We start from the raw sequence: 133,433 nt of genomic DNA, 5'->3' as shown, positions 1-133,433 counted from the left end.
CTATGTGAAGGGAATGTGTCACACTGCATTAGCCAAATGGTGGTCACATCAGATACTGACTGGTTTTCTGAACCACGCCCTTACCTTGCTTTAAAGGTATATGTGCCTAATGAATGTATTTCATTTGACAGATTTGAACTAACTCTGTAAAATATTTTAAAATGTTGCATTCATATTTTTCTTCAGTGTAGCATGGCATTCTATTTGCACATTTCTAAAGATTTGGTTGTCCAACCAGACACTGACATGCACAGCTCTCTGGGTGAGGCTCTGTCTTCAAGTCTCCAGTGGTTGTTGAAGTCCCTTCCATCTATGTAATGTATTACAGGTTATGGACACGTGAAGTCAGGTGACAGGAGGGGTGGAGTGCATGACAATCCATCCTGGATATGACAGAGTTTGCCTCAACCCATGGGTCCAGCAGGCAGAGTTCAATAACTACAGCCAGATGAGAGATGCAGGAGGATGGCACTCTTCTCATGCCAGGGTTTCTAAACACTTGTGATGTAGTGTTATTATATAGTAATCACCTTGTGTCCCTTCGGAGGTGTTTGCCAACGCCTGATGGGCATGGCAGCATTGATCAGGCACAGGCCCCTCTCGTCCCAGATACTGTCCACCAACTTACAGATCTGACCAAGCTCCTATAACAGAGACCGGGGGGAGGGAGGGAGAGAAAGACTGCCGCCATACAGTCATGGAAGCCAACAGTAAATACACGGTTGAGCATAGCTAATCAGAGATTATGATTCACAAGGGACATGTGCCAGTATGGCACTGATTGGTTGACATTACTCACTCAGGCCCAGGATAGACCATCGGCACTGTGGAAGGAGGCACCTCCATACAACATACAAGACACAATATCAACAATGGAGGTTATGATAGGTGAATTCCAGGACAGAGAAGTGATAGTATTTTCACCTTTGACCAGATCAAATATGACCAACCTGATTCAAGTGTCCTCCATTACTCTGAAACAGGACTGGTGTCTGGCCACTGCATCCTTGTCTAGTGATAGGCCATCATTATTTTTGCCCTAGAAAATACACTAATGTTGTTGGAATGTTGTTTTGGGTTAGCTAAAGACCTCAAATGCTAGGTAGCTAGCTACCACCTAGCTTCCTAAGTAGCTAGCTTGAAACATTATTGAAAACAACTTGGCTACATTGAACTTCTTGTCAGGTTTGCTTGAATATTTGAGATAGTTAGCTAAGCAGGGATCTTACCTAGCCAGTTCGAGTTTAAACATTATTGGAAACAAGCTGGCTACATGAATCAAACATGTCATCAGGTTTGCTTGATTATTTAAGCTAGCGAGCCAGTTCGAGTTTAAACCTTATCGATAGCAAGCTGGCTAACATTGCATCCTATCAAACCTGGCATCAGGTATAACATTAGCTATGCAAGTCTTCTTCTCTCTGACATATCACATTACACATTAGTGAGAGGCTATATATTTAGCTAGTTACATCACAGTATCATAGCTTGCCTGTCTCACTAGCATTATCAAATAATGTAGCTAACTAGCTAGCTATAACCAAAACGTACTCATTAACACACCAGTCTCAACTTTGCTGCTTGACAGCCCGCAGAAGTAGTAGCTAGAGTCAGATGTAGACTAATCTGTATCTGGCCTTCTGCCAAAGATTATTGAACAACTTCATGAATGGCTATTTTTACTCGTATTTACAGAGTGGAATGTGCATTGCACCCAATACTGCTGCTGTAGACTTTACAACATGGCTCTGAGCAAGGGGGCATTAATACACAGTGTTGTCTGTGGGCAATTGACCATCATAGGTAAAAGTAGGCACGTAAGTAATCCATACCCAACCCCCACAAACTGTGGCGTATCCTTCATTCCGTGACATACAGTGTTGCCAACTCCTCAGTAAGGAAAGTAGCTATTGGCTGTCCCTAAAAGTCGCTAAATGACATCATCACCTAATTTGCGTAATTGGCCAGGTGCATGTAATTGTGATGGACCCTGTAGGAGAGAGGAATAACATCGTGGGAGAGACAAAAAGTGAGTAAAAAACACCCTAAATATGTTTAGAACTACAAATGAACTTTCTTCTGTTCATTCTTGTTATGTCACAATTCCAACCCTCCTCCTTTATCTGGGCTTGGGACTGGCAAAAGTGACCCAAAAGAGGCAGAATTACTTAGTTTCTAATTTAATTTTAGCGTTTTTTACATTTACATCCTGCCCTGAATGTAAGCTTACGGGATCAGCCCGCGACTGCTTCCCGCATGCGTGATTCATTCGCAGTCTGGACGAGGGGTGAACATCTCCTGCGCGAGGACTGGGACACCTGTGAGTGCTTTGGGACACCTGTGAGTGCTTTGGGACACCTGTGAGTGCTTTGGGACACCTGTGAGTGCTTTGGGACACCTGTGAGTGCTTTGGGACGGGGTGGGGCCCACGGCAGCACTCGCTGCTCGCTGAGAAGAGTTAGAACATACGTGTTTTCACGTCGGTCTTAAAGTCTCCAATAACACCAGAAAAAGGTGTTAGATTTGTTGCTCGTCGTTTAAAAAAAGTGTCGCTAGGAGGGTCTGAATACTCGCTAAATATAGCGACAAAGGCACTAAGTTGGCAACACTGGACATACCCATATTTCTAATTATCTCAGGATGAAAATGACTGACTCAAATTATCCTATTTACACCATGTAGTCAATTCTGACACTAGAATAAATGTTTCTGACTCATATTGATGCCACAAATATTTATGTTCTGCATTTCAAGAACAGTGGGAAAGTGGAGGGGGTGGAAGCAGAAAGAAGGCAACAGACAGGAAACTGGCACAGGCAGGGCTCAAACTGCCAAGGGTGTAGCCTATACTGGATGTGGTTCAGTCTGCAGTGCTGCCACTATACCAGACTCTTGTAAAACATACACCTATATCTGACATAACTACAGACTCAAGAAAGTAAAGCCCTTAAAATAAACCAAATTATCTTAACTCTTGTGAACAAATAGATATAAGTGATTGTTTTCTCAAAATAGCTGTCATTGTAGGTTGATAAAGTGGGCAGAAGAGTGCCTTGAGTTGCATGATTTGGCCTTTTGCCCTTATCTTAGTCATACTCACAAGAACTGACTGGGCAGAAAGTGTGTTAAATGCAGGGTCACTTATAGTAAGGATTTTCACATTCTCTCTTAATCATTCAACAGCGGTGCCCTGCTTTGCAGAATTGACAACGATTCAAGTTAAAAACAAGTTTTTGACCATGGTCCTTGTATGTCATTTATATTGTATATCAGTTAAAGTGCTAGATCTCAGTTTGAAGTGCTATGTATCATTATTACCAGCCTGTTCTGCAGGAATACGGTAAAGCACATAACCATAGAATGCACAATTCCCTTACACCAAGCAAACTGTTACTTGAGTCATTATGGTTACATATAGAACCACGACCCTTCCCTAAAAAAAACCTATTTTCTTAGTGTATATCTGCAACGCTCACTCTGCTGGCACATTCCTGAGTAACCTGTTTTCAGCTGACTGCAAACCATTCTCGGGGAACCTTTTTATTCCCCTAGTGACGATAAATCATTGGTCTGTTAATGACTGAAGCCCCTGAAGTGCTCTGACATTTATCTCAATTTCCTTGTCCCATTAGCCTACACAGAATTGGGCTACTACATCATCAATAAGCTCCATCATGTGGACGATTCTGTCGGAAACAAGACCAGGCGGGCGTTCCTCTACTTGGCAGTGTTCCCGCTACTCGATGCCATGGTGAGTTGTGGCCCGCTGGATTCTAGTTCCCTTATTAGCTTGGGAAATGCGCGACAGAGGCGGTGTTCTGACATTATGACCTATTACTCAGAATGCTCTGGGGTTTCCCCGAAGTACAGATCTAGGAACACCTTTCCTTCTCCCAATCCTAATCTTAATCATTAGTGGGTGAAATGCTAAACTGACCCAAGATCAGCGCCCAGGGGCAACTTCAGCCTACTCGTTTAGTCTCTGGCTTGGGAAGTGCTTGACAGAGGTGGTGTTTTTGTTTTGACATTCCGACCTATCGCTGAGAACGTGCGACCTAGATAAAATATGCATTATATATACACAATATATCTTAAAACCACTTCTGCTTTTAATTAGCATATCTGTGTTACACTATACAATGTATCTAAAAGCAGTGTAGGTGTAGGTCTGTGTACTGTTATCTCCTTTTTCCATGTAGTATTAGTTATTTACTAATATATATATTTCTGTTTTTCTTTAACCCTGGATGAAGTGTTCTGGTTTGTGTGCTACTGTAAAAAAATATATATATATTGTAAATGTCAGAGTATTACTGTTTAATCAAAAGTACATACTGTATAAACTGAATACAGTAGAGTACATAAATTATATTGCATTGTGGGAAAAAATGCTACGTGAAACAGTAACAGTTTACTTACTGTATTTGTGAATATTCAAAATGGAATGCCACACTTAAAGAACAACAAAGTTGAGGCAACAAAATCAAAAAGAATGTTTTTTGCAAATTGGTTAATTTGTTTGTGTTTTGTTATTTATATGCATTGCTTTGTTTGTGGCTGTGCTGTTTTATATTATAGAAAAAAATAGTCAGAAAGGCAAATAATGTTCCATTGTTAAAGACCCACTCAGTGTTTTATATACACTGAGTGTACAGAACATTAGGAACACCTTTTAGTGTAAGAGCTGTTTGGAAAAAAACGCCTGAAATTTCAGCCTGTTTTTGTGGGATGGAGTTTTGGCCTGACTGGTGACATTACCGCTCCCAGACAGTCCTAATTCCTTGAGAAATTGCTCATTTTAATGGAAAACAATCACAGTAAGGTACTTAATTGTTAACCAGAAATTATTTGATATTGCGATAAAAACAGCTGCATTGGACCATTGAAGGTAAACCAAGCACACACACAAAATAGGAACTACATGTAAAACGCAGGCCCTTTGTGGAAATGACTTACCCTCACTTAGCCTAAATTCAAACAACAGCCCCTATGTTTTGAGTGTTTTTAGCTAGAAATTTAGTAATTCTTGAAGCAAGCAAGCACATTATGATGAGTCTAGTTTGAAAGGAGTCTAGTTGTCTTGCATTGTTAGTGGACAAGTTAGTGAATATCGGCTCCTACAGCTATTCGTTGACTACTTGTTGCAAATAATACAATGTTTGTCATTGTTGTTACAGTATATAATAATGCATCAAATTAATTGTAGCTGTCCCTATTGAAATAGATAACTGGGCTGTTTGTCCTCTGTTTCAGGCCTGGACACATGCCGGTATTCTACTGAAGCACAAACACAGCCTATTAGTGGGCTGTGCCTCCGTCTCTGATGTCATAGCTCAGGTAAGAATCAGTTATCAATGGGTCTATTCATGAATTGCATTTGATATACATATTGTCATAGTGATTCAGGAGGGTGCAAAGCAGACTATAGGGAGAAGTATGGGCATTAGTTAATTTTGTACTGCATTGTGCAATCTAGTAGTATTTTTGTTTTTACGATTTGCATTTGCTTGACTGTGTGCCTCAAGTATAAAAAATCCTTATTTTATCATTGCAACTTAAAATTAAGGACTTATATTAGCAGATCATTCTACTTGAGATGGCTTAGAGAAGTTGTACAGTGATCAAAAGTGAATGTGTCATTCTGATTCTCTGGTTAGGACATGTCAACATGTCTGCCTTCCTCTTAAAACCACACCAACATTTGATCTGCCTCTTCTTTCTTCATTCACTTCCTGCCATCCTCCCTCTCTCTCTATCCATCTTTCCCTCCAGATTGTCTTTGTGGCCATCTTGCTTCACAGTCATTTGGAGTGTCTGGAGCCTATGTTGATCCCCATCTTGTCCCTCTACATGGGGGCCCTGGTGCGCTTCACTATTGTAGGACTGGGTTACTACCGCAACATCCACGACAACATCCCAGAGTCCAGCGGGCCTGAAGTGGGGGTAGGTTATCTCAGGTCAGATGGGGTCAGGAGATTAACTTTATATTTCTACAGTGGTCTGTTTGGATGTTAGAAATGCTTTGTGTAGAACAACATCCCAGAGTCCAGCGGGCCTGGAGTGGGTGTAGGTTATCTCAGGTCAGATGGGGGTCAGGATATTATTATTATTTCTACAGTGGTCTGTTTGGATGTTAGAAATGCTTTGTGTAGAACATATGATTATCCTTTATGTAGAATTGTGAATTGTGTCAACTCTGTGTTACATTTCAATCTAAAACATTCTGAACATTTCACCTCACTGAACACACCCCAGGTGTCAAAGTTAACAGTGTAGAGCTTCCATATAAATTAACTACCTGAGGATGCATGATCTGTTAAAAATCTTTACAGTAAGTCACATTGCATGTCGATGCTCTATGGGTGTGATTGAAGGCAGTTGATACGCTCATCTGATGAAGAGGACCAAAGCGCAGCGTCGTACATGTTCAAATAACAAAGTGGAACAAAACAACTACCCACAAAACTACCCACAAAACTACCCACGGACTGTTGAGAAACTGGACTCACCAGGCTGGAGGGACTGGAGGCCCTGTCCTTGGCAGAGGCACCGGATACACAGGGCCTTGGAGGCACACTGGGGGTCTCGAGCTAAGAGCCGGCGCAGGATACCCTGAGACGTACTGGAGGTCTGGAGAGCAGGGCAGGCACAATCCCTCCTGGCTGGATGCTCAACCTAGCCCGGCAGATGCGGGGAGCTGGGATGTAGCGCACCTGGCTAAGAACGCGTATAACCCGGTGCACCGCATAACCCGGAGCCTGACCAGTATGACGCCTGCCATGGTAAGCACGGGGAGTTGGCTCAGGTCTCCAACTTGGTTCAGCCAATCTCCCTGTGTGCCTCCTTCCTCCAAAAATTTGGGAGTGGCCTCCCGGTCTTTAGTGCCAGCCTTGTCCTGGTGTAATCCTTGGCCCAGCTGCCTCTGCCTTCCTTGCTGCTTCGAGCTGCTCCCATTGCAGGTGATCTTTTCCGGCCAGGATCTCCTCCCAGGTGTAGGATCCTTTGCCGTCCAGGATGTCCTCCCATGTCCAGTCCCCCTTACCATGCTGCTTGGTCCTATGATGGTGGGTAGTTCTGTAATGCTCGTCTGAAGAAGAGGACCAAAGAACAGCGTTGTACGTGTTCATGATTATTTATTCAAACTGAACACTGAAACAAAATAACAAAGTGGAACAAAACAGTCTGGTGAAACAAAACTACCCACAAAACACAGGTGGGAAAAAGCTGCCTAAGTATGATTCTCAATCAGAGACAACGATAGACTTTGAGAATTTGAGACTTTGAGAACCACACCCGGCCAAACACACAGAAATAGAAAACATAGAAATAAAGAAACTAGAATGCCCACCCTAGTCACACCCTGGCCTAACCAAAATAGAGAATAAAAGCCTCTATGGCCAGGGTGTGACAGCAGTGACACATTATAAACAGCGGGTCATTCAGTTCATTGACTGTTGGTTCATCAGTGATATAATTAGTAGAATATCCAATTAATTTTAATATGACTTTTATAATCCCCAAGGTAAATTAAAATGGAAGGATAGAATAGAATAGTAAAAAATGCCGTCCTGCTCCTCTCCTCACTACTTAACTTCTCCTCACAGTCCCTTAAGTCTCGTTAGTTTGGCTGCTCATCCTACCTTAATTATCCCTCACCTATCATCGCCCTGCCATTCCCAACCAATCAGAGCGCTTGGAAATGCGCATCTGGACTCTGCACCCACTCAGGTCAGAGGGTTATCATCGTCCGAAGGGAGAATACGCATGTTTCTGAGGACTTTTTATTGTCGACAGTAACACGAATGTCTGAATGATGTGTGTGTATCTAAAAAAACACAACAATAAGATTCCAAGTCATTCCGATTACCAAAATCATATCAACATCTTCAAAGGAAACAGCTCCGAGGGCCCTCATCTCCTTCCTTTAGGTCGTCTTGTTGTTGGTAATCAAGCCTACTACTGTTGTGTTGTCTGCAAACTTGATGATTGAGTTGAAGGCGTGCATGGCCAGGCAGTCATGGGTGAACATGGTGTACACGAGGGAGCTGAGCACCCATCCTTGTGGGGCCCCAGTGTTGAGAATCAGCGAAGTTTGGGGCGGCCCGTCAAGAAGTCCTGGACCCAATTGCACAGGGCGGGGTTGAGACCCAGAGCATCGAGCTTGATGATGAGCTTGGAGGGTACTATGGTGTTGTATGCTGAGCTATAGTCATTGAACAGCATTCTTTTATATAGGTATTCCTCTTGTCCAGATGGGATAGAGCAGTGTGCAGTGTTATGGCGATTGCATCGTCTGTGGACCTATTGGGGCAGTAAGCATGTTGAAGTGGGTCTAGGGTGACAGGTAAGGTGGAGGTGATATGATCCTTGACTAGTCTCTCAAAGCACTTCATGATGACAGATAATCATTTAGTTCAGTTACCTTTGCTTTCTTGGGTACTGGGATAGGGAGCAATTAAATATGTTTGTTATATAACCCTGTTATTAGCAGAACAATATATACTGGTCATATTGTGGTCCTTCTGTAGCTCAGTTGGTAGAGCATGGCGCTTGTAACGCCAGGGTAGTGGGTTCGATCCCCGGGACCACCCATACGTAGAATGTATGCACACATGACTGTAAGTCGCTTTGGATAAAAGCGTCTGCTAAATGGCATATATTATATTGTTCATGGCTCACAATGAGATTGCCTTGCAGTTGTCCAGCTGTATCCACTGGAGCACGCAAGGTTCAAGGCATGAGGGCAGGGGGCACGGGATGGGCCGCAGAGCTGTGCACAGAAGACCGACCTAAGACCATGTGGAAGGGAGGGAGGGGAGGGGGCGGATTCCCTCCCCGCCACACTGGCAACACTTTAAGGGGCATCGCACTAATAATGGAGCTGACTAGGGAAACGTTCCCACTGTTCTGTTCTTAGTGCCAGTCTGCCTGTTCAAACTAAAACAATGTAACTAATAATGGAGCTGACTAGGGAAACGTTCCCACTGTTCTTAGTGCCAGTCTGCACGTTCAAACTAAACCAATGTAACTAATAATGGAGCTGACTAGGGAAACGTTCCCACTGTTCTTAGTGCCAGTCTGCACGTTCAAACTAAACCAATGTAACTAATAATGGAGCTGACTAGGGAAACGTTCCCACTGTTCTTAGTGCCAGTCTGCACGTTCAAAATAAACCAATGTAACTAATAATGGAGCTGACTAGGGAAACATTCCTGCTGTTCTGTTCTTAGTGCCAGTCTGCCTGTTCAATCTAAACCAATGTAACTAACAATGGCATCTTTATGCTTTCATTAATAAAATACTGATAAAAATACTCAATGTTTATTTAGTTATGGATCCATAACGAATTACTATGGGAATAAATATCACTGAATTACAGAAATATCCTCCATATGTAATTATTGGCGGAGAGTCACGTCATATTTTTCGATATACTGTAGGCGACATGAGTCTCACTAGTGTAATGTGATGTTAAAAGTGGTGTAGGTTTTATCAATGAGATTCACTGAATTTCCATTTGGGTATCGATTAGACTAGAATTAGAAAATTGGGGTGTAGAAATGTTATGCTCTTAGTGTAACCTTTATTTAACTAGGCAAGTCATGTATGAACATATTCTTCTTTACAAGGACAGCCTAACCCAGCGTGTTTTGTTTTTCTTGGAATAGAAACCCCATAATCTTAAGCAACATTTCTTTAAATCAGACCCATATACTTACAAAAACAGGTTTTAAATTCTCTAGTATTGCCACTATAGAAGGCTATCAAATGCTTCTCAAAGATGCCCTGTGGTGGTCAAACTAGCACTAACTAGCATTAATGGTACCAGTGGTTCACACTTAAATAATGTGCCATAGAATTCTGCGGCACCATGCAAGCTGCGCCGCAGTACGCTGCAACTTTTAAAGGATGAACCACTGTACTTCTCTTGTCTAAGCTGTTGAATTGCGACTCCACTTTGTCTCTACACTGACATTTCGCTTGTTTGATTGCCTTGCGGAGAGAATAACTACACAGTTTGTATTCTGACATATTCCCAGTCACCTTTCCATGGTTAAATGTGGTGGTCCGTGCTTTCAGTTTTGCGCAAATGTCGCCATCTATCCACGGTTTCTGGTTAGGGTAGGTTTTAATAGTCACAGTAGGTACAACATCTCCTATGGTCAGATTTGCCATAAGGGCGCGGGAGGGCCTTGTATGCATCGCGGAAGTTAGAGTAGTAGTGATCCAGAGTTTTTCCAGAGCGAGTACTACAGCCAGTATGCTGATTGAATTTAGGTAGCTTGTTCTCTAATTTGCTTTGTTAAAATCCCCAGCGACAATAAACACAGACTCAGGATATATGGTTTCCAGTTTGCATAATGTCCAGTGAAGTTCCTTGAGGGCCGTTGCGGTATCTGCTTGTGGGGTGATATACATGGCTGTGACTATAAGGAGAATTCCCTTGGGAGATAATACAGTCGGCATTTGATTTTGAGGAATTCTAGGTCAGGTGAACAAAAGGACTTGAGTTCCTGTATGTTGTTACAAATACACCATGAGTCATTAATAATGAAACATACAGCCCTGACCTTCTTCTTCCCGGAGAGATATTTTTTCCTGTCATCGCGACTCACAAAGAATCCAGGTGGCTGTACCGACTCTGACAGCATATCCAGAGACAGCCATGTGGTGTGCCCACCTCCGAAGTCTAACCAGAAGACCGCTCTGTCTACCTCTTCTCTGGTGGTGTTGTTTTTTGGTCAGCCTCTGGAATGAGTTCAAATGCCCTGGGTGGTTCTGACAAAGGATCCGCATCAAGAAAGTCATAACCTGGTCGTAGTGCTGGTCAGTTGATGCCGCTCTGATATCCAATAGTTCTTCCCGGCTGTGTGTAATATCACTTAAGATTTTCTGGGCTAACAGTGTAAGAAATAATACATACACAAACTAATTGCTGCAAAGTTTCCTAAGGACTAGAAGTGAGGCATCGCTCTCTGTCGGCACTATCTTAACCTCTAGCGACGAGAAATCCCGTATCCGGGAGCGTAATCACAGCCTCAAGCACATTACCATAACGCAACGTTTCCTATTCATGAAAAGCGCAAATGAAATGAAATAAATATATTCAAACACAAGCTTTAGCCTTTTGTTAACAACACTGTCATCTCAGATTTTCAAAATATGCTTTTCAGCTAGACAAGCATTTGTGTAAGTTTAGCATTGCATAATGATATGCTAGGCTGTGCTGGCAGCAGGCAACATTTTCACAAAAATAAGAAAAGCAACCAAATTAAATCATTTACCTTTGAAGAACTTCAGATGCTTTCACTCAGGAGACTCCCAGTTAGATAGCAAATGTTCCTTGACGAAAAACGTCACGTTTGTTCATCCTGCTTGGCTAAGAAATCGACAGAAAAATACTTTAACTATAACGCAACTTTTTCTATTCATGAAAATCGCAAATGAAATGAAATAAATATTGAAACACAAGCTTAGCCTTTTGTTAACCTCTTGCTCCTACCTGACACGCAGGCGTCCCATCTAGACATCTGGAAATGCAAATGCGCTACGCTAAATGCTAATAGTACTAGTTAAAACTCAAACGGTCATTAAAATACACATTCATGGTAGTGAATTAAAGCTACACTCGTTGTGAATCTATCCACCAAGTCAGATTCGTAAAATGCTTTTCGGCGAAAGCATGAGAAGCTATTATCTGATAGCAAGTAACACCCCAAAAGACCCGCAGGGGACGTAAACAAAATAATTAGCATAGTCGTCGCTACACAAACCGCAAAAATAAAATATAAAACATTCATTACCTTTGACCATCTTTTTTGTTGGCACTCCTAGATGTCCCATAATCACTATTGGGTCTTTTTTTCGATTAAATCGGTCCATATATAGCCTAGATATCGATCTATGAAGACTGCGTGATAAACGGAAAAAATAGCATCTTATAACGTAACGTCATTTTTTTAAATTAAAAAAGTCGACGATAAACTTTCACAAAACACTTCGAAATACTTTTGTAATGCAACTTTAGGTATTAGTACACGTTAATAAGCGACCAAATTGATCACGAGGCGATGTATATTCTTTAGCTGTCCGTCTGGAAATAATGTCCGGGTAAATCTCAACCAAAATATCCGGTCGGAGACTTGAACAAATGGCTTGTCTCTTCTTCGTTTGACCAAGAAACAAAGCCTAGGCAAATGACAAGACTGTTGACATCGTGTGGAAGCTGTAGGTATTGCATCCTCAGCCCCATTTATTGTGGTTTGCCTTTATCAATGGGTTGAAGTGGCGGATGGATATATATTTCCATTTTCAGTGATCAGATTTTCCTGCGCTTTTCGATGAAACGCACGTTCTGTTATAGTCACAGCCGTGATTTAACCAGTTTTATAAACGTCTGAGTGTTTTCTATCCACACATACTAATCATATGCATATACAATATTCCTGGCATGAGCAGCAGGGCGCTGAAATGTTGCGCGATTTTTAACAGAATGTTTGAAAAAGTATGGGGTAGGAGTAACAGGTTAACAACACTGTCATCTCAGATTTGCAAAATATGCTTTTCAACCAAAGCTACACAAACATTTGTATAAGAGTATTGATAGCCTAGCATAGCATTAAGCCTAGCATTCAGCAGGCAACATTTTCACAAAAACAAGAAAAGCATTCAAATAAAATCATTTACCTTTGAAGAACTTCGGATATTTTCAATGAGGAGACTCTCAGTTAGATGGCAAATGTTCATTTTTTTCCAAAAATATTATTTGTGTAGGAGAAATCGCTCCGTTTTGTTCATCACTTTTGGCTAAGAAAAAAAAAAAAAATTAATTCACTACAACGCCAAACTTTTTTCCAAATTAACTCCATAATATCGACAAACATGGCAAACGTTGTTTAGAATCATCCTCAAGGTGTTTTTCACATGTCTATTCGATGATAAATCCTTCGTGGCAGTTGGGTTTCTCCTCAGTAGCAAACGGAAAAGTACTTGCAGCTGGAGATTACGCAATAATTGCAACGGAGGACACCAAGCGACCACCTGGTAAATGTAGTCTCTTAGGGTCAATCTTCCAATGATATGCCTACAAATACTTCACAATGCTGCAGACACCTTGGGGAAAACGTGGAAAAGGTAAGCTGACTCCTAGATCCTCCACAGCCAAATAAGGAGTCATTGCCATGAGGCGGTTTCAAAAAATGGGGCACTTCCTGATTTGTATTTTTATCTGGGTTTTTTCTGTAACATCAGTTCTGTGGCACTCGCAGACAATATCTTTGCAGTTTTGGAAACTTCAGAGTTTTCTTTCCAACGCTGTCAATTATATGCATAGTCGAGCATCTTTTCGTGAGAAAATATCTTGTTTAAAACGGGAATGTTTTTCATCCAAAAATTAAAAGAGCGCCCCCTATATCGAAGAAGTTAAACTACAATAGATACTGTATACTTGTTAGATAGTACTGCACTGTTGGAGCTAGAAACACAAGCATTTCGTTACACCTGCAATAAAATCAGCTTAACACAGGTATGTGACAAATAAAATTGAGTGATTTGATTTGAGGGTACCAGTAACGTGGCAATATGCACAGGGTTCCCTGAGATAGAACTTTAGTTACAATATAATATGACTTAATATTCCACCATATGATGGAACTTTAGTTACAATGGAATTACTTTATTGCACAGTTGCATTTGGGAATGCTCATCACTTTCTCCCATGCCTCCCTCCCTCTTTCTCCATCGCCCGCAGGGTGACGCTACCATCAAGAAGATGCTGAGTTTCTGGTGGCCCCTGGCCCTGATCCTGGCCATGCAGAGAATCAGCAGGCCTATCGTCAACCTCTTTGTTTCCCGGGACCTCAAGGGAAGCTCGGCTGCCACCGAGGCAAGTGTCCTACCGACCTCATATGAGGATTTTAAGCACACAACACACTTTTCCAGTCTAGGTGATATTCTGAACAATGTAGTAGTGTCCCCCCACCCCAGAATGCTTTTGGTTTTGATATGGTCCAGTACATAATCCATATACAAATATCATAGCGAATTCATGATGTGAATTTTCATACTTTGTCATATTTCTATATATCAGTTTTATGACAATTTACCCAAAATATTTCAACTACTTTATTACTTTACCCAAAATATTATGACATTAGTGATCGTCGAAATGCGTGAAATTTGCAAACGTCTAAAATCAACATTATGTCCATTTCAAATTGTATTGGTCAGATGTTGCGCCTTCTCGACCACACTGTGTTTGTGGGTGGACCATTTTGATTTGTCCGTGATGTGCACACTTGAGGAACTAAACTCTCCACCTTCTCCACTGCTGTCCCATCGATGTGGATAGAGGCGTGCTCCCTCTCCTGTTTCCTGAAGACCACCATCATCTCCTTTGTTTTGTTGACGTTGATTGAGAGGTTTTTTAATCTCCAATTTGGTCTTCAGACCAAAGGACAAATTTCCACTGGTCTAATGTAAATTGCTTGTTTCTTGGCCCCAGCAAGTCTCTTCTTCTTATTGGTGTTCTTTAGTAATGGTTTTTGTTGCAGCAATTCAACCCTGAAGCCCTGATTCACACAGTCTCCTGTGAACAGTTGATGTTGAGATGTGTCTGTTACTTGAACCCTGTGAAGCAATTATTTGAGCTGCAATTTCTGAGGCTGATAACTCGAATGAACTTATCCTCTGCAGTAGAGGTAACTCGGTCTTCCTCTCCTGTGGCGGTCCTCATGAGAGCCAGTTAAAACTCTAATGAACTGATTCTCTGCAGCAGAGGTAACTCTGGGTCTTCCTCTCCTGTGGCGGTCCTCATGAGAGCCAGTTAAAACTCTAATGAACTGATTCTCTGCAGCAGAGGTAACTCTGGGTCTTCCTCTCCTGTGGCGGTCCTCATGAGAGCCAGTTTCATCATAGCGCTTGATGGTTTTTGCGATTCCACTTGAAGAAACTTTCAAAGTTCTTGAAATGTTCTGTATTAACTGACCTTCATGTCTTAAAGTGATGATGGACTGTTGTTTCTCTTTCCTTATTTGAGCTATTCTTGCCATAATATGGACTTGAGCTATCTTCTGTATACCCCCCCTACCTTGTCACAACACAACTGATTTGCTCAAATGCATTAAGAAGGAAATAAATTCCACAAATTAACAAGGCACACCTGTTAATTGAAATGCATTCCTGGTGACTACCTCAGGAAGATGGTTGAGAGAATGCCAAGTGTGTGCAAAGCTGTCATCAAAGCAAAGGGTTGCTATTTGAATCTCAAATCTCAAATATACACTGCTCAAAAAAATAAAGTGAACACTAAAATAACACATCCTAGATCTGAATGAATGAAATTCTTATTAAATACTTTTTTCTTTACATAGTTGAATGTGCTGACAACAAAAGCATACAAAAATAATCAATGGAAATCAAATTTATCAACCCATGGAGGTCTGGATTTGGAGTCACACTCAAACCTAAAGTGGAAAACCACACTACAGGCTGATCCAACTTTGATGTAATGTCCTTAAAACAAGTAAAAATGAGGCTCAGTTGTGTGTGTGTGTGTGTGTGTGTGTGTGTGTGTGTGTGTGTGTGTGTGTGTGTGTGTGTGTGTGTGTGTGTGTGTGTGTGTGGCCTCCACGTGCCTGTATGACCTCCCTACAATGCCTGGGCATGCTCCTGATGAGGTGGCCGATGGTCTCCTGCGGGATCTCCTCCCAGACCTGGACTAAAGCATCCGCCAACTCCTGGACAGTCTGTGGTGCAACGTGGCGTTGGTGGATGGAGCAAGACATGATGTCTCAGATGTGCTCAATTGGATTCAGGTCTGGGGAACGGGCGGGCCAGTCCATGGCATCAATGCCTTCCTCTTGCAGGAACTGCTGACACACTCCAGCCACATGAGGTCTAGCATTGTCTTGCATTAGGAGGAACCCAGGGCCAACCGCACCAGCATATGGTCTCACAAGGGGTCTGAGGATCTCATCTCGGTACCTAATGGCAGTCAGGCTACCTCTGGCGAGCACATGGAAGGCTGTGCGGCCCCCCAAAGAAATGCCACCCCACACCATGACTGACCCAACGCCAAACCGGTCATGCTGGAGGATGTTGCAGGCAGCAAAACGTTCTCCACAGCGTCTCCAGACTGTCACGTCTGTCACATGTGCTCAGTGTGAACCTGCTTTCATCTGTGAAGAGCACAGGGCGCCAGTGGCGAATTTGCCAATTTTGGTGTTCTCTGGCAAATGCCAAACGTCCTGCACTGTGTTGGGCTGTAAGCACAACCCCCACCTGTGGACATCGGGCCCTCGTACCACCCTCATGGAGTCTGTTTCTGACCATTTGAGCAGACACATGCACATTTGTGGCCTGCGGGAGGTCATTTTGCAGGGCCCTGGCAGTGCTCCTCCTTGCACAAAGGTGGAGGTAGCGGTCCTGCTGCTGGGTTGTTGCCCTCCTACGGCCTCCTCCACGTCTCCTGACGTACTGGCCTGTTTCCTGGTAGCGCCTCCATGCTCTGGACACTACGCTGACAGACACAGCAAACCTTGACACAGCTCGTATTGATGTGCCATCCTGGATGAGCTGCACTACCTGAGCCACTTGTGTGGGTTGTAGACTCCGTCTCATGCTACCACTAGAGTGAAAGCACCGCCAGCATTCAAAAGTGACCAAAACATCAGCCAGGAAACATAGGAACTGAGAAGTGGTCGGTGGTCCCCACCTGCAGAACCACTCCTTTATTGGGGATGTCTTGCTAATTGCCTATAATTTCCACCTGTTGTCTATTCCATTTGCACAACAGCATGGGAAATGTATTGTCAATCAGTGTTGCTTCAGACAGTTTGATTTCACAAAGTGTGATTGACTTGGAGTTACATTGTGTTGTTTAAGTGTTCCTTTTATTTTTTTTATTTGTTTAACACTTTTTTGGTTACTTCATGATTCCATATGTGTTATTTCATCGTTTTGAGGTCTTCACTATAATTTAGTTTGGGTAAATTGAACATTTCTGTTTTATTCTATAAACTACTGACAACAGATCAAGCAGCACCAGCACTTGAGGTGAATATCATTTTCATTGCATTGTATGAGATTATTCTTCTTATCTAAACTTGGGAGGTGAATTGAAACAAGCTCTCCGGATATAGATTCCCTTGTTCATGTGTGGTTCGGACGGAACGGTCATCAGCACATTCTGCAGTGCCTCTATTCAATTCTTCAAACACACACGCTAAAGAAATTGATCCTGTTGATCAGCCACTTTACCCCTGATGGTATGCATATAACTACCTCGTCTATCACTGATATTATCGTTATTGATATTTTTCTTAGTAAGATGTGGCCAGTGGAGTAGAGTACTACAGTAAAAATACTTGAAAGTATTCTTTGGGGGTATCTGTACTTTACTTTACTATTCATATTTTTGCCAACTTATACTTTTACTTCACTACATTACAAAAGAAATTAAAAGTACTTTTTACTCCATTCATTTTCCCTGACATCCAAAAGTACTCGTTACATTTTGATAGCAAGATTGTCCAATTCACACACATCCCTGGTCATCCCTACTGATGTTGGAGTGTCTGTCAAAATAAAAAGAAAATTGTGCCGTCTGGTTTGCTTAATATAAGGAATTTGAAATGACCGGCTCAAATTGGTCTTATGTAGAAACATTTGAAATTGTGTTTTTTACATTGGATAAAAGTATAGACTCGGAGCTACAAAATGGTATATCATACACTTCAGTTGAGGAACAATTGGAAATTAATTCTGCTTAGAAAGTTGACAAACTTGTAAACTCACTTTTGAGAAAATGGCCTTTGAATATTTTGGTACCTACTTCATAGCTCTGCTTTTTCTACACCCGTTCAGCATTGTTCACACCCTCTTAAGCCTTTAGCCCCACCCATTCAGCATTGTTCACACCCTCTTAAGCCTTAGCCACACCCATTCAGCATTGTTCACACCCTCTTAAGCCTTTAGCCCCGCCCATTCAGCATTGTTCACACCCTCTTAAGCCAGCCCCACCCAGCTCTTTAAGGATTCACATGTGAGGTCATGTACTAAACAGTGAGTAGTGTCCTGAAGATTAAGACTAAAAGTGGTAGTAGCCTACAATAAGTAAACATTCCAGGTAAACAGAAACTGTACAAACAAAAACACGTTATAAATATTAGATGACACTTTCTCTAGACACACTTGTCTAAGTTGATGGATCATATGAAAGAAGTTATATAACCCCCAGCCACTTCCAGTGGTGGAAAAAGTACTACATTGTCATACTTGAGTAAAACTAAAGATGCCTTAATAGAAAATGACTCAAGTAAAAGTAAAAGTCGCCCTACTTGAGTAAAAGTCAAAGTATTTTGGTTTAAAAATACTTAAGAATCAAAAGTAAATGGAATTTCTAGAAAGTAAAAGTATAAATCATTTCAAATTACTTATATTAAGCAAACCAGAAGGCACAATTAATTTTTTTTATTGATGGTTAGCCCGGGGCACACTCCAACACTCAGACATAATTTACAAACTAAGCATTTGTGTTTAGTGAGTCTTAACAGATCAGATGCAGTAGGGATGTACTCTTGATAAGTGTGCGAATTGAACAATTTCATCAAAATATATCTTTGTACATTTGGGTGTCAGGGAAAATGTATGGAGTAATAAGAACATTTATTTTATTTTGGAATGTAGTGTAGTAAAAGATGCAAAACATATCAATAGTAAAGTACAGATACCCCCCCCCCCAAAAAAAACTAGAAGTAGTACTTTCAAGTATTTTTATTTAAGTACTTTACACCACTGGCCACATCTTGCTAAGTGAATGGGTATCTACAGAAGGTGTAAACGGTACAGCCAAATGGTTAAATTGATCACTTAAATTTTAAGTGGTATTGCTTGATCTGTGGCAGCGGCCTGAATTACGGAGTCAGGTGTTGTTGCCAGCCATTACTTTCCACCAGCACTGTACCATCCTCCAGTCCAACCAGCTGTGGGATGTTGACCCCTGTCACAGTGCTGTCCTCCTGGGCAAACTTGAAACCGCTGCTGCCTTTGCTGGATGACATGTCTTCATCAATCAAGTAGTTGACTTGTTGTGGTTTTCCTTCACAGCAGAAACCAAACAAGGCATACTTGCGAGGGGTTAAAAAGTAGATGGGGCCTGGCTGCATAGGGTCAGAAGGGTAGTGCACCTGCAAACCACAAAAAAACATAAAGATAAGTTAATGAAAAGAAAATGTAACATGAAACGTAATATTTCTTTATGCAACATTATCAGGCAAGTTTCACTTACCTACAATGTGCAGAGCAGCAGCACTCACTTACCTACAATGTGCAGAAGAGCAGCACTGCATACAGAAACATCATCTTGTAAACTAGAGGAACACACAACTACACGTACCTCTGGAAAATACAGAAATAATGTGAGATCAATAAAAGTGGTGCTAATCATGTTGGAGGTCCATTAAATAATCAAAACGTGTTAATGCTTTACATACCAAGTGTTGTCATTGATTCCTTGTAGAGACGCCACACTGCTGCTTTTGTCATCATGAGATGGCAGCAGCTTTCCACCAAAATGTTTGTGTCCTGGGTGGCGTCCTGGTAACACTTGCATTATCCTCTGCATAGTTGTTGAAGTTCACCACTCGCTGCAAGTCCTTACGCTTCAGGTGTAACCTGTGCTTGCTCGGTCCAGCTCTCTTTCTGATGGGAGGCATTAGACCATTCTCCTTGTACTACTGGTGGAGGATAGTCAGGCTTGTTCTACTGATGCTGAAAGACAAATTCCAGATACAAGTATGTTGGCATTATTATACAATGATAAACGTAATCACCGTCAGACACACCTGGCTAACTTGATGGGTCACGTACTCATCTGAGTCTTTAGCTAGCTAACATTAGGCTATAACTAGAAATGCGACATGGCATACTATACACAGATCATAAACGTAAAGTTAGCTAGCGAGCCAGCCATCTGATGTCAGCTAGCTAGCGAACAGTAAGCTTTAACTTCGGGTATTTTGTTTAGACATGCAGCTAGCTGGCTAAACAATGAACCAACATAATCCCAATCCATAGAGTACTAGCAATACAAACTGATTGTCATAGCTAGCTAAAGTTAACCAAATAGGTTCAATGTTAGCAACGGAAGTACTCTAGGCACTGAACCAGTCGTACGCAGTGAGCTCATGGTTCATGACTTCTAATAACCTTCCTCCAGATTGGAGGGTTCTATTTATTAGTGGCATGTGTGTGTTAAACATCAGAAGAGTATTTTGGAGACTCCCTTCCACGTGTTGCAATTTGAGTGACTACTACCTCCTCTGTCGCTGTTATCAATGGCAATTCGAATTGTTAGGTCTCTAACCTTCTTACTGCTTATGACTGGTCTGACTGTTGCTAGCATTGGTAGTGGTACCCAAGGGGACCAGTTATCCTACCAATTCATTCCAAAATGTTATCCTACCGGAACATTTGTTTTGGGAGGTGAAAAGTCCAGTGGACTTCTTTTACAGCCAGTGTGGTACACCTCAGTGATATCTTAGGTGTGTACTAAGGTTATCCCCATTGAGTGGCCTGTCCGATCCCCTCTGTTCTCATGGGGAAGCTTACAACTAGATTTGTTTTCTGCTTTGGCAGCCTCGTATAATGTTGCAAGTAGTCTCGACCCCCACCGGCCTCGTTAAGGCTCATCATGGGTCTGGGCTAGTGTCTCGGGATCCCCCACCAGCACTTGGTGTTGGTATCTGAGGCACAAACGAAAAGATCAGACACTATGTACGAGTTGTCAGCAGTCACGTTATTAGATTGGCTGTAATCTTTCAACCAAATCTCCTGGTGTTTGTGCTTCAAAACACTCAGTGGCTGTCGAGACCTGTAAGTCAACACAGCGCCCGCGTGTGGCAATCTCTTCAGTACCTGCGAACTGAGATGAGGATATCTGTCTGTGATATCGTAAAGTGTTTGACCAGTGGGAGTCATCGGGTCAGTTGCGGGACTGACACCGTTAGTGTCATTGTAAGGAGTGACAGTCCCACACAAAGCGGAGGATGTATCATCGGAAGCAGAGTACACTCTGCTCGTCAATGCTTTTTTTGCTGAGACAGCTGCAGTGCTTATGGAAGTGTCCGAAGGGCAAGAGAAATGAATCTCATCTACAGTATTGCACGACTTCAAGGAGGATGTAAGTTCCTCATTCACATAGACTGCTGGCTCGAAATCATGAAAAGAAGGGTCACTCAGGTTTGCTGATGGAATGTGTCAAGATGTCGCAAGATGTCTCCTTAAAACACTCACTTCCTGAACTTGTTTCCCGACTCTCAGCGCACATAGTTATAGTATGTAGTTATGGCTAAATCTAGTTGTTTCTGTAGGAAACAATTTTGTTGAAGAGTTTGTGCTCGTTCTTGCAATTACTTTTACTTGTTTTGTTTTCAAACACAGTTCCTTGGCCAGCAAAATGTTTACATTTCATGCTTTTGTCATTCGGTTCGCTCCAACTGTCCCTTCATATCAGCCATTTCTAGCACGTGCTTCTGCTGAGCACTGCGGCACTGGACCGATGCCAATCTCTGATGGCGATACACAAGGGCTAAAGTGGAGAGAACCAATGACTGCGCCCGATGGTAGATTTTTCATGTTTTTCCGCTAGTGACATTATTAGGGTTTGTATCGCTGCTGAGGTCGGTGATCAATAATTGAATGGGTGATGGTTCACTAATTAGCAGGGGACTCGGAACCACCCCTTCTGATAGCTTGCACATTATAAAAAAATGTGGAGCTGCAAAAATGATTTGAGTCTATTTAATGACCATCAATACTGGGTAGGTAATGTGGGTGTTAGATGTGAATGAATTTGCAAAAGCACATTTATTTGCTGAATCAATGTTAACGCTAAATCATACCTGTATAGCTGTATAGATTATTTGGTAATTAAACTTTAATTAACCTGAAAGCAATGCTGTAACTAGGTTAAAACGTCTTGACGCACCCCATCCCGTTAGCGGGATCATTGTCATCAACACCTGCCAAATTCAGATAAAATTGCTAAACATATTTAATTTTCATGAAATCACAAGTGCAATTTAGATCCAAAATACCTCCATTTGTTTTGCGCGTTATGTTCTGAAATCCACAGGCTCGAGCCGTCACGACATCGCAGACGGAAATTCCGAATAGTATCCGTAATGTCCACAGAAACATGTCAAACGTTTTTTATAATCAATTCTCAGGTTGTTTTAAAATACATAATCGATCATATATCAACTGGGACAATCACTTTTTCAATAGGAGAGGGAGAGACGATGGCTGCCCCACTCTGTTGCGCTAGCAAAACTCATGTGAACACCCAGCTATCCACTGATGCAATGTTATCTTTCTCGCTCATTTTTCAAAATAAAAGCCTGAAACTATGTCTAAAGACTGACATCTTGAGAAAGCGATAGGAAAAGGAATCTGGTTGATATCCCTTTAAATAGAGCGAAGGCAGGCTATGGAATATGGAGCTTTCAAAATAGAAGCCACTTCCTGGTTTGATTTTTCCTCAGGTTTTCACCTGCAATATCCGTTCTGTTATACTCAGACGATATTTTGACAGTTCTGGAAACTTTAGATTGTTTTCTATCCTAATCTGACAATTTGTATGCATATTCTAGTTTCTGGGCCTGAGAAATAGGCAGTTTCAAATTGGTACGTTTTTCATCCAAAAGAATGAAAATACTGCCCCCCTACACTCAACAGGTTAATGTGGAAAAGTTTAAATTGTCTCATTTGTAGAAACCAATCCATTTGTATATTATTCAAAAGATCCATTTGAAAAAAGGGAAGTCTTGCAATTTTACCTATACTGAGAACACGATATTCAATCCGGTTGGAATTCGTTGGATAATATACAAGTAACCACTTGTTACAAACATGATACAACGTTGGTAGTCACAGAAATAATTCTTCAAAAAAAAAGAATACTGCCGATTCTTCATCCTTAGGGGTCACTGATTGCAGAAAGCTGAAATATAAAGGAGGCAGATCTTTCGTTTCCTAAGGCACACGGTGTTGCCGTGTGAACATAGAAAAAAATGGCTGCTCTCGCTTTGTTAGCTTTAGCATCTCATGCAAGCTAATCCTACTTTGTACACTTTCAAGCACAACATAGGATCTCCTTGAACAAGGGAACGGTTTTACTAATAACGTCTTACGTTCAGACCCTTTCGGCGATATTTGTTTTACCGGAACGCACGGTAAACAAAGAAATACACCGTTGGTCTAATCAAATTTGGGAAAAATCTGATTGCCAGCCCATTATGTCTCAAGAAATGAATACTGACCGAGTCTACTCGTTCCTGAGGCGTTAGTGACGGAAATAGTACGTTTGGCCCAACGCTCTATTTATCAAATTTATATAATTAGCTGGATTGTGTACTGGCACTAGACATTTTATCACTAACCCTTCGCTGACTATGTCAGAGAAGCAACACGGAGGAAACCTCTATGTATTGTTCAAATGGCAACACACACGTCAACAATTCCCGTCGACAACATAATCTGGGTGTATCATTTAATCTGCTTTTCAATTTCATATAGGCTGAATGCAACATGAAGGCCTCATTCTATCTTAGATTCCTCGCACGGGGGCATCATTATGTCATGTGTTTGACTGTTATTTCATCAAATTATTACATACCATGTTAAGTTATTACGCGATTAAATTACTCATGTAGCAATTAATTGTAATTTGGAAAAAGTTATTTAACGAATTACTATCTCCCGACTAAACTCTAAAGATATAAATATCTCTTACATCAGTCACAGTCAATTCATTAATTCATATTTACCTTCTATCAGTCTCATTCTGAATGTTGCAAAATCCTTTATCTGCACAAAACCTCAGCGATATACAAATTGTCTTAATTATTTTTTTACTAACTAAATAATCATGCAATGTACATATTTACGTGTGTATGTCTTTGCTGTCTCTCTTGAAAACACTTGATCCGTCTGGGGAGTAATCTGACAGAAAGACTCTGGTTTGCCCACCAGAGATTAAAGTCTTTCGTAGTGTAGCTCTGTTATAATGGATACGTCAGACGTACCAATGGTTGTTCATAGGGAAATGTTCTCCTCTCGTCTTCGGTCGAGTTTCCTAGACTATTTTACATATACAGCTGCAGACTGTGAATGTGTAGTCTTTTAGTTTTCTTAACCATTTCAATGTGTACAGCTGGCGCTGTACGTAGCTGTTCTGGTGGAGTCTAACCATTTGATGTCCGGTTCAACACCGTCCTCCTGCTTGGTCTATAGAGTGGTAGCCATTTCAATGTGGGGACTCCCATCCTTACGTTTTCTTGACTAATGTAAATTTTGTCACGAGTCCTATAGTAATGAATTCGACAGGATTGTTCTTTAAGTACCCACGGACCATTCCAACTGTTTTGGATTTCAGAACTATTGTTTCATTATTCAACCTTTTGATATTACCGTTCTGGCGGGAGGAATCTCCTTTGAACAAAGGTTTCTTTTCCCTCAATCCTGCCAAACCCAAAGGCAGAGTTACTACACGGTATTTACGACCGGTCATAAAACTGGTGGGGGGAGTCTGACATGATCCTCACCCAACAGGGCAAGTCATGACACCTTGATGACAGCTTTGCACACTCTTTGCATTCTCTCAACCAACTTCATGAGGAATATTTTTCCAACAGTCTTGAAGGAGTTCCCACATATGCTGAGCACTTGTTGGCTGCTTTTCCTTAACTCTGCGGTCCAACTCATCCCAAACCATGTCAATTGGGTTGAGGTCAAGGTGATTGTGGAAGCCAGGTCACATGATGCATCACTCCATTACTCTCCTTGGTCAAATAGCCCTTACACAGCCTGGAGTTGTGTTTTGGGTCATTATCCTGTTCAAAATTCTATCTTTTTTGCAGGTGCATGGTAACAGTTGAACAAGATAAAGGAAACCTGCACACTGCTCTTGATCATTGATCTTTAATAAGCGTACGTATCGGCCACATGGCCTTCGTCAGAGTCATTGTCCCTTTGAAAACAAATTATAGTCTCACTAAGCACAAACCAGATGGGATGGCGCATCGCTGCAGAATGCTGTGGTAGCCATGCTGGTTAAGTGTGCCTTGAGTACTAAATAAATCACACAGTGTCACCAGCAAAGCACCCCCACACCATCACACCTGGCCCTCCATGCTACCCCATGGGAACCACACATGAGAAGATCATCCATTCACCTAATCTGTGTCTCACAAAGACATGGCGGTTAGAACCAAACATTGCAAATTGCAAAAAAGGACAGATTTCCCGACTCGTTTGTTCGTTGCTCATGTTTCTTGGCCAAAACAAGTCTCTTCTTCTTATTGGTGTCCTTTAGTAGTGGTTTCTTTGCAGCAATTTGACCATGAAGGCCTGATTCACGCAGTCTCTTCTGAACAGTTGATGTTGACATGTGTTTGTTAAATCTAATATACTTATTCACTGCAGCAGAGTTAACTCTGGGTCTTCCTTTCTGTGGCAGTTACATCATAGCTCTTTGATGGTTTTTGTGACTGCACTTGAAGAATCATTCAAAGTACTTGAAATGTTCCAGATTGACTGATCTTCTTGTCTTAAAGTAATGATGGACTGTTGTTTCTCTTTGCTTATTTGAGCTGTTTTTTCTATGATATATACTTGGCCTTTTACCAAATACTATCTTCTGTATACCACCCCTACCTTGTCACAACACAAATGATTGGCTCAAACGCATTAAGAAGGAAAGAAATTCCACAAATGAACTTTTAACAAGGCACACCTGTTAATTGAAATGGATTCCAGGTGACTACCTCATGAAGCTGGTTGAGAGAATGCCAAGAGGGTGCAAAGCTGTCATCAAGGCAAAGGGTGGCTACTTTGAAGAATCTCAAATATAAAATATATTTTGATTTGTCGAACACTTTTTTTGGTTACTACATGATTCCATATGTGTTATTTCATAGTTTTGATGTATTCACTACTATTCTACAATGTAGAAAATAGTAAAAATAAAGAAAACCCTTGAATGAGTAGATGTGTCAACTGTTGACTAGTACTGTATGTCCTTGTGGAAAACACTGTAACCTCCCCCAACAGTTTTTTTCACCTGCTATGTTATGTTAGTAGAGTGAGAATACAGTGTTTTGAATGAATGGGGCAGGTGTCTAAGTTAATACTTGTGATGCCACAAACTATAAACGATGTGATTAACTTTTGCCATTTGTTATACATCTTTGTAGTAACAATAGTAGTGGGTAACAATATAGTGAAGTATTTGTTTTAGGTTGTCATTTGCAATTATGTGGTGCAGATTACCAGATCTCACAATACCTGGAGAGTGTGTTTAACATCCCAGAAACCACATTAGTATGATATAGCAATCTTAGAAGAAGCACTTCAACTCGACTTTCAAGAAAGACTAACGGGAGCTCTTCTGATGTGGTGGACTGGTCTATTGCTCTAAGTGTTTGGTTTCTGTGGTTTGGCCAGGCGGTAGCAGTACTGACTGCAAGCTATCCTGTGGGTCACATGCCGTACGGCTGGCTGACAGAACTACGTACGGTCTACCCCGCCTTCGACAAGGTAAGACTAGGTTGTTTACATTGACTAGTAAGTAAGGCCATTTAGAGTGGCCAGGTACCTCAACCTAATAAACTGTTAAAGATTATATGAACCTTAATGTGGGTAGCACAGAAATGCCTTGGTATTTAATTACACTGTAAAATTGTAAAACTACAAGGCCAGCTTTGTTTTATTCTTTCAATAAAGTAAAAGTGCATCGATACCACATATTTTCAAGTAAATACCAGGTAAATAGCAATGGAAACAATATTGTAAAATAAAGTGCCTCCTTAATGTTTTTATGTAGGAGATGCTTCTCTGGGATGCAGTTTACAATGAGTTTGGCACAGTATGGGCTGATTGCAGTGGTGCAGATACTTAGACCAGGATTCAATCAAAGGTGCGTTGTCGCCAAGCAAGCTTAATTTGCCATGAATGTGATCTCCGCAAACGTCGGAAAATTGGCTTTTAAAAAACGCATTGTCGGTAGTGCACTTAACAGCTTTGCAACGCACTTCTGAATGAATCCCTGCTTCAGTTCAGTGAGTTTATTGATAGTTTGTGTAAAGGTCAGCAGACAATGCCTAGCTGTCCCATTAACTCAACTGTCACTGTTCTGTATTGCTCTGTTTATACTAGTGTGACATTACTGAAACTGCAGTAATTACACCACAGAAATATGATATACATAATGCCACTGCACCATGTACTTTGGGGGAGTCTGGATTCATAGCGGACAGCTGGAATTACTGTGGCTCCCGCTGACATTTCGTAATATTTATAGGTAAACAAAGGTGTGGTGAGCAGAGACCAACCTGCTCCAGGAAGTTTAAGGGCTGTTAGGAAAGTCACTGTGTGGTTTACTTGTGCTGAGTCATACTAAGGTAGTTGCCTCTTCAGCCATGATTGAGCATAATATCAGTCCATGTTTTTTTACAATACATTTTTAGGGGAGAGTACATTTTGTTAAGACATTGTTCTCATAATGTCATTGTTGGTTGTGGTATTACCTGTGTTAACTATAGTTGTGAAGCCTGTTGTTACTAAACCAAAGTCTCACAATGATTCTAAATGTCATTTGTAAATCGATTCTATGGTTTACGTGAAGATTCGGTCGGGATTCAATCAAATGCTTGTTGTCGACAAGCGCATTGCAATTAACTTGTAAAGGTGATTTAAACATGAGCCGATATCCACAATGCACCATGACGCCGATCTTCGTGGATGTTGAGAAATTGCAACAATGCGCCTTTGATTTAATCCCAGCCTTAGCCTACTGAGTTCATTCACACCTGTCATGTATGTTTTGTTTGTTTGTTTGTTCTTCTTTGCCCCCAGAACAACCCCAGTAACACACTGAACAACATCAATACCACAATCTCCAAATCCCACATCAAAAAGTTCACATTTGTCTGCGTTGCACTTTCTATTACGGTACGTTCAACCTTGATCTTTTGTGGATGGAAAAGAATGTGTTTATTGCTTTTAGGTCTTTAAAAAGCTTACATTGTTATACCATGAGTGACTTGATGCGGGCCATAATTCTATGATTGCAGATAGTAGGTTTCTTGCATTGTGCTTTCACCTTTCAGAAATGTGTTTGATGGAGTAGGCTGACGTTGCCCCTAGACACTGATCTTGGGTCAGTTTTACATTTCCCCAACTAATGGTTAAATGGGCCATATGATTTTAAATTAATGATATATCCCCATTGATTCTTGAAGAATATAACTTATCCATGTCGCATGAGCTTTGTTCAACTGTCTTACTCCATCGGTAACCCAAAATTAGCTTGTTTTGCTCCACACTATACAATGCATTTGTAAAGTATTCAGACCCCTTGACTTTTCCCACGTTTTGTTATGTTAAGCACCTTTGGCAGCGATTACAGCCTCGTCTTCTTGGGTATGATACTACAAGCTTGGCACAACTGTATTTGGGGAGTTTGTCCCATTTCTTCTTTGCAGATCCTCTCAAGCTCTGTCAGATTGGATGGGGAGCATTGCTGCAGAGCTATTTTAGTTATTGGGGGTTCAAGTCCGGGCTCTGGCTGAGCCACTCAAGGACATTCAGAGACTTGTCCTGAAGCCACTCCTGCGTTGTCTTGGCTATGTGCTTAGGGCCATTGTTCAGTCCGAAGGTGAAACTTTGCCCCAGTCTGAGGTCCTAACCTGCTTCAGAGCACTTTTCATTAAGAATCTCTCTGCACTTTTCTCCACATTCTCCATTAATTCCTCCAAGAATCTTTAGATGCCTTTTGGCAAACTCCAAGGGCTGCCATGTACCTTTTACTGAGGAGTGGCTTTCGTCTGGCCACTACCATAAAGGCCTGATTGGTAGAGTGCTGCAGAGATGGCTATCCTTCTGGAAGGTTCTCCCATCTCCACAGCTCTAGGAAGAGTCTTGATGGTTCCAAATTTCTTCCATTTAACAACAATTGAGGCCACTCTGTTCTTTGGGACCTTCAATGCTGCAGAATGTTTTGGTACCCATCCCCAGATATGTGCCTTGACACAATCCTGTCTCGGAGCTCTACGAACAATTCCTTTGGCCACGTGGTTTGGCTTTTGTTCTGACATGCACTGTCAACTGTGGGAACTTATATAGACAGGTGTGTGCCTTTCCAAATCATGTCCAATCAATTGAATTTACCACAGGTGGACTCGAATCAAGTTGTAGAAATATCTCAAGGATGTTCAATGGTAACAGGATGCATCTGAGCTCTATTTCGACTCTCATAGAAAAGGGTCTGAATAGTTATGTAAATAAGGTATTTCTGTTTGTTGTTTTTAATACATTTACGAAAATGTCTAGAACCCTGTTTTCGCTTTGTCAATATGTGACTCGTTTCAGGAATCTAGGCATATATCGCTTAGTAGAACTGCATATAAGTGTTGCTCTCCACTTTCTGGAGGGCAGAGTTTTGAAATCAGTGGAATTAGAGTATGATAGCGAAGAGTGAGATTGATTTTCATAGCAGCATATTCTGGATGGAGGTGTCATTGTTGTAAGTTAGAAATTGTTTACCAGTAACAGTGGTAGGGAGACCACTGAGGGGTAGCTGATCCCAGATCCGTACAAAGGGGAAACTTCACCCCAGAGTGAGATTGATTTGCATAGCAGCATATCCTGGATGGAGGTGTCATTGTTGTAAGTTAGAAATTGGCAGTGTCTTTTTCAGATTTTTCCTGTAAAAAACAATAACACACATAAATACAATATAGACATCAAACTACACATCCATATAGACGTTAATATACACATCAAACTACACATCCATATAGACGTGAATATACACGTTAATATACACATCAAACTACACATCCATATAGACGTGAATATACACGTTAATATACACATCCATATAGACTTGAATATACACATCAAACTACACATCCATATAGACGTTAATAAACACATCAAACTACACATCCATATAGATGTGAATATACACGTTAATATACACATCAAACTACACATCCATATAGACGTGAATATACACGTTAATATACACATCCATATAGACTTGAATATACACATCAAACTACACATCCATATAGACGTTAATATACACATCAAACTACACATCCATATAGATGTGAATATACACATCCAACTACACATCCATATAGACGTAAATATACACATCAAACTACACATCCATATAGATGTGAATATACACATCAAACTACACATCCATATAGACTTGAATATACACATCAAACTACACATCCATATAGATGTGAATATACACATCAAACTACACATCCATATACACATCAATAAACACATCCATATAGATGTAAATATACACGTTAATATACACATCCATATAGACGTAAATATACACGTTAATATACACGTTAATATACACATCCATATAGATGTGAATATACACGTTAATATACACATCAAACTACACATCCATATAGACGTAAATATACACATTAATATACACATCCATATACACGTAAATATACACGTAAATATACACATCCATATAGATGTGAATATACACGTTAATATACACATCAAACTACACATCCATATAGACGTAAATATACACGTTAATATACACATCAAACTACACATCCATATGCACGTTAATATACACATCCATATAGATGTAAATATACACGTTAATATACACATCCATATAGACTTGAATATACACATCAAACTACACATCCATATACACGTTAATATACACATCCATATAGATGTGAATATACATCAAACTACACATCCATATACACGTAAATATAATATACACATCCATATAGATGTAAATATACACGTTAAATATACACATCCATATAGATGTGAATATACACGTTAATATACACATCCATATACACGTTAATATACACATCAAACTACACATCCATATAGATGTAAATATACACATCAAACTACACATCCATATACACGTTAATATACACATCAAACTACACATCCATATAGACGTAAATATACACGTAAATATACACATCCATAGAGATGTAAATATACATGTTAATATACACGTCCATAGAGATGTAAATATACATGTTAATATACACAACCATACACAAAAAGCAAAACACAATCATGAGGTTACAAGCAGGATGAATTCACAGCCAGATGTGCTGTCTGTACTGAACAGGTCACACCATGAGATTGAAACCTTCATGAAACCTTTATAAATCCAGCATACCGTGCCTCACAATCTTTTATCAAGGTTTCATAAAGCCTCTATAAAGTCTCCTTAGTTTACCAAACAAAGGACATTGGGTGACCAACGCTTCAGTAGTCAAATCTGCATCATTGACTCAACCATCAGGGGCTGGAGAATGTGCTGTTGTTTAGCCTCTTATACTTGAAATATAATCCATACTAGTATCTTCACTTTCCTACTATGATTGCTTATCAAAAGTGCTTGAGCATTGGAAGTGTCACGTTTGTTGTAAGAGATGGACCAAGGTGCAGCGTGTGTTGAGTTCTACATGTTTATTTAAAGTGAAAGTGACTTCTTCAACAAAACAAATAACAAGCAACAAAATGTGACTACGTGGTGCAACAAGCAAAAAACCAAACAATATCCCACAAACACAGGTGGGAAAAATGGGTACCTAAATATGATCCCCAATTAGAGGCAACGATCATCAGCTGCCTCCAATGGGGAACCATACAAAACACCAACTTAGAAATATTGAACGAGAACACCCCCTAGAACCAAGAGCTCTCTATGGTCAGGGCGTGACAGTAACCCCCCCCCCCCCCCAAAAGTGCGGACTCCGGCCGCGAAACCTGAAACCAAATGGGGAGGGTAGGGTGGCTAGTGTCGGTGGCGGCTCCCGGTGCGGGTTGCCGTCCCCGGCACTGGGCTGTACGCCTTGCATGGACTGGGTATCGGCGCAGAGGAAGGCTCTGGCCTTGGAGCTGGACTGGACGCCGTGCCTGGACTCTCTGGGCCGTTGACCCTCACTGGACTCTCTGGACCGTTGACCGTGCCTGGACTCTCTGGACCGTTGACCGTGCCTGGACTCTCTGGACCGTTGACCGTGCCTGGACTCTCTGGACCGTTGACCGTGCCTGGACTCTCTGGACCGTTGACCGTGCCTGGACTCTCTGGACCGTTGACCGTGCCTGGACTCTCTGGACCGTTGACCGTGCCTGGACTCTCTGGACCGTTGACCCTCGTCATCAATGTTGGTTTCATGAATATTATTGTTTAAAGTAAAAAAACAAAAGGATCTCATCTAGTTCTCCAAAGCCCCCTACTTTCAGGCCTCTTGTTTTAAGGAGAGCCTCGACAAGTCTCGACTCGTGTCTGTGACCCACACGGGTAGAGAACATTTTTGCAGTTCCAATGTTGTGTATTTTCCAGCCCAGGTCAGTGCTGTCTACACTCTTAGAATTAGTGGTGACTTGCCTCCCGGTGGCGCAGCGGTCTAAGGCACTGCACTGCAGTGCTAGCGGTGTCACTACAGATCCGAGTTCATTACCAGGCTTGTGCCGCAGCCGGGCACAACTGGGAGACCCATGAGGTGGCATACAATTGGCCCAGCCCAGCGTTATTCAGGTTAGGGTTTGTCCTTGTCCCGTCGTGCTCTAGCGACTCCTGTGGTTGGCTGGGCACGCTGACACGGTCGCCAGGTGTATGGTGTTTCCTCCGACACGTTGGTGCGGTTGGCTTCCGGATTAAGCGAGCAGTGTGTCAAGAAGCAGTGAGGCTTGGCAGGATCGTGTTTCGGAGGATGCACTGTTAGAATGATAAATAAATGTATATTATATATTAGAATATGTCATATGCATAAACATTAAAGGAACATGTACAAACTGACATTTACACTAACAGGTGACCAAAAATAACTATCTGAAAGCCACAACTCCATAAAACCACACCTTCAATCTGATAGGCTGCCACGTCTACAATATATTATTAGAAACGTTCAAAATTGAACCCCTACCATCACAAAACGGTTCCGGTTCGAACCCTTAATGAACCTATTTTTTACACAATTGGCTGGAAAGACTCAATTCTTCAGGAAGCTTAGTTTCCCATCACTAATTAAAATGTGTCTGTTATCCATCCATTGTTTCTGCATTGTGACCAGATTTCCTGGTCCCTTCCTTTATGCAAATTATTTCACAGCTTTTCTTTCAAAATAATATGATTATTTTTAAATTGCAAGACACATATTGATGAAATCAGACAATTGTTCCACCTATCAATGATTTTACAGGGTGGAGTAATGCTGATTTGAAATGGTTTCTCTGTCCAGACCTGTCTACACTTGTAGACAATGTGTGTCTAACTACCTTCGGAGCTGGGCAAGGATGATATGATCACAATGTGTCTTTTGATTGTCGCCACCCGTCTAAAAATGTGGTCACAATCAGAATGTGGACATGATCATGACAAAGGAAGCAAGTTAGAACCAAGTATAATGAGTGCTTTTGTAAACAAAGTGTGGTCAGAGTGATGAACTGCTGACTCCATATTAGGCTTTGCCCCATTTAGGCGTTGTGGTCTAAGTAATGGAGGGCTGTCTTTCCAGATCAGTTTGTACATTCCTCATTCTCTGTGTTCAAGGTAATGACAAAGTGACTCAAACAAACCTTTGCCCTAGATAAGGTATATGCATGATGCTAGTATTCAAACCCTTCCCCATTTCCACATTTTGTTATTCTAAAATTGATTAAATAACTTTTTTCCCTCATCAATCTACACACAATACCCCATAATGACAAAGCGAAAACATTTGTTGTTTTTTTATGTATTAAAACACATAAATACATTATTTACATAAGTATCCAGGCCCTTTTCTATGACACTCCCGTTTCCATTGAACATCCTTGAAATGTTTCTACAACTTGATGGGAGTCCACCTGTGGTAAATTCAATTGATTGGACATTATTTAGAAAGGCCCCACAGTTGACAGTGCATGTTAGAGCACAATCTGGGGAAGGGTACCAAAACATTAGTTTTTTCGTTTTTAATACATTTGCAAACATATCTAAAAACCTGTTTTTACTTTGTCATTATGGGAATTTTGTGTAGATTGATGAGGGGGGAAAACAATTTAATCAATTTTATAAGGTTGTAACATTAAAAAATGTGGAAAAGGTCAAGGGGTCTGAATACTTTCCAAATGCACCGTACAAATGTAACACAGTCCATTCATGTGTCACTAGCGAGCCCTCCTCAAATCCTAACCTTCACAACGAAACCATGGAACTGACCATTGATCAGGCCAGAGTAATGTAACCCTAATCCTAACCCCCTGTGGCTTCAGACAGTGTTAACTCTGTGTTTGGTTTTGGCTGTCCAGCTATGCTTTTTGGTGTTCTGGACGCCCCACATCTCGGAGAGGATCCTAGTAGACATCATTGGTGTGGACCATGCCTTCGCAGAGCTCTGTGTCCCTCCACTGCTAATCTTCTCCTTCTTCCCTATTCCAGGTAAGATCCAAATAGGGAATCCGTGGAAGTGGAATGTTTGAATTTGTCAACAGGAATGTAATTTTAGTTGTTGTCCACCCATTAAAGGTAGACTCATCCTAAACAGGAGGGGAACTTCCTGCTTACCGATGTAAAAATAAACAACTCATTTATACATGAAAAAAAATCATGTATTTATTTTACCATGACAGTGACCATCCGGGCTCACCTGACAGGCTGGCTCATGACTTTGAAGAAGACCTTCGTCCTTGCTCCCAGCTCTGTCCTGCGCATCATCGTACTGATCACCAGTCTCATTGTACTCCCTTACATGGGGTAAGTAAAGTGCACACTTCTGCTTTCACGGGTCTCACAAGTGTTCACTGCACTACTTGCCAATCTCTTGAGCATGGAGCTAGTGTCATTAGAATGATGTGAAAACCTCAATGCTGTGAGTGTGCACTCAATATCTCAGAACAAGTGTTCACTTCACTACTTGCCAATCTCTTGAGCATGGAGCTAGTGTCATTAGAATGATGTGAAAACCTCAATGCTGTGAGTGTGCACTCAATATCTCAGAACAAGTGTTCAACTTATCATTCGCTAGGCTCAAAAGTGGCCACTTCACCTCTGATTATTTTTAATCTTATTCCCATGCTTGGGCCTAGTGTTCACTTAGCCAGTTACTAGTTTCAAATCTGTCAATTTTACCACAGCTCATTCCTGTTGTTTTCTTTTATTGGGAGAAGTGTTCACTTCACTACTCACTTTTTAAAATGTTAACTTTTTGGGCCAGTTTAGCAGACACCGACTAAGCCTAGACCAGATGTTTAAAAAAGCTTGTTTTTTTTGTGGTTCTTTGTGGCTCAGTTGTTAGAGCATGGCACTTGCAACGCCACAATCGTGGATTTGCTTACCACTGGGGTCACCCATATAAAAATTGTATGCATGCATGACTGTAAGTCGGTTTGGATAAAAGTATCTGCTGAATGACATTTGTGGCCTAATTATATTGGCACCCTTGTGCTTTTCTTAAATAATTCACCATTTCTTCTAGAAATGTAAATAACTTTGTTATTGGAAAATGCTAAACTGACCCAAGATCAGTGTTCAGGGGCGACTTCAACCTATACCAATCCGAGGAACCATTGAATCCTCACCTTAATAACCATTAGTGGGGAAAATGCTTAACTGACCCAAGATCAGTGTTCAGGGGCGACTTCAACCTATACCAATCCGAGGAACCATTGAATCCTCACCTTAATAAACATTAGTGGGGAAAATGCTAAACTGACCCAAGATCAGTGTTCAGGGGCGTCTTCAACCTATACCAATCCGAAGCGCCATTGCAATCATTGGCGCCACCTCCTGGACGTGAAGTGTTTTTGTGCAGAGACACAGGAAGGTTGTGGAGAAATGTATTGTACATCCGTGTGTGAACTAAGCGCTAGTCTATGAAGTCACCAATCTACTTTTTGTCACGCTTCAGTTGCTCTACAGTGGACCTCATAACTTAGTGAACCAGTGGTACTATGTCCCAAATGGCACAGTAATCCTTACATAGAGCACTACTTTTGACCAAGGCCCATAGAGTTCTAGTCAAAACTAGGAAATATGGTGCCATTTGGGACAAAGTGTGGGTCAGTACAAAATAACTGCTTCATTGAAAGTGACCATAAGTTAGTTAACTATTTACTAAAAATACAGTATAACTTTGCTTACGTGAGGTTATCTTACGGTCTTTACCGGGATTTAGTTTATTTTCAGTAATACATATAGTACATTTACATTTAAGTCATTTAGCAGACGCTCTTATCCAGAGCGACTTACAAATTAGTAGTAATACACAAGAAGTGTGAATGCTGGCTAACTGAAGGTGTATGAAAAGATTTGTACTTTTACTTCACTACATTCCTTATGAAAATATTGTACTTTTTGCTCCATACATGTTCCTTGACACCCAAAAGTACATGTTACATTTTGAATGCTTTTAGCAGGACAGGAAAATAGTCAAATTCACGCACTTATCAACTGAACATCCCCGGTCATCCTTACTGCCTCTGACCTGTCGAGTCACTAAACACATGATTAGTTTGTCAATTATATCTGAATGTTGGAGTATACCCCTGGCTTTACGTACATTTTTAAAAAATATTTTAAAAATGGTGCTGGCTTGTTTTCTTAATATAAGACATTTTGAAAGGATTTTTACTTTTGATACTTAAGTACATTTTAAAACAAATACTTTTAGCATTTTACTCGAGTAGAATTTTACTGGGTGACTTTTATTTTTACTTGAGTCATTTTCTATTAAGGTATCTTTACTTTTACTCAAGTATGACAGTCCACCACTACGTAGAAGATGCACCAAGTTAACAGTATTAGTGGGTCAATTTCCACAGCAACCAGGAGTGTTGAAGAACGAGGCTAAACTTCTCCTCTGTTTTGGTCCCGTTGCTGCCATGTTGTAGCAGCATGAAGCTGCGCGCGTACATGTCCTTGGCTTACATTGTAAGATGTGTATTTCAGGGTGCATGGAGCCAGTCTGGGAGTTGGGTCTCTCCTTGCCGGATTCCTTGGAGAGTCGATAATGGTGGCAGTAGCTGCCTGCTATGTCTATCGAAAACAGGTAAGGTGCACAGCATAAACCACATGGCAATCTGGGGCCTAATTTAGAACACATTCGTAAGTACATATTTGATAGTAAATTATGTGTTCAACAATATCCATAGCAACAATTTGATTTATGAAAATATGCCATTTATATAGATTGTGCATGAAAATGTGGGATTTAATAAATGAAACCTGCTTATTTGTGACTAACACTTTATGGGTGTTTACAATACTTAAACCACATTTTCACATATTTTAAGAAAAGATCGCATGCAGAAATCTACTATAAAAACGTAAGAACTTTTTAGAAATGAGCCCCTGATCTGCTAATGTTGCACCATGAATGAATCTGGATCAGGGGCTCATTTCTAAAATGTTCTTACATTTTTATAGTAGATTTCTGCATTAACTTACCAGCAAATTTGCGATTCACTTGCAGTAAACCGTGGGAACCCAACCTGATTCAGGACTCCACATAGACCTTAAATGCAGATGTTCATTATGATATTTGTGTTAGTCATCAAACCTGGAAAAGGCAATGGCATGGGAATTATTAGCAGCACAAATATGTTATACTGTATGTGGCTTGTTATTGCTACAATTATCCAGTTGTAAACTCCTAAGAGAAGCAACTAAGAAAGAAAGTAATCATTATTAGTTATCACATCAAATAAAGGTGAAATAAAATATAAAACATTTTAAGTGTTTATAACTCAGGTGATAAAAGACATTTTTCCTCCATGTAGAAAAAAAAGAAAGACACAGAAGTTGAAGAAGTGGAGGAAGGGGAAGAAGACTTGGCACCAATGAATGATGTGCGGCCCCGGCGACGAATGGACGATATCGTGGAGGAAGACGAGTGAGCCGAGGATGCTGAAGGACTCTTGAAGGACATGCTGGGGGATAGTACAAGGGAGTTCCCTTGTTTTACTGGGGCAGTTTTTCAATCATTTTTGGCAGCCTGTTGATACCCCCCGTTTAACCTTACTCTCCAAACCTCATAAACTGTGTGTCTAAACAACACTCCTTTATGTTTCATCTGATTGCTACCAAGCCAGTGAAGCACGGTAAAGATGCTAACTTGTACCAAAGCAAATGTTACTCATTTAACTCCAAATGTTCGCCAAACTTTTCTGTGCTGTCGTCCTCTACTTTTATGAGCTATTATGAGGAAACACACAATTTTACTGTACTGTACAACTTCAACTGCTTGGAAAACATATATTTTGTTTTACTTTGAATGTATAAGATAAATCATGTAGAATAAGTAACGATGCTGAGATAGGTCTTTGTGTTGTGACCTTTTAACTTTATTTATTTTGGCTGTACACCAGTTGGGGAACAGTTTATGGTTCCCAATAATAAACAATAAAATAACAAATGTGATATATTAACCACAGATTTCTATCAAAGTTGAAAATGAAAAAGGGAGTTTTAAATAGTTTCCTGGTGTGCGAGTGATGGTTTGGTGCCATTATAAAACATTTATATTATGTTGTTGATGTAAGAAAACATCGTCAATTTCTGCATAAGTGATGTTAACTGAAATGGCGGGTTGGGGGGGGAGGTGGGGTTGACTTGACAACAGTTGTTTCTTGTTTTTATATCATGTCTGTTGTAGTATTCTATTTGATCTCAGGATGTAACTCCATGATACCTACCGTGTGGTGGTGTCGTTGTTGATCTCCCCCCCCCCCCCCCCCCACACCCATTCTGTATTATGAACTCTCCGTTGCCGATGATGCACAAGTATTTAAAAGTGTCTGAAGCTTCTGTACGTTTTCTATAGATTGTAGTGAATAGCGAAGTCTTACCAACTCATGGGTCCTTCTGTATTTCAAATATGACCGCTAAAGCCCTGTCCAGTGTAACAAGAGCAAATATTACTTCTCTTATTGTTGTCTATCAAAGGGACAGTTCTATTCTACAATGATTAAAGGGTGATTCTGTCGTTTAATTTCCCTCTGAGAGTGTTTTTACTGTAGGACAGTATTTTGTCCCCTTCCATTCAGTGGCTGCTAAACATTTTTAGCTAGGCATTCAAAAGTTCCTTTCTACCCAAGGGCATCCACACTTGTGACTGAATTGCCGTAGCATGGATAAGAGTGGTCAGGGATCCCACTGTAGTTGGTTTTGGATCTGTACCTCATTTAGATAGGAAGCTATTGCAAACAAGTCTTATAAGTAATCTATATTATAATACCGTAAAACATCAACTCAGGGATTTGCGTCCTAGACATTTTGAAAAGATTTTCTTAATTTTGGGCTCAGAAGAGGCACATAGACCAGAACCATAGGCTACTAGATTCTACTGTTTGGTATTTTGGTTTATTTTACCTGTTTTTTTTTGTGTGGTCGGTAGCTGGAGATTATCTGAGGTGTCAGGAGACACTAGAGTCACACTCCAACACAGGAGGTTGGTGGCACCTTAATTGGGGAAGACGGGCTTATGGTAAAATGGAATGGTATCCAACTAATTTGATCCCATTCCCTTCATTCCAGCCAGTATTATGAGCTGTCCTCCCCTCAGCAGCCTCCTGTGCTCTCCACTAATCTATCATAGTGAGAGTCATTCTGCACCTATCTATCAGTCAGTCATTCTCCACCAATCTATTAGGTCACAGACAGACTGGTAGGATTGTCGACCATCTGCCGGCCGGGGGCATCTCTTGCACAGACGGCCGGCCATAATTTGCAAACCGATTCTACATTTAGAAGCATGCAAAAATGACTTCCGTCAGTCGCTATAACACACCGCGCCGACAGCAAGCGAATGGCGAACCAAAAGCCCCTTACTGTGCAGACCAACAATCAATCTGCTGAGTTTTCTCCTTTAGAGTCATTCTCCATTAAACAAGACCGGAGTCAGTCAATCTCCACCAATCTCAACCAAGATTTGTCGCGAGCTTGCACCACTACAGCCGATGCTTGGCAATGTGCATGGTGATCTTTGGGTTGCGTGCAGCTGCTCGGCCATGGAAACCCATTTCATGAAGCTCCTGATGAACAATTCTCGTGCTGACTAACCATTTTTATGCACTACGCGCTTCAGCACTCTGCAGTCCCGTTCTGTGAGCTTGTGTGGCCTACCACTTCGCTGCTAAGCCATTGTTGCTCCTAGACAGTTCCACTTCCCAATAACAGCACAAACAGTTGACCAGGGCATGTCTATCAGGGCAGAAATTTGATGACCTGACCTGTTGGAAAGGTGGCACCCAATGATGGTGCCACGTTGAAAGTCACTGAGTTTTTCAGTACGGTCAAAGTTTGTCTATGGAGATTTCATGGCTGTGTGTTTGATTTTATTCACCTGTCAGCAACGGGTGTGACTGAAATAGCCAAATCCATTAAGTTGAAGGGGTGTACACATACTTTTGGCCATGTAGTGGACCAGCAGATAACAACAATAGTTGTCCAGTGAGAGTTTGAGATGTACGGGGGAAATCAGCCGAAAAGTAAAACTTCTTTTGGTAATATACAAATAAAATAAATCAACATGTTATTATTTCATCACCTGATCTGATGAGATGTAATTCTGCTGAACTGGCTGATCTGAAGTTAACATTTCGTTCATGTTTGCAACTATAGTTATTTTGGGTGTGTTTGTGAAGTACAATGCAATCTCTATCTCCGATAATAATCAAAAACATCCAAAAACAGTAAGTTATGTTGAACTTTGTCACCGAAGTTGACACATGGTTTGATTTGGGAGAAATGCATTGCTATGCATTGCTATAGGAAGCAATAGCTACATGGAATCTCTCGTCATTGATTACTTTTACAGCTGTGGTAGTTGGATAACACACTGGTAATAAAAACAAATGTATATTTTGTTGATAAAGCGTAACACAGGAATATATTCAATCTCTCTTCCCCCTTCAACAGCTAAAATTGATGAATTAGTTTTCACTCCTCAATCTACACACAATACCCCATAATGACAAAGCAAGAACAGGTTATTAGACATTTTTGCAGATTTATAAAATAATAACTAAAATATCACATTTACATAAAGATTCAGACCCTTTACTCAGTACTTTGATGAAGCACCTTTGGCAGCGATTACAGCCTTGAGTCTTCCTGGGTAAGATGCTACAAACTTGGCACACCTGTATTTGGGAAGTTTCTCCCATTCTTCTCTGCAGATCCTCTCAAACCCTACTCTGCCGACGTCGCCACAACGGACAACGACTGCATCGGGTCGGGGGTACTGTCACGGATCCCTCTGGAACTTTCATTGTGCACATCTGGCCCCACACCTGGCCCACACCTGGCCCCTACGTGACACATGTATTGTTCTAATGATTAAGGGGCTCGTCCTGGGTGATAATCATTGTGCGATTGTGTATTTATTCAAGGTACTCCTTGCTTTTTTGTTGTGTTTTGTATAGTGTTTGTTTGGTCTTTGTGCCTGTACATGGCACGCTGTAATTTTGGTAAATAAAAACCCCTATTACGCATTCTTGCGCCTGCCTCCCGGCCCTTTATGCCAACGTGACCGGAGTGCTACAGAGATGGTCTGGTAGGTTCTCTCCTCTCTGCAGAAGAACTCTGGAGCTCTGTCAGAGTGACCATCGGCCTCAGTTTGGCTGGACGGCCAGCTCTAGGAAGCGTAATGGTTGTTCCAAACTTCGGAGGCCCCTGTTCTTGGGGACCTTCAATGCTGCATTTTTTGGTACCCTTTCCCAGATCTGTGTCTTGACTCAATCCTATCTCGGAGCTATACGAACAATTCCTTCGACCTCATGGCTTGGTTTTTGCTCTGACATGCAGTGTCAACTGGTGGGACCTTATATAGGCAATTGTGTGCCTTTCCAAATCATGTCAAATCAATTGACTTTACCACAGTTGGACTCCAATCAAGTTGTAAAAACATCTCAGGGATGAGCAATGGAAACAGGATTTTGAGTCTCGTAGCAAAGGGTCTGAATACTTATGTAAATAATTTTTTTTTTGCTAAAATGTATAAAAAACTGTTTTTGATTTTGTTACATTTCTTGCCTTGCCTCTAGACCGTAGTCGGAATGGCTCAAGGGAGCCTTCACTTGCTAGCTCTAGGGCCAGAGCAATTTACAGATGCTCTGTGGTAATTCCCACATTTGGGGATCTTATCCGCTGCTAATGACGAGCAAGTCTGGAATTCCACTGTAGTTAGCTTTTATTAAAACTTGCACATCATTTGAAGTAGTCCGAATGACAAAATAAAATAGTGAGCTAATGGAATAAAAAGAACGTGGCTCACAGTCCAGCTCCATCCCCATCACACACAATTGCATTCAAAACCGAAAGATAACTTACTAAGTTACCCATAATGCACTTCAGTGTTTTAAAGCTATACACAATGCATATAATATAAAACTGTCACAATTTACAGTCCCACCTACATCAGTGTGTTTTGTTCTTTTTTTGGAGATGGGGTTATAATAATGCAGCAATAAAAAATGTTTAACAGTTCGTATGTAACAGTTCAACATCAACACACAATCACCGAACTGGTTCTTTTGTTCCTCTTTGGCCTCCCTGTGGGAGTTTGACCGAAAGCAGGGCGAGTAACAGTCCATGCTTGGCCTTGATGCATTATGCTACCCACACTAGACTGAACTCCATCTGGTGTCGCCGACCAACTCACAAAAGAAGTGGTATCAGAAGCAAGCTCTGCGTCCTTCTCACTACCATTGTCACTGTTTTGTTCATCCATGAAAAGGGTGGGTAGATCCAGATCAGAATCGTGGAGGCCTGCATCCAGATCAGGACGACAAGACCTCTGCAGGTTGCCATGATTCAGCGTGTGTTGACACCCAGCTGTTGTCTAGAGTGGTGCGGGAGTTGTTGACTTTGTTGTGATGAACAACCTTCACCTTTGTTCTCGGACTCTTCTGAATCCGGTAAACCAAGTCATCTAGCTGATAGGATGATCATCCAGCTGATCCCTCATAGGATGGTAGGAACTTCCTAACTTTATTCCTTTATTTAAGTACATACTGTGTCACTAACGTTGTAGTGTGTCCTTGCGACATTCTTGCCATACTGTTTTTTGGCATGCTCCACAGACCGACCCAGCACTTCCCTTGCAATCTGGTGAGCAAGTTCCAATATGTCTCGTAGCTGTGCCACACACTGTGGATGCGTCTTGGCGTGATCGTGATCGAGTGGCAAGCCAGTCACCAGCTCGATGGGTTCTGTTACTTCTCTTCCAAGGAGTATCATGTTTGGAGTAAACCCTGTTGAGCTGTGCTCTATAGGCCATCACAGTGAATGGAATCATGAGGTCCCAGTCCCAATGACGATTGCGGCCTGAAATGGGTTGTGTGAGTCTGTTCGATTCCTAACAGTTCATACATTCTTTGGAAGACTTCAGACTCGAAGTTGGAGCCTTAATCGCTGTGGAGTGTCTGTTGGGCTCAATAGCAGCATACCCATTCAGCTGTCAGAACTTCAGCCACTGTCACGGCTTGATCGTTTGGCAGAGGGTAGGCTTCCATCCACTTTGTGAAATAATCTTGAACCACCAATATGGAGCGATTGTAGTGTTCTGTCTCATTCATGGGGCCCATGAGATCAATGGCTATCCTCTCCATGGGTACTCCCACACGGACAGTGCCCAAAGGTGCTTGGGGATTCCTCGAAGGTCTGGCTTTAGCGGCACAGCTCGCACATGTACGACACCATAGTGTGACATCCTCTCTCATTCGTTACCAGTAGTATCTTGTCTGCAGCCGGGCAAGTGTCCGTTCCACGCCAAAGTGACCAGCTACTGGGCCATCCTGCATCTGCTTCATGATGTCCGTTCTGAAACACTTGAGGTAGGAGTATCTGTGGGTAACTCAGAGAATGCTGTCCTTGACATACAGTCTCTTCTACTGGCTCGAATAGGCCTTAGACGCTGGCCCGAAAGGCAACACATCTCCCCACGATGGGTTTTCCTGTCCTTCCTTGAGCCATCTCTTGATGGGGCCTATATCAGAGTCAGCCATCTGAGCTTGACGTAATTCCTCAGTAGTATTAACTTAAGGGGGCTGAATAATTTTGCACGCCCAATTTTTCTGTTTTTGATTTGTTAAAAAAGTTTTAAATATCTAATAAATGTCGTTCCACTTCATGATTGTGTCCCACTTGTTGTTGATTCTTCACAAAACAATACAGTTTTATATCTTTATGTTTGAAGCCTGAAATGTGGCAAAAGGTCGCAAAGTTCAAGGGGGCCGAATACTTTCGCAAGGCACTGTAGCTTCTACAGCGTAATCAGCTATGCTGGAGCCGAAGTCACCCTGCACTTCCTGGTGCCTGAAACTATCATTGTTATGGTTAGTGTCCTGTATAGTGCAGGGGTAAGTCTGGCGGCATGACCTCCTGGACAGGATGTCAGCATTTTTGTGGTGGCGTCCTGGACGATGTATGACCTTGAAGTTATGCTCCCCAAACTTCTCGAGCCACCTTGCCAATTGACCGTCTGGTTCCTTCATCCTTATGTGCCACCAAAGGCTGCTGTGGTGGGTGCGCACGATGAAGGGTCTTCTGAGCAGGTCTTGACGGAGGTGTGTAGTGAACTCCACTACTGCCATTAACTCACTCCGTGTGGTATAATAGTTTTGCTCGGGGGGGGGGACAACCGCCGGCTCCCATACGCTAATACGTGTTCCATCCTGCATTTTGGGAAAAGACGGCTCCAATGACGAAGTTGCTGGCATCTGTATCGAGGATGAGGTCGCCGCTGTCGAGTGGATATCCCAGTGGTGAGTAGCTTCTTTAATTGTTTGAATGTTTGTTTGAATGCCTCCTGGCACTCTGGCGTCCGACGGAAACAAGCATGCTTCTTTGTAAGCTCATGAAGGGGCTTGGCTACAGTAGCGAAATCTTTGACAAATCGTCGGTAGTAGGAGGCTAGGCCGATGAACTGACGGACTTCTGAAATGCAGGTAGGCTGGGGCCATTCTTGGACTTTAAGAATTTTCTGGTGATCTGTGGCTATGCCGTGTTCGGAAACGATTTGCCCAAGGTAGGTTACCTGTCGGCGGAAGAGACAGTACTTGGAGGGTTTCAATTTTAGGTTTGCTTGGTGTAGCCGATTGAACACGTCGCAGGTGCATTGCAGAGCAAAAAGGCATCACATTCCACTCAAAGAGGCCCTTCCTGCTGCAGAAAGCCTTACGGGCCCTGGGAGTAAGCTCTACCTGCCAGTAGCCTGAAGCTAAGTCCAAAGTGCTAAACCATTTGGCCGTCGACAGGGTATCGAGAGTGTCTTGGATACGAGGAAGAGGATATGCATCCTTATCAGTACGCTCATTTAGAGCACTGTAGTCCACTCATAGACGGTATGTCTGGTCCATTTTGCGTACCATGCCTATCAGTGGAGCCCAGCTGCTGTGACTTGGAGAGGCTACTCCAGTTTCAAGACTTTGCTGTATCTGCCCGTCTGCATTGAGCTGCTTTTCTAATGCCATATGTCGTGGTTGCTGCTTCACAAGAGCCCCACGTCTGAATGTCATGCTGTACAAGACTAGTGCGAGCAAGATCAGTGGGTCCAATAGAGAAGACATCCCCGTAGGAACTACGGATTTGAGCCAGCCCACAACGTTCGTCCGCACTTAGCACAGTAGAGCTTTCCGTATACACCAACTGTAAGTGATCAGGAACCGCTGGTGGAGATGAGACTAGTTTGTGGTGAAATGGAAGAAGTATCAGTGGGCTGAACAACATCTGCTGCCTGGAGGAATCTGGCGATATCGCCCTTTTTTACTTTCACTGACTCTGTTCCTGGGTTGGGGATTTGATTATTGGCCTGTGTGTCAACCACAACCCGTGGCACCAGTAGATGGTGCTTCTCAATAGATCCTTTAGTTGGGCTTAGCACCATAAATGTCACCTCTCAATACATGCAGTGATTCACCTGGTTTGCCCACTCTCTGCCTCAACTCAATGCCAATGTTAGCTGCATGCTCCGATGCTGGCCCGTAGGCCGAGTCCACCTCCCCCACTATGCGTGAGTAGTCCCAACGGGAAGACTTAGGGTTCTTGTGGACCACAGCCCCTGCAGAAACAGAATACTAAACAGAATCTCAGCTGGACTAATATTGTCCTTTCTGACCAGTGATTAGCTCTAGCACAGCTCTCAAAGCAATGTAAGAACTCTCTCCATGAGCCCAAACCATCAAATTGACCTGGTCATAGTGTAGGGATCCTCTCCTTCTGACTAGCGTATTCGTCCTCACTTTCAGATGAGATATCATAATGTACACGCCGGGGCTGCCTGCCATGGGAACTGGATCTTGCTCGCCTGGGGTGAGACTGTATGTTTTCAGAACAGTACATTTCATTACCTTCACTGGGCAGAGCATCACTCCGAATACATCCATGCCAGTGAGAGCATTTTTAGGTGAGCATCTATCATGCCAGCTGGCATAGTTTTGGTTGTGACTTAGCTGTGATTCGATTCCACTGTCACCCACATTTCCATTTTTCACTACGTACTTAAATGTATTTGTTTCTCCCTTTGGCCGTTGAGGAGACGTCTTTGCCTCACGGCATAAGTCAGCCATATTAGCTGCGGTGGCCTGCATATTAGCTACCTCTGAACTTGGCATAAATGGATTGCAGTTACTGTTAGCATTTGCAACATCAAATTTGTTCATCCAGTCGGCAAATGAGATTTGTGATTACCTTTCTTCATTCACTGTATTTAGCTACATGATTGGGTTTGAGTAGCACGTCGAATCCTCAGGCGAATTATTTCTCGTAATAACATATTCCCTGTGTGTAGCCGCCAATTCACTGCTTTAGCTAGAATGTCAGACACTACTCAGACAATGATGATGAACTTCGTTAGCCCTTAGCTTGTGAAAGTCCAATTCTCTTATTTCTTTTCTCTTTGATATTCCAGGTAGAATGTGAATAACTCACTGATGAGGGCACGATAAATCCCAGGCACGAGTCCACAATGTTACCTTTCTTGCCTTGCCTCTCTAGACCGTAGTCAGGATGGCTCAGGGGAGCCTTCACTTGCTAGCTCCATGGCCAGAGCAACTTACGGATATTCTGGGGTAATTCACACATTTGGGGATCTAATGACGAGCAATAAAATAGTGGGCTAACCGAGTAAAAAGAGTGTGGCTCACAGTCCAGCTCCATCCCCATCACACACAATTGCATTCAAAAACCGAAAGTTAATTTACTAAATTACCCACAATGCACTTCAGTGTTTTAAAGCTATACCCCTACTTTACCAACAATCATTATGGTGTATTGTGTGTAGTGATTGCACAATAAAGTGTGGGACTTATTTCCATTGTGTTCCCTATTGTTTTACATAAATACATATACAATTACATACTGTACAAACTGTAAAAAATAATCAACCTCCAGATGAGTATGAGGGGGGAGTTAACGTACAATTCTTACAAGCTTGTTTAGCTGGTAGCTTATTCTTTAGATGTTTGGAGCTGCTGGTGAACCATGATGTGCAGGCATAATCAAAGTGACACTAGACTAGCGAGTCTTTTCATCCAATTGGTGACAGATTTTCATGCCAATATACTAAATTCTTCATAAAAACAATATGCCATTTCAATGTTTCATTTAGGAAAATTTGTTGCCGGACAACATGAAAGGGGAGGTTTTTAATTTATTGAATATTTGAGAAAAGTAATGGACATCCATATGTATTCAGATTCAACTGCAAAAAAGTATTTAGTCAGACACCAATTGTGCAAGTTCTCCCACTTAAAAAGATGAGTGAGGCATTTAATTTTCATCATAGGTACACTTCAACTATAACAGACAAAATGAGAAGAAAAAAATCCAGAAGATTTTTAATGAATTTATGGTGGAAAATAAGTATTTGGTCAATAACAAAAGTTTATCTCAATACTTTGTTATATACCCTTTGTTGGCAATGACAGAGGTCAAACGTTTTCTGTAAGTCTTCACAAGGTTTTCACACACTGTTGCTGGTATTTTGGCCGATTCCTCCATGCAGATCTCCTCTAGAGCAGTGATGTTTTGGGGCTGTTGCTGGGCAACACAGACTTTCAACTCCCTCCAAAGATTTTCAATGTGGTTGAAATCTAGAGACTGGCTAGGCCACTCCAGGACCTTGAAATGCTTCTTACGAAGCCACTCCTTCATTGCCCGGGCGGTGTGTTTGGGATCATTGTCATGCTGAAAGACCCAGCTACGTTTCATCTTCAATCCCTTGCTGATGGAAGGAGGTTTTCACTCAAAATCTCACGATACATGGCCCCATTCATTCTTTCCTTTACACGGATCAGTCGTCCTGGTCCCTTTGCAGAAAAACAGCCCCAAAGCATGATGTTTCCACGCCCATGCTTCACAGTAGGTATGATGTTCTTTTGATGCAACTCAGCATTCTTTGTCCTCCAAACACGACGAGTTGAGTTTTTACAAAAAAGTTATATTTTGGTTTCATCTGACCATATGACATGCTCTCTAGCAACCTTCAGACGGCCTGGACATGTACTGGCTTAAGCAGGGGGACACGTCTGGCACTGCAGGATTTGAGTCCCTGGCGGCGTAGTGTGTTACTGATGGTAGGCTTTGTTACTTTGGTCCCAGCTCTCTGCAGGTCATTCACTAGGTCCCTCCGTGTTGTTCTGGGATTTTTGCTCACCGTTCTTGTGATCATTTTGACGCCACGGGGTGAGATCTTGCGTGGAGCCCCAGACCGAGGGAGATTATCAGTAGTCTTGTATGTCTTCCATTTCCTAATAATTGCTCCCACAGTTGATTTCTTCAAACCAAGCTGCTTACCTATTGCACATTCAGTCTTCCCAGCCTGGTGCAGGTCTACAATTTTGTTTCTGGTGTCCTTTGACAGCTCTTTGGTCTTGGCCATAGTGGAGTTTGGAGTGTGACTGTTTGAGGTTGTGGACAGGTGTCTTTTATACTGATAACAAGTTCAAACAGGTATCATTAATACAGGTAACGAGTGGAGGACAGAGGAGCCTCTTAAAGAAGAAGTTACAGGTCTGTGAGAGCCAGAAATCTTGCTTGTTTGTAGGTGACCAAATACTTATTTTCCATCATAATTTGCAAATATATTCATTAAAAATCCTACAATGTGATTTTCTGGATTTTATTTTCTCATTTTGTCTGTCATAGTTGAAGTGTACCTATGATGAAAATTACAGGCCTCTCATCTTTTTAAGTGGGAGAATTTGCACAATTGGTGGCTGACTAAATAGTTTTTTGACCCACTGTATATATAAAAATGGTCAAAGACCCCAGCCACTGTTCTCTCTGCTACCACATGGTAAGCGGTACCGGAGTGCCAAGTCTAGGTCCAAGATGCTTCTAAACAGCTTCTACCCCCACTCCTGAACATTTAATCAAATGGCTACCCAGACTCTTTGCTTTGCCCCCCCCCTCTCTCTCTTTTACACTGCTGCTACTCTCTGTTATTATCTATGCATAGTCCCTTTAATAACTCTACCTACATGTACATATTACATTGACCCTGTATATAACCTCACTATATTTATTTTACTGCTGCTCTTTAATTATTTGTTACTTTTATTTTTTTTATGTATTTAAAAAAAATGAATTGTTGGTTAAGGTCTTATAAGTAAGCATTTCACTGTAACTTCTACACCTGTTTTATTTGGCGCGTGTGACAAATGATATTTGGTTTGATATATATAAAGGAAGAGAAAGAGCCTAACCCCAGAGAGATTGATAGAAATATGCCACTGGCATGCTGCAACACCAACATGCGTTTATTTATGTCCGATGGCTACTATACAGATATAGACATACAAAAGGAGACTAATTCATAAATGTTCGATCAGAATATTTTGTTTTTACGATCAGCGTTATATTGATAGATTATAGCAGGAACTCTGGTGGGCCTGAAATAGACTTCCTCACCTCAAGTTCAACTGTCGGAGTCAGTGGGAGCACCTGAGCGCACTGCCTTGTCATAGGCCTGCAGTAGGTAAAGCTTAATAATAGCCCCACCATACCAAACCTTCACAAACCTTTCTAAACTTTATTAGGGTAATATTAGAAGCAATTCAAGGAAAAAAACACACTACCCTCCCTTGTTCCCAATAATAAACCATACAACCATCCCCAAAGCAACAAAAAAAAAGTTTGAGAATCCTCCTCTATTTTGGACGCCCCCCCACAAAAAAAAAAAATACGACTTTGTGTTTGTGGTAACTAGTGACATTTATGTACTCAGCTCCCGCTAATAGAGAGAAATAGAAATATAGTAATGGCGTCTTTTTGTAGGCACTAACTCCGCCATTTTTCGTTGGGTAAAGCCTATGGGCCAGAAAATAGTTAACAAATATATTTTTTTTAATAAGGCCGGTGGTAAACACAGGCTTAGTTGCTCTTATACGTTTTGTTCTATGATATAATATTAATCAGCTAATGTCACTATGTGAATTTTGAACAATTTGTCATTTTTAAAAAGCTCATAAAAGGCTTGATAATTCATAAGGGTTGTGTTAACTGACTGATATTATCTCATAGAACAAAACGTATAAAATGTCTTATACCTCTGTTAACCTCGGACTTTATTTTCGATGTTAATCCCAAAACCCTATTCTTTCCACATATATTTTCCCCATAGCAATGGCTGAACGAACAAGACGTAACTCAATTTCTTTTTAGGACTACAAATAAAGTCAAACACTTGTGAGAATGGTCTATAATGGGGGCATAGAGTGGAGTTAAAAAGAACGCGGCAAAGGCACGACAGCTAGCGAGGTGCCAATGAGAAGAAAGAAGGGCTTGTCTAGGAATTAAACCCTTGTCATGGACCGCCCACTTGTCAGGGAACGCCCCCTGGGCCCTTGCTGCATCCGGACTACAATTGAAAGGAATCCCCTGACTGTGCAAACCGAGCGCACCCGCTGACATCTTCCAAACAGTGTTGGTTTCTAGTAGCAACGCCTGCCAAACAGAAGAGAAGATGGTCCTGAGTAAGTACAAAATTGGTTGGCTAATCCCGATAATTTAACCATTTTGTCACTAATGCACAAAATAAATATGGCTAGCGAGTCGTTATTAGACCAAATGGAATGACATCATGGTGCTGTCTTCAACTAGCTAAGTTAGCTACTTAACTTGTTCACTTCAGTGATACAAGCAACCGAATAAGCTATCTATCTTAGATAGGTAGCCTAGATAGCATCAACGTGTCACTTGTTGTTTCTACTTTGATCTACTACAGTAACGTAGCTATACCATCCGTTTCACACCCCTTTTTCCATAATCTAGTCACAGAAGACATGGTACGACGTCGGGCAGAGCATAACAACTGCGAGATCCTTTCCTTAGAGGAGGTGTCTTTGCATCAACAAGATATTGAGAAAATAGAACACGTTGATAAGTGGTGCAGGGACCTCAAAATTCTGTATCTTCAAAACAATCTCATTCCCAGAATAGGTGATTCTAATTTCTTTACCCTTCCTCTGTTCATAGAATTGCAATTCAATTAACTTTACATTGTTTCATTTAATTTGGGCCTAATTTAACTACCCTATATTTTATTGACCATCAATGCAATTTCAATATTTAGAAATATGTATTAATTTGCTCTCCACAGAAAATGTATATAGATTGAAAAAGTTGGAGTATCTAAACCTTGCTTTGAACAACGTTGAACTGATCGAAAACCTGGAAGGTTAGTATTTTGTGCACATAGCCACCTCTACTATTTTACAACATTGTCCTATCTGTTTGTATTAATGTAGGCTAAGGAAATTACCAAAAGTCTGTTTTTAATAACATTTCTCCTCAACCATAGTTTTAAATTGACATAAAACAAATCCACCTGTGCTTTGACTCTAAAAATAGCAATTCCATTCTGTCTTTACATTTACATTTATTTAAGTCATTTAGCAGACGCTCTTATCCAGAGCGACTTACAAATTGGTGCATTCACCTTAGAGAATGAAATATGCCAAATAGAGCTCTACTCATACTATTCTTGCCTTCTCAACCCGTTACAACAGGATGTGAGAGTCTCCAGAAGCTGGACCTGACAGTGAATTTTGTGGGCCGGTTGAGCAGTGTGGAGTCATTGAAGAACAACCTCCATCTCCGAGAGCTTTTCCTGGTGGGGAACCCCTGCACTGAGTTTGAGGGCTACAGGCAATACGTTGTGGCTTCACTGCCCCAACTGAAGGTATCAGGAGGGATATCAAACAGAAATGTCAAGTTTTAATGTCACTTTGCACAGTGAAATTAAGATCATAAGTTCAAATCTCACCGACGCCGTGCCACAATAAAAAAATAGATGCTTGCATTATTAATGCCTAAGCAAATACATTTCCACGTGTCCTATCTATGCTTGGAGTTAAAAACAATTAACCCAAACTAAGCTAGCAGTGTTATTAAAACTCTTATTGAAACAAGTTCTCAGTACTTTATTTAATTACCTTCAAATAACCTATCATTTCCGTACTCAGAACGTTAATAAAAACTCTCAGGACAATTTTCTGGTAAACATCGTAAAATGTTCTCAGAACCTCCCAACAACCTAAAAAGTAGCATTTCCAGAACAGGCAAAATGTTCACTTCCTTTCTCTTTAAAAAAACATTCAGTTTTACAAGTCAGGAAACATATGGCTTCGTTCCCAGAACCAATTGGAAACCAAAAACTTCCAAGGAAGCAAATGTGCTAACTGGGCTTCAAATATACACTGAGTACACTAAACATTACTAAATTTGAGTTCCCCCCCTTTTGCCCTCAGAATAGCCTCAATTAGTTGGGGTGTGGTCTCTACAAGGTGTTGAAAGCGTTACACAGGGATGCTGGCCCATGTTCACTCCAATGCTTCCCACAGTTGTCAAGTTGGCTGGATGGCCTTTGGGGGATGCACCATTCTTGATATACACGGGAAAATGTTGAAGTGGAAGAACCCATGAGCGTTGCAGTTCTGGCACCTACTACCATACCATACCTACTACCCATTCACCCTTTGAATGACACACATGCACAATCAATGTCTCAGTAGTTTCAAGGCTTAAAAAGAATGTTTTAACCTGTCTCTTCCCCTTCATCTACACTGAATGAAGTGGATTTAGCAAGTGATGTCATGGTATCCCTGCACATTGTATATATGGTACTTGAACTGACCCAGTAGATAGTATGTTTACTTACCTTATTCTGTTCATCATCTTCTTTTAGTTTAGTTTCGTTTCGTTTAGTTTATTTTTACAGGGACAGTGCACATTAATCAACGTTTCAGTAAAAGTGCCGGTTTTAGCCAGCCGGCTAATTTTCAACCGCAGTCCCTGGGCAGGTTCTTATTTTTACATCTTGTGTGTTTTTGTTCTACCTTTAACATTTTTGTTGTATTACATTGTTATTGATTACCGTGCTGTTGGGGTTAGCACTCGCAAGAAAGGCATTTCACTGTACTTGTGCATGTGACATTGAAACCTGGATTCATCTGGTAAGTCTGTCATGGAAAAAGCAGATATCCTTAAAGTTTAGTACACTCTGTGTATGCCTTTAACAGATACTTTTATCCAAAGCGACTCACAGTAGTGTCCATGCATTTTCTTAAAAGATATGCGCAAAAACACACACACACACACACACACGCACGCACACACACACACACACACACACACACACACACACACACACACACACACACACACTAGTCTAGCATGTACTTGCTCGCCTGAAGATAGCCTAGCATGGAGGGTAAATATTTTTGTAATTTTTTTCAGTATCTGGATGGGAAAGAGATTGGCAGGTCGGAACGGATCCGAGCCAGACAAGGCCTAGATGAGGTAAGGAGACGGATTCGGCAGCAGGAGCAGGATTACCTGCAGAAGAGAGCGAGTGAGAAAGAGGAGGCCCAGAGAGAGGGAGGAGAGGTGCAGCGGGCGCCGGAAAGGGAAAGCCGCTCCTCTGTTAAAGCGAAGAATCCTGGCTTTGATGGTCGCTGGTACACTGACATCAACAACACCATGTATGTTCAAGCTCTTGATTTGATTTGATGTAGAACAGCAGGGATAACTGGTAGGGGGCGGCAGGGTAGCCTAGTGGTTAGAGTGTAGAGGCGGCAGCGTAGCCTAGTGGTTAGAGCGTTGGACTAGTAACCAGAAGGTTGCAAGTTCAAACCCCCGAGCTGACAAGGTACAAATCTGTCGTTCTGCCCCTGAACAGGCAGTTAACCCGCTGTTCCTAGGCCATCATTGAAAATAAGAATTTGTTCTTAACTGACTTGCCTGGTTAAATAAAGGTTAAAAAAAATAAAAAAATAAATCTGTGGCGTAACCCTAACCTCATCTGAAGTTATTGAATTCAGTTGGCCTCGATACTGTATTTCAGTTCACTATCAATCACTCCTTTTTATGAAATGTAACTCTGAAGAGTTTTGTTTATTGATCTATAGCCCTGTGCATGAAGACAACAAGGAGATCCAAGGGAGAGAGGAGAAAGAGAAGACAAGCTGCCTTTCTTCAGAAGACCAGGAGAGGGAGTTTTGGGAGAAACCTTGTGCCTATACTCCAGAGTCACGCCTGGAGGCTCACCGCCACCTTGACGAGAAGAAAAAGGCAAAAGAAAGGTAGGTAAAAAGCCAACAAGTCTAGGGAGAGCGAATGTTTTTGTTATGTTACTCGTAATGCTCCCCTACTGTTTGAGTGTACAGTTTTCCCTTAGAATGTTCCCCTATCTATATTATTTAAAACTTGAGAATGTTTTGCTGTTAAAGTTAGGAGACCATTCCCTTCATATCAAGCAGAACTTATCTAGAATGTGGTTACAATGTCCTCAGAACATACAACATGAATGTTCTAGATGCGTTTTATGGGTTTGTAGCATGTGTCCAGTATTCTGAGGGTTAGGAGAATGGTTGCCCTGTTCTCAGAATAAAGGATATTAATGTTCTAGACGCGTTTCATGAGAACGTAGGAAAATGTGTCTGTATCAGTTGTCAGGATGTCGACAGTCCCAAAGAGTCGTTCTCCCCCACAAAAAAAAAGATTCATTTTACATCACACCTTGTTACTGTTGCTGAGCCAGTCAAGGCCCTGATTGGTGAACCACTGATAGCTTTTTGTCTGTTGGGAAGGTTTGGGATACTCTCACACACAGTGCTTTCAACACAGTGTTTGTTGTCAACTTAAATATTTTACACACTTTGATATACATGATTACATTGTGCATGTTCATTTATACAGTAATTATTATTCAACATGGGTTACACCAAATTTGAGGGATTTCTGTACAGTTGTCTAATGTTGGTTGGGGCACAGTAACCTGTTTTAATGATACTCCTGAATCACAATGATCAATACAAGTATTTGTTGAGTGTACTTTTAACAGAGCTCAGATTTACTTTGAAGTGCATTCCCCCTATTGCTTACAGCCTTAACACCTATCAAGTTGTTTCAGATCTACACAAGTGCCTAGGGAGGAGGGTTTAGAGTTTGCTTCTGGATAGGGCCTAACTATACTTGCCCAATAAGCACATGCCCTAGAGCAGGGTTTCCCAAACTCGGTCCTCTGGACCCCAAGGAGTTTTTTTCTTTCTTTTCGCTACGCAGCTGAGTCAAATAAAAAAACTAATCATCCAGCTTTGATCATTTGAAACAGCTATGTAGTGTTAGCAAAAACCAAATTGTGCACCCCTTGAGGTCCTGAGGGCCCCGATTGGGAAACACTGCCCTAGAGATATCCCTTATTGGTACAGTGGCGAGAGCTTTTGTCATTGGTGATGTTGGCCTGCCTGGGTTCGAGACCCGCTAGGGGAGTCACCCTACTCTCACATTCTTCGCAATATATGTTACAGTTATGCCACGTTCACCTGCTAGTTGGAACTAGGAAACTCAGAAATGTTCGACTTGATAACTGGTTCTAGTTATACATGTGCCGCGTTCAACAAATTAACAAGTTGTACATTTCCGAGTTTCCTAGTTCTAACTAGCATGCGAATGCAGCACCACAACACACCTATCTGATCAAATTAAAATTAGTTTATCATTGAAAGATGGGAATCTGTAGGATTTCTCTTGAGCATGAATTATGAACATATTTCCACTACGTAATAAATTATAATTATTTATTCATCCTAGAGGCTCTAGCTGAGCATCTCAAAGAGAACTCTCCATAGGGGGAATGCACTTTGAAGTAAATCTCAACTCTATTAAAAGTACACTCAAAAAAATGTTTATTGATCATAGTGATTCAGGAGTATCATTAAAACAGGTTAACATGCCCCACCAACATTAGACAACAATACAGAAAGCCCTTAAATTGCTGAAATAAGTAACTAAGATCAATAATGAGTATATTAAGATAAACTGATACCTGCCAAGGACGTGGTGGCTTAGCAGGAAGATCAGAGTACTGTGAACCAAGAGGTTGTGTGTTCAAATCCCAGGTGAGTAAAAATTACTGTATAAATGAACCTTCACAATTTAATCATATGTCAATTGAAAGTGCTGTTTTTGTGTGTCCCTAACTTTGCCAACAGACAAAGAGTTGTGAATGGATCAGTGGTTCACTAATCAGGGCCTTGATGGGCTCGGCAGCAGTGACAAGGTCTGATGTGTATTGATTTTACATTTTCTTTGTGGTCTTTGGGACAATCAGGCGAAATCCTCACAACTGATAAACAGAAATGTTCCTGCAACGTCCCATGAAGCGTGTCTAGAACATTAATATCTTATATTCTGAGAACATGGCAACCATGTAATGTGAATGTTTGGCAGAACGTTGATGGAATATTCTCCTAAAGACCTAATGAGACTCTTAACGGAACATTCTCTGAAGTTGTGGGGACGTTTGTTGATAGCTGGGTACACTCATCTACAAATAATCCAATATGTTATAGGCCGCCGCTTTCTATGGCTCTGTCTCTCCGTCCGTCCGTCTATCATATACAGTGCATTCGGAAAGTATTCAGACCCCTTGACTTTTTCCATATTTTGTTATGTTCGTCTTATTCTAAAATGGATTACATTTGTTTTCGTTTTTTTAAATCAAACTACACACAATACCCAATAATGACAAAGCAAAAACAGGTTTTTAGAAATGTCTGCAAAATTATTTAAAAACCATACAAAACTGAAATATTACATTTACCTAATTATTCAGACACTTTACTCAGTACTTTGTTGAAGCACCTTTGGCAGGGATTACAACCTCTAGTCTTCTTGGGTAAGACACGACAAGCTTGCCACACCAGTATTTGAGAAGTTTGTCCCATTCTTCTCTGCAGATCCTCTCAAGCTATGTCAGTTTGCATGTGTAGCGTCTCTGCACAGATATATTCAGGTCTCTCCGGAGATGTTCGATCGGGTTCAACTCCGGGCTCTGGCTGGGCCACTCAAGGACATTCAGAGACTTGTCCCGAAGCCAATCCTGCATTGTCTTGGCTGTGTGCTTACGGTCATTGTCCTGTTGGAAGGTGGACTTTCACCCCAGTCTGAGGTCCTGGGTGCTCTGGAGCAGGTTTTCATCAAGGATCTCTCTGTACTTTGCTCTGTTCATCTTTCCTTCAACCCTGACCAGTTTCCCAGTCCCTGCCGCTGAATAACATCCCACAGCATGATGCTGCCACCACCATGCTTCACTCTAGGGATGGTCCAAGGTTTTCTTCTTATGTGTCGCTTAGCATTCAGGCCAAAGAGTTAAATCTTTGGTTTTATCAGACCAGAGAATCTTGTTTCTCATGGTCTGAGAGTCCTTTAGGTGCTGTTTGGCAAACTCCAAGTGCGCAGTCATGTGCCTTTTACTGAGGAGTGGCTTCCGTCTGGCCACTCTACCGTAAAGGCCTAATTGGTGAAGTGCTGCAGAGATGGTTGTCCTTTTGGAAGGTTCTCCCATCTCCACAGGGGAACTCTGTCAGAGTGACCATCAGGTTCTTTGGTCACCTCCCTGACCAAGGCCCTTTTCCACCAATTGCTCAGTTTTGCCAGGCAGCCAGCTCTAGGAAGAGCCTTGGTGGTTCCAAACTTCTTCCATTTTAGAATGATGGAGGCCACTGTGTTCTCAGGGACCTTCAATGTTGCAGAAATGTTTTGGTCTCGGAGCTCAATTGACAATTCTTTGGACCTCATGGCTTGGTTTTTGTTCTGACATGTGGTGTCAACTGTGTGATCTTATGTAGACAGGTGTGTGGCTTTCTAAATCATGAATAATCAATTGAATTAACCACAGGTGGACTCCAATCAAGTTGTAGAACCATCTCAAGGATGACCAGGATGCACCTGTTAAAAAGTGCAATTTTTGTATAAAAAAAATGTGTTTGATTTTTTTGTTCAAAATCGCGCAACATTTCAAAGTCCTGCTACTCATGCCAGGAATATAGTATATGCAAATGATAAGTATGTGTGTATAGAAAACACTCTGAAGTCTCTAAAACTGGTTAAATCGTGTCTGTGGCTATAACACAACGTGTTTAGGAGTAAAAATCCCTCGAAAAACTGTTCTCCAAAAACACAAAAAATATATTAATCCGCCAGTCAATGTATTGTTTAAGGCGACTGCAAATACATGAAGATGCCCTGTAAATGCCTACAGCTTCCACACGATGTCGCCAGTGCTGGCATTTCTAGCAGACTTAATCCTTGGTTGTATGACGTTTTGCCCTTTCCTGTTTTAGTCTCTCAACAGGATGTTATTAAAATGGAAAAGATGGCCGCTGATTTCAAGACAAGCTGCTATCAAATACAGATCGCCACGTGATGAATTGTATAGATTATTAACGTTTACTAATACCTAAAGTTGGTTTAGAAAAGTAGTTTGAAGTGCTTTGTAAAAGTTTATAGGCAACTTTTGTCATTTTAAAAAGTGAAGTTGCGTCTTGTAAAAGGGAATATTCCTGGATCAGACCGGTCTTCAGAAAACGACATTTTGACGATACAATGACGGATTTAATCGGGAAAAAGACCCCATTGTGATGTTTATGGTTTATGGGATATATATGAGTGCCAAGAAAGAAGCTCGTCAAAGGTAATGAATGTTTTATATTTTATTTCTGCGTTTTGGGTAGCGCCGGCTACCGCAAAATCTGTCGTTTTAGATGACGTTCCAGTACTTTGGGGGTGCATGCTATCAGATAATAGCTTCTCATGCTTTCGCCGAAAAGCATTTTACAAATCTGACTCGGTGGCTAGATTCACAACGAGTGTAGCTTTAATTCAGTACCTTGCATGTGTGTTTTAATGAAAGTTTGATTTTTATCAAAAACTATACGTGGTGCTCTTGAAATTTCCGCTGATTTTGATCCCGACAGCGGAACCACTCCCTGTGTGGATCAAGCAGTCAACAAGACCAGCAGTCATTTGAAAGAGTAAATACATTTCAGCGAGACAACTCAAAGGTGAAATCCATTCAAGCCAAGATAATGGAATTCATTACCCTTGACAGTCAACTGTTCTATGTCGTGGGTGATGTTGGCTTTCACCTACTAGTCGGGCACCGGTACACACTACCAAGTGCGCTATTTTTTTAGATGTTGCCCTACTGGAGTTACACAGTAATAGCGTCACTGCTATTAGCTTCATGATATACATACTATTGAACGCCATTTGGGTCTTTACGTGTCAAAAAATATACAGAAGCACTGTCAAAGCTGTACAAAAAAGCAAACACCGGCCACGAACAATGTGTTTACAATACCGCGTTGGTAATAAAGCATCATTTGTTCAACCGCAACTTCTGGGGTGGCTAGCTTTAGCTTGGTACCAAGCTAGCACCAATACAACCAGTCAACCAGTCTTTCCGCTGAAAAGGCAGCGTGCGAAATTCAAAAATATTTTTCATAAATATTTTCTTTCACACATTAACAAGTCCAATACAGCAAATGAAAGATACATTTTATGTTAATCTACCCATCATGTCCGATTTTCAAAAATGCTTTACAGTGAAAGCACAACATATGATTGTTAGGTCATAGCCAATTCAAAAAAAACACACAGCCGTTTTTCCAGCCAAAGATAGGAGTCACAAAAATCAGAAATATAGATCAAATGAATCACTAACCTTTGATGATCTTCATCAGATGACACTCATAGGACAGCATGTTACACAATACATGTATGTTTTGTCCGATAAAGTGTATATTTATATCCAAAAATCTCAGTTTACATTGGCGTGTTACGTGCAGTAATGTTTTGATTCCAAAACATCCGGTGATTTTGCAGAAATACTCATAATAAATATTGATAAAAGATACTAGTGTTATTCACAGAATTAAAGATAGACTTCTCCTTAATGCAACCGCTGTGTCAGATTTTTTTTTTAAATTACGGAAAGAGCATAATCTCAGAACGGCGCTCAGAGCCCAATCCAGCCAGAGAAATATCCGCCATGTTGGAGTCAACAGAAGTAAAAAAAAACACAATAAATATTCACTTACCTTTGATCTTCATCAGAAGGCACTCCCAGGAATCCCAGTTCGACAATAAATGACTGATTTGTTCCATAAAGTCCACAATTTATGTCCAAATAGCCACTTGTTGTTAGCGTGTTCAGCCCAGTAATCCATCTTCATGAGGCGCGAGCACTTCATCCAGACAGAAACTCAGAAAGTTCCGTTACAGGTCATAGAAACACGTCAAACGATGTATGGAATCAATCTTTAGGATGTTTTTAACATAAATCATCAATAAGGTTCCAACCGGAGAATTTCATTGTCTGAAGAAAAGCACTGGAACGAGAGCTAACTCTGTCGGGAGTGCGCGTCACAAGTCTGAGACACTCTGCCAGACCCATGACTCATTCAGCTCCCATTCTCCCCTCCTTTATAGCATTAACCTGAAACAAGTTTCTATAGACAGTTGACATCTAGTGAAAGCAGTAGGAAGTGCAACTTGACTCCATAGACACTGTGTATTTGGTAGGCCAAGCTTTGAAAAACTACAGACCTCAGATATGCCACTTTCTGGTTGGATTTTTCTCAGGTTTTCGCTTGCCATATGAGTTCTGTTATACTCACAGACATCATTCAAGCAGTTTTAGAAACTTCAGAGTGTTTTCTATCCAATATGCATATATTAGCATCTGGGACAGCGTAGGAGGAAGTTCACTCTGGGCACGTTATTCATCCAAAAGTGAAAATGCTGCCCCCTATCCCAAAAAGGCTAGCTAACTATAGGAAGAAAATTGTTAGCTAGCGTTTTTACGATCAGCACTGTCCAGGGAAGGGCAGGTGCGCGAGACAACTTTACCAGCATCATAGCATAGATATCGATTAATCTCTGTGACATATGAAATACGAGTGATACTGTAATCAATTTCCAAAGACTACGTAAAAAATGTATTAACACGTTAAATTATTATGTGACGTGCAGTCATAATCAGGTCCTGATTGGTCAACAAGCTTATTGGACACGTCAAAATATGTTATTTGACACGCAAAGACAAAAGACCAAACGGCGTTCCATAGTATGAGAAATCCTGGTTGAGAATGAATCAACTGAACAAATGAAACAGCACAGCAAGTAAGTGAAAGAAATAGGTTTTGTTTATGTTTTACTGGTAATGGAGACATACGTAAATGCCAACTAAATAGCTTTTTGGTCAGTGTGTGTGTGTGTGTAACCTTTATTTATCTTGGCAAGTCAGTTGGCAAGGAAAATATCGGGTATCTGCCAAAAATGTCATATCGGTGCAACACTAGTCTGAATACTTTCCTTATGCACTGTATCTATCTCATTTTTTAAACTCAATATCATACAGTGCCTTGCAAAAGTATTCGGCCCCCTTGAACTTTGCGACCTTTTGCCACATTTCAGGCTTCAAACATAAAGATATAAAACTGTATTTTTTTGTGAAGAATCAGCAACAAGTGAGACACAATCATGAAGTGGAACGACATTTATTGGATATTTCAAACTTTTTTAACAAATCAAAAACTGAAAAATTGGGCGTGTAAAATTATTCAGCCCCTTTACTTTCAGTGCAGCAAACTCTCTCCAGAAGTTCAGTGAGGATCTCTGAATGATCCAATGTTGACCTAAATGACTAATGATGATACATACAATCCACCTGTGTTCTGACAAACAGTACAGACAACTAGTCAAAGCTCAAACCAAGTTTATTCACCCAATGGGTCAAACAGCTGAAATGACAAAGACATGTTTCCACCAGCACAAGTATTTATACCCTCCTATTAGGCGGCGTGTCCTCCTTGCACATCTTGACAGCCCATACATATTTGTTGCTAGTCAGGAAGTTAAGTGGTGTGTATAATAAAACTATTCCTTCTCACTTCATCTGACCTCGGCCCACATTCCTCACTAATCCACAGCTACCCAACCTTATCAGTGACCGCAACCAGGTGATTGCCTTATCTTTCACTTAGTAACTTTCCAGACCCATCTCTTATCCAACCTCCATTGACACCACCAATCATTAACTTCCAGTTTAGCAAGTATTTCAACCTAGAATCCAACAGTCCCCCCTTTTTGAATAGTACCTCCATACTGTTCAACATTATATAACCTTTGAAATGACTTATAAATGAACAGAAAACAAAATATGATTAACATTTTCAGTTGATTTGTATGTTTACATCTCAGACTTATGGCCTCTGATCTATAATCACACTATGCACACTCTTATTTCCCCCCTGTCGTCGTACAACTGATAGACATTTCAGCTGGAGCTTTTGACTTCCTCCCTTGCTTCCTCCGGGTTCCTAAGAGAGTGACAGACAGCACAAGACTTGAAAAGCAAAAAGAAACACAAAACATACCAATTATTAATAATGCAAAAAGTTATCCATAATTATAAATGCAAAGAAAAACGAAGTTTGATAGCATGAAAATCCCTACTCTCTCTTCACCTGACTATGGCTCCAGGATACTTTTCTGCTGGACTCCACAAAAACTAAGGTCCTAAAAAGCCTCCTCATGCTTTCACCCAGTCTTCCCCCGTTTGACCACAGGTTACAAAAGGTGCTCTAATGCGGTATCATTTTCACTTTGCTCCCCATCTCCTTCCTCCATGGCCACCCGATATACACGTGCGGTGGCCTAAATCAACATTACCTCATTTTGAGGTAAAGCAGCACTGTTTACACGTTTCAACTTCAATGTCCTCAGAAGGTGATATCCCAGCAATGCTACCAAGGTAACCCCTGCTACCAAGGGAACCCCTGCTACAAATATATATATATATATATTTCACCTTTATTTAACCAGGTAGGCTAGTTGAGAACAAGTTCTCATTTGCAACTGCGACCTGGCCAAGATAGAGCATAGCAATTCGACACATACAACACAGAGTTACACATGGAGTAAACAAAACATACAGTCAATAATACAGTAGAAACAAGTCTATATACAATGTGAGCAAATGAGGTGAGATAAGGCAGGTAAAGGCAAAAAAAGGCCATGGTGGCAAAGTAAATACAATATAGCAAGTAAAACACTGGAATGGTAGATTTGCAGTGGAAGAATGTGGAAAGTAGAAATAGAAATAATGGGGTTCAAAATAAATAAATAGCAGCACGAGCTCTGAAGATAGATGGGGGGCAATCAGTTCACATATGGTGTCCAGAGCACAGCTGGGGGCAGAGGGTGGTCTATAGCAGGCGGCAACGGTGAGAGACTTATTTTTAGAGAGGTGGATTTTTAAAAGTAGAAGTTCTGTCATGTTTTGTCATTTATTATCATGTCTTGTCCCTGTGCTTCCCATTCTATTCGTTTCCCTCTGCTGGTCTTATTAGGTTCTTTCCCTCTTTCTATCCCTCTCTCTCCCCCTCCCTCTCTCGCTCTCTCTTCTCTCTATCGTTCCGTTCCTGCTCCCAGCTGTTCCTATTCCCCTAATCATCATTTAGTCTTCCCACACCTGTTCCCGATCCTTTTCCCTGATTAGAGTCCCTATTTCTCTCCTTGTTTCCCGTACCTGCCCTGTCGGATCCTCATTTATAATTCACCGTGCTGTGTCTATGTTTTGCCCTGTCGTGTCGTGTTTCCCTCAGATGCTGCGTGGTGAGCAGGTGTCTGAGTCTGCTAGGTTCAAGTGCCTTCCCGAGGCAACCTGCAGTTCTCGATCAAGTCTCCAGTCTGTTCTCGTCTTTTCGTGTAGTATTATGCTTTTTGTTTTGTAAAGTTTATTCTGGATTAAATACTCTGTTTTCGCCAAGTCGCTTTTGGGTCCTCATTCACCTGCATGACAGAAGGATCCGACTGAGGAATGGACCCAGCGACTACAGACGCTCGTAACACTGCCGTCGAGATCCAAGGAGCCATGCTCGGCAGACACGAGCAGGAATTGTCTGCTGCTCGCCATGCCGTGGAGAGCCTGGCCGCTCAGGTTTCCGACCTCTCTGGACAGTTCCAGAGTCTTCGTCTCGTGCCACCTGTTACTTCCTGGCCTGCCGAGCCTCCAGAACCTAGGGTTAATAACCCACCTTGCTACTCCGGGCAGCCCACTGAGTGCCGCTCCTTTCTCACCCAGTGTGAGATTGTGTTCTCTCTCCAACCCAACACATACTCTAGAGAGAGAGCTCGGGTTGCTTACGTCATTTCACTCCTTACTGGCCGGGCCCGAGAGTGGGGCACAGCTATCTGGGAGGCAAGGGCTGATTGTTCTAACAATTACCAGAACTTTAAAGAGGAGATGATTCGGGTTTTTGACCGTTCAGTTTTTGGTGGGAGGCTTCTAGGGTCCTGGCTTCCCTATGCCAAGGTGATCGATCCATAACGGATTACTCTATAGAGTTTCGTACTCTTGCTGCCTCTAGTGACTGGAACGAGCCGGCGCTGCTCGCTCGTTTTCTGGAGGGACTCCACACAGTGGTCAAAGATGAGATTCTCTCTCGGGAGGTTCCTTCCAGTGTGGACTCTTTGATTGCTCTCGCCATCCGCATAGAACGACGGGTAGATCTTCGTCACCAGGCTCGTGGAAGAGAGCTCGCATCAACGGTGTTTCCCTGCTCCGCATCGCAACCATCTCCCTCCTCTGGCTCTGAGACTGAGCCCATGCAGCTGGGAGGGATTCGCATCTCGACTAAGGAGAGGGAACGGAGGATCACCAACCGCCTGTGCCTCTATTGCGGATTTGATGGACATTTTGTTAATTCATGTCCAGTAAGAGGCCAGAGCCCATCAGTAAGCGGAGGGCTACTGGTGAGCGCTACTACTCAGGTCTCTTCATCTAGATCTTGTACTACTATGTCGGTCCATCTACGCTGGACCGGTTCGGGTGCTACATGCAGTGCCTTGATTGACTCTGGGGCTGAGGGTTGTTTCATGGACGAAGCATGGGTTCGGAAACATAACATTCCTTTCAGACAGTTAGACAAGCCTACGCCCATGTTTGCCTTAGATGGTAGTCATCTTCCCAGTATCAGATTTGAGACACTACCTTTAACTCTCACAGTATCTGGTAACCACAGTGAGACTATTTCTTTTTTGATTTTTCGTTCACCTTTCACACCTGTTGTTTTGGGTCATCCCTGGCTAGTATGTCATAATCCTTCTATTAATTGGTCTTGTAATTCTATCCTATCCTGGAACGTATCTTGTCATGTGAAGTGCTTAATGTCTGCCATCCCTCCCATTTCTTCTGTCCCCACTTCTCAGGAGGAACCTGGCGATTTGACAGGAGTGCCGGAGGAATATCATGATCTGCGCACGGTCTTCAGTCGGTCCCGAGCCAACTCCCTTCCTCCTCACCGGTCGTATGATTGTAGTATTGATCTCCTTCCGGGGACCACTCCTCCTCGGGGTAGACTATACTCTCTGTCGGCTCCCGAACGTAAGGCTCTCGAGGATTATTTATCTGTGTCTCTTGACGCCGGTACCATATAGTGCCTTCTTCCTCTCCGGCCGGGGCGGGGTTCTTTTTTGTTAAGAAGAAGGACGGTACTCTGCGCCCCTGCGTGGATTATCGAGGGCTGAATGACATAACGGTTAAGAATCGTTATCCGCTTCCCCTTATGTCATCAGCCTTCGAGATTCTGCAGGGAGCCAGGTGCTTTACTAAGTTGGACCTTCGTAACGCTTACCATCTCGTGCGCATCAGAGAGGGGGACGAGTGGAAAACGGCGTTTAACACTCCGTTAGGGCATTTTGAGTACCGGGTTCTGCCGTTTGGTCTCGCCAATGCGCCAGCTGTTTTTCAGGCATTAGTTAATGATGTTCTGAGAGACATGCTGAACATCTTTGTTTTTGTCTATCTTGACGATATCCTGATTTTTTCACCGTCACTCGAGATTCATGTTCAGCACGTTCGACGTGTTCTACAGCGCCTTTTAGAGAATTGTCTCTACGTAAAGGCTGAGAAGTGCTCTTTTCATGTCTCCTCCGTTACTTTTCTCGGTTCCGTTATTTCCGCTGAAGGCATTCAGATGGATTCCGCTAAGGTCCAAGCTGTCAGTGATTGGCCCGTTCCAAGGTCACGTGTCGAGTTGCAGCGCTTTTAGGTTTCGCTAATTTCTATCGGCGTTTCATTCGTAATTTCGGTCAAGTTGCTGCCCCTCTCACAGCTCTTACTTCTGTCAAGACGTGTTTTAAGTGGTCCGGTTCCGCCCAGGGAGCTTTTGATCTTCTAAAAGAACGTTTTCGTCCGCTCCTATCCTCGTTACTCCTGACGTCACTAGACAATTCATTGTCGAGGTTGACGCTTCAGAGGTAGGCGTGGGAGCCATTCTATCCCAGCGCTTCCAGTCTGACGATAAGGTTCATCCTTGCGCTTATTTTTCTCATCGCCTGTCGCCATCTGAGCGCAACTATGATGTGGGTAACCGTGAACTGCTCGCCATCCGCTTAGCCCTAGGCGAATGGCGACAGTGGTTGGAGGGCGACCGTTCCTTTTGTCGTTTGGACAGACCATAAGAACCTTGAGTACATCCGTTCTGCCAAACGACTTAATGCCCGTCAAGCTCGTTGGGCGTTGTTTTTCGCTCGTTTCGAGTTTGTGATTTCTTACCGTCCGGGTAGCAAGAACACCAAGCCTGATGCCTTATCCCGTCTGTTTAGTTCTTCTGTGGCTTCTACTGATCCCGAGGGGATTCTTCCTTATGGGCGTGTTGTCGGGTTGACAGTCTGGGGAATTGAAAGACAGGTTAAGCAAGCACTCACGCACACTGCGTCGCCGCGCGCTTGTCCTAGTAACCTCCTTTTCGTTCCTGTTTCCACTCGTCTGGCTGTTCTTCAGTGGGCTCACTCTGCCAAGTTAGCTGGTCATCCCGGTGTTCGAGGCACTCTTGCGTCTATTCGCCAGCGCTTTTGGTGGCCGACTCAGGAGCGTGACACGCGCCGTTTCGTGGCTGCTTGTTCGGACTGCGCGCAGACTAAGTCGGGTAACTCTCCTCCTGCCGGTCGTCTCAGACCGCTCCCCATTCCTTCTCGACCATGGTCTCACATCGCCCTAGACTTCATTACCGGTCTGCCTTTGTCTGCGGGGAAGACTGTGATTCTTACGGTTGTCGATAGGTTCTCTAAGGCGGCACATTTCATTCCCCTCGCTAAACTTCCTTCCGCTAAGGAGACGGCACAAATCATTATCGAGAATGTGTTCAGAATTCATGGCCTCCCGTTAGACGCCGTTTCAGACAGAGGCCCGCAATTCACGTCACAGTTTTGGAGGGAGTTCTGTCGTTTGATTGGTGCGTCCGTCAGTCTCTCTTCCGGGTTTCATCCCCAGTCTAACGGTCAAGCAGAGAGGGCCAATCAGACGATTGGTCGCATACTACGCAGCCTTTCTTTCAGAAACCCTGCGTCTTGGGCAGAACAGCTCCCCTGGGCAGAATACGCTCACAACTCGCTTCCTTCGTCTGCTACCGGGTTATCTCCGTTTCAGAGTAGTCTGGGTTACCAGCCTCCTCTATTCTCTTCCCAGCTTGCCGAGTCCAGCGTTCCCTCCGCTCAAGCGTTTGTCCAACGTTGTGAGCGCACCTGGAGGAGGGTGAGGTCTGCACTTTGCCGCTACAGGGCACAGACTGTGAGAGCCGCCAATAAACGCAGGATTAAGAGTCCTAGGTATTGTTGCGGCCAGAGAGTGTGGCTTTCCACTCGCAACCTTCCTCTTACGACAGCTTCTCGTAAGTTGACTCCGCGGTTCATTGGTCCGTTCCGTGTCTCCCAGGTCGTCAATCCTGTCGCTGTGCGACTGCTTCTTCCGCGACATCTTCGTCGCGTCCATCCTGTCTTCCATGTCTCCTGTGTTAAGCCCTTTCTTCGCACCCCCGTTCGTCTTCCCTCCCCCTCCCGTCCTTGTCGAGAGCGCACCTATTTACAAGGTACATAAGATCATGGACATGCGTTCTCGGGACGGGGTCACCAATACTTAGTGGATTGGGAGGGTTACGGTCCTGAGGAGAGGAGTTGGGTTCCGTCTCGGGACGTGCTGGACCGTTCACTCATTGAGGATTTCCTCCGTTGCCGCCAGGATTCCTCCTCGAGTGCGCCAGGAGGCGCTCGGTGAGTGGGGGTACTGTCATGTTTTGTCATTTATTATCATGTCTTGTCCCTGTGCTTCCCATTCTATTCGTTTCCCTCTGCTGGTCTTATTAGGTTCTTTCCCTCTTTCTATCCCTCTCTCCCCCTCCCTCTCTCACTCTCTCGCTCTCTCTTCTCTCTATCGTTCCGTTCCTGCTCCCAGCTGTTCCTATTCCCCTAATCATCATTTAGTCTTCCCACACCTGTTCCCGATCCTTTTCCCTGATTAGAGTCCCTATTTCTCTCCTTGTTTCCGTACCTGCCCTGTCGGATCCTCATTTATAATTCACTGTGCTGTGTCTATGTTTTGCCCTGTCGTGTCGTGTTTCCCTCAGATGCTGCGTGGTGAGCAGGTGTCTGAGTCTGCTAGGTTCAAGTGCCTTCCCGAGGCAACCTGCAGTTCTCGATCAAGTCTCCAGTCTGTTCTCGTCTTTTCGTGTAGTATTATGCTTTTTGTTTTGTAAAGTTTATTCTGGATTAAATACTCTGTTTTCGCCAAGTCGCTTTTGGGTCCTCATTCACCTGCATGACAAGTTCAAATTGTTTGGGTACAGACCTGGATAGTAGGACAGAACTCTGCAGGCTATATTTGCAGTAGATTGCAACACAGCCCCCTTTGGCAGTTCTATCTTGTCTGAAAATGTTGTAGTTTGGAATTAAAATGTCTGAATTTTTTGTGGTCTTCCTAAGCCAGGATTCAGACACAGCTAGAACATCCGGGTGGGCAGAGTGTGCTAAAGCAGTGAATAGAACAAACTTAGGGAGGAGGCTTCTAGTGTTAACATGCATGAAACCAAGGCTATTACGGTTACAGAAGTCGTCAAAAGACAGCGCCTGGGGAACAGGAGTGGAGCTAGGCACTGCAGGGCCTGGATTCACCTCTACATCGCCAGAGGAACAGAGGAGGAGTAGAATAAGGGTGCGGCTAAAAGCAATAAGAATTGGTCGTCTAGAACGTCTGGAACAGAGAGTAAAAGGAGGTTTCTGGGGGCGATAAAATAGCATCAAGGTATAATGTACAGACAAAGGTATGGTAGGATGTGAATACAGTGGAGGTAAACCTAGGTATTGAGTGATGAAGAGAGAGATATTGTCTCTAGAAACATCATTGAAACCAGGAGATGTCATTGCATGTGTGGGTGGTGGAACTAATAGGTTGGATAAGGTATAGTGAGCAGGACTAGAGGCTCTACAGTGAAATAAGCCAATAAACACTAACCAGAACAGCAATGGACAAGACATATTGACATTAAGGAGAGGCATGCTTAGTCGAGTGATCAAAAGGGTCCAGTGAATGGAGAGGTTGGTTGGGGGTCACGGTCTGTGGTCCCCACCTGCAGAACCACTCCTTTATTGGGGGTGTCTTGCTAATTGCCTATAATTTCCACCTGTTGTCTTTGCCATTTGCACAACAGCATGTGAAATGTATTGTCAATCAGTGTTGCTTCCAAAGTGGACAGTTTGATTTCACAGAAGTGTGATTGACTTAGAGTTACATTGTGTTTAAGTGTTCCCTTTATTTTTTTGAGCAGTGTGTGTGTGTGTGTGTGTGGACCCTTCAAATTAGTGGATTCGGCTATTTCAGCCACACCCGTTTCTGATAGGTGTATAAAATCGATCACACATCCATGCAATCTCCATAGACAAACATTGGCAGTAGAATGGCCTTACTGAAGAGCTCAGCTTTCAATCTGCCACCTTTCCAACAATACAGCCCTGCTCGAGCTGACCTAGTCAACTGTAAGTGATATTTTTGTGAAGTGGAAACGTCAGCCATAAAGTGGTAGGCCACACAAGCTCACAGAATGGGATCGCCGAGTGCTGAAGCGTATAGCGAGTAAAAATAGTCTGTCCTCGGTTGCAACACTCACTACCGAGTTCCGAACTGCCTCTGGGAAGCAATGTCAGTCCAAGTACTGTTCGTTGAGAACTTCATGAAATGAGTTTCCATGACCGACAGCCTCACACAAGCCTAAGATCACCATGCACAATGCCAAGCGTCGGCTGAATTGGTGTAAAGCTCACCGCCATTGGACTCTGAAACGATGGAAACTCGTTCTCTGGAGTGACAAATCATGCTTCACCGTCTGGTAGTCCGACGGACAAATCTGGGTTCGGCGGATGCCAGGTGAACACTACCTGCGTGAATGCATAGTGCCAACTGTACATTTTGGTGGGAGAGGAATAATGGTAATGCCCCTTAGATCCAGTGAAGGGAAATCTTAATGCTGCAGCATACAGTGTCATTCCAAACTATTCTGTGCTTCCAACATTGTAGCAACAGTTTGGGGTTAGGCCCTTTCCTGTTTCACCCTGACAATGCCCCCATGCACAAAGTGAGGTCCATCAAGAAATGGATTGTTGAGATCGGTACAGAATAACTTGATCTGCCTGCACAGAGCCCTTTGGGACGAATTGGAACGCCGACTGCGAGCAAGGCCTAATCGCCCAACATCCGTGCCCGACCTCACCACTACTTTTGTGGCTGAATGGAAGCAAGTCCCCACAGCAATGTTCCAACATCTAGTGGAAAGCCTTCCCAGAAGAGTGGAGGCTGTTGTAGCTACAAAGGGGGGAACCAACTCCATTAATGCCTATGATTTTTAAATGAGATGTTCGATGAGCAGGTGTCCACACATACTTTCACAACCAAAGTGTGTGTTTTCTTCCCCCTGACCAGTCGCGCAAGAAAAAAAAGTGGCTTGCGGCTGAATCTAGTTGATGACCCTGACCTACTGCGTGTGTTATTCAGACTCTTCACACAGAGGTAGCATCATGATAAGCCCTCATCCCTTCCCGTTTCTCGTGTACGGGTTAAATCAAGCTTAATTAATTTGCCCGCCATGTTGTTAATTAACGGTGGCCCACTCACCCTACAGGTGACCCATTTGCTGTGGTTTAAATTGGGTGTGTGTGTGTTGTAGGTCTGTATTTCTCCCTGCTGCTCTCTCTCATGTTATTACAGCATATTTTAATTGCTTTGACTGTGTCCCAATTGGCACCTTATTTCCTTTATAGTGCACTACTTTTGAACAGGGCCTATAGGGAATAGGGTGCCATTTGGGATGAAACCTCTAACCTTGCCACAGGCTGCTGCCACAACCATAGGCCCAAAACACACAACAGTCAGGCCTACAGACAGCCTAGAGCTTTATTTAATAGGGCAGAGTCAAGAATTTTGTTGAGTTACCTTAAAACTTATACACGGTCTCAAGTAGCCGCCTGTGTCACGTTCGTCGGATGGAGGAGACCAAGGCGCAGCGTGATGTGAATACATATTACTTTTAATAAAGATAGACGCTAAACAAACTATACAAAATAACAAAACGAACGTGCAGCTATCATACAAAAGTGCAGACACGGGCAACTAGACATAGACAATAACCCACAAAATACCCAAAGAAGATAACTGCCTAAATATGGTTCCCAATCAGAGACAACGATAAACAGCTGCCTCTAATTGAGAACCAATCTAGGCAACCATAGACATATAGAAATACCTAGATGCTAAAGAACCCCATAAACCTACAAAACCCCTAGACAGTACAACAACACATACATCACCCATGTCACACCCTGACCTAACCAAAACAATAAAGAAAACAAAGAACACTAAGGTCAGGGCGTGACAGCCCTTTTTTAGATAGCCGGGCATTGGCACACATTTCAGGAAATAAACACATGTTTCAAATAAATGGTGAGTGTAAATGCATTGTTTACGAGGTTACCATGGACACGTGTTTTAATGTATTTAAATCTGTCATCGTTGCCAGCCATGGCTTCACCAAAAGGTAAACACAATATCAAATTCAAACTACTTGTACCGCTCTCCAAGGTGCTGAAGAAGTGTGTATGATAGGCAGCCTAGTCTGCTCTGTGATGGATTTGATATTATAATGTTTATACTGGTATAAACAGTCTGGTAGTTTTTTTTCCAAAATTTTATTATAAACAGTGTGGTAGTCTTTTCAAAATGTTATTGAGCATTAAGGAAATAGACGCCTGGCTCAAACAGAAGTCTGTCTCTAATAAGCAGCCGTTGTGTTCAGTGATTTAAAGTAAATAAATGCCCAAGCTATTCATTTAAGTTTTACATGTACTCATTTAATTACAGTGAAGGTATTTAAAAGATTGCACTCAAAAATCACTATCTGAAAGGCTATTTTTATTTTATCTTTATTTAACCAGGCAAGTCAGTTAAGAACAAATTCTTATTTTCAATGACGGCCTAGGAACAGTGGGTTAACTGCCTGTTCAGGGGCAGAACGACAGATTAGTACCTTGTCAGCTCGGGGGTTTGAACTTGCAACTTTATGGTTCCTAGTCCAACTCTCTAACCACTAGGCTACGCTGCCGCCCAGGAAGATCATAGATAGCGTACATGTTTACTTTGTCAGGACTTGTTGAGTTGCAGGTGTGATACGCTTTTACTGATGAGTACTTGGTATTTGATGATGTTTGTAATCGTGCCATTTTCTTGCATCATATGTTAATTTGTAGATTTTAAAAGATCAAGATATAGGCCTAAGCTCTACAGTGTGACCATTTTGGTCACATATGCTCCTAAATATTATGCTGTGCGCCCCCAAAAATGTATTAACAAAATAATATATTTACAATATATACCATGAAAAAGTATTTGCCCCTTTCAAAATGTTTATACTGAATGTTATCAGATCTTCAACCTATACCTAATATTAGATAAAGGGAACTTGAGTGAACAAATAGCACAACCATTACATACTAAATTAATTTATTTCATAAAGTTATGCAACACCCAATGCCCCTGTCATGACTTGCCTGCTATGGTCAGCTTACCATGGATCACAGGCCTACATAGACATCTCTCACTCCCGCAGAGGGGGAGAGGGATTGATTGGGGGGGATCCTTTGTCCTCTCAGTGTGGAGGATTGGAATGTATGGTGGGCCTGTGGAGAATCTACCTCAGAACTGTAACATGCAATACATGGACTTTGGGACATTCTATTTCATCAGCTAAAATGGTGCTTACAATGATATATGGAATATGCAAATGAATGTCGTTTTTGTCATGTTATTAAAAGTTAAATGACGATGTTATAACAAAAACATTGTAACTTGAACAGTTTTCATGCTGTGTGTTGTGTAGGAAAATATCCAGATCAAAAATAATGTTTTTGTAACACTGAACTATGATTTTAGTTGTCTAAAGATCATAGTACATTGTGATAACTTGCCTCGTAACTAGATACGCCCCAGAGAACTTACCATGAGGACGGAAACGCCCCTTTGTGACCCGGGGTATAAAACATGTGAGTTAAGAATTGACATACCAGACAAAAACAGACCGCAGCGTGATCTGAGATAGTCGCAACACGAGTAAGAGGACAGAATATACTCCATAACAATCAAGGCTACGATTGAGCACTAGATCTAAAGAAATATGTTGTTCTGCATCTGAACAAGGAAGTTAACCCATTGTTTCCCGGTAGGGCGTCATTGTAAATAAGAATTTGTTCTTGATTGACTTACCTGGTGAAATAAAATGTCAAAAAAAATCCTGTAGTTGTTGATCAGTGTAGCTGTGGAGGAATTTGGCCCAGTCTTCCATGCAGAACTGCTGTAACTCAGCGACATTTGTGGGTTTTCAAGCATGAACTGCGCATTTCAAGTCTTGCCACAACATCTCAATTGGGATTAGGTCTGAACTTTGACTAGGCCATTCCAAAACTTCAAATTTGTTGTTATTCTCATATACACTTGATTGTGTGTTTTGAATCATTTGTCTTGCTGTGCTTCAGCTTACAGACATGGCCTGGCATTCTCCTGTAGAGTTCTCTGATGCAGAGCAGAATTCATGGTTCTTTCAATTAAGGCAAGTCGTCCAGGTCCTGAGGCAGCAAAGCTTTCCCAAAGCATCGCACTACCACCACCATGCTTGACCGTTGGTAGGAGGTTCTTACAAGGTCTGATAACATTCACTATCAAAAATATGTAAAAATAGAGAAAATCAGAAAGGGGGCAAATTCTTTTTTACTGCACATATATATTCTTTATATTTTTTATACTGTGTATTGGTGCCATGGGCCTTTCCAAAATCACTCTCTGACATTTTGTTTGCACCTTGTTCAGTCATGTTACCTCGTTAGCTAGTTTTGGTTACTTTACAGTATATTTGGAGGGCGCAAAAAGTAAAGGGATAGCTTCTTCAGAAGGTCAACGATCATAGCAATTAATAAATGATATATTGCATGTAATCACTGTGAAACTTCAAACTTAAAGAGACAGTGTAAAATGTTAAACGTAATGTATCAATAGGTAGTACTTTTACACGCTGTAGAAACCACAAATGACTTTAATTTCAATGACCTTTTTTTGTATCAACATTGCTACCAATGAATTTGTTTTTATTTAGAGTCCTGGGACGACGTCAGCATGCCAGGTTTATTGAATGAGTGCAGGATGTTTATTTAAATTCAATGTTGTTTGTTAATTGATTTCTCTCATGCAAGAGAGTCAAGTCGCTTGATTTACCTTGAGCAGGAAAAGGGGAAAGTTCCTATACTTTGTGTTTGTGTATTAAGCTTCGGATATCTGAGGTAACGGTAACAACCGCACCTTGAATAGAGGAAGTCCCTATCAAGTGGTGGGGGGGGGTAAAGATCTTGTGCTGCAATTACTGTCCCAACCTCTTATCTGGTGTTCCCTGGGCTTTGTACATTTTCCAATGAATGATAGTATGCTGACGCTTACCATGAAAACGTGACTACACACACGGATCAACTTCCAAATATGTCACGGTGCACTGACTTTATCCATGTAGTCGTCCTGTCAGTGTATTGTCAGGAAAGATTCATTTCCTTCCTCTTTAGGAGGATTATGGGTGTGCATCCCAAATTGAACCCCATTCATACCCCAGTCCACTACTTTAGACTAGGATATGTTCCATAGGGCTCTGGTCAAAGTAGTGCACTATGTAGGGAATGGGTTGCCATGCAAAAAGACCTGACTTCCCAGGTGGCAAAACTGGCCATAAGGATTAAGACCTTGTTGCTAATACTCGGTCACACCAATGACCAATAAGAAAGCTTTATTTATACAGCACATTTCAGACATGGAATGCCACACAATATTATTTTCAGGGGGGGAAAAAAGTCAGTAAAAAAAACTATGAAAATAAAAGCATAAATATTTACCACACAACAGACATAAGAAAATGACACAAACTGAACAACTCAAAACACCCTAAGGAAAGAGAAAAGCAGAAAAAAATGTTTTATGATCTTTTAAATATGTCTACAGTTTCAGCCCCCCTCAGGTTCTCTGGCAGGCTATCCCAAAGGCTGGGGGCATAACTAAAGGCTGCCTCTTGGTTCTAGGCTTTGGGATAGTTAAAAGGCCAGAGGACCTGAGGGACCTACTGGGTGGATCACTTAAAAGCATGTCCGACATCAATCATGGATTGAGTTAAAAACCAATAGAAGAATCTTCAAATGTATTCTAAAACTGACATAAAACCGATGTAATGTGAGCCCTCCGTTTGGTCTTGGTCAGTACCCACGCTGCAGCATTCTGTATGTTTTGCAGCTGACCAATGACTTTCATTGGTAGACCAGACAGGAGAGCATTACAGTAGTCAAGCCTGCTTATAATAAAAGCATGGATGAGTCTCTCTGTATCAGCTTGAGGGAGAAATGGCAACACCGTGGCAATGTTCGACTGTTGGTAAAAAGCTGTTTTGGTCACATTCCTAATGTGTGATTTGAAATTTAGTTCAGAATCTAAGATGACACCAAGGTTTTTTTTTCTTCATTGCCCATGAATGAAAATGTGCAGCTAGATTCTCTCTCTGTGCTTTGGCACCGACAATAAGTTCTTCGGTCTTGCCTTGATTTAGCTGGAGGAAGTTGTGAGCCATCCAATTATTGAAATCACTAATACAATGTAATAATTTATCCGTAGAGCTAAAATCCTCTGGTGGCACTGAAATGTAAAGTTGTGTATCATCTGGGTAGCAGTGAAAATCACTACTGTGCTTTCTGATAATGCTGCCAGGGGATAACATATAAACTGAACAGTACCGGACCCAAAATTTAACTCTGATCTACAGGAGCAGCTACTGGCTAGGGAGAAGTAGCTGATTTGGAATTCAGCTACTTTCTTCCTGCATTTGCTCAGGAAACACGCCAGACAAGACGCTTGCTAAGTAGCTGTCGGAACACATTGTGCTCACATAACCTGCCAGTGGAGCTGTCAACACTGATGTGCTGCTGACTCAGCTGTTTGACTGATTCTCTGGCCCTAAGTTTTATAGCGGGGAGAACAGGACCGCTGTCTTGACAAAGTGCTCTTTGTGTGTCTTTCGTAGTTCAGTCTTTGAATCTTTCCAACTGTACACTCCTTCTTCCCCCTTTCTTCTCTCTCTCTCTCTCTCTCTCTCTCTCTCTCTCTCTCTCTCTCTCTCTCTCTCTCTCTCTCTCTCTCTCTCCTCTCTCCGCCCCAACATTTCTCCCTAAAAAAAAAAAAAAAGTTGTGACCCTGGGTCATCCACAAACCCGGTGTTCTGATGAAGACCTGAGTTGTCAGTTTGAGAAGCGAGAGGGCAGAGGATTGAGGGGACGTCCCCGGCTGACGAAGCTGTCAGCTGTGTGTCTCCTGCAGTTCTTCTGCACGGTGGTATACTGAAGTAATGCCCCTTAATTAACGGTCAACTCCCCGCAGGGTGCTAAAGGACCAGAGCTATCTCTCCTGAATAAACCGCTGCTGGGCTAGCCTAATGGGTGTGTGTGTGTGCGCACGCTGATGTTTGTCTAATAGAGCCAGGTGGGTTGCTTTTCTACCTAGGGTTTTGACACTGTATAGTCTGTTCATTCGATGATTGGTTATACAAACAGATCTGCCACAGTATAGGGTAGCAGGTAATTTCATCAGTGATATTATCAGTTACAGCTGGGTCCAGCGGGCGGGACTGGATGACCTCTGAAATGACCTGGTAAAAGGTTGATGTTTCTTGTTTTTTAACTCAGGCACACCACAGCAAAATATGACAAATTTGCAAGATGTTTCAAAGATGTCTCGGCCATGAAAATAAGACGTCTTTACCTGGTTGTGATTTGACATCACCAGCAGAAAGCCAGTTTACAACCATGCCAAATGTCTGCCCACTGCAGAGTTTGCTTGCCTTCCATCTGTACTGTGCGTGTCTGCATAGAGTGTGTTCGCCAGTAATGCTTTCATGAATTCACTTCATGAATGTCCCATTCCTAGTTCTCGGATATTGGGTCTCTCACCTTCATCTCGACGGCTCCATAACTCTGAAGGTGTAATTTGTATTCAGTCAGCCTAGAGAGCTCCCTCCCACCCTGGTTCATGCTTTGCTTCTCCCTGCAGGAAGGCTGTGAAGACGCCCAAGGCCCCGAGGACTCTGATCACACCCCATGGACGGGTGATGAATGTCAATGAACCCAAGTACGTATGTGGGGAATGGCAGGGGGATACAGTACACACACACACATCCACACTGTGTTGTTTTCTCTCATACACACGCACAGATGCATTAACACACAAAGGGCTCTATTTTCGGCTGGCGTTAATGCCTGGATCAGTTGCTTGAAAAAGAGAGAAAATATAGTTTGAACGAAATCATGGGGGTTTGGCTCAGCCATAGCTGCTGGGCTGGCCTTGGGGAAAGGTGTGTCTTTGCACTAAATCCCACCCACTTAAATGACCTTCATCGTGCCTCGCTCTGGGAGCCAGTGGAGTGAGAGGAAGCCTCTCTAGCTGCTACTACTGCAACTAAAGTCAAACACAGCAGACATAGCCAACATGCACTGACAAGTGACAGTCATAAATAAATGGTTCTCCTGTTCAGGTCAGTGTTGACATTGTTGCCTTTATAATCAAGTTAGCAGAGTTGTGGACTCGAGTCACACACAAATTTGATGACTTGAGACTTGGCTTGATAGAAAATAAAATCACTTGAGACTTAACTCAGACTTGAGCCTCGGGACTCGACTTTGAAACTGATGACTTGAAATTATCTGGCCGTGTTTTGTCACAAATTTTGTAGCACAGAGCCCGTGGATTACCAGAGACAGTAGCCGCAACATCGCCCTTGCAAACAAATTTCAACAGATTGGCTAGTGAAACACACACACTCAGCCCTCTGATTGGGCCAGCTAACTATCAAACAACACAGGTCGGGTGAGCTCGCGAACAGATTGCTGATTTGCTGTGTACGACAAATGTCAAATTGTAGGGAGAGAGGATTGCCATAATGGATAAATATGTAACTTCAGTGATCAAGAATACAAACTGTTTACTTTGCAAGCTCACTAGCAATGGGGCATCAAGCAACAATTACTAGGCTACTGGTCTTTTGGTGTGTCAAATTTGCTTCCAATTGATCACTGCATTATTACTGTGCACTCTCCAAACTCCCGCCAATGGAGAGCACTTTGTTCTCTTGTTGAAATGCTTGCTCTTGCTTTCTTTCTCTTGCTTTCTTTCACACGTTTAATATGTGGTAAAAAATGATATTCCTTCTAATCCTACAATAATTGCTAACCTTTCAACATTCCATCCCCACAACGTTTATTACAACACTTAAATATTTCTTTTTTAATGTTTGATACGATACATTTTAATTTAGCCAACCATTTCTTACCCCCTGAGTGGGCGCATGTGCTTATATGTACTTGTTAGAGGTCCTGTTAAACCGATTTGGTTTCTCAAGGGAAGACTGTGCAATCTGGCCCGCTACCTGTCTCCTTTCAAATAGGACAGGTTAAAGGCTGATGCAGAGGCTAGTTCTTTTGGGCTATTGCCTGTGTATATTTGGTCAATCTACTTGTATATTTTGTATTATATGGTGCTTTCACCATTGGATCACCAAGATCTGTAAATAAATGTACACTCTGAGCATGTCAACCTGCCTTGCCTTCTGCTGATTTCCTGCCCTTACAGACTGCTACAAGGTCCCAATTGTAGACAAAATAATGAAAGGGGTTGTCTGGTATCCTGAATAAATAGTCAGATCTGTAGTTGAACAGGTCATTGCATGTACGGTGCATTCGGAAAGTATTCAGACCACTTCCCCTTTTTCCACATTTTGTTACGTTAGTCTTTAAAAAAAATATAATAATATTAGAATACCTTTATCAATCTACGCAAAATACTCTATAATGACAAAGCGAAAACAGTGTTTTAGACATTTTTGCTAATTTATCAAAAATAAAAACAGATACCTTATTTACCTAAGTATTCAGACCCTTTGCTATAAGACTCGAAATTGAGCTCCGGTGCATCCTGTTTCCATTGATCATCCTTTCTACAACTTGATTGGAGTCCACCTGTGGTAAAATTCAATTGATTGGACATGATTTGGAAAGGCACACACCTGTCTATATAAGGTCACACAGTTGACAGTGCATGTCAGCAGAAGCCAAGCCAGGTCAAAGGAATTGTCCATAGATCTCTGAGGCAGAATTCTGTCAAAGCACAGATCTGGGAAAGGGTCCCAAAAAATGTATGCAGCATTGAAGGTCCCCAAGAACACAGTGGCCTCCATTATTTTTAAATGGAAGAAGTTTGTAACTACCAAAACTCTTCCTAGAGCTGTCCACCCGGCCAAACTGAGCAATCGAGTGAGAATGGCCTTGGTCAGGGACGTGACCAAGACCCGATGGTCACTCTGACAGAGCTCCAGAGTTCTTCTGTGGAGATGGGACGACCTTCCAGAAGGACAACAGTCTCTGCAGCACTCCACCAATCAGGCCTTTATGATCAGACGGTTATGTGAATGCAAAGCGTCACAACTGGAGGAAACCTGGCACCATCCCTAGAGTCAAGCATGGTGGCATGCTATGGGGATATTTTTCAGGGACAGGGACAGGCAGGCTAGTAAGGATCGATGGAAAGATGAACGGAGCAAAGTACAGAGAGCTCTTTGATGAAAACCTCTAGAGCGCTCAGGACCTCAGACTGGGGTGAAGGTTCACCTTCCAACAGGACAACGTCCCTAAGCACACAGCCAAGACAATGCAGGAGTGGCTTCGGGACAAGTCTCTAATTCTATGCGCCAAGCATTTAGCTATAATTTTTGCATCACAACACTGAAGAGTAAGAGGCCTCCAATTTTTTTTAAAGGACTGGATCTTTATATTTACCACTTGGATCCTGTTTCAGTAATAATGAAATCAGACCTTCTTGTTGCGTGTCCGATAATCTACCATTATAATCTACCGTTGGTATACATCCACTGACCATTCAGCCCTGGAGTTTTCCCAGACTTAAAGGCTTAAATTGCATCAAGAAGTTCCTCCTCTGTAATTTGGCTTTCACATGAGTCTTTCTGTACAGATGTTAATTTTCTATTATTAATAGTAAAACAATCCATACAACTAGCTTTGGTTAGATGGAGGAGACTGAAATGAAAACATATTCATAAAGGACTTTACTTCCTATTTGAAAATATAGTTTGGTGAATCATGACTGAATCATTTTTGCCCATTAGTTTGTAACAAGTTTCAATCAAATAAATTAGTAGCATTTCTATGTTAAATAATTTGGGGAATCTGGATTAAGTTCCTCCATTTATTTTTGTTTTTCCTGTAACTTATTCTGTGCCTCTATTTCCTTCGTTAATATGAACTCTTTTGACCTAAATTGCTTTTGTTTTAAACATGAGTACTGTATTGTGTAGCCTCTAAAGGCACATTGAAATGTGTCCACTAGGCTTTGATTCAATTTCCAATATCCTCGGCCACGTGGAAGTTCTGTAAGAGTAAAGTACAGTATATGTGAAGTATATGCTGATCCGACGGCATTCTGTCCCCAATCAACACTTTTTCAACTTTTGGTGCCAGAGAGATTTACATAAGAAAGTAATCAAGTCGACTAACTTGATTAAGCCTCCGCCGTGTATATCTCACTAGGTAAGGGAATTTAAGCCTGCATATATCCACGAATTCCAATATTCCATGAAATTCATTATTTCCTTAAGTGCCTGAGGGTGATAGTTTGTAGTGTGATTTCCTTTACGGTCCATAGAGGTGTGTAAAACCATATTAAAACGATAATAATAATAGAGTTTTGTGTTGCTTGTAGAGTTGACTAAGCAGGACTAACTACAGCCTACCACTATTGTACAGACCAAGGCCATCGATGAAGGCAGGTTATCGTCCACTCTGTATTCCACCTCACACATTGGACCCGAGTCTCAACCTTTGTCACCCCAAGGGGACACTGCAATGTTGTTTGTGACAATAATAAGCATTAAGGACAAAGGAGCATTCTGTCCAGCTGTAGCTGAGCGTGCTCTGTAATATAATGTAATTGACTCTGCCACATGTTAGCAGCGCCACCCCAAAAAAATCAAACATCAGTAGATCCATCATGTTCAAAAAAAGAGTCACGGGGTCTACCCTCCTCAGTTTCCTTACACCACACCTTATATCTCATAAAATGCGTTGTGTTTTTATTTGAGTACCTCAATTGCTTTGTGTAACTTACCTCAGACGAGGAACTGCTTGGTCATTAACCAGTCGAAAACCGCTGTTTGGCGGTGATTGGTACATTAGCTCGGCCGTCGTTGATCATCTGGTGTCAGGACCCGGTTACGAACCCAGGTCTCCGGAGTGAGAAACAGTCACTTAACCAACTGAGCCACGAATAGTCGGCAGAACCCAGAAGATGAGGCAGACACAGCAGTACTTGAGATAGTGTATTTAATGAAGTAAAAAAGTGAAGTCCTTCAGGAAAACATGTAACTCCACAACCTCAAAAGGAATTCCACAAGAACAAAGGTAATCCTCCAAGACAAAAAGGTAAATCCACAAGGTGGTAGGTATAGCATAAAAAGCCTCAAAAGATACTCAAATATAAATAAACAAGAACAAAAACAGAATTCCACAAGCGAGTCCACCGGGATCAACAAGAGTTCTCAGAGTACTAGGGCTGGGTGCTAACATACAAACACAGAGCAAATAACTGAGGAAAACTAAGGGTTTAAATACAATCAGGGGAAACGAGGCACAGGTGAAAATAATAATGGGGATCAAGGGAAAACAAAAGGTCAAAAATCACAATGGGGGCATCTAGTGACCAAAAACCGGAACAACCCTGGCCAAATCCTGACAATCTGGGCCTTCTGTCTTTCACAGAACGCGCTGGTGCCTTCCATTAGCTTTGAGTTTATCTAGGTGGATGGGGGCGGCAGATGGGGAATGCAAGAGGTCAAGATTCTAAAACATAGCTGATTTTATTTCTAATTTGTCTTTATACATTTAGCTATGGTATGATGTTGTGAGATGGGCAGTGTAGTTTATGGTGATGTGGGTGGTAGATCCAGGTAGTGTAGTTTATGGTGATGTGGGTGGTAGATCCAGGTAGTGTAGTTTATGGTGATGTGGGTGGTAGATCCAGGTAGTGTAGTTTATGGTGATGTGGGTGGTAGATCCAGGTAGTGTAGTTTATGGTGATGTGGGTGGTAGAACCAGATAGTGTAGTTTATGGTGATGTGGGTGGTAGATCCAGGTAGTGTAGTTTATGGTGATGTGGGTGGTAGATCCAGGTAGTGTAGTTTATGGTGATGTGGGTGGTAGATCCAGGTAGTGTAGTTTATGGTGATGTGGGTGGTAGATCAGGTAGTGTAGTTTATGGTGAGGATCCAGTGTAGTTTATGGTGATGTGGGTGGTAGATCCAGGTAGTGTAGTTTATGGTGATGTGGGTGGTAGATCCAGGTAGTGTAGTTTATGGTGATGTGGGTGGTAGATCCAGGCAGTGTAGTTTATGGTGATGTGGGTGGTAGATCCAGGTATATTATTCAGATCCAGGCATATTATTCACTCAGTGGCCGTTTATTAGGTCCACCACCCTGTTCACAACAATGGTTTACGCCTACAGACTGTGAGTCACGTGGCCGTGGCTTGCCAAATAAAGCAGGCAGACAAGCAGCAAGGCATTCAGTTACTGTTTAAATGAACGTTAGAATGGGAAGAATGAGTTACCTAAGCGACTTCGAGTGTGGTATGATCGTCGGTGCCAGGCTCGCCGGTTCCAGTATCTCCGAACGGCCAGCCTCCTGGGCTTTATCGAGAATGGTGCATGAAACAAAATACATCCAGTCAGCGGCAGTCCTGTGGGCGATAACAGCTCGTTAATGACAGGTCCAAGGAGAATGGCAAGCTAATGGGCGGGCCACAAACAGGCAAATAATGTCACAGTACAACAGCGGTGTGCAGAACGGCATCACGGAACCCACAACTTGTCGGTCCTTGTCACGGATGGGCTATTGCAGCAAACAACCACACCGGGTTCCTCTCCTATCAGCTAAATCCCCCTTCCTACCAGATGTTAATGGTACAGGCTGGTGGTGGTGGTGTAATGGTATGGGGGAGAGTTTTCCGGCAACACCAATTGAGTAACGTTTCCATGCCCCTGAGAATTCAGGCTGTTCTGGAGGCAAAGGGGGGTCCAACTCAGTACTAGATGGGTGTACCTAATAAAGTGTATGTCTCTGGTCTTACCACTTAATCACAATCTGTGTGGGTGCACCTACACCTGGCATCTTTAACACTTTGGAAGGGGAAGGGTTTATTTGACCCATAGACTTGGAGGCATTCAGTGTACTTTGGTCTGCTGCCAAAGAGTATCCGCCTTGGTTCCGCCACTCACACTAGTCCAAACATCTCAACCTCTCCCCCTAAAACCAAATTGAAAGCTGGTCGGAGACCAGCACTCAGGCGAGATTTGGTTTTGGGTTGCTGAGATAAGGATCAGAGTGCTCTGAAGTTTGTATATGTACTTGAGTTTACCTGAGTCTTCATGATGAGTGATATGAGTTCCACACTGATGGGTCTGTAGCGTGTACAGTAACATTTTAGTCTAAGCATTGAGACCAATGCAGATCAGATAACATGGTGTAGTGGCATTTGTTTCAAAGAGATGTTTGTGACTTGGCCCATACGAGTCACTTTGGTAAGTAATACATCAATGGTCTATCTAATAATAATAATATGATCCGTAGGCTGGATTTCAATCTCACAGAAAATGGGGATAATAATACCATTGTCTTGGATCTGGAAGTCTACAGGTTGGTATAATTGTTTGACACAAAACATGACCAATGTTCATGTCCAAATAGACTTACCTTATATACAGTATCCCCCGTGTCAAAATGGAATTCCTTTTCCCACGGTTTTGTATGCAGGCATATGGACACTTCCCTGATGGATGTTGATGTTCAACCAACGTACGCCCGAGTGACTGTCAAAGGAAAGGTACTCCCCTCACATGTTGGATATTGTATGTTGCAAAGTCTGAGTTGTAATCAGCGAGCTAACTTCTGTTTATCATGAAGATGTGTTTTTGGGAGAATGGAATTCTGCTGTCCTTTCCTATTTCATTGTTGCACGGGCGTAAGGCACATTCACATGACTCGTGCAAGAATGACTTTGTTGCAGGGCAAGCCATTGTCTTTCAACGGAGTGAGAGGCGAACCCAGCAAGCACTGTGGCTTGCGTAAATCAAGTGAAAAGGCCTATTGACGGGATTTGAGATGGGGAGACTGTTGAGAGGGATGACTGGTGAAGAGGTGAACTGGGTGATCGACCTGCGGCCCATCTAACATGATTATCGATGCACTTTTCAAATGACAAATGTATGTCACAGATAAGGGTTTAGTATCGTAGTTCAATTGGCCTAAATACTTTCTAAACCGCTCCGTTCTTCCTCACCAATCTGTGTATGTCAAGGCTATTGCCCTTTTATTTTCTTTGCTGCCGTAACATAGGCTGTTGTTCTTCATTTGCCGTTCCACAGACTGTGTTGCTTAGCGCATCTTCATGTCATATGTTTACATATGTGGCATAACAACGCATGCTCTCTTAGTGGAAGCACACGGAAATATGCAGGGTAGAAGGAATTCACACTTTTTACAAAGAGTGTTGATGGGCGCCTACGATTCCAACAGCTCGTCCTCCTACACGCTGCATTGGGTAACAGTGGGAAAGTCGCCAGGCAAACTGCAGGCAGCCGTTCCAGTGCTGCGATTACACTCTGAGTTATGGCAGCCTGGCAGTATTTTTCGCAGGCGGTACATTTTGTGAGATGCAACAGGCTTTTTTTCCCTCACTCTCTTAGTTCTAGAAGTGTAAAAACACGTGTGAAGTCCCTCCAGTGTCATTCTGGTCTCTCGTTACCTCATGCTTGTACGACACAATCACACTAAATCACAAATGCGTGATTAGTTAATTCATCAAAATGTTAAACATGCCACTAAAATGATGAAAGGAACAGGCAAATCAAAGCGTTCGGAAGATATATTGGATCTCCAAACATTTGTTCAACTATGGTCAGTAGGGTCGTTCCACCCCAAAAAATCTTTGATTTCATCTAATTAACATTCTATCAGAAAGAGCACATCTTTAAGTTCATAATCATTAACATTCTATCAGAGAGCACATGTTGAAACTTGGAGAAATGTTGGGATTAATTGGGTTAAAATCTTCCTAGAAGTCATAGAGGGTGCGTGGACGGACATGTCAAAATGCTACATTTTGGCACTTTATCAAGCCATTATTCATATAAAACATCAGATTTATTGAATTGTCCATGAAGTCCCTATATTACAGGGCACTTGATTTAATATAACAGGCTTTTAATATTCAATATTGGTGTACAATTTCTACTTAAAATATTAAAAGGGATGCAAAAGGCACTCATTTTGTATGACCCAGTATCTGATAGTCTCTGTTAGAGCACTGCAAACTTTTAAAGGTGCAGTGAGGTCCTAAAGAGTCTGATTGTAAAACAAATGGGTCGGCTTTGACAAATGTAAATGCCACTGAGTTATTTGAATATTGTGGTAACCGCCACTAAAACAGCCACAGTGTAACTCAGCGGCCGTTACATTTGCCACAAACTACCCTCCTTTTTACATTTTACGTGCCTCACTGTAGGCGGAAATAGTTATGGCACCTCAGCGTGAGGTCATTTTCTGCCTATGTTAAGTTTTTAGAAACATCATCCATCCAACGTTAGTTAGCGAACTGCCATTTTTGCCATACATCGGACTGACATCTAGTGTGCCATCACAGGGAGTGAATGTTTATCTTTGTGTCCGGTCATGGTCATAATTGAGAGGTGCAGTCAGACAATCTCACGCAACCAGGCCAGAGTGAACTTTAAGCCTGATTAAACAGCTGTTTGGTGATCAATAAATTCCAGGACTGTCATTTTGTTTTTGTTAGATTTTTTTTTAAATCTTGGAGGATACAAATGAGGGTGATGAAATGTTGGCAGTTTTCCTGAGTTTGGGGTTCTTGCTCTCCAGCTCAGGTGCACTTCAAGCTGTTAGCCTATTTATGGATCAATGTTTTATGCCGAGTATTGTTGGTCTGATTGGACCCCAGGGGATTTATCCGATAACACATCACATCACGGAATGACGGAGGCCTTTAAAATCTGTTATTAAAATTAACTAATTTAAGGATCGGAGGAAATGTATCTGAAGAGTCATTCGGGGTGTGTATATCAAGTCCACTTTACATTTCGACGACCTGTTACTCTCTGTCTGTTACAGGGACTCTAGTTTTAAGTTAGACGTTTTTTTCTATGTGGTCTAGTTTTGGTGGAATTAGGAGTGATTGATGAATTCAAGTGTTGCACAGTGAGATATTCAGCAAACTTTTCCAACTCTTCCCGTAACTCTTGTCTATAAAAAGCCCCACTAATGATTAAAGTCATTTGACATACTGTAACTTTGTCGGTGTTGGAACAGGGCATTAATCTTAGTAATTAAACTTGTGAATAATTTACACCACAGATTTTTCAGCTGGTGCTGCCCGCAGAAGTGAGGCCTGACAGCTCGACAGCGAAGAGGTCCCAAATCACCGGACACTTGGTCCTCACAATGCCAAAGGTACTGTATGTAGTAAAACCTATCCTGGTCCTCACAATGCTAAAGGTATGTACAGTAGGGTGCTGTCTTTCGGATGGGACATTAAAACGAGTGTCCCGACTCTGTGGTCACTAAAGATCCCATGACACTCATTGTAAGAGTAGGGGTGTTAACCCCGGTGTCCTGACTCTCTGTGGTCACTAAAGATCCCATGACACTTATCGTAAGAGTAGGGGTGTTAACCCTGGTGTCCTGACTCTGTGGTCACTAAAGATCCCATGACACTTATCGTAAGAGTAGGGGTGTTAACCCCGGTGTCCTGACTCTGTGGTCACTAAAGATCCCATGACACTCATTGTAAGAGTAGGGGTGTTAACCCCGGTGTCCTGACTCTCTGTGGTCACTAAAGATCCCATGACACTCATTGTAAGAGTAGAGGGTGTTAACCCCGGTGTCCTGACTCTCTGAGGTCACTAAAGATCCCATGACACTCATTGTAAGAGTAGGGGTGTTAACCCCGGTGTCCTGACTCTGTGGTCACTAAAGATCCCATGACACTTATCGTAAGAGTAGGGGTGTTAACCCTGGTGTCCTGACTCTCTGTGGTCACTAAAGATCCCATGACACTCATTGTAATAGTAGGGGTGTTAACCCTGGTGTCCTGACTCTCTGTGGTCACTAAAGATCCCATGACACTCATTGTAAGAGTAGGGGTGTTAACCCTGGTGTCCTGACTACATTCCCAATCTGGCCTTGATATTATCATGGCCACCTAATCATCCCCAGTTTACAATTGGCTCATTGAATTTTTCCACAGCCTTATTCTAAAGTGGATTACATAATTGTTTTCCCCTCATAATGACAAAGTGAAAACAGGTTTTTAGATATTTTGCAAATGTTTTAAAAATAAAAAACAGAAATACCTTATTTACATAAGTATTCAGACCCTTTGCTATGTGACTCGAAATTGAGCTCAGGTGCATCCCTGTTTCCATTGATCATCCTTGAGATGTTTCTACAACTTGGAGTCCATCTGTGGTACATTCAGTTGATTGGACATGATTTGGAAAGGCAAACACCTGTGTATATAAAGTCCCACAGTTGACAGTGCATGTCAGAGCAAAAAAACAAGCCATGAGGTCGAAGGAATTGTCCGTAGAAGGAATTGTCCGTAAGACAGGATTTTGTCGACGCACAGATCTGGGGAAGGGTACCAAAAAAATGTCTGCAGCCTTGAAGGTTACCAAGAACACTGTGGCCTCCATCATTCTTAAAAGGAATAAGTTTGGAACCAACAAGACTCTTACTAGTTGAGCAATTCGAGGAGAAGGGCCTTGGTCAGGGTGGTGACCAAGAACCCGATGGGCACTCTGACAGAGCTCCAGAGCTCCTCTGTGGAGATGGGAGAACCTTCATAAAGGACAACCATCTCCACCTATCAGGCCTTTATGGTAGAGTGTAGAGACGGAAGCCACTCCCCAGTAAAATGCACATGACAGCCGCACCTAAAGGACTATCAGACCATGAGAAAACAAGATTCTCTTGGTCTGATAAAACCAAGATTGAACTCTTTGGCCTGAATGGTAAGCGTCACGTCTGGAAGAAACCTGGCACCATCCCTATGGTGAAGCATGGTGGTGGCAGCATCATGCTGTGGGGATGTTTTTCAGCGGCAGGGACTTGGAGACTCGTCAGGTTTGAAAGATGAACCGAGCAAAGTACTGAGAGATCCTTGATGAGAAACTGTTCCAGATCACTCAGGACCTCAGACTGGGGTGAAGGTTCACATTCCAACAGGACAATGACCCTAAGCACACATCCAAGGCAACACAGGAGTGGCTTCGGGACAAGTCTCTGAATGTCCTCGAGTGGCCCAACCAGAGCTCGGACTTGAGCCCGATCGAACATCTCTGGAGAGACCTCAAAATATCTGCGCAGCAACGCTCCCCGTCCAACCTGACAGACCTTGAGAGGATCTGCAGAGAAGAATTGGGAAAAACTCCCCAAATACAGGTGTGCGAAGCTGCCAAAGGTGCTTCAGGTAGGTAAAGTGAGTAAAGTGTCTAAATACTTATATAAATGTGATTTCAGTTGATTTTTTTTTTTTTTTTGCAAAAAAACAACTGTTTTTGCTTTGTAACTATTGGGTATTGTGTGTAGATTAATGAGGGGGAAAAACGTTTTAATCCATTTTAGAATAAGGCTGTAACGTAACAAAATGTGGAAAAGGTCAAAGGGTCTGAATACTTTCCGAATGCACTGTACATCTAGCTGGTGTTTCTTTGCAACGGCATGACAGAAGGGTAGTGTGTGTCTTTCTTAACAACAGATGATGCACAATCTATAATATTAAGGAAGGTTCTGCTCAAGACCTACCTTGTCACAACACAACTGATTGGCTCAAATGCATTATGAAGGCAATACATTCTACAAATTAACATTTAACAAGGCACACCTTAGTTAATTGAAATGCCAAGAGTGTGCAAAGCTGTCAAGGCAAAGGGTGGCTAATTTGAAGAATCTCAAATCTATAGTATATTTCGATTTGTTGAATAAACCGGTGCTGTACATATTCCAACCAGCAGCCATTTATTACAGGCAACATCTGCGCTGAGCTAAAGGCGAGAACTGTCGTTTTCAAGGAGTGGACACTAATCTGGAAGCTTATAAGACACAAATCATTGCCGCCATTTATTCTGATTCTACACTGTGGTGATATAATTTATGAATGCAGCTGCCATTATATTGAAGCCACTGGATGCTGTATATCATAATGCATTATGCTTCATTACGGGTGATGGGTTCAGCACACATCACAAGTCTCGCAGATCGATGCATTGCATTCTTTTTGTCCAAAGCCCTCTTGTGTAAACTACCAGCGTACCTCACTTCTCTGGTAACCTACAGAGATACTAGCAATCAGACACAATCTCAGTTAACTCTAGAGATACTTTTGATCTCGACAGAGTTGGGTAAATCAGCCTTTAGCTGTTTTGCACTTTGCTTGTGGAATTGTCCACAGAATTCACTGAAATTGGTCCATCTGAAGCAGTTCAGACAGCTACATGAGGACATTTTTAAGGAAGATTTTTTTTAATGATTCTATGATTGTTCTTATCTTCTTTTTCTTTTTTTTCCTCCCCAATTTCGTGATATCCAATTGGTAGTTAGTCTTGTCCCATCACAGCAAACTCCCGGACGGACTCGGGAGAGACGAAGGTCAAATGCCATGCTTCCTCCGAAACACGACCCACTCTTTGGACACACTGCTTGCTGAAGCCAGCCGCACCAATGTGTCGGAAGAAACACCGTACAGCTGGCGACAGCAGTCTGCGTGCATGCGCCCGGCCCGCCGCAAGGAGTCGCTAGAGCATGATGGGACAAGGACATCCCAGCCCGGACGACGCTGGGCCAATTGTGCACTGCCTCATGGGTCTCCCGTTTGCAGCCTGCTACGACACAGCCTGGGATTGATCCAGGGTCTGTAGTGACGCATCATGCACTGCGATGCAGTACCTTAAACCTCTGTGCCACTCGGGAGGCCAGATAAGTTAATATATCATCTTAAGAGAACATGCATTGTAAATAGACTTAAGGTCTTTGAAAAGTACTGACCCTTTTCAGTAAAAACAACTTGTTGTGCATTGTTGAGGTTAGGATCTCGATTAAATTACATCCAAAAAAGAGGGCAGGTGTTGTTGTTGTTGAGCATCTCTCCCTTTCTATAAATCCCCATACAGTTAACTTGCACTATACAAAGCTAGAGGACAGATCACAATGTAGTCTTTCACCAGTATCAATGGAATTAGCAAAGGATCTTCTGCAAATAAGAGGTGAGTATCCCAAAGATCATCTTTAGCACTAAAATAATTTCAAGTCCATTGGTAAGCAATGAACGAACAATGACCTTAACGCTGAAGAGGGTCTTAATGTTTTTGGGAAACTTTGCAGAAGTCAACCACGATTTCTGCATCTATGATATGTTCTGATGGAAATACATCTTTTTGTAGGCTCAGGGTGAAATCAAAATGGCAACTCCTCATCCTCCCAAAGTTTCTAAAAGCAGCAACACACCTGAAGAGAAGACAAGGTAAATCGCTCCCATTTATTAAGATGATCTTCCTTTGTTTTAATGCCAGATGTTACCCTTTAAAAGGTGACATTATGCCAGTGGCGTGCCGTGGGCCTGGGGGCTGGGCCTTCAGTGAGGTCCTACACAGTCCCACCCAAATTAATCTACCTCTTATTACCATCATTATGATGCCATGGCTCTAGACACTATACATTTAGACAGAAACGCAGTATAAAACCAGGCGTTGCGTCACCTTGAAATTGACATTTTTATTCATAGAATTGCAGGGGAAGAGTACAATACCTTTTCATTGTGCAGCTCCCATTGCTCTGCGCGCTTGTTCTTTGAGCTGTAGATCCACTTGGGTGTCCCCAAAGGTTTTCAAAAGCACCATTGCTTGTAAGTGCCCAGCCGTGTCTCATTGCTGCCTTGGTTAGACAAGGCAGCAAAGCCAGTGTGGCTCCAAACACCAAATCTATCACTTGCAAATAATAGGCATTCCCGGCAGTACAGTTTGCAGAGCTTCTCGGTGCCTGTGAGCCATTGATAGCGCTCATAGTTGGAACTTTGAAAGTGGCGAACGAACCCCTTTCCCGCCTGTGACAGGCTTTGTAGCGTCGGCGTCGGGCGACCTCTCCTGACAATGTCTAACTTTTCTTGAAAAGCGTTAGAATTATATCCTCGACCAAATCGATATCTTCTCCTCCTTCCGCCATTGTGGGTTGAAAAAACAGCTTCGTAGTACGCAAATTAATTTGTTTATCAAATTCAGTTTCCTAGTTCTGAGGTTTGCATAGACCTGCCCGTATAGGACTTGCCTCTCAATATTGGTAATCCAATCAAAAGACGTGCACGCACTACGCCTGCTAGCTGGCTCCTGTGTAACACTGGAGAAGCCAGCAGGCGTACAATAGCCAACTCTAAAGCTGATTGGTTGACACTCAATTTTCATTTCCATTCACTTTAAGCTACAAGCGCCCGCACTGTTGATTCTGAAGGCCTGAGGGCAGATTTTAGACCCCTGGCAACACATGATGGCTGAATATGATTGGATAAAAAATCTAACATAAAGACCAGCCCTCCTACGGTGGCTAGGAAAAACTCCCTAGAAAGGCCAAAACCTAGGAAGAAACCTAGAGAGGAACCAGGCTATGTGGGGTGGCCAGTCCTCTTCTGGCTGTGCCGGGTGGAGATTATAAAAGAACATGGCCAAGACACTGGGGCCCCATCCGAGGACACCCCCGGACAGGGCCAAACAGGAAGGATATAACCCCACCCACTTTGTCAAAGCACAGCCCCCACACCACTAGAGGGATATCTTCAACCACCAATTTACCATCCTGAGAAGGCCGAGTATAGCCCACAAAGATCTCCGCCACGGCACAACCCAAGGGGGTGCGCCAACCAAATGGCACCATATTACTTTTCAAATGGCACGATATTCCCTATATAGTGCAGTACTTTTTAACAGAGCCCTGGGCTTCATATTAATGAGTGCATTTCCTACAGGCACAGGTTACCTTGACCAGCTTAGCCTGTCATAAGGCTTTATACTTTATACACTTTATACAGAGTGGTTCGAAATTGCCCCTAAGCTCTGGTCCAAGGACAGTTTTATTTCTCAACTCCAAAAGGGTTGAAGTTTGGATGCCGGTTTGGAAAACTGACACAGGAGCTGTCCAGACCTGGGTACAAATACTATTTGAAATGTTTGAAAGTGCTTGGGCGGTGTTTGCACTTCTTGGACTTTTCTAATGGTTCCATTGTGACAGATAAGCTACATCAGAGTAGCAAAAGTCTTTGAAAGGATTTAAGACAGTATTTGAACCCAGCACGGTTCCAGCAACTATGATGAATGCTTATCCAGGCCAGTGCAGTAGTGTGTGTGTGAAATTCATTTTTCTTTACAGCCTTTCTTGCTCTAAACCCAACAATGCAGTAATCAATAATTAAATACAAAAACAAATGTAAGGTAGAACAAAAACACGAGAAATTAAAATAAGAAGAACAGGAGAAAGTAAATAAGCATACTATATATAGGGTCAGTCAGTTCCAGTAGCATATTTACAATGTGCAGGGATACTGGAGGGATAGAAGTAGGTATGTATGTGGATGTGTGTAAAGTCAGCATATAAATGTATGTGCATATTATGTGCGTTATCTGCAAATTATGAAGTGAGTGTTTGTGTGTGTGTGTTGGTGTGTCTGTGTGTGTGAGTGTGTGAATAAAATACAAAGGTCAACTCAGTTTGTGAAGCCATTTTTTTTTAGCTATTTAGCAATCTTATGGCTTGTGGATAGAAGCTGTTCAGGAGAATGTTGGTGTCAGACTTGATGCACCAGTTCCGCTTGTCGTGTGGAAGTAGAGAGAACAGTCTATGGCTTGGGTGGCTGGAGTTTTTAACGATTTTCCGGGCCTTCCCTTCACACCGCCTGATATAGAGGTCCTGGATAGCAGGGAGCTCGGCCCCAGTGATGAACTGGGCTGTCCGCACCAGCCTCTGTAGCGCCATATGATTGAGGGCGGTTCTACTGCCATACCAAGCAGTGATGCAGCCAGTCAAGATGCTCTCAATGGTACAGCTGTAGAACTTTTTGAGGATTTCAGGGCCCATGCCAAACCTTTTTAACCTCCTACTGTCCCCACTACAACAACAAAAATACTTAAATACATGTAATGTATGGCCGACCAGTGGCTTTAAAGCCTCACAATGGCCAATACATAGCATCAACAATTCAGGGTTTATATTCATAATTGGTTGAAACCAAAAACGTAAAGTGTCCTTGGCTGATCTGCAGTCGACGTCTAGTTTGGCTCCCTCACCTTGCCTTGAGGTGTGCTGCCTCTTTAACTGGCTAAATGCCACATTTCCATTTTACAACTGGTTCCCCAGTCCTTGTCCTTCAGCTGGTCCCATCAGAAGCCACGGGAGTGCGGGCTAATTCCATGCGTTTAAATGAACATTTTGTTGAATGTGTAAGTGACTTAGGCACTAACATTGCAGGGTGATAGGTGAATGAGTGCTGCTTGGCACTGAGTTATTGCCCCATTTGGACCTGATTATATCTGACATTTGACCCACACTGAGGTTGAGGCAGCAAAGGAGGCAGTCAGCGCGAGAGGAACTGAGGGCCATGATTGTGTTGCAATAGCTTTGGTTTCACTAAGCAGGGCAAGGCAAGATTCTAATTCACATTCAAGGTAATAGTCAGCAATGAAGAGGGTAGGTATGTGAGGATGTTACCGTAAAATGCGATGAACAGCAGTTTCCATCAAAACACAAGTTTTGATTGTGTATGAATTTAGAGAAAAATAGTAAATGTCCACCCAAAAATACATACTTTATATAATATTATATTTTCAATAATTATGATTGTTTTATTTAAACTTTATTTAACCAAGAAAATAGCCTTGATGTTAGAAACCTCTTTTTTGAGGGGGACCTGGAAAGATGTCAGTAAAAAGTAGTCAGCGTGTACACATAGCACACGAATACAATGACATTTTCTTCTATTACAGCTTTAAAGTCAGACAGCGACACCCTATCCTCCAGTTTGAAGTGTTTATTCAAGTTTGTTCCAAGACCCAGGAGCATTGTAGGAGAAGGATTATTTCCCCATTGTAGTCCTTGCCCAAGGAACTGTGAATGAGAGCACTGACTGAGAGCGGAGGCTGTAGGATTGTGATGTTGTTGCAGTAGTTGGGAGCAAAGTTATGTAGGGAGTATTCCAAGCACTGCCTTGTACGCAAATATGTACCCGTGCTTGAAGGTTAGGAAGCATGAGTTTTTACTCACCAAAGTAACAACACAGTGTGGTCAAAGACTTAGTAAATTATTTGTAGTCACGGTCTGGTTACCTATTACAACAAACATCAAATATAATTTTATTGGTCACATACACATATTTTCCATATGTTATTGCGGGTGTAGTGAAATGCTTGTGTTCCTAGCTCCAACAGTGCAGTAGTATATAACAATACACAACAATACACACAAAAGTAAAATAATGGAGTTAAGAAATATATAAATATTAGATTGAGCAGTGTCGGAGTGGTATTGACTAAAATACAGTAGAAAATAATACAGTATATACATATGAAATTAGTAAAACAGTATGTAAACATTATTAAAGTGACTAGTGTTCCATTATTAAAGTGACCAGTGATTCCAAGTCTATGTTTATAGGACAGCAGCCTCTAGTCTGATGGCCTTGAGATACAGTAGAAGCTGGTTTTCAGTCTCTCGGTCCCCGCTTTGATGCACCTTTACTGACCTTGCCTTCTGGAATATAGTGGGGTGAACAGGCAGTGGCTCGGGTGGTTGATGTCCTTGATTATCTTTCCTGTGACATCGGGTGCTGTAGGTAACCTGGAGGGCAGGTAGTTTGCCTGCGGTGATGGGTTGGGCAGACCAGTCTGATGGCCGGTGCAGTTGCCATACCAGGCGGTGAAACAGCCCGACAGGATACTCTCAATTGTGCATCTGTAAAAGTTTGTGAGGGTTTTAGGGGCCAAGGCAAATTTCTTCAGCCCCCTTTGATTGAAGAGGCGCTGAGTGGGTGGACCGTTTCAGATCGTCAGTGATGCGTACGCCGAGGAACTTCAAGCTTTTCACCTTCTCCACTGCGGTCCCGTCGATGTGGATAGGGGCGTGCTCCCTCTGCTGTTTCCTGAAGTCCACAATCAGCTCCTTTCTTTTGTTGACGTTGAGTGAGAGATTATTTACCTGGCACCACTACACCAGGGCCCTCACCTCCCTGTAGGCTGTCTCGTCATTGTTGGTAATCATGCCTACTACTGTTGTGTTGTCTGCTAAATTGATGATTGAGTTGAAGGCATGCGTGGCTACGCAGTCGTGGGTGAACAGGGAGTACATGAGGGGGCTTAGCACGCACTCTTGTGGGGCCCCTTTGTTGAGGATCAGCGAAGTGTAGGTGTTGTTTCCTACCATCACCACCTGGGGGCGGCCCATCAGGAAGTCCAGGACCCAGTTGCACAGGGCGGGGTTAAGACCCAGGGCCCAAGCTTAATGATGAGTTTGTAGGGTACTATGGTGTTACATGCTGAGCTGTAGTCAATGAACAGCATTCTTACATAGGTATTCCTCTTGTCCAGATAGGATAGGGCAGTGCGATGGCGATTGGGGCAGTTGGCAAATTGAAGTGGGTGTCAGGCAAGGTGGAGGTGCTAGATCCTTATCTAGCCTCTCAAAGCAGTGTTTAGCTTGTCCGGAAGCAAGACGTCGGTTTCCGAAGTGGCTGGTTTTCCTTTTGTAATCCGTGATTGTCTGTAGACCCTGCCACATACAGTACCGGTCAAAAGTTTTAAAACACCTACTCATTCAAGGGTTTTTCTTAATTTGTACTATTTTCTACATTGTAGAATAACAGTGAAGACATCAAAACTATGACATAACACATATGGAATCATGTACTAACGTAAAAAAGGGGGGGGGTACAGAAGATAGCCTATTTAGTACAATACCAAGTCTATATTATGGCAAGAACAGCTCAAATAAGCAAAAAGAAACGACAGTCCATCATTACGTCAATATGGAGCATTTCAAGAACTTTGAATGTTTCTTCAAGTGCAGTCGCAGAAACCATCAAGCGCTATGATGAAACTGGCTCTCGTGAAGACGGCCACAGGAAAAGAAGACCCAGAGTTACCTCTGCTGCGGAGGAGAAGTTCATTAGAGTTACCACCCTCAGAAATTGCAGCCCAGATAAATGCTTCACAGATTTCAAGTAACCGACACATCTCAACATCAACTGTTCAGAGAAAACTGTTGAGTCAGACCTTCAAGAAACCACTACTAAAGGACACCAATAAGAAGAAGAGACTTGCTTGGGCCAAGAAACATGAGCAATGGCCATTAGACCAGAAATATGTCCTTATATGTCTTTGTGGGACACGGTTGATCACGGCATGTGTATTTCCCAACCTTAAAAAATGGAGGAGGAAGTGTTGGGGTGCTTTGCTGGTGACATTGTCTGTGATTTATTTAGAATTCAAGGCACACTTAACCAGCATGGCTACCACAGCATTCTGCAGCAATACACCATCCCATCTGGTTTGAGCTTAGTGGGACTGTCATTTGTTTTTCAACAGGACACAGCTCTAGGCTGTGTAAGGGGTATTTGATCAGAAAAGGAGTGTGATGCAGAGCTGCATCAGATGACCTGGCCTCCACAATCACCCAACCTAAACCCAATTGAGATAGTTTGGGATGAGTCGGACCGCAAAGTGAAGGAACAGCAGCCAACAAGTGCTCAGCATATGTGGGAACTCCTTCAAGACTCTTGGAAAAGCATTCCAGGTGAAGCTGGTTGAGAGAATGCCAAGAGTGTGCAAAGCTGTCATCAAGGCAAAGGGTGGCTATTTGAAGAGTCTCAAATAGAAAATATACTTTGATTTGTTTAACACTTTTTTGGTTACTACATGACTCCATATGTGGTATTTCATAGTTTTGATGTCTTCACTATTATTCTACGAAGTAGAACATAGTAAAAAATAATGAAAAATCCTTGAATGAGTAGGTGTTCTAAAACTTTCGACCGGTAATGTTACGTCTCTTGCCTGAGCCGTTGATCATGTTTGATCATCAGATTATTCTTGATTTAATCTTTCCTTTACATATAGTAAATAATAAATGTGTGAAATGTGTTTTGATTTAGAGTGCACCATTATCATGCACCTGTCTCAACAGGGGCAGGGGGAAAAAAGACATGTCGTCTATGCACCTAAATAGCAAATGGAGGACGCTTTTCCCGTGGTTCATTTTCATGCCAGCCAGGTGGGCTATACTCTTGTTGTAAAGAAAAGCAATGTGCTTAATATTAGGAAAGGTGAGAAATAAATCAAGTAGGCCTAGCCTATAGAAAGCTGGCGGGAACCTCTTCTTTTTAATAGAGGCCATCACTCTTGTTTTCTCACGCAAATACATAGCCTATAGAAATATTGCACAACATGAGCTCATATGAAGTGTTTGATTAGATATTCCATTACATTTACATTTGATGTCAGAGTGATTAGAGGGACAATAAAGTGCTGAGTAGCAGGCAGTTAGCAAGTTTGGTAGGCTGCTAATGACCATCAGCAGCATCAGAGCTTGGAGAACCCTAATTGACTGCCATCATGACTCGTGACCACAGGTGTGTCGGTAATATGGTCACCGTAACAGCCCTAACCGCAGTAAAATTCCGCAAGACCGTTGACTCACAAGTAATATTCTCTTATGCACTGGACATGCGTTGGTATCACCCAACTCGATAATGATCGTCAGGTCGCTAATGGCCTGGTTTTCAGGCCTCTATTGTCCTTCTAACCACTCTGACATCAATGCAAATGCAATCAAACATTCTAATCAAAACAGTATGTGCTTTTAAAACTCACCTCATTTTGTGATTGATCAAATTGAAGAAAGAAGAAGTTGGTAGAGCATGGTGCTTGTAATGCCAGGGTAGTGGGTTCGATTCCCGGGACCACCCATACGTAGAATGTATGCACACATGACTGTAAGTCGCTTTGGATAAAAGCGTCTGCTAAATGGCATATATTATTATTATTATTATATTAAACAACAGGTTGAAACTGAGTGGAAAACATGTATTTTCAAAGCCTGACACAATGAAATGGACAGTGTTTTCTAAGGTGATGATTAATTTAAAACACTCATGCATATTAGAGCTTATGAATAGGCCTACTGTATATATTAGCCCAAGACAAGAAAAAAAGTAATTTATTTAAAATAATGATTGTGTCATTATACAATACATAGCCTACCACATTTTATGCATGGCAGAATAACATTTTAAGAAAATATAGAATGATTAAGATAATTGGTATAGCCTACAGTATACTCCAAAGTTAAACAATTTATAGTAATCACCTTTGAGTGTGGACTGTATTATTATGCATACTAGATGGACGGGTTACCTTATGCTATGTTCCAAACGTTCTATCCATGAGTCTGGGAGAGAATGTATAGGCCTAGGTGATGCTGTTGCTTCATTGATTGTGCAGGGCAGCTTACAGAGGCAGTCTACAATTACAGTGAATTTGTTTTTGATTTTGAATAGGCTAGTAAATAGGGAATTTTATATTTTCATAATTAATAAGCTGACACATTACCTTTAGCTACAGTATCTCACCACCGTGCGTTTCCATCTCCTACCCTCTCTCCTTCATTCCTTTCTCAAGCTCGCAGAGTGCTGGGCTGTCAACAGTTTTATTAAATATGTACATGTTACTATCAATGTTCCTGAATAGATTTGACTTGGTTTCCCAAATGAAGCACTGGGTAGCTTCAGGAATGGGATTGGAGAGCCCGTGGCATACAGAGTTTGTGTGGAATATCACCTGTCGCTCAGCAAGCAGCTGCATGCTCTTTTAACAGCGGTTGATGTGTGGGGTGAAATAACTGGAGTAGCCTACTTAGTGAAAAACAAACAGGCGGGTAAGAGGCCTCCATTCGCTTCCTATTCGAGTGCATACAGATTGCATATTATTTTTTCCCCTGCCCCTTTGATAATGTGCCATTCTAAATCGAAACAAATTGTACATATTAGTACAGACGAGATTAAATTGAGAATAGTCTGATGGGTGAAAATATGATCATTTGAAGGGTGAACAGTGCAGCCTGAGGCAAGGCGCAAGCTTTTTTTTCGCAACCTTTTCAAATCAATAGCCTATAGTCGCATCATGCAGCCCATACTGTATTTGATTTCTAAGGTTTGTATCATTCACAACTAAAGTTGCCAAATAACTATAGTACCTGTTTCAAATGATCACTTTTACGCTCAGCATAGCCACTTCATATGCGCACTTGCTCCGGAATGGGAAAAATATGCTTTCCATTTGATTTAGCCAAGTTTAATTATATTCTTCTTACTATAAAATCATATAATATAAAATACTGGCACAGGACTTATGATCATATTGTGTCTGTTAAATGAACAAACCTACAGCCTATGGCATGGAGCATCGACCAGGTAACATACGGTAGCTCAATTCATATTCTGTTCTTCTGAAATACATTTTCTTTATATGTTGAAAATTCGCTAGTAGCCATGCTAGCATGTAATTACATTCCAAACCACGTGTGGGCGCTGGTGAGCTACTATGTACATCCACAAATGAGAAACCATATAAATTCGTGCAAAAAGCTTTGTGTGTTTGTTAGTGGTAGTCGTACGAGTGAGTGAATGTTGCCGTAGTTTTCGGTCGTTTGTCGCTAGTGCAGTAATACCCACAAGGACAGGGTTACGACTCATTTGTGGCCCAAAAACAAGACTCTAGCTTTGAAGTGGGACCATTTTTTTCCCCGGTTGAAGTGTGTGGTTTGGAGTATTGGATTGTGCTACTGTATGCAGTGCTACTGTATGCAGTGCTACTGTATGCAGTGCTACTGTATGCAGTGCGTATTCCAGCCCAGAAGACTTTGATGGCTTAGAATAACAAGTGGAAGGCAGAATTCAGAATGACACTCCGACTGAAATCAGGTGATGTGTCGAGCGTGAATGCCATGCCTGCGACCTTTTATTTCCTACCGACCTGCTGGTACATCACAAGTGTCAGCAGTGATGGAGATAAACCTGGTAAATTCAATGTGGATTTACCTCACTATATTGGTATTATCTGACTCCCTCTGCCAGTGAATTGGCCTCTCCCTCTAAAGTCTCTTCTTTGACTTTGGTAGCTAACTCAGCCGTCAATCGGTGAGTCTCCGCTCTCTCTACTTTATACACTACATGCTCCGCTTTTTAGCACGGGGGCATTATCATTTTGAAACAGGTAAAGGTCCTTCCCCAAAATGTTGCCACGAAGTTGGAAGCACAGAATCTTGTAGAATGTCATCGTATGCTGTAGCGTTAAGATTTCTCTTCACTTGAACTAAGGGGCCCGAACCATGAAAAACAGCCTCAGACCATTATTCCTCCTCCACCAGACTTTACAGTTGGCACTATGCATTCAGGCAGGTAGCGTTTTCCTCGGCAGTGAGTGTTGCAAGCAAGGACTGAAGCTAACGTTAGCAGGCTAGTTGGCTAGCAACCTTGCAAGCTGATTTGTAACAATACATTCATAAATTATTTGCTTGTTGGCTGAATGTTGTATTGAAACCAGTAGTCATGAGTTCAAGTTATACATTTTAAGTTATTTCTGTTGGAGTTTACATTATAGGGAATAGGCTGGCTTGCTAGGTCCTCCATATTACATCACACCCCCACAAATGTTTTTCCGGCATGACTTTGGCATTCTTCCGAATTCTGATCAGTTTTATGTAATAACTAGAAAAATGTAAAAGTGAGATGTAACTTTGCATTGTGACTTTTGATGTGGATTCTTATGCAAATCCATATGTTACATGTGGTTACGTTTATGCTTACCTACCCTTTAAGTCTTCTAGTATGAAAGGAGGGCCACTTCACCATGTTGTATAGTGCACAGTGATGGGTGAGTGGTCTTGCATTAGTTATGAACCTAAGTGCTCTGTGATACACAGCATCCAGCACCTTAAGGTTACTGGCGGAGGATTGCATGTAATCAAAATGTTACCACAATCCAATACGGATCAAAATGCCCCTTGCACAAGATCCTAACTGACATAGAAATATAAGATTTGTTCCTAAAAATAGAAGTCAAATTTCAACTTCAGTTTCTTAGTCAAATTTTCACAGTGTTGTTTAAAATTGAGCATTTCATCTAACCAGATGCTTAGGTACTTGTAAGAAGATACCATTTTGATCAGTTGGCCATTTAGAATTATAGAGGTAAAGAAATATAGAGGTCATTTATTGAAACGTGACCCCAGAGCTTACATTTTACATTTTATTCTCTTATCCAGAGCGACTACAGTAGTGAGTGCATACATTTTCATCATTTGTTGTACCTTGAAGTGCTGTGCATTTGATTGGTTTCTTTCACAGTGTTTACTTTCCCTCTAACTCCTAACATCACGACCCAAGCAGTTGAAAGTTGAATCTAATTTCTTTGCCAATAGCGTGCATTTCTCAAACCATTAGTCTTAGTCAGAGGACATCATAACATTACAATACTTCCTCATTCTGATTATAAGGGTAAACAGCAGTGGCCGTATTCCACTGTTGACGATTCTTCAGACTTGCTCATTATATGAATGTCGGCGTTTACCTATTACACAGCCCATTACAGGAAGCCATTTTGAACTCTCCCTAACTAGGAGTGCATTATTAGACCACTCTCAACTAATGGCGCCATCCGTCTCCCACAGGAAAGGGCTGACATCTGGGTTTACCTGTGCGTTACGAAGACAAGTGTTGGCTAAATTTAGACCAGGCATTAATCTTGCCTTGATCCCTCATAATTAATTTACCACGGATTAGCTCACACTCTTCCAATAAGTAAACTGTCAGTTAAGGAGAACTAAATGTGAGGAAGAGCAAGCACCTTTTTGATGCAGGTGTAACTCCATTTGATCTTCTCTGTTCTCGGCTTATTTTATCTAGACGTAATTTGATTCGATTATTTTAAGAGATTGAGAGCTCGCAAACAGGCCCACATGCAACCACATCTACTTCAAATCCAATTCGGTATAGATTCCTGGCAGCTACTGAGGCTAACCAGAACTTTGTGATGCTATTACCAAGCCCCATTTGGATGACAATGCAATTTTGCCGGCCAGTCACCGAAGCAGAGATTGATACCTTCCGAAGTCCTCATTCAAGCCACATATTCCTTCTTCACCCTAAGCGACATTGTGACCCTGGTGCTTTTCCTGCACCCACAAACCAGCCATTCATATCAGAGAGCGCAGAGGCAATTAGAAACTCATGGTCCGGTTTTGTTATCCACTGGCTTCATTCGCCTGCCAATTAATTGAGTTGTGAAATGCAAGGTGTAATGAAGTGGTGACGGGGCCCCTCCTCCACCGTAGCACCGGGGCGTTTATGTCATCAGCTGCACAGCGAGATTAAATTATAATTGCCTCGCTCTTCCTGGTAAATCTGTCCCCCTTCGTTCCTCTGCGTCCCACTGGCATTGGCCACCCCAACTGCCACCCCCTTGCTACATTGGTCAATTATGTGTTGTAAGTGAATGTGGTGGGGCTTTCTTTAAAGCAGCTTAATTTTGTCAGAGGGGGAAAAGGTCAAGTCCTGTCTGCATTGTTATCACGGTATTGAGCTGGCCAATCAAAATGCTGCCCGCCTTGGCATTTAATTTGATATATGGGGGGGGGGGGGTAAATGAATATTAAGTGTAAATGGGGAGAGGATGAGGGCAGATGTTGGATTCCAGGCTAAAAGATTTCTACTGCTGGTTTTAGAAGAAAGTACATGCACCACAGTGAATCAGATCAAATGTTATTGGTCACATACACATGGTTAGCAGATGTTAATGCGAGTGTAGCGAAATGCTTGTGCTTCTAGTTCCGACCGTGCAGTTATATCTAACAAGTAATCTAACAGTTTCACAACAACCACCTAATACACACAAGTGTAGAGGAATAAGAATATGTACATATAAATATATGGATTAGCGATGGCTGTGCGGCATAGGCCAGATGCAGTAGATGATATAGAGTACAGTATATACAGTGGGGCAAAAAAGTATTTAGTCAGCCACCAATTGTGCAAGTTCTCCCACTTAAAAAGATGAGAGAGGCCTGTAATTTTCATCATAAGTACACTACAACTATGACAGACAAAATGAGAAAAAAAATACAGAAAATCACATTGTAGGATATTTTATGAATTTATTTGCAAATTATGGTGGAAAACAAGTATTTGGTCAATAACAAAAGTTTATCTCAATACTTTGTTATATACCCTTTGTTGGCAATGACAGAGGTCAAACGTTTTCTGTAAGTCTTCACAAGGTTTTCACACACTGTTGCTGGTAATTTGGCCCATTCCTCCATGCAGATCTCCTCTAGAGCAGTGATGTTTTGGGGCTGTTGCTGGGCAACACAGACTTTCAACTCCCTCCAAAGATTTTCTATGGGGTTAAGATCTGGAGACTGCCTAGGCCACTCCAGGACCTTGAAATGCCTCTTACGAAGCCACTCCTTCGTTGCCCGGGCGGTGTGTTTGGGATCATTGTCATGCTGAAAGACCCAGCCACGTTTCAATATACAAATTGGCTTAATTATTTATTTCCTAACTAACTAAATAATCACAGAAATGCATAAAACAAACAGTAGATGTTGGTTACTAACAATGATAGAAAAGTCCCTAGTGGTCTAAGCCAATATGCCGGTTTGGTAGACAAAGAAAAGGGGTGGGGACTGAGAAACAGCGGGAAAGACTAAATGGATTCACTACACATAGTCTATAATTATATTCATTGAATTGCTAATCCTTTGCACATGAATGACCGCTCATTCGAAAATAATTGCAATTTATATATTTACGCCCGTTTGTCGTTGTTGTCTTCTCTGTTGGAATCCTCGGTCTTCCTGTAGATTTCATCAGAGTCTCTGGTTAACTTTCCCAGAAGTCACAATGTCTTTTGTGGTTGTACTTCAGAGTACCATTCGGAAATGTTCTAATAGAATAGATGCTTCGGCAGTTGTTGGTATTCTTGTTCTAGGTTTACGTCATTTCTAGCTGCAGACTAGTAATTTGTGTCGTCTAGAATTTGCTCTTATTCTGTAGTGATCGATTAGTCTCAGAGTTTAACCATTTCCAGCCATGTAGCCAAAACTACAGCTGTATGGTCCCAGTGGCCTATAGAATTGTTGCCATTCCAATGTGGGGACTCCTGTCCCGTCATTCTCTGACTTCTTAACCATTCGAGATGTCTGGCTTACCATGGGTCTCTTTGACATGAAATGTACATTTTGTAGTGGGTGGTTTTATACTATGGAGTAAAAAAAAGGGGGTTACATGACCCCAACGTAATGTCTATGCTCACATGGGCGTGGCCACTGACTAGGTCATCTTTATTTGAAAATCCATACTCTCATTTAGAAGGTTAACATCACATGGCATCTTTTCACAAGCAGTTTCATATTTAATCACGTACATTTCACAATATTTACATGTAAACCTGACAGCTGGGAAATGTACACTTGAAGAGATACAGTTATGTGTTATTCCTGTCTTTCATGAAATCACCAAATGAAACACACTCAACATGACTGTCACTTAAGTGTCCACAGACCATTCACACATTCTCTAAAGTTGAAATATTGTTTAGTTTTCCCAAAATGGGATTAGGAGTTTTGAACTAAGAGAAGCTCTTTGTTCTGGTAGACTCTCTCCCTCAAAACTGCATGGAAGTTTCTACCAGGTATGTATGACCCGTCGTAAAACCATAAAACTGTGGATATGCTCCTCCCCCGGGGCACATCATGACAAGAGTTACCTGTCTAACAGAACACAGAGGGTGTACCTCTCCAACAAATTCCAGGTAGAATCAGGAATTCCCCAGATCAACTGTCTAGGCCCTTTACTTTTTTCAATCTTTATTAATGTCATGGCACTAGCTTTGTGTAAAGCCAGTGTGTCTATGTATGAGGATGACTCAACACTATACATGTCAGTTACTACAGTGAGTGAAATTACTGCAACACTTAACAAAGAGCTGCAGTTAGTTCCAGAATGGGTGGCAAGGAATAAATGAGTACTAAATATTTTAAAAACTAAATGCATTGTTTTTGGGACAAATCATTCACTAAACCCTGAACCTCTGAACTGCTGGGGCGGCAGCGTAGCCTAGTGGTTAGAGCGTTGGACTAGTAACCGGAAGGTTGCGAGTTCAAACCCCCGAGCTGACAAGGTACAAATCTGTCGTTCTGCCCCCTGAACAGGCAGTTAACCCACTGTTCCCAGGCCGTCATTGAAAATAAGAATGTGTTCTTAACTGACTTGCCTGGTTAAATAAAGGTTAAATAAAGGTTAAATAAAGGTTATAAATACAAAAATGTAATGAATACAAAAATGTAATGAATAATGTGGAAATAGAGCAAGTTGTGGTGACTAAACTGCTTGGAGTAACCCTGGATTGTAAAACTGTCATGGTCAAAACATGTTGATGCAGTAGTCGCTAAGATGGGGAAAAGTCTGTCCATAATAAAGCCGTCCTCTGCCTTCTGAGCAACATTATCAACAAGGCAGGTCTTACAGTCTTACAGTCTTGTCGCACTTGGACTACTGTCCAGTCATTTGGTCAGGTGCCACAAAGAAGGATCAAGAAAAATAACAATTTGATACAAAAATAATATAATACAACTTATGGAACAGCAGGGACTGTGAAGAGGAAGGCACAGACACATTCAAATGCACATGCTAACACACACACATGTACACAATGATTTTGTGTGGTGGTAGGGTAGTGGCCTCAGGGAAAACACAACTTAGTGTGTTGTGAAATGTGTTATGAAATGTAATATTTGTAATTTTATATAACTGCCTTAATGTTGGTGGACCCCATGGAGATCCTTAAATAACTTGAGGCTATCTGCTGTCCATAAAGTGATGTGTGTCCTGCCGTGGAGTATTGCTGTGTGTGTAATGTACTCCTTGTGTTTGTAATATGCATTATGTGTAGTATTATAAACTGTGCATACTTTATAAATAACACACATGCATTATTTAGCACTTTCCCTGATTATTACATTTGGTTCCCTGGTACCAGAGCAGCAGTATAATGAAAGTATTTGATGTACTCATTTGGAAGGAAGGAAAGATTTATTTTAAGGAAGCCAGCCATAATAAATCCTTTCCATATGGCTTGGTTAACTTGGTATTTGTTCCCATTATAGGAAAGGTAACAACCAGCAGAGGTTGGAGGTGGATCCCAGTAAACACTCAGGGGTCGACTTGGCCAACATTGTCCCACGAGAGAACAGGGCTGGAGAGCAGACCATCTTTTATGATAACTTTGTGGACGACCCAGACGTTCCCCCTTTGATGTGAGAGTGAAAATCTCAAATCGGTCTGACAAATTTGTGAACACACAAATCTTCATATCATCTGACATCAATGTCAAAAAAATATTTAATAGAGTAAATGCAAGATTTGTCTATCCAGCAGATCTTTTTGAATGTTGTGCAAGTGAGAGATGCTCATAGATGTCAGTATATCATTGTGCATTGTTATGATGGTCGTAGAAACCCTCCTGAACGTGTGTTTAGTTACTCTGTGGTCCATTTTTATTTGAACTGAGTTATATCCTTTCCTGTTTACATTGGTGATGTTCCCCACATAAACAAATAATATAGTTTAGTACACACTGTAGTATCTCTCGATTTATTTGTAGTACTTACTATAGAATAGTGTAGTATACTGTAGAATACTTTATTAAATACTACAGTATTATCTGCATACAAAAAACACTATAGTAAATACTACATTATTTAGTTTGTATATACCCTGCCCATTCCCGTCCCCCATATAGCAATTTGTGCCACCCATGAGTAAGAAACCTACACACCAAGTATTGTGTTCCAGGCAGATTGTAGAAAAGAGCAGAAGTGCTGTTCAGAGTCCAGGTTACATGTTATCAAAAATGTGTTTTTATTATTTCTCCAGTAGGTTTTCTAAAGGAGAAAGCCTCTACTTCTACAGTATGTTAAAGATAAAACAAAAACACTACAGTAAATACTACAGTAAATGCTACAATCTGCAAAAACATGACATTAATTACTATAGTATATACTACAGTTTTCTTTTACTACAGTATTTATACTATAGTTAACTGGAAATACTATAGAAAACTACAGTAAAGTCAGCAAAAACACTAGTAAATACTATATTATTTATACCATAGTAGTACACAGTGCATTCGGAAAAGTATTTAGACCAATTCACTTTTTACATGTTTAAAAAAAAAAATACATTTTTAAGCCTAATTGTAAAAACTCATCAATCTGCACTCAATGCCCCATAAAAAAATAAAAACAGAAATACCTTATTTACATAAGTATTCAAGCCCTTTGCTATGAGACTCGAAATTGAGATCAGGTGCATCCTGTATCTATTAATCATCCTTGTTTCTACAACTTGATTTGAGTCCACCTGTGGTAAATTCAATTGATTGGACTCTATTTGGGAAAGGCACACACACACACCTGTCTATATAAAGGTCCCACCGTTGACAGTTTATGTCAGAGCAAAAACCAAGCCATGAGGTCATAGGAATTGTCCGTAGAGCTCCAAGATAGGATTGTGTTGAGGCACAGACCTGGAGAAGGGTACCAAAAAAAATCTGCAGCATTGAAGGTCCCCAAGAACACAGTAACCTCCATCATTCTTAAATGGAAGAAGATTGGAACCACCAAGAATCCTCCTAGAGCTGGCCGCCTGGCCAAAACTGAGCAATCGAGGGATAAGGGCCTTGGTCAGGGAGGTGACCAAGAACCTGATGGTCATTCTGACAGAGTTTCAGAATTTCTCTGTGGAGATGGTTGTCCTTCTGGAAGATTCTCCCATCTCTGCAGCACTCCACCAATCAGGCCTTTTTGTTAGTGGTTAGACGGAAGCAACTAAAATGCACATGACAGCCTGCTTAGAGTTAGCCAAAAGGCACCTAAAGGACTCTCAAGACCATGAGAAACAAGCTTCTCTGGTTTTGACAAAATCAAGATTGAATTCCAAGCATCATGTCTGGAGGAAACCTGGCACCATCCCTACCGGGAAGCATGGTGGTGGCAGCATCATGCTGTGGGGATGTTTTTCCAGCAGTAGTGAATGGGAGACTAGTCAGGATCGAGGGAAAGATGAATGGAGCAAAGTACAGAGAGATCCTTGATGAAAACCTGCTTCATAGTATTCAGGACCTCGGACTGGGGTGAATGTTCACCTTCCAGCAGTACAACAACCCTAAGCACACAGCCAAGACAATGCAGGAGTGGCTTCGGGACAAGTCTCTGAATGTCCTTGAGTCGCCCAGCCAGTGCCCAGACTTCAACCTGATCGATCATCTCTGGAGACACCTGGAAATAGCTGTGCATTAACGCTCTCCATCCAACCTGGCAGAGCTTGAGAGGATCTGCAGAGAAGAATGGGAGAAACTCCCCAAATACAGGTGTGCCAAACTTATAGTGTCACACCTTTGGCAGCTGTAATTGCTGCCAAAGCTGCATCTACAAAGTACTGAGTAAAAATGTATAGAAACCTGTTTTTGCTTTGTCATAATGGGGTATTGTGTGTAGATTGATGAGGGGGGGAAACAATTGAATCAATTTTAGAATAAGGCTGTAACGTAACAAAATGTGGAACAAGTCAAGGGGTTGGAATACTTTTCAGAGTGCACTGCACTATAGTATTGTTTCATGTGATCCATCCCTCAGTTGCCTACAAAAGCACATTTGTCTTCACAATGAATGCTGTCCAAACTAAATAAAGATTTTCGGGGGATTTATTTTGTTCCTCTGTAACCCCAATAAAGTCCCTCTTTTCTTTTACTTCAATTGGTACATCCATTTTTGTACTTTTCAATTAAAGCTGAATTATGTTTTGCGCAACCTGACATAATTCAGATAGAAATATGAGTTATAGATCTCTCATTCTTATCAAAAGCGAGTCTGATACGATATAGAAATAAATATGAGTTATAGGTCGGTCATTCTCATTAAATACAAGTGTGATACATGGTAGCTCTATTCTTCCTATCCTTAAGTGTCACGTACACTCCCTCTCTGGCGCTCTAGGTCACCAGGCTGCTCATTATTACACACACCTGTCACCATCGTTACGCGCACCAGCGCCTCATCAGACTCACCTGAACTCCATCACCTGCCTGATTACCTTCCCTATATGTCACTCCCTTTGGTTCCTTCTGCAGATGTTTCGTGTCTGTGGGTTGTTCGTGTTTCATATTATGTTTTGTTTATTTATTAAATTCTTCACTCCCTGAACTTGCTTCTCGACTTCCAGCGCACACGTTACATTTACAAGTTTAGCTTTTGCGTCTTCACATTCAGTTATGTATACCAGTTTCAAACCCCTGAAAATACAATTGAAAATATAAATGAAAATATATTTCATTGGTTTTGAAGGTTTTAAATGTCAAATTGAAATCGGGTAAACATTTTAGAATTTCAGCCACTGATTCTTGAAGAATAACTTCACTGTTTACCAAAACAAGTAGCGGGGTTGACGGTTTTGTTATTGTTTGAATACCAGATTGTAGCTTTAACAGAAAAATGTCTGTAATCTTTGTTGAAAACACCAGACTTCCCCAATTGATTTCTGAACTGCTGTTCATGAAGAAAAAAACATGCCCTTTGCAAAATGGAGCTTAATGGAGCCATATTATTTATTCCTAAGTAATGGGAACCCTCTTTGATATGGCAGGTTTATTAAAATAGCACGTGTTGCCTATATGTAGCTTTTCCTGAATTATTTTACAATCTAATGAGGGAGACAAAACAATGCCGATTACATTTTAAATATGCCCACACCGCTTCATTTGCTATCTAAGGCTTTATCACGTCTTAATTAGTGATATTTAGGAACTAATTTAACCCTAAGTGTTATGCTGCATCTACTTTGTCAACTTTGGGAAAAGATGCAGTGACTATTGTTTTTAAGCAAAGGCTTCCAAAGTCAACTCAAAACCCCATGTACAGTAGGTTTTCATCCCAACTCACTCCATATTGCCATTTAATTTACTCTAAGGGCTCGACTCAAACTGTATCGCATAACCAATACAGGAAAACAATTGATGTAAAATATATATTTAAATATACATTTTTATTTGATCATTTGTTCAAATTAACTATTTGGTTTAATTACAGAACACATCAGAACAAATTAACTGGCATGACAAGCTTTCTCATGAGGCCATAAAGCACTGAAACCATCCATGCCCCAACAAGCCACGCCTCCAAGTCTTCTGCTAGGCAGCCGCCACTACAATATATTTGATCAAAATAATGTTTTATTGTACTTGACACATACCAAAATTACTAACATGCTGTCACGATCATCGTAAGAAGCGGACCAAAGCGCAGCGTGGTGTGAATGCATCATTTAATGAAAGACGGAAAAAACACGAAATACACTAAAACTAACTAACTAACCAGACGAACGTGACCGCTATAGAAACAGAGTGCTAACATGCAACATCACATAGACAATAACCCAACAAAATACCCAAAGGAGATGGCTGCCTAAATATGGTTCCCAATCAGAGACAACGATAAACAGCTGCCTCTAATTGAGAACCACTCTAGGCAACCATAGACATATAGAAATACCTAGATGGTAAAGAACCCCATAAACCTACTAAACCCCTAGACAGTACAAAAACACATACATCACCCATGTCACACCCTGACCTAACCAAAATATATAAAGAAAACAAAAGAATACTCAGGTCAGGGCGTGACACATGCATCATTTTTTTAAACTACAAACAATGCATTATCGGTCATGTAGTGACTCCATGTCTTTCATGTGCATATGACAAATATATAAATGATCTTGACAAGAGCAGTGCAACCAACATCCAACGGGCAGAACTTGTGTGTACTGGGTCATTCCACAAAATCATATGTAGAAAAGTAGAAATTACGCCTGTGCCTTTTAATATAGACAACATGGAGAATTCAATACATCTGATTTTAATTCACTAACCCCCAAAAATACCACTAATTTTAAGGTCATCCCTGTTACGTGAACTGAACTCTCGTTTTAATGTGGTGAAACTCTTCCTTTACATATTAATTTCAAAAGAAACATTGAACATCTAATAGTCAAACCATAGTGTAAACGTGGGTGAGCTGGTTCTACTCTTTTTGGACATTTTCTGATGTTTTGTGGTGAGAAACTAAGCAGGCTAGAAATATTTTAAGAATTTAAATTTTTTGTGAATCTTGCATTTAATTGCCCCTCCCTGTTGCACACAACAAGCTTCCATTCACCCTTTCACAATGGGATTCATAGATGACAAGTAATTATCAGTAGGAGGCCCATTCAAGTGAATTTATCTCCCATATGTGGTAAATTACCACTTGCTTACGAATGCACCATAACACCGATAACCATCTGCCGTATAATACCACTCAATGGAAGCACAAGACATGGACCTACACTTTGACATATTGGGAGCTTTGAACAATGTTTTTGTTTTAATCAATAAAAAATCAAATATAATAATGAACAGCGTAGTGCCCTGCCCCATTTCTGAAGAGAGGTAAAAAATATATATTGAGATGGGAAAATAGGTTTTGTATGAACTTCAATATGTGCTCTTTATGACAGAATATTAAAATTAGGTTGAATCCAAAAACATTTTTTTCACACCATCACAATTGAAACTATGTCACTTAACATGTTCACCTTCCACTGTTTTTGTGCGAGTAAAGTCATACCCCATCAAAAAAAAATCATGACAGCTGTGATGGAAAAAGGACATTTTGGTACAATTTCGTACAATGAAAAAAAAATAAACGCAACATGTAAAATGTTTCATGAGCTGAAAAAACAAATCCCTGAAATGTTCCATAGGCACAAAACGGTTAACTCTCAAAAAATGCACACATTTGTTTACATTCCTGCCAAGATAATCCATCTACCTGACAGGTGTGGCATATCAAGAAGCTGATTATATAGCATGATCATTACAAAGGTGCACCTTGTGCTGGGGACAATAAAAGACCACTCTAAAATGAACTTAGGCAGGAAATGCCAACAATGAACAGTGAGCAATTGCATTCATGCATTACAAAACTAAAAATAATTGTTATCGATAAATAATGACAAACTGGCATTGACAACTTAGATGGAAAGCTACTGAGGATGGTGGCTGACTCTATAGCCACTCCTGTCATATTTTTAAATCTGAGCCTAGAGGAAAGTCTTTGTCCTCGGGCCTGGAGGGAAGCCAAAGTAATTCCGCTACCCAAGAGTGGTAAAGCTGCCTTTACTGGTTCTAACAGCAGACCTATAAACTTGCTGCCAGCTCTTAGCAAACTGTTTAAAAAAATTGTGTTTGACCAAATACATTGCTACTTTCCTGTAAACAACAGACTTTCAGCATGCTTCTAGAGAAGGGCACTCAACATGTGCTGTACTGACACAAATGACTGATTGGTTGAAAGAAATTGATAATGAGAAGATTGTAGGAGCGGTAGTGCTAGATTTTAGTGCAGCCTTTGATATTATTGACCATAACCTGTTGGTGAAAAAACCTGTGTGTTATGGCTTTCCAACCTCTGCCATATCGTGGATTCAGAGGTATCTATCTAATAGAACTCAAAGGGTTTTCTTTAATGGAAGCTTCTCTAATGTCAAACATGTAAAGTGTGGTGTACCACAGGGCAACTCTATAAGCCCTCTACTCTTTTCTATTTTTACCAATGACTTGCCATTGGCATTAAACAAAGCATATGTGTCCATGTATGCTGATGATTAAACCATATATGCATCAGCAACCACATCTAATGAAGTCACTGAAACCCTTAAAAAATAGTTGTAGTCTGTTTTGGATTGGGTGGCCAGTAATAAACTGGTCCTGAACATCTCTAAAACTAAGAGCATTGTATTTGGTACAGATCATTCCCTAAGTTCTAGACCTCAGCTGAATGTGGTAATGAATGGTGTGGCTGTTGAACAAGTTGAGGAGACTAAGTTAGTTGGTGTTAACTTAGATTGTAAACTGTGTGAGTCGTTTTCGGACTCATTTATATGGAATAGACAATCTAAAATTGTCTGAGGCTAAACGACCCTTTATAAACCCAGTTTGATCATCGCTAAATAGATTTCAGACAAGCAGTTCCAGTTTGATGGTAAGTACCTTTGCAAACAGCTTGAGCTCTGTTGTAATAAGGCTTAAGGGCCTATGACTTTTAAAATTCAGGGGAGATTCGCCCTTTAACAAAACTATAATCAGTGAGGTGTTTTGGTCTCTATGAAATTCTCCATGTTTTAATGCATGATTGATAGAACCAAGAATTAGTGGCACGACAATATCCCGTATTTCAAGAAACAGCTCATAGATGTTAATGTACTCCTGAGTTCTTCAAAAGTAAGTTGGAAGCCAAGGAATCCATATTGCTCTCTTGTCATGTTGGAAGGTCCAATGATGATAAGAAGTGTGTCATCTTACTATGACCAGGGTCCGCCTCTGTCGTATGTAATTGAGAATAAAACTGCCTAAACGTATCTTTAATGTCTGACAGGTCATGTGATATCTTACCAGATGGTGTTTGAAATGTATTGATACAAGAAAAGGCCTCATTTTGCTTAAGCCTTGCAGCCAAAAGTCTACTAGCTTTCTCCCCTTCAGAATAGTATGTTACTCTTGTGCGATGCATTCTAAATTCTGCTTTAGATTGTAGTAAAGTGTTATACTCATGTTTTAATGCGTCCCACGTCAAGTCCCACTTGTTTTTATCCAACATGACATGAATAGGTGGCAACATTACTTTTGACAGAACACGTTCTTACCAAGCTGAGCTCTCTGTATGTAAATCCTCATAATGTTTACCCTATCACAGGACTGCTTTACTGACAGCTAAATATTTTAGCCAGCTAACATTTGCAGCCTGACCCAAATACTTATCCAGCCAGCTAACCTAACCAGCCAGCCAAATCGGCTAGCTAGCCACGTGCCAGCCAGCTGCATATTAGTCATATAACCAGAATGCTAACCACCAAGTTAACAAATTCACCATGCCCCTCATACCAAATTAACCACATTATGTCGCTGAATAACAAATATCCATGTGTGACGTTTGCTAGTTAGCTTAGCATTATTTGTATTCATCTTACTAGTTAATTAAGATGGGCCTTCATGCGATGTGGTATCCAAGGAAAGAAGGGGGCCGTAGTTGTCTGTTTCTTCCGTCTGCAGTGGGGAGACTCTGGAGGAATGGGGGACGATGACTGGGCATCTCTTGTAGTTGTAGTTGTCCTCAGCTGCAAGGCATGCCTTCGCTTCCTCCACAGTATGGAATTCTTGGACTGTTCCTGATCTTCAAGATGGCTGGGTATATCAGGAACGCGCGAAGTCCTCTTGCTGTCGTTTGACTTGTTCGAAGGATTTCCTCTTCAGTGTGGTTTCGTTGCTGTAGTCTGGGTAGGATGCCAGATTGGATCTCCCATGTCTCGGTAGGTTCTCGAGGGCTCTGGTTCCCCGCAGAATATCCACTCGGTCCTCGTATCTTAACAGGCAGAATATGAGGGTGCAGGGATGGCCACGGTTATTATTGCCACTCTAGATTTGGTGTGCTTGTTGAATTTCAATCTTCCTCCCTTTGTAGCAATGGTATCCATTTTCAGAACTCTGTGGTACGTTCCAGGCCCACCAGACGTATGTTCAGTCTCCTCTCTCTGTCTTCAAGCGACGTCATTTTCTCCCGCAGTTGCTTCACTGCATCTTGACAGGTGGCTACGTCGTCTGTAGCAGCCCTGGTGCTGACCTGCATCTCATCACCAGAGCTCCAGAGACTTGCATGTGACAGATTGGCTAGCAATGTCATTTGAGAGTTTTAAGATATATACGTGTTTGAGGCTTTCACCATATCCTTAAGTGATTTAATTTATCCCAAAAACAGTTCCTCCCAGGATTCCTTAACTGCTTGTTTGACCATTTCCTGCATCAAAGTTTGTTGTCGATTCAGAGCCTTCCATATTGAGTTGGATGTGTACTCGCTGGTTTTAGTTAGCTCGGTGTCTTTGTTTGGGACGCTTTTAGACTTTCCTGTGCCTTAATTGAGTGTCCTCGGTTGCGTGGGTCCATGTTACTAAGCATTTTGAAGGTTCAGAGGTCAATTGTCATGAATTTGGCAGATTTGGAACTTTTGAGATGGTACTCAGAACTACACTTGCATCTCTGCAAAAAAGGCCACCGGAAGTCCTTCCCTGTATTAATATTTGATGAAAAGTCGTGACACTGGGTTGCTTGGTGAGGGTTGTGGTGGATTAGACATACATTTACAACTGTCTTTGAAGAGACCAATGGCCCCTATAATTTCCTAACAATGTAGATTGATGATATTACATATAAATGGTATTTATGCCAAAGAGTATAGAAAAATGGTTTACACTTTGATTTTCGTAAATTGAATTACATTTGTGAAAAAAACGTATATACCAACAATACATTGCGGCTTTGATGTCAAGAAGAGAGGGGCCTGGTGTTTACTGGTATGCATGTTTGGGCGAAATGTGAGAAGATAGAAGAAAGCTGGACCGCTTCTTGAGGATATGGCAGGCAGACTGGGTTAGGGGAACACCTGGCGATTCAGTCATATGCAGGGATCACTTTGTCCAAAGCAATTACAATGGTTACCAACAGTAAAAACCAGTTCTGTGCCCACAGTCAACATAGCCAAGTCCACTGATACCACCGGTGTTACTACTGCAGGTGGCTTCGGTGAATCGGGTAAGTAGGTAGTACTAAAGTGCCCAAAGAGTTTGGTCATGTTATGTTTCTAGTAGATGATAAACCAAGCCAGCTATCTAAGTGCAGCGGGCCATGCAAAACGAACTAGCCCACGGATCTAACATGGTGTTCGTGGATGGAATGAGCTAGCTAGTAAGCAAGCTACAACAAATCCATCAACAGAATACTGCACGTTTTGCAGTATTAAATTATGAAATACCGATCGGATAAATGTCATTGTTTATTTCAAGGTATGTCTTTATTTTTGCTGAACTGCCTGATCTTTATTGGCCGATATAACTTGCAGGATATCATGGTGGCCAATGTTTGTTTTAGCCATTATAACTGGATTTACTGCTGCTAATAATAGCACTCAGGTTAGCTTGTCGCTAGCTATAGCTACCAACAACAGGGTTTTAGCCAGTTTGGTTATAGATGTTCAATGTCTACTATGATGGTAAAAGTTTATCTTGATTTTATGTAACTATATGAAAAGTGGATTGCTAATAAGTAATATTTCAAGGATTCTAGTGGTTAGCTGGTAGGGGTAAACCAGAAGTGTAAATGTGGCTATGCTAAAAGTCTGCGAGCTGTATAATTAAGTAAAACATTTATTTTTTTGCTGATAAAGAATTTATAGGATATGGTTGGCTTTATTCAGAGTGCCATAATATTTTTTCAAAAACAATAGGAGTATTCAGTATGACATTGGTCTTCTCCGTTTTATGTGGACAATGGCTTCACTCCTGCTCGTGTAGTGCTCCTCTTTGTCACTGTTACGAACGCTTTTCCATCAGAATTTAAAATCCTAAAATACAAAAGTATGTCTTAATAGTACTTTTAGTTTGAAGAATCAATGTTTAACAGCAAGCTAAATCTGCTATCCTTCCTGTACCCATTTCCTGCATTTGACTGACCAACACGCCCTCTAGTGGCCTCATTAGTGGAATGTTATTCAAATTTTTCATCATTAATAACCTTTTCTTTATGCAGAAAATCTGGTGTTTCTATGTCAAACGGTTTTGCTATATTTCAGTCTTCTGTGTTGAATATAAAGTGTATTATTGGAAGACCAACTCAACATGGTACAGGTGTCTTGTTTTTTTTAAAGCCCATAATCATGTGTGTGTGGTGTATGCTTTTGTTACAAAGTAGATTTGTTGAAGACTACCAAGAAACACTGTGTTTCCAGGATTTAGCTCACTGCAGTAAAAGGTTTAAACAGTCATTTGAAAATGTATGGTAGGGCCAACTCCCATAAGACTGTCCAATTTTGGCAGAGCACAAATGTGAATGGGAGAGAGGGCCTATAGCACTGTGGACATGGTAAGTCAAATGATTGCCTTTTCAATTACAGGGTTGTACATACAGTTCTGTCAAGGCCCAGGAGAAGACCTGGATGGGGACAGTTTCGAAGTAACAAAAGTTTATTACAAAAACAGGGGGCAGGCAAATGACAGGTCAAGGGCAAGCAGAGGTCAGTATTCCAAGGTGGTATAATAAGGTATAGAACGACAGGCAGGCTCAGGGTCAAGGCAGACAGAATGGTCAAAAACCGGGAAAGCAGGAACTATATACAAGCAGGAGGAAAATAAATAAAATGCGGATGAAAAAAAAAACGGCAAAGACAGACCATGGGGAAGATGGCTCCAAGTGGTGGGGTTGGCAGAGACAAGGCAGCAAAGAGTCGTCTCCAGGTCTTGATTGGCTCTCTTCGACTGACCGTTGGACCGAGGATGGATCCCGTAGGACAGGCTGGCCGATGATCCAAAGAGTGCAAAACGCCTCCCTGAACGAGAACTGAAGACTCCAGTCGGAGACCATGTCGACCGGGAGTCCATGGATCCGGAAGACATACTTCACCATGAGCTGGGCCAGCTCTTTGGCAGAGGGTAAGTTGGGGAGAAGAATAAAGTGGGCGGCTTTAGAAAAAAAATCTGTCCACTAGTGTCAGGATGGCGGTGTTGCCATCAGACAGGGGAAGACCCGTGACAAAATCCAGGGATATGTGAGACCAGGGACGGTGAGGGACAGGCAGTGGTTGAAGGAGACCAAACGGAGCTTGCCGAGGCATGAACAGATATTTGAAGTGACCGTGGTCATGTTGAAGGCAGTCTTCTACTCATCCCCATCCTGTATCCACACCAGGTGGTAGGCGTTCATCATCTCCAACTTGGAGAAAAAACGGTGGCCCCCTGGAGTGGCTCAAATGCTGAGGTGATGACAGGTAGCGGTTTTCACAGGGATGTCATTGAGGCCCCAGTAGTTGATACACGGGCACATGGTTTTGTTTTTCCCCACAAAGAAGAATCCTGCGCCGGCGAAAGGACGGATACGCCCTGCAGCTAGGGAGTCCTCTATGTAGGTCTCCATAGCCTTCGTCTCCGGACCCGACAGATAGTGAAGTGAAGTGGCCCGGTCCTTACTGAAATCCTCCCGGAGGTCCTGGTACTCCACGGGAATGGCGGAGAGGTCCGGGGCAACTTCCGACATTCTCGGGGAAGGCTGCGCTGACTTCAGGCAATGTGCGTGGCAGAACGGGCACCAGCAGTCCAGCCAATAAGCGGATTATGTCGATGGAGCCAAGAGAATCCCAATACCACCGGAACCTGAGGAGACTTAATCAGCATGAATTGGATAGCCTAGCTGTGGTTCCTTGACACATGTAGGTTGATGGGAGTGGTATTGTGGGTGACCCAGCCTATAAAGCGCCCATCTAGCACTCTAACATCCATGGGAATGGAGAGGGACTGAGTGGGGATGCCCAGTTCGGGCGGCAGGGTAGCGTCCATAAAGCTCTCATCGGTACCAGAGTCGATGACTACCCGGAGAGATTGACTGGTTTCCCCTACAGCAGGATTGCATATAAAAGGGGTGCGAGTAAGGGGAGAGGAAAAGTTCTCTGTATGGCCTACCAGAGTACTCGGCCCTACTGGTGAGCATGGTCTTTTAGTGGACAGGAGGACACAAAATGACCAGTAGTCCCGCAATACAGCTAACTTTTCGTGTGAAGCTGGTGTAGATGTTTGGCTAGGATAGCCTAGCTGCATCGGCTGAAGTGAATCGGCAGACTTCGGGTAGCCTTGGGTCCTCTTGGCAATGGAGAGGTCGGGGGCTTCTGGGATTCCTCAGAGATGAAATGGAATCCTTGGGAGGGCGAGTGGAATCGAACCTCTCCTTCCTACGTTCCCGTAGCCGCCCATCGATCTGGGTGGTCAAGGCAATGAATGAGCGAGATCCGTCCGGAGTTCTAGGACTGCTAGTTCGTCCTTAACCTCCAATACTCGGAACGTGTCGAAACAGTGATTTCGGGTTCCAGGCACTCAGCTGCCAACGTGCAGAAAGCTTGCCGAAGCTGGAGTAACTTCCGGGCTTTGCCTCCACAAACTCCTCCAGCCTGAAGCATACAACCGACTGTTGTTCCCACACGGCCGTAGCCCAGGCGAAAGCCCCCCCAGACATCATCGTGATGAAGTACGCTATCGTCGAGCGGTCCAAGGGGAAGGGAGAGGGTTGCAGCTCATTGATTAGAAAATACTGCTCGAGAAACTTCTGACAGGTTCGCGACTCTCCAGCGAAGCAGGCTCGTGGGAAACCAGGGTGGCCGGGGAGGCCATACTGCTTACAGCTGGGTTACTGAGGGGCTGGGAGGTTACCGTCGTGGTAGGCTGTCTGACAGACAACCCACAGAATTGCTCCAGCAATTCGGTCATAGCATTCAGCCAAGGTCTGGAACACTTTCATAAGACCACGAGGCAACTTGGCGTGGCTCTTTGGGAGGAGACGTCGTTGCGGAGCTGGTCCGAGTCTGCTGGTTCTGTCATTGCCAGGTCGTACTGTCAAGGCTCAGGAGAAGACCCAGATGCAGTTTCAAAGTCACAAAACTTTATTACAAAAACAAGGTGGCAGACAAACAACAGGTCAAGGGCAGACAGAGATCAGTAGTCCAGGGTGGTATAACAAGGTACTGAACGACAGGCAGGCAGAATGGTCAAAAACTAAAAAACAAGAAAGAGACAAAACAGGAGCACGGGGAAACTGCTTGAAGGCTTGACGAAACAAAACGAACTGGCAACAAACAGAGAACACAGGTAAAAGTACACTGGAGATAATGGACGACACCTGGAGGGGGGTGGAGAAAAGCCAGGTGTCGTCCACAAAGACAGGTGAAACAGGTCAGGGTGTGACAGTTTTCATCCAAATGATTAGTCAAATACGCCGATGATTAAGTATAAATAATTAGTGCATCGAGCCAGAATCAATCTATTAGAACGATTAATGTTATTCTTAGTAAATCCTGTTTGGAGGACCCCCAGGGCTGTGTGTGTGTAATAGTTGATCCATGGGCAGATAGAAGATTTTCCACACATTTAGATTTATCTTGTAAATCAATCTTCTTCTGGAGGCAGCTTTACAGAATGGTCACTAGCTGGCACATCTGATTTTAGAAACCTTAGCTAATCTTAACCACATTGCAAACACTAATGCCTAACCGTAACCTTAAATTAAGACAATAAAGCTCATTTGTTTTCATTAATTGTTACATTATAGCCAATTTTGACTTTGCAGATGGCCTATCTAAGGAGAAATCGCTCGGTTCTGTGTCCAGGACAAGACTCATGACAACAAATGCCAAAGTGTGTGCTAGCAAGTGACCACTCTGCAGCGCTGCCTCCAGATAAAAGATTAATGACGGAAAACACTACCGCTGAGTGGAGCCAGCTGACAAGTACAAAAAGGCATCTTACTCATTATCCTTCTATATATATTGCTATTATGGTTTAATAGCTAGAAGATGAGGGACTATAGCTAGGTAATTACCTCTCGAATGGTTATAGTATGCTACTGATTAAGAAGTGGCCTACTTCTCTGTAGCCTACATTTTTCATTTATTGAATAGGATTGTGTTGTAATTATAGGAATACAAGCCGTTTGTTTTATTTCATAGTACTTTTCCAGGACTATTAACCATGACATTCATATTAATATCTCATATTTACCTAATTAGATGCTCATAATTATTTCTGTGCTTTGTCAATAATATAGTGGCTACTGAGTAAATACTAAGGAAAAGGGTCACAGAAAAATTAAACACTGCCTGTTTAACATTGTTAGAAATGGAGGGTCTTTTTCCTCTGCAACACTTTAGTGCAGCATCCATTGTACTCACGCGGGCATTTAGGGCAATTAAATACCCCTTTCATACAAAACACCTAGTCATGATTCCTGCATTTTCACAGACCCTGTAACCAAAATGTGTGAATGGTTCTCTGCTTTTTTGCAGGTAAATTCATTAGCACTTCCATTGTTTGACATCAGGATAATTGCCCTATTCTCTCTGGTGCTTAAGTGTGTGCAAGCGTGCTTGTGTGTGAACACAATGTTCCTTGACCTGGACAGACATGCAGACAGAAGTTACAGCCTGTGCTCTTTAAGCTGTCAACAGAGAAGATGTGTAAAGCACATAACTGGCCTTGGAATAAATTCTCAGAATCCTTGTCTCCCTTTCAAACCCTCCTTTTAATGAAACCTGTCAATTTGTGGATGTCATTCATCTACAGTGGCAAGTATGTGAACCCGTTGGAATTACCTGTATTTCTGCATAAATTGTACATAGACAAACACACTATTCTAATAACACATTGTATTTCTCTATATTGAATACATCATTATGTTAGAAAACGTATGTGAACCCCAAGGCTAATGACTTCTCCAAAAGCTAATTGGATTCAGGAGTCAGCTAACCTGGAGGATAAGCATTGAGACGAGATTGGAGATGTTGGTTAGAGCTTTTGAGTGCTATTCACAAGAAGCATTGCCTGATGTGAACTATGCCTCGAACAAAAGAGATCTCAGCAGTCCTAAGATTAAGATTTTTCTGCCTTGCATAAAGCTGGAAAGGGTTACAAAAGTATCGCTAAAAGTCAGTCCAAGGTAAGACAAATTGTCTATAAATGGAGAAAATTTCAGCACCGTTGCTACTCTCCCTAGGACTGGCCGCCCTGCAAAGATGACTGCAAGAGCATCTGGATGTTCCACAGCGCTTCTGGCAAGATGAAACTCGAGTTCTGTTGTTTGGAAGGAACACACAACACTATGAGTGGAGAAACAAAAGTCACAGCACACCAGCAACAAAACCTCAACCCAACTATAAACTATGGTGGTGTAAGGAATGACGCTGCAGAAGAGAATTAGGGGAGTTGACATTAATTAGTAAAGGACATGCAACAGGACAGGAACAACGTCAGAACCCGGGAAACACAAAGACAAACGACAAACAGTGCAGCAGTGGAGAGCTGACAAATATAGGGGAGGTAAACAGGTGATTTGGTGAGTCCAGGTGAGTCCAATATCGCTGAAGTGCGTGACGAGGGAAGGCAGATGTGTGTAAATGATGGTGGCAGGAGTGCGTAATGCAGGGCAGCCTGGCGCCCTCGAGCGCCAGGGGGGGGAAAGAGCAGGGTTGACAGGTGGAGGGAGCATCATGGTTTGGGGTTGCTTTGCTGCCTCAGGGCCTGGACAGCTTGCTATCGTCAACAGAAAAATGAATTCCCAAGTTTATCAAGACATTTTGCAGGAGATTGTAAGGCTGTGTCCGCCAATGGAAGCCCAACAGAAGTTGGGTGATGCAACAGGACAGCAACCCAAAAGACAGAAGTAAATCAACAGAATGGCTTCAAAAGAAAATACGCCTTCTGGAGTGGCCCAGTCAGTCCTGACCTCAACCCGATTGAGATGCTGCTGCATAACCTCAAAATCCCAAGAATATTGTGGAACTGAAACAGTTTTGATAAGGGTGTGGCGAAATCCTGCACGGAGCCTTCGCCGTGCGCTGACACTTTATTAAGAGAGCATTGGCACTAAATAAGGAGGAAATAAAGACAGCTTTTTCAGCTCTTTGGGGAGGAGCTCTTGGTTGGCGTGACAGTTTGATTGTGTGTGCTATGCTGCAGAAGTTTGGTTTATTTTCAGCATGTGTAGTTTATGAAGTATTTAACTCAATCATCGGTGTGACAGTTCTAGGTCGTGGTTGTTATCGTTTGGGACCGCGTCGGTTATGGATCGCATGGATTAGTAGCATCATCGTTGCGAAGCTTTGACATACAAACCAACAAACCGCCGGATGGTCAGACAGTACACCTGCACGCCTGAAGATCTCTCTTGTTCTCCTGGGGAAGGTTTTACCCTGCAACCAGACTTTCTATTTTTCAAATGCACTTCCCATTGAAGTTCATTAGAGCTGGACTATTATTGCCCTGCCAGAAGTACTTGGGCGGACATTTTAGTTAAAAGTGAGGTTGCTTGTAAGTTGTGTATTGTTATGTGAACTGCATTTAGGTGGGGTGTACTAATGACAAGTGGCCAAGAAGATTGTGGACATTTTTAAGGCCTTTGTTGTGTCTATGAACACCCCCCCCACATTCATACCCTCTGCACTCCTCCACTGGAAGATAATACAGATTATTGCAAATCCTCTGTTGATGACTGGGTTCTTTCTTGTATGAAGTTGCTGTTCATTTATTTGCCATTTATTATTATATTGTATGAGGTAGTATTCTTGTTGGGGTTACCCTGTGCTGGGATGTGTGTATTCTCTTTTTGTTATGCAGGTGAATGAGGACCCAAAAGCGACTTGGCGAAAACAGAGTCTTTAATCCAGTTAACGGAAATAGCAATACTCCTAGACAAATCGGAGCGGTAAATAAAGCATACAAACAATTTCACTCGTAATCACGAGAACTGACTGGAGACTCGATAATGAACTGCAGGTTGCCTCGGGAAGGCACTTGACCGTAGCAGACTCAGACACCTGCTCATCACGCAGCATCTGAGGGAAACACGACACGACAGGGCGATACAAAGACCCCAGCACGGTGAACAATATACAAGGATCCGACAGGGCAGAAACGGAACACAAGGGGAGAAATAGGGACTCTAATCAGGGGAAAAGATAGGGAACAGGTGTGGGAAGACTAAATGATTGATTAGGGGAATAGGAACAGCTGGGAGCAGGAACGGAACGATAGAGAGAAGAGAGAGAGGGAGGGAGAGAGAAAAAGGGGAACGAACCTAAAAAGACCAGCAGGGGGAAAACGAACAGAAGGAAAAGCAAAATGACAAGACAATATAAGACAAAACATGACACTTTTCTCTACACTGGCTATCTGGTAAACAGGCTACACTCTAGGCAGTCTCTTCTGCTGATGTGTGTGGGTCTGGTAGTGGAACTCTCTCTATTCTACTATTTTCCTTTCAGCATGTTTAATACCTGCCTGGCGCCCGAACAGAATTGCCGAACAAAATCTTTATCTTTATCCCTCTCAAATAAATACCGCTACAAGGGGAATGGTCCAAACTTCCTCCTAATAGCGGTGCAGGTCTGATCCACTACAGAAAACGTTTGGTTGAGGTTATATGGGCCATCTGTCTTTTCTATTTTGGTGGCGGTAGCCTGAGAGAGAGGTGGTAACTGGAGGGATGCTGGTTCAAATTTAGTGCAAGTGTTGTTTAACTGTTATTTTTATAGTCATTATTTATTAAACGTTTTTTTTTGGGGGGTTGAGGAGGATTACTTAAAATACTGTTTGAAAAGGTAGGGTTTCAGATGTTTTCAGAAGAAGAGCAAGGGCTGCTGTCCTAGCTTCAGGAGGAAGCTGATTCCACCATTGGGGTGCCAGGATAGAGAAAAGCTTCAAATCAAATGTTAATGGTCACATACACATGGTTAGCAAAATGCTTGTGCTTCTAGTTCCTACAGTGCGGTAATATCTAACAATTTCACAACAATTACCTTATACATACACACACAAAGTGTAAAGGGATGAATAAGAATATGTACATAATATAAATATATGGATAAGCGATGGCTGGGCGGCTAGGTAAGATGCAGTAGATGGTATAGAGTACAGTATATACATATTAGATGAGTAATTTAGGGTATGTAATCATTATATAAAGTGACTAGTGATACATGTATTACATCCAATTATTAACTATTAAAGTGGCTAGAGATTTGAGTCAGTATGTTGGCAGCAGCCACTCAATGTTAGTGATGGCTGTTTAACAGAGCGCCATATTCAAAAACAGAAATACTCATCAAAATTCATAAAACATACAAGTGTTATACATCAATTTTATAGATTAACTTCTTGTTAATCCAACCACGGTGTCAGATTTCAAAAAGGCTTTATGGTGAAAGCATACCATGCGATTATCTGAGAACAGCGCCCAGCAGACAAATCATTACAAACAGTAACCAGCCAAGTAGAGGAGTTACACAAGTTAGAAATAACAATAAAATGAATCACTTACCTTTGATGATCTTTATATTGTTGCACTCACAAGACTCCCATTTACTCAATAAATGTTTGTTTTGTTCGATAAAGTCCCTTTTTACATCCAAAAACCTCTGTTTTGTTCACGCGTTCTGTTCAGTAATCCACAGGCTCAAACGCAGTCAAAACAGGCAGACGAAAAATCCAAATAGTATCCGTAAAGTTCGTAGAAACATGTCAAACAATGTTTATAATAAATCCTCAGGTTGTTTTCAGCCTAAATAATCAATAATATTTCAACCGGACAATAACGTTGTCAATATAATAGGTAAAAAAGCAAGGCGCCGCTCTCGGTCGTGCGCATGAAAAAGCTCTGGGACACTGCAGTGTCCACTCATTGAGTGCTCTTACTCCCTCAATTTTCAGAATACAAGCCTGAAACAATTTCTAAAGACTGTTGACATCTCGTGGAAGCCATAGGAAGTGCAATTTGAGTCCTAAGTCAATGGATACTGTAATGGCATTGAATAGAAAACTACAAACATAAGAAAATCCCACTCTCTGGATGGACACGTTTTCACCTTCCAAATCAGTTCTGTTATACTCAGACATTATTGTAACAGTTTTAGAAACTTCAGAGTGTTTTCTATCCAAATCTACAAATTATATGCATATCCTAGCTTCTGGGCCTGAGTAACAGGCAGTTTACTTTGGTCACGCTTTTCATCCGGAGGTGAAAATAGTGCCCTCTACCGTAATGTAGTTAAGAACAAATTCTTATTTACAATTACAGCCTAGTGGGGAACAGTGGGTTAACAGCCTTGTTCAGGGGCAGAACGACAGATGTTTACTTTGTCAGCTCAGGGATTCGGTTACTGGCCCAACGCTCTAAGCACTACACTACCTGCTGCCCCAATAGGATGCGGAAAGGGAGGAGAGTAGGGTTGAAGAGGAAGAATCAGGAGAGAGAGGGATTTAGAAGAAGGGAGAGATGATAGGATAGAAGAGGAGAGAATATTGCGATGGCACATGACCATCTGGGTAGGGGCTGAGTGGTTAGGGTTGGAGGAAAGGGAAGCAAAGTAGTGGTCAGAGACTTGGAGATGAGATAAAGATGAGGTCAAGCATATTGACTGCCTTGTGATTTGAAGGGGATTGGGAAAGGGTGAGATTACAACAAACAGATGCTTTCAGACTATGAGAGAAAACAGTCAGATGAAGAAAGAGCCGCTGGAGTAGCGGTGTTCTCTGGGGTGATTCATGTCTCCGTCAAGTCGAAAAAGTCAAGGGATTGAAGGATAGCATAGGTTGAGATGAACTTGCCGTTCTTGACCACAGGTCGGCAGATTCAAACGCTGCCAGAGACCTGGAATTCCATATGGGTTGTGCCTGCAGGGTACACTAAATTGGAAGGGTTGCAGCGAAGGGGGTGGGGAGCATCTGTAAAGGGTACAGGGAGAGGTGCGGACAGGTATAGAAAACACAGACATAGTTGACAAACCTGCAAAATGAGAATCTGTAAATTACTAGGTAAGTTACTCAAGTGAGAGAGTGGTGTGGACCCTTCCTCGAACAACTGCGCAGAACCGTCTGTTTCGGCGACAGTCTTCGTTTTGCGACAAAACCGCCAACGAACAAGACCTTCGCTTACAGCTGAGACTAAGAAACGAGTGGAGACTGAAGAACTAACACAAATTTCTAATTGCCAAACAGAGGTGGAGAGCACATCTCCCTGTACTAATTGCTGATTGTCTAGGAGAGGTGAAACCACTCCCCCTCTAATACAGCCACTGATTACCAACACAAGTCACAAGTTGCTCTCCTCCTTGATCATGGTTAATTAATGTGTCAACTATCTGCAAATTATGAGCAGTCAGCAGTTCACCCACCAAGTAGGCTACTTGGAAGGCAGGCAGCACCTAAAGTAGATTTCCCTAGCTAGCAGAAAGACAGTACTAGACGACAACAGATAAAGACAAAAAGAAGTATACTCACTCCTGGCAATATCGGGAGTCCTTTAGCTATAGAATGAAGCAGGATAAGAGAGAGAACATCTGAAGGTGTAACCTTTTAACCCAAAACTTACCACCTTTGACCAATCAAGCAACACCAAGTTTACAGTGTAACCTGACCACAAGGCCCAATCTAAACGGGGTGTCACAGCCTTTAAATGCTTGTGTGGGGGATGAGACCAGTGTCAGGAGACGAAGGAGGAGACGAAACCTGCGTGGGTAAAAAAAAAACATGCCCTGTTAAGAACTCTTTTTATTTTTTAAAATATTTTTTTTATATATATTGACTTAATACGACTTAAATCCTGAGAGAACCATAAAATATTTTTGTATTTAGTCATTTGGAGTTCAACCTATACAGATAAATGTAACCACAGAGATAATACATCCATATACATAGATAGCATCAGAGTTATCCTCAGTGAATACCAAACCTGACATGATATACACACACACATGTAAGAGTGTGCAAAGCTGTCATCAAGGCAAAAGGGTGGCTACTTTGAAGAGTCTATTAATATAAAATATATTTTGATTTGTTTAACAATTTTTTGATTATTACATGTGTTATTTCATAGTTTTGATGTCTTCACTGTTATTCTACAATGTAGAAAATAGTCAAACCGAGGTGTGTCCAAACTTTTACCTGGAACTGTAGGTACCAAACATGGATGCAATAGTATTAGTCCATCACATTAAATAGGCAGTCCTCTGAATACTGCAACAGTGAAAAACTCAGAGGGGGGGAAGGGCTGACTAGTCCTTTGGCATTGTCTTCCAACTCCAGGTGTCAGACAGCACATAAACTAGGGCCGAGACTACGTGTGTGTGTGTGTGTGTGTGTCATGTCAGGTTGGATACCATATCAGGAATATTATATATGTTACTATACAGTATACTATTACTAAAATATGTAGCAATAGTAATAGAATTTCTGTGCAAATGGATACATCAATATTTTTTCTATTCTTATCCTTCCCATTCTGCCACTCCTCCGTTCTGCCCTGGCCCTTTTTATGCACTGTCTGAGACTTGTGCTGTCATAGCAACCTGCCATCCCGACCCATTTATTCTGTATACTCCATAGCAACCAGTCCCTTATCAGTCCATTATCCATAGCAACCTGACCTGTGTTACACCCCTGTCCATAGAAACCTGAGCCATGTTACACCCTTCTCCATAGCATGAAGTGGAATGAAAAAGGTGCAGGTACTTCATCTTAATTCTACTTTAGAAGCCTGTTAGAAATGTTATTGTATAAGAGCTGCAGTAGAACATGTACTTACTATTACTCAAATATAAACCACTGGTCCATCGCAACTGGTCCTATGTCACTCATCTGTCAACCTGTTCCACTGGGCTAAAGATGGAACAGCTCACCTGACATTCGCCCGAAAAGCTGTACTGCCCAATGGCCAGTCCGTTTGTGTCGTGCACCTGCGTAACAGACTTCAATGACTACCCATGAAGTGCTCATAGTGAACTATATTTTACGTGAGGTGGACAAACTGTGAGAGAGCTCCTCTCCAGAGTTCAATCGTTCACTCAAAGAGAGGCATAGTATGGACTTGGACTGGCTTGGGAATTCCATGGGGTTTCATTGGCTACAAGCATTTTAAAACATATTTCATATCGTTTGTATAATACAATTACACAACCAAAGGAAAGAATGATATAAGAATGTAGATTTAGTAAATGAGCCTAAAGGAGAAATGTTGTCATAGGCCATGTCTACTCATTCAGAAATGTAGGCACACATGAGTCACGACTGGATAAACAGTGCCCACTGGGCGCACGCTGGTTGAATCAACGTTTTTTCAACGTCATTTTGTCAACGTATTGTGACGTGGACTCAGCGTTGAATATACATTCAATTTAAAAAAGGTCATCAACCAGTACTGTTTATCTCATTTTAACCATCTGTCACGTTCTGACCTTAGTTCCTTTGTTTTGTCTTTTTTTTTAGTATGGTCAGAGCGTGAGTTGGGTGGGTTGTCTATGTTATTTTTTCTATAATTTTCTATAATGATGTTCTGTGTTCGGCCTGGTATGGTTCACAATCAGTCGTTGTCCCTGATTGAGAATCATACTTAGGTAGCCTGGTTTCACTTTTGAGTTGTGGGTGTTTATTTTCTGTTTTGTTGCACCGTTCTGGACTGTTTGTTTGTCGTGTATTGTTTTTGTTTCAGTATTCATTCTTTATTAAATTCCAATGAATACCTACCACGCTGCACCTTGGTCCTCTCTTTCTCCCGACGACAACCGTTACTCCAGCGTTATAAACGTTGAAAATAGGGTCAACTTAAATACATCGAGTTAAACTGACAGGTTGATACATCAATCTAATTGAAACATAATCATCAGAACTGCATTGAAAATTCCACGTATAAAAGTCCAATCTTTTTCATCCTGTATGCCTTCAGAAAGTATTCAAAAACATTTTCTTCTGTTACAGCCTGAATTTAAAATGTATTAAATTGAGATGTTTTGTCACTCGCCAACACACAATACCCCATAATGTCAAAGATTTATATTTTCCCAATTAAATTATGAAAATGTATTAAAAATGAAAAGCTGAAATGTCTTGAATCAATAAGTATTCAACCCCTTTGTTATGGCAACCCTAAATATGTTCAGCAGTAAAATTATTCTTAACAAGTTAGATAATAAGTTGCATGGACTCTGTGTTTAGCATGATTTTTTAAATTACTACCTCTGTACCGCACACACTGTTTGGTCCCTTAGTCCCTTAGGTCCCTTAGTCAGGCATATGTACACATACCGCACATTTTTTGTAATTTACAATAACATCAAACTAAACAGAAATACAGTGTAGACATTGTTAATGTTGTAAATGTTATTGTCGTTGGAAACGGCAGATTCTTTTATGGAATATCTACATATGCGTACAGAGGCCCATTATCAGCAACCATCACTCCTGTGTTCCAACGGCACGTTGTTTTAGCTTATCCAAGTTTATAATTTTGAAAGACTGATTGATCATTAGAAAACCCTTTTGCAATTATGTTAGCACAGCTGCAAACTGTTGTTCTGATTAAAGAAGCAAGAAAACTAGCCTTCTTTAGACTAATTGAGTATCTGGAGCATCAGCATTTGTGGGTTCAATTACAGGCTCAAAATGGCCAGAAACAAATAACTTTCTTCTGAAACTCGTCATTCTATTCTTGTTCTGAGAAATTAAGGCTATTCCATGTGAGAAAATGCCAAGAAACTGAAGATCTCGAACAATACTGTGTACTACTAGCCAGAAACAAAGGACTTTTCTGAAACTCGTCAGTCTATTCTTGTTCTGAGAAATTAAAGCTATTCCATGCGAGAAATTGCCAAGAAACTGAAGATCTCATCAACACTGTGTACTACTCTCTTCACAGAACAGCGCAAACTGTCTCTAACCAGAATAGAAAGAGGAGTGTGGAGACCCCGTTGCAAAACTGAGCAAGAGAACAAGTACATTAGAGTGTCTAGTTTGAGAAACAGACTCCTCAACAGTCTTCAACTGGCAGCTTCATTAAAAAGTACCCACAAAACACCAGTCTCAAAGTTAACCTCTCTGGGACGGTGAGCGTCCCACCTGGTCAAAAGCCAGGGAAAATTCAGAGCTCCAAATTCAAATATATTACTAGAAAAATCAAACTTTCATTAAATCACACATGCAAGAAAGCCAACATGTCAGCATGTCATGCCAACATGTCAGATTTCAAAAAGGCTTTTCGGCGAAAGCAAACGATGAAATTATCTGAGGATAGCACCTCCGTAAACAAAGAGAGAAAAGCATATTTCAACCCTGCAGGCACGACACAAAACGCAGAAATAAAAGTATAATTCATGCCTTACCTTTGACGAGCTTCTTTTGTTGGCACTCCAATAAGTCCCATAAATATCACAAATGGTCCTTTTGTTTGATTAATTCCATCGATATATATCCAAAATGTCAATTTATTTGGCGCATTTGATCCAGAAAAACACAGGTTCCAACTTGTGCAACGTCACTACAAAATATCTCAAAACTTTGCCAAAACATTTCAAACTAATTTTGTAATACAACTTTAGATATTTTTCACGTAAATAATCAATGAAATTGAAGACGGGTTGATCTGTGTTCAATACAGGAGGAAAACAAACTGTAGCTAGCTTTCTGGTCACGCGCCTCTAACTAACAGTACACTTCAAGTGACCCTCTTTCAAGATGGCCGTACTTCTTCATTACACAAAGGAAAAACCTCAACCAATTTCTAAAGACTGCTGACATCCAGTGGAAGCGATAGGAACTGCAAGAAGGTCCCTTAGAAATCTGGATTCCCAATAAAACCCCTTGAAATGACAGTGACCTCAGAAAAAAAAACAGAATAGTTTGTCCTCTGGGTTTCGCCTGCTAATTAAGTTATGTTATACTCACAGACATGATTCAAACAGTGTTACAAATGTCAGAGTGTTTTCTATCGAAATCTACTAATAATATGCTAATCTTATCTTCTGGGGATGAGCAGCAGGCAGTTGAATTTGGGCATGCATTTCATCTGGATGTGAAAATACTGCCCCCTGTCACCAAGAAGTTAACAGTGAAGAGGCGACTCCGGGATTCTGGCCTTCGAGGCAGAGTTCCTCTGCCCAGTGTCTGTGTTCTTTTGCCCATCTTTATCTTTTATTTTTATTGGCCAGTCTGATCATTTGTATTTTTCTTTGCAACTCTGCCTAGAAGGCCAGCACCCCGGAGTCGCCTATTCACAAATATTGCAACTGCAACAAAATTTGGCAAAGCAAATCACTTTTTGTCCTGAATACAATTCAAGTCTAACACAACACATTACTGAGTACCATTCTCCATATTTCCAAGCATAGTGGTGGCTGCATCATGTTATATGTATGCTTGTAATTGATAAGTACTGGGGAGTTTTCTAGGATAAAAAATACATGGAATGGAGCTAATCACAGGCAAAATCCTAGAGGAAAACCTGATTGAGTCTGCTTTCCACCAGACACGGGGAGGTGAATTCACCTTTCAGCAGGATAATCAAATTGTATTTGTCACATACACCGAATACAGGTGTAGACCTTATTGTGAAATGCTTAATACAATCATTTAACCAACAATACAGTTTTTAAAAAGTAAACATTTGCTAAAATGGAGTTTAAAAAAGTAGGTAAGAACTTTGCTAAATAAACTGAAAGGAAAAATTGCATCGCGATAAAATAACAATAACAAGGCTATATATAAGGGGTACAGGTACCGAGTCAATTTGCAGGATTACAGGTTAGTCAAGGTAATTGAGGTAATATGTACAGTACATGTAGGTAGGGGTAAAGTGACTATGTGCATAGATAATAAACAGAGAGCAAAGAGTGTGAA

The 133,433-nt window shown here is 41.9% G+C and overlaps 2 protein-coding genes across 8 annotated transcripts in view; both read left to right on the top strand.

Annotated features, from left to right (window-relative positions):
- Positions 1-39,067, top strand: part of ankhb (ANKH inorganic pyrophosphate transport regulator b) — a 90,756-nt gene extending 51,689 nt beyond the window's left edge. For 4 of the 5 annotated variants that reach the window (XM_046322517.1, XM_046322519.1, XM_046322520.1 and 1 more), the window contains 10 exons: positions 3,633-3,751; positions 5,254-5,337; positions 5,773-5,943; positions 13,751-13,885; positions 26,506-26,598; positions 27,916-28,011; positions 34,396-34,525; positions 34,717-34,840; positions 37,034-37,133; positions 37,864-39,067. In XM_046322517.1, the coding sequence (XP_046178473.1) occupies positions 3,633-3,751; positions 5,254-5,337; positions 5,773-5,943; positions 13,751-13,885; positions 26,506-26,598; positions 27,916-28,011; positions 34,396-34,525; positions 34,717-34,840; positions 37,034-37,133; positions 37,864-37,980 (1,169 nt within the window). In that variant the 3' untranslated portion in view covers positions 37,981-39,067. Of the gene's footprint in view, positions 1-1,968; positions 2,030-3,632; positions 3,752-5,253; positions 5,338-5,772; positions 5,944-13,750; positions 13,886-26,505; positions 26,599-27,915; positions 28,012-34,395; positions 34,526-34,716; positions 34,841-37,033; positions 37,134-37,863 lie in introns of those variants that run through there. The other variant, XM_046322521.1, reaches the window with a different exon arrangement.
- Positions 39,068-50,969: 11,902 nt separating this feature from the next.
- On the top strand, positions 50,970-108,450 carry dnaaf11 (dynein axonemal assembly factor 11). 3 transcript variants are annotated; one of them, XM_046322665.1, is made up of 12 exons: positions 50,970-51,060; positions 51,359-51,526; positions 51,687-51,764; positions 52,096-52,199; positions 53,825-54,069; positions 54,496-54,669; positions 77,877-77,954; positions 84,515-84,580; positions 84,698-84,767; positions 87,314-87,409; positions 91,399-91,478; positions 107,207-108,450. In XM_046322665.1, exons 1-12 carry the CDS (start codon positions 51,051-51,053, stop codon positions 107,358-107,360), a joined length of 1,323 nt encoding a protein of 440 aa, XP_046178621.1. In that variant the 5' UTR covers positions 50,970-51,050; the 3' UTR covers positions 107,361-108,450. The 3 variants fall into 3 exon arrangements, with proteins under 3 accessions (XP_046178621.1, XP_046178619.1, XP_046178620.1); XM_046322663.1 differs by having other exon boundaries at positions 52,096-52,268; XM_046322664.1 differs by lacking the exon at positions 84,515-84,580 and having other exon boundaries at positions 52,096-52,268.
- Positions 108,451-133,433: the final 24,983 nt, after the last annotated feature.

This window comes from Oncorhynchus gorbuscha, linkage group LG22 (assembly GCF_021184085.1).
Source record: "Oncorhynchus gorbuscha isolate QuinsamMale2020 ecotype Even-year linkage group LG22, OgorEven_v1.0, whole genome shotgun sequence".
Lineage (NCBI taxonomy): Eukaryota > Metazoa > Chordata > Actinopteri > Salmoniformes > Salmonidae > Oncorhynchus > Oncorhynchus gorbuscha.
Note: the sequence above shows the minus strand (reverse complement) of the source record. Positions and strands in the feature narration are given on the sequence as shown.

Excerpts from the sequence above, each read along its gene's own strand:
- dnaaf11 (XM_046322663.1), top strand. Across the intron at positions 54,670-77,876 it reads AAGAAAAAGGCAAAAGAAAG|GAAGGCTGTGAAGACGCCCA; the intron begins GTAGGTAAAAAG and ends TTCTCCCTGCAG. Across the intron at positions 87,410-91,398 it reads TGGTCCTCACAATGCCAAAG|GCTCAGGGTGAAATCAAAAT; the intron begins GTACTGTATGTA and ends ATCTTTTTGTAG.